Source organism: Orcinus orca, chromosome 12 (genome assembly GCF_937001465.1).
Source record: "Orcinus orca chromosome 12, mOrcOrc1.1, whole genome shotgun sequence".
Taxonomy (NCBI): domain Eukaryota; kingdom Metazoa; phylum Chordata; class Mammalia; order Artiodactyla; family Delphinidae; genus Orcinus; species Orcinus orca.
This window is the reverse complement of record NC_064570.1, coordinates 15,383,374-15,527,552: the sequence shown is the minus strand read 5'-3', so window position 1 is coordinate 15,527,552 and position 144,179 is coordinate 15,383,374. Positions and strand designations below refer to the sequence as shown.

Below are 144,179 nucleotides of genomic sequence, written 5' to 3'. Positions count from 1 at the left end.
TCTAGAGACTGTCATACAGAGTGAAGTAAGTCAGAAAGAGAAAAAGAAATATCGTATATTAAAGCATATATGTGGAACCTAGAAAAATGGTACAGGTGAACTGGTTTGCAGGGCAGAAATAGAGACACAGATGTAGAGAACAAACGTATGGACACCAAGGGGGGAAAGCAGCTGGGGGTGGGGGGGTGGGGATGGTGGTGGGATGAATTGGACGATTGGGAATGACATGTATACACTGATGTGTGTAAAATGGATGACTAATAAGAACCTGCTGTATAAGAAAATAAATAAAATTAAATTTAAAAAAAAGGGTTGAAAGTGGGCTTACCATGAGTCATTCTAATTTCAGGCAAGTGTACTTGAATGCTGTTTTGTCTGCAAGGTCTGTGGTTCGTGACTCATCAATTTGCCTCCACTGCTAAGTTTTGTTTTGTTCCTTGGGTACAGACTTTCTCCTAATTCTGGTCCATAGAAGCTAGAAATTCACACCCAGGACCCTAGGAACAGTAAGAGCAAGACGGAGTCTCCATCAGTCCTTCCCCCGACGGCTGGGAACCCAGATCTGCTGGCGTGTAAGCCCTGGGAGTGTGGGATGCTGTCAGGCCCCGTGCTCCGCCTTGCTCTTAATGCTCTCAGAAACTTCATTAGGTTCGGCTGTGCCTTCTCTCATTTTATAGATAAAGACATTGAGGAGTACAGAAGTTAAGTGTCTTATTCGTGTGTCCTTCAATCTGCAATGCCTCCCCCACTTCTGGCTAGTGAACTCCTGCCCCTCCCTTACCGCCCAGCTCTGTGTCACCTTCTCCAGGAGCCCTGCAGTTTGGGTACCCTCCTGGCGCTCCTGTCATGTGGCACATGTGGTTTTCTCTCTTTCCTCTCCAGTATTTGTGCCTCTGCCTCCTGAGATGGATTGAGAGACTAAGAGCTGTGCCTATGTGACGCGTGAAATTTGTGAATAAATGAGTGAATCAGTGCATGAATGAATAAATAATATTTTAAGATACTGAGTCCCCAGATGAGAAATTCATTCTGGCTTATGTGTCCCTGGAATTTCTTATCCAGTCTCCCTCTTCACAGCTATTAACAGCCTTGGCCCCGTCCCAGCTGGCAGGGGTTCAACAACTATCACCGAGACAATATTTAGAAACTTGTTTTGACCCTGCTGGCTTCAACCCAATCAACCCTTTTGAAGTTGTTGCTCAGCCTTGTAGCTCCATGATGGAGCAGGGTCTTGTGAAGAAACACACGGTTTGTGTAGGAACAGGCCAGTTTAAAGCAGCTCATCTGTTGGCAATTGTCTTTCCTTTTCCCATAATTAATTTCATACTAATTAACTCTCTGCGCTCTTTAGAGAGACAACGAATACTCTGCAGGTCGTGCTGGTCTCAGAGAAGATTTTGATGGCCCCCAAGAGCTCTCTCCTTGTGCAGGATAAAATAACTGTGACTGGAACGGGACCTCTTCTAGAAAGGCTGATAAACATCCTTACACACAGGACTTGGTTTGCAAGGTCTGTTAGGGCAGTAAAGTGACCCCTCACTGGCTGCAGTCAGGCCAGGGAGAGAAGAGCACAGCCTCTGAGACCTTACCTGTTAGCAGTGACCAGGAGGGAACATGCTGTGGAAGAGACTGGGACATGCTTTTTTTAATATATATATAAATTTATTTATTTTATTTATTGATTTTTGGCTGCATTGGGTCTCTGTTGCTGTGCGCAGGCTTTCTCTAGTTGCTGCGAGCAGGGGGCTACTCTTCGTTGGATTGCCCGGGATTCTCACTGCAGTGGCTTCTCTTGTTGCGGAGCAAGGGTTCTAGGTGCATGGGCTTCAGTAGTTGTGGCACACAGGCTCAGCAGTTGTGGCTCACAGGCTCTAGAGCACAGGTTCAGTAGTTGTGGTGCACACACGGGCTTAGCTGCTCCATGGCATGTGGGATCTTCCCGGACCAGGGCTCGAACCCGTGTCCCCTGCATTGGCAGGTGGATTCTTAACCACTGTGCCACCAGGGAAGCCCTAAAGCTAAGTTTTATAGTAGAGCTTCTCTGAAGATGATTTATAAAATTATTGTTCAATGAGTGATTTTTTTCATCTCTATATTGTCATTATCAGAAATAGGTCATTGTTGATCTTTAAAGTCTGGGTTTTGAAAAGATTTATATTGTTAAAAATTGTTTTTAAAAAGTCACTTGACTGGCAATGGATATTCAATAACAATTGTGATTTTTTTGTTTTCTTTGCATTTCCTTTCTGATATGCACCTGGCCAGTTATTTGATTTCCAGTAGAAAACTTAGGAGAGAATGTAAGCATGAACATGGCATCTTGGAATTAAGAAATATTGATGAGTATACAAATTATTATCTTTTTAAATTTAAAAGTTAGGACTTCTGAGAAAAAAGTGGTCTGGACTATCTTAAGAAGGGAAGAAATATTTTACCCCACTACAATGTGTGTTTAGGAATAACTATGCTGTTTCTCCAATTCAAATTTGAGCTGCCATTCATTTTTATTTTTATTTTTATATTTTTTTGGTGGTATGCGGGCCTCTCACTGCTGGGCCTCTCCCGTTGCGGAGCACAGGCTCCGGACGTGCAGGCCCAGCAGCCATGGCTCACGGGCCCAGCCGCTCTGCGGCATGTGGGATCCTCCCGGACTGGGGTACGAACCTGCGTCCCCTGCACTGGCAGGCAGACTCTCAACCACTGCGCCACCAGGGAAGCCCATGCCATTCATTTTTATCAAACTACTTTCCATCTTCAGAAAGAAACAAACCTTGACGCTGTGAGTTTTTAAAAAGTTTATTCTTGTGCCTTTTTTTTTTTTTTTTTACTGTGAACGTGTTTACATCACTCCAGGTTGGTGGGGAGGGGGGCACAAATTCACTCTTCTTACAGGATGACCCCTCTTTTCATGTGCGAATGGATGAGAATGTACACATGGTCATCTGGGATTAAGTGAAATTTCTCTTGTAATGTGTTAACTGCACTAACCATCTTCAGTGAGACCCTGTATGATATATCCAGAGCAAAAGGAAAAGAAATACCGAAAGGATACACTTTTATAGAGCTTATGTATCAGAACAAGCCATTGAAAGCTCCGTGGAGAGAGTGAATCTAGTTTAAGGAGGCAAGATTCTGCCCTGGCTCCACTGTTTGTAGGGAGGGCACATGGCCGGGGAAATCTATACAGGATCTGCCTTCGAACTGAGCCGAGAAGAGAGAGAGTGAGGTGGAAGCTTCAGTGCCTTTCTCCTTTCCATCCTTCCCTCCCACAACCATGTCTCTCATTCACAAAGCCAAACTCCTCTATGGGCAGCTCTTCTCATGGTCCCCAGTCGGTTCTTGTGTTGCAGGTTGGTCAGGAAACATTGTTTACTCCACTTCTTAGGTGAGGACACAGACGTGGAAAGGTGGAGTGGTGGGCCCAGGGACATATTTGTTAGTAAGGGACCTTGGATTTGAACCCAAATCACTTGATGTCCAATGAAATGCTCTCTCTGCATTCCTTGTTACTTCTGAAGCAGATTCTCAGACTACAACCTGCACTGATTTGCTGCCTTTCCATTATTAAACTTCCAGCAGAGTGTTAACATCTTTTGTGACCTGGTGGTTTAGAACCTTTCAGAGACTATGAAAATCTTACATTTTGTGGCCATAGGAAAGCACTCACTCTAGCAAAGAGCGGGTGAAGCATCACGATGTGTCAACCAGCTTATGCTTCTCAGAGGCGGGTCAGTGTCTGGGCTGTTTGCAGGACTCTGGTAGACTTAGTGAGCCTGAGTCATCAGCGGCGGTGGGGCCGGAAGGGGAGGGGAGAGAAGGGAGTTAAAGTTATGGGACGCAAACACCGTGCTCCCTTAAGCATCGTAGTGAGAAGAGTGGACCAATAAGGGCAGAGAGTCTCTCTTCCAGCTCCCTGGCTTGTGGCCTGAGCCTGCTGCCTGGATGCTTCCGCCCGGGATTCTGACTCGGATGGCATGGCCACACACAGGGAGAGTCGGGGATTACTCAACAGCAGCTGCATGGAGCAAGGCCCAGTGGGCCTCCTTAATGGCTTCCTAAGCAGAAGACTCCTGGCGTGATCCTGGCTGCGTCTTGTTTGGCCTGGTTCCTGCAGTTTGTAAGCCCGGATCTCCAGCCCTGCCCTCTCTCCTGAGAGACTTTCTTTCAACAGACTCTTTCTGCTAAAGATGGTTTCTGTTGTTTGCAATTGAAAACCCAACTGTTGCAGCCAATAAGAGGTAGAATCAGGATTAGAACTGGGTCTGTGAGATACCCATTATTTATTCTTCTATACCCAAAAAAGGGCTTGGAATCTGAGTGACTGCCAAATCTTGTCGTTTAAGCCTTCATGGGAAATAGGTTTAGAAGTAGAGCAGTGATCAACTAGATCAATAAGTGGTCACACACACACACATATTCACGCACACACGTATATATTCACACACATGTTTAAATTGATTGGCAAGTTTTCATGAAAAATTGCTGAAGCTTTACATTGCTGGCATTTCCAAAGGAGGGGAGCAGAGGTAACATCCACTGGGTGGTGGTGAGAGTAAGAGGTAATCGGTGGGCTACAAAAGTGATGTATTGGTTACGAACAGGTTTGGGAGTCAGACAGATTTGATTTCAGTCCTAGGTCTACTATTTAATATACCTTGTGTCCTTGGAAAAATTATTTATCTTCTTTGGACCTCAGTTTCCTTATCTGTAAAACAGGGATAATAATACTCATTTCACAGAGATCCAAAGCAGCCCAAATAAGGCACCTCACACAGTGCTTGACACATGGTGAGTGCTTAGTCGATGGGAGTTATTATTATTATTTTTGCGGTACACGGGCCTCTCACTGTTGTGGCCTCTCCCGTTGCGGAGCACAGGCTCCGGACGCGCAGGCTCAGCGGCCATGGCTCACGGGCCCAGCCGCTCCGTGGCATGTGGGATCTTCCCGGACCGGGGCACGAACCCGCGTCCCCTGCATCGGCAGGCGGACTCTCAACCACTGCGCCATGAGGGAAGCCCCCACACAGCTCTTTATAAAAGTTCTGTCTGAGCCTAAGATGTCATGTGGGGTGTCTGCTTTCAGGTTCATAATTGAACTGTTAGTCAACAGTTAACTTGACCTATTCATCTGATCTGCCATAATACGCAAGACAAATTCGGACTTAAAAGAGGCTGTTATAAACCAGGGACCCTCAGCATCTTAGGATAAACCATGATGAAATTCCCTTGGATTGGGTTAGCCATGTCATTCCTGGGCTCCTGGCATTCAGGGGCACGAAACGCTCAGGCAAGGCCCGCAGCTCTGAGCATCCCCCGAGCTCCTGATCCTGGGGATGTTCCTTGTCCTGGGGCTGCTGCTCACCTTGTGCAGTGGGAACCACAGGAAGGTTTTGAGTGACATCAGTCCAGAGCAACCCACTTCACCAGCAAAGTGATGATGGCAACCATATCCACTTAGAAAATAAGTCAATCAAATCATATTCATTAGTGAAGACCTAATAGTAATCCACATTGTATTCTCTTACAGGAGGTCACATGTATGAAAACATCTTTCTCCATCTGCTTCGCAAATAACATGTACGAAGGGAATGTTGAGTTCTCTTCTCCCTTTCTTAGAGAAACTCTTTTGGTGGCTTGTAACAAATTGTCATGTGAATTAGCTTATATAATTCTCACAATGATTTTAAGAGAGGTGTGTTGTTTTTAATCTCTGCTTTCCAGAGATGGAAATCTGGAATTTGGAAAGAATTCTTCCAGGATTGTGCTGTCTGGGAACAGTAAAGCAGGGGTTCAAACCCAAATCTTTTGCCATCAGCCTTATATTCATTCATTCCGCATTTGTGGACCATCTACCGTGTGCCTGGAGCGGTGCTGGGCACCGGGGATCCGTGTCTTGGCCATAGTCCTTGCCTGCAAGGAACTCATGCTGGTCAGGAAGCGTCTTTCCTTTTAGCTGTCCTGTCTGAGACCGCACCATTTTTTTTCTGGCTCTAATTAATGATCCATTCATATCCCAAGGCCAGAGGATGAATGGCTATATTCAGGTTTCCAGTTTATGGTAATTTTCTTTGGAAACCAACTAGTTTCGGGTCTCCATTTCAATCTGCCCACACACTTAACAGTTAAACTTTCAAAAATGATGTGGAATGTGGAAATATTTCTCACAAGGTCCCGAAGGGAGCCAGTGACACCCTAACTCTTTTCAGTCTGGGAAGTAGGGAGGAAGATGCCCCAAAGTCTACACATGGCCAACTGTTGTGTTGTTTTTTTGTTTGAGTTTGTTATATTATTTAAAAAAAAATTTTTTTTTACTGAAGTATAGTTGATCTACAATGTCCTGTTAGTCTCAGGTGTACAGCAAAGTGATTCAGTTTTATATATATATGTCTTGTAATAACCTATTATGGAAGAGAATCTGAAAAAAAAACACTGAATACAGTCCCTTGTGCTAAAGAGGAGGTCCCTGTTTCTTCCATCATATATACATAGCAGTGTGTATCTGTTAATTCCAAACTCCTAATTTATCCCTTCCTCACCCCTCTCCCCTTTAATAACCATAAGTTTGTTTTCTATGTTTGTGAGTCTCTTTCTGTTTTGTAAATAAGTTCATTTGTATCATTTTTGTTAAGATTGCACATATAAGTGATATATGGTATTTGTCTTTCTCTGACTTACTTCACTTAGTATGATAATTTCTAAGTCCATCTGTGTTGCTGCAAATGGCATTATTGCATTCTTTTTTATGGCTAAGTAATATTTCATTTTATATATAAAATAAAATTATATATATATATATATCATATCTGCTTTATCCATTCATCTGTCGATGAACATTTAGGTTGCTTCCATGTCTTGGCTATTGTAAAATAGCACTGCTACGAACATTGGGGTGCGTGTGTCTTTTCAAATTAGAATTTTCATCTTTTCCAGATATATGCCCAGGAGTAGGCTTGCTGGATCATATAGCAACTCTAGTTTTAGATTTTAAGGACCCTCCATACTGTTTACCATAGTGGCTGCACCAATTTACACTCTCACCAGCAGTGTAGGAAGGTTTCCTTCTCTTCACACCCTCTCCAGCATTTATTGTTTGTAGACTTTTTGATCATGGCCAGTCTGACTGGTGTGAGTTGGTACCTCACTGTAGTTTTGATTTACGTTTCTCTAATAATTAGTGATGTTGAACATTTTCATGTGCTTCTTGGCCACCTGTATGTCTTCTTTGGAGAAATGTCTATTTAGGTCTTCTGCCCATTTTTTGATTGGGTTTTTTTTTTTTTATATTGAACTGTATGAGCTATTTGTATATTTTGGAAATAATCCCTTGTCAGTCACATTGTTTGCAAATATTTTCTCCCATTCCATAGGTTGTCTTTTCATGTTGTTTATGGTTTCCTTTGCTGTGTAAAAGCTTTTAAGTTTAATTAGGTCCCATTTGTTTATTTTTGCTTTTATTTCCATTATTCTAGGAGACGGACCCAAAAATATATTGCTGTAATTTATGTCAAAGAGTATTGTGCCTATGTTTTCCTCTAGGAGTTTTATAGTATCTGGTCTCACATTTAGGTCTTTAATCCATTTTGAGTTTATTTTTCTATATAGTGTTAGAGAATGTTCTTATTTTTCTATTAAGACAGAGCTGGGTTTGGTGCTTACCCTGGAGAGAGAGACACCTACTTCATCAGAGGCTTGCTAGCATCTCAAAGGGGTAGGGCAAAGCTGGGTTGTTTATTGAGACTTTGAAGTCTAGTTTAATGCATGTCTTTCAATGCTGTGCTCCATTAGGACTGTGTTATTGTTTTAAAACTCGAGAATTAGTGCCTTGAGAGGAAAAGGCTTAGAAAGCCCTTGTAAGGTTTGGGGCTATTGTCTAGGCCTTCCTATGGCCACATGACAACACCACGAATCCTGAGAAGTCTATGGAATATATGGACTGAGACACCGGTGACCTGTACATGAGCGCACGTGGCCACTTCGATTTTTCTTAGTTCACTACCACTTCCCAGTTTAGTCCAGGGACAAATCCTTCTTTTCTCCCCCCCCTCCACAAGGCAGAACTTCCTGGGAGCATCATATATATGACACAGTAATAATCGTAACAGTCATACTAATCCCAGTAGTCCACATTGACTTGAGCATCACATACATGACAAAATCGTAATCATACCAATCACGGTAATAATAATAGCCAACATTTATTTACCCCTGACTATGTGCAGGCAGCTGTGCTAAGCACTTTATATGGACTCCTGTCACTAAGGCCCATAACAATGCTGTGAGCTGGGTACTGTTTTATTCTTGGATAATGAAACTTACCGAGGTTAACTCACTGGGATAAGGTGCACAGTAGAGTTGGAGCCAGAATTCAGGCCAAGGCTATTGGAGCCCAAAGCCTCCTTGCCCTTAGGTATTATGCTATTGAAGCTCTCTTTCTTTTTAAAATGTCTTGTTCCTATGACGAATTTTTCTAAAACAACGTCCAAATGTTTGCTTACAGGGGAGAAGACTGACTCTCACCATACAGAACCCCTCTCCTTTCAACCTGGCAGGAAGTATAGCCCTTAATCTACATTTCACGGGTGAGGTGAGCCTCCCATTCTCAGGGGTGGAGGCTGCCCCCCTTTTGTGCTGTTCTGCCTGGTTTCCTGGTTTCCCTGGAAGCCTTCCAGGTAAAGAACGGTTTCCCCAGTAACTGACAGCCCACCCACTGGCCCCTCTGCCAGAGTGAACTGATTGCTTTGTGACTCTTGGTTTCTTAAAGGTGTTTCTTTGGAATAGTCCCAACTGCTTTGACACATGTTCTGACAAATTAGTGGTTGAAGAGGACACTTCCTTGGGCTAGAAGGAATGAATATTCAAATAAATAAGAGAAAACCGTCAGCATAGACGGTGGCTGCTGTGGGGTGCGAGGACTTTAAGCAACTGGTTCCTTTGTTTCCCGGGCTTTGGAAAGATACAGCTAATTGTTCCTGACAGATGGAATTCTAGTAGTTTGAAAAGCTTCCTGGAGAAGGAGATTCCACTGTTCTCTGTAACTGATATGTAACAGTTGGGTAAATGTTTCTAATAGTGAATTGCATTTGCCCCACCTGGCAATCTGGAATTCATTTCTAATTATGTTTCCTCAGGTAGAAATGGACAAAGCCTTGCCCACTTGATGGAGGGGGGTTGCACCTGTGCTGCTTTATTGTCTTAGGAACACGGGCTGCAGTGGAGGAAAGGACTGGCTGGCTTTCATGGAAGGGTGAAGGGTGAAGGGCATAAGGCTTACTTCTCCCTCCACCCTTATGCTCAAGCTCAGAAGTGGAGCTTAAGTCCTAGAGATCAGGGACCACGACTGTACAACTTCCAGAATCTCTGTAAATGTGCTCTGTTTGTTTAGCTAGTGCCTGTTTTCCCATCTCAAGAACACTTTTAAAGAAAGGCTTCCTGGGCAGCAAAAAGAGGAGAAGGGAGGTAGCAGGGGGATAGCTGAATTGACTTAGGAAACTGGGGGAGAACAGCCCTGGGGCAGGGTGGGAGGGGCTGCTCTGTCAGGAGAGGATGCAGCCTGAGTCTTGGCCACCTCAACTGGCAAAGAGATTTAAGCGTGGGGAGCGATCTGGGGCCTCAGAAAGGATCGTGACATTGAGCAGTAGAAAGACCCCATTAGAGAAAATATTTGCAAACGAATCAACGGACAAGGGATTGTCCTCCAAAATGTATAAACAGCTCATGCAGCTCAATATTAAAAAAACAAACAACCCAATCCAAAAATGGGCAGAAGACCTAAATAGACATTTCTCCAAAGAAGACATACAGATGGCCAAGAAGCACATGAAAAGCTGACAACGACCTGCTGTATAAAAAAAATAAATTAAATTAAATTTAAAAAAAAAGACCCCATTAGAACTGATGTGGATCTTACCAGGGTCTTTAACACATTTGTAAACTATTAGTAAAGTTCATGGCATCCTGGCATAGCCCTGGTAAAATCACACCTCCTCCCGAGTGGTGGCTTTTTCATTCCTCGTATTTTTGTCTGTTCTAGTCAAAGGTTGTTATTTTATATGGAGGGAGCAAACTGCAGGAAGAAGAAACAGATCTCTTGGAACAAGTGGACTTTACAGGAGGAGTTTTGGGGACAGAAGCTTTCAATTTAGAAGGCAGGCAACAACAAATAAATAAGCAAAACAAACTAAGAAAGAAGGAAAAAGAAGTAGTAAAGAGAGAACACAGATACATTACTCCAATATCATGACTTATCACATGCAATGACTTTACAGTCTCCCATTTATTCAATAAATATTTATTAAATACTCTACGATGATGAGGAACCACAGCGTTTGCTCTGGATGAAACATACACAAACTAGACTTGGAGAACCCAGGGTCTGTTAGGGGAACTGAATTATGTAATATAGGTAGACGGTAATAAGTGAAAAATGGAAATCCAGAGCTGGGGTCATGGGGCTCAGAGAAGGTGAGAGCTAGCTCAGCAGCGACAGTACAGGAAAAGCCTGGGGAGAAGGAAGCCTGAGAGCTAGGACTTGAAGAATGGCAGACAGGATTTTGTCTTGGACCAGGGCACAGAATGAGGCAGTGCAGGGCTCAATAAGAGGAGAATGTGTGAGCTAAAGGAGGCCTGACGTGGACTGGGAGAAAATTGTGTTTGGAGGAAGTTCAGAGCCAAGACGTGGAGGTTCTTGAATTCCTTATGGTCAGTTGGGAGTCATTGGCAGCCCTGGGCTTGTCAGTAGATGGCTGGAAGAAGTGGTGGGCAGACCGTGGGTGATGATCTGGCCTAGGGTGGCTGCAAAGCCCCTCCTGCTTACGGAAAATGATGACATTGTCTGGAACCAGGCACCGTTAACCTGCTTTAGGCTGCAGTGGCTGCTGCTGTGGGAAAAGAACTACGAGTGAAGGCCTTCCCTGGTGGCGCAGTGGTTGAGAGTCCGCCTGCCGATGCAAGGGACGCGGGTTCGTACCCCGGTCCAGGAAGACCCCACATGCCGTGGAGCGGCTGGGCCCGTGAGCCATGGCCGCTGAGCCTGCGCGTCCGGAGCCTGTGCTCCGCAACGGGAGAGGCCACAACAGTGAGAGGTCCGCGTACCGCAAAAAAAAAAAAAAAAAAAAAAAAAAGAACGACGAGTGAGAAAGAAGTTATAATAGTCAAGGATGTTGCAAGGTAGTTCTGTGTGATGGTAAATGAAGAATTCTTCTGCTCCCATCAACAGTTTCTCAGTTGTGATTTACTCTGAATCCTGCTAGCCCCAGCTCATGCTTCACTCTCTTTTCCTTTGGAAGGGGAACACCCCCATTTGTGGGGAGCTTGCACATGAAGCTTAGGGAATTGCCTGGCAGCACGTACACTTTAAACATACACAAATAGTTCCTGATATTGGGATGGCAGCTTTGCCACCCCAGTCACCCTGACTTTCCACACTGAGGATGTCTAAAGAACTAAGTGAAGATTTTCAGTAAATATGTGGAAAAAATACAACCCCAGATCATCGTGATCAAATCATCCGAGTACTGAAGTGTTATTCCCTCCCACCTCCCGCCGACCTCACCCCCGCCATCCCCGGTGAGCCGGCCTGTAGCTACAATAAATTCTATCCAGCAGCTGAATATGTGTGTACCTTATGGCGGTTCAGCATGCTATCATCTTATACTCATTCTGAGGAGGGGTGGACAACACGTGTATTAGGACTGTGGTCAACCAGCCGGGGTCCCTGGCTGACGGCATCAGCTGAGCTCCCAGCGGGTAGCCAGCTCAAACTAGCCATGTGACAAGCCACAGCTTTACAAAGCATTGCTGATTCTTCATAGAAATTCCCAGACATTTGGTGGCATCTGGCCAGTATCTATGCATCATAGGGAAAAGATTCAGCTCATCATTTTTTGATAACACTACAGCTATTTACTTCTGACCTTTTATGAGCCTACCCCATGGAAAGGAGCCTCTCTCTCACTATTCCTTAATCTAATTTCCCTTTCCTTACCTGAAATTATCCTGTTTATTTGTTTTTGTTTTGTTTTGGTTTTTTTTGGTTGCATTAGGTCTTCGTTGCTGCATGCAGGCTTTCTCTAGTTGTGGCGAGCAGGGGCTACTCTTCGTTGCAGTGCACAGGCTTCTCATTGCGGTGGCTTCTCTTGTTGTGGAGCACGGGCTCTAGGTGTGTGGGCTTCAGTAGTTGCGGCACATGGGCTCAGTAGTTGTGGCTCGCGGGCTCTAGAGCACAGGCTCAGTAGTCATGGAACACGGGCTTAGTTGTGGCACACGGGCTTAGTTGCTCCGCTGCATGTGGAATCTTCCCGGACCAGGGCTTGAAACCATGTCCCCTGCATTGGCGGGCAGATTCTTAACTACTACACCACCGGGGAAGTCTCTGTTTATTTGTTTGCTTCTTGGTTATCTGTCTCTCCTCGTGAGAATCCACTGGTCCATCTGCTCCTGCTGTGTTAATACCTGGAACAGTGGGGAACCTACATTTTCCTTCCATTTGTTGGGTCAGGCCCTCTGCATGCCCCTCCTTGGGCCTGACCTCCAAGTGTGAACACTCTTCATCAGCCCCCTTGCCCGTCATCTTATGTTAAACATTAAATAATGTAGAAGTCAGAGGTAGGGCCTACTTAAATAGGTGCTTATTAAAATGTGTGTTCATAGGTAAAAGCACTTGCCTTTTCACTAACACCCTTTGACACTGATTTATAATTTAGTTACATAGAAGTCTCAGTCTTTAAAGAAGGATTAATTGACTTATGAATTGTGAATTCTGAAGTATGTTTCATCTTGTTTTCTAAATTTATGCTACTTCTTGGGGCTTTCCTGATGGTGCAGTGGTTAAGAATCTGTCTGCCAGTGCAGGGGACATAGGTTCGAGCCCTGGTCCGGGAAGATCCCACATGCTGTACAGCAACTAAGCCCGTGCGCCACAACTACTGAACCCACACTCTAGAGCTTGCGAGCCACGACTACTGAGCCCATGTGCTGTAACTACTGAAGCCTGTGTGCCTAGAGCCCGTGCTCTGCAACAAGAGAAGCCACCACAATGAGAAGCACGTGCACCGCAACGAAGAGTAGCCCCTGCTCGCCGCAACTAGAGAAAACCCGCGTGCAGCAACGAAGACCCGACGCAGCCAAAAATAAATAAAAAAATAAAGTAATTCATATTTTAAAAAATAAATAAATAAATAAATTTATGCTACTTCTCAATGACACAGGAAGGCAAGTAGACAAACACGTCCCTTTTTAGCCAAAGACCATCAGAAACTCATCTATAGTTGAGTGGCTTGCATTTTTTACTCATTGCAGTGGGGAAGGACGCACACCATGGAGAATCAAGGGCGTGTCATTAAGAGGGTATGAGAAAGGAATGACAGGGTTTGGGCTTGTGTTCAGCGCTATCAGGGAGAGTTTGAGGGAGTATAGTTTTTCATCACATTGGACACTGTCAGGAAATGGGGAAATTCTATGGTTGGGTATCTTAATAATTCTTATCTAGAAGGTAGAAAGAACAGAGGAGGCTAGAGCTGTGACTGGTAAAGAAACAGCCTCCACTCATTAGCCAGGACAGGGAGATGTTGGTCATTTTTGTCTAAGCAACGTGGTGGGTACACAGAAGTATCTGTCAAATGAAAGACTGTGATCTTTCTGTCACCAAGGGGTCCTGACATGTCTCCCCCTGCCCAGAAGTCCTCTCTGTGCATCCTCAGACAGGTCAGGGCCCAGCCCAGGGCTGGTTGGTGGTCAGTCCCCCTGTTTCTGGGTTCCTACCTTACCTGCTTCTTTCCCAGAGGACCAGTGGCTAGAGCCTCACAGGTGGGCCCCCAGAATATGTGATTACCTGGATCTCATTTCCAGAGACTTTGTGGCAGCTGCTGACTCTTAGTATGACCAGTGAGAGGAAAGAAGAAATTGACAGAGAAAGACAAATAAAGCTTAGATGATTATTGTGAACAAGACAAAGTGAAGGAAAAGGGGAGTCTATTTACTGGATCAGTGAATAGTGATTGGAACATTAGATGCACAAACTCCTGAAAATGACTGGAGATACCTTAACATTCTATAAAGTGGGTCATTAGGCAGTATGTATTGAATTGGTTTCCTGATAAATACATTCTGAAATCATGAGTGTTAGAATATAAAATTGAAAACAAACCATGTTGTTGACTCTGCTGGAAGGAATTTGACCTAGGTTATAAAAACTGTCAGAATGGACTGGTACTACATACTCCCCAAAGTATGTCATTTTCTTTGCTTTTCCTGCTTAGGTGAATATTTAAAATCAGGTTGATTGTTTTATTTCTTTACTTGCTCATTTCCTTTGTGTCTTAGCTTGGGTTCTGCAGAAAGAAGAGGCTGAATAAAAGTTTTATTTATGTATGAGGATCTTATTGGGGAGTGTGATCCCAGGGAAAGGAGGAAGGTTGTATTATTGAGTTGCTGGCAGCAGTGGTCATTGACTCCTTGATCATGTGGGACCACCTGAGGAGCCATATGAAATGCATCTCAGAACTGTCCATCAGGGGAAGAAAGGGGAAAGGACTGTCCATTAACTTCTGTTCCCTGTAGATCATAGGTTTGTCCTGTAAGTTGTTAACTCTCCCATCTTCCAGATTGGAGATGTGCAGGCACCATGGGTTCCTGAGGCATCCCACTCTGTAGTGTCAACAAAGAGGTTCTGGCTTGGGTGGTGAGAGCCTTGAGGTGTAGGTGAAACAAACTAAGCTGTCCCAGAGCTGGTGCCCCTGTGCAGGCTGAAATAAGAGATAAGTGAGGTGGAGGGGATCCAAAATGATAAATAAGAGATGATGAAGCAGTGACACCACACCCGGTTATTTTTGGGGTCAATAGAGTGATAGAGAATGAAAATATTTAGACATTGGCCTCAGCCTTGGTTTGGGATTTTTCCTAGCAGAGATCTTAGTAGAGGATGGTCTTCTCAATATAACTGTTCAAAGCTAGGAAAGAGAATGCAAAGTTTCAGTGGTATGAAGATTTAGCAGCAGGCCTCACTTTTGAATGCCATCCAGTAGTGCTTTGCAAGGCATGTATTCTCCCCAAGAGATCCTATCTATACTCTGGATATCTGTATGATTCCCAACTCTATATTTCCATCTCAGCCTCTCTTCTGAGATGAGGGTCCATTTATTTTATTCCCTTTAAAAATTCTTCCAATAAGAATTTCCAATATAACCTATCCAAGACAGAAATCAACACTGAAATCTTCCCCTCTTGCCTTCTCAGTCTTACAAATGTAACCCACAGGGTCAGAAAACTGGGCTGGAGTCACCTCTCATCTTCCCTTCCCTCCTCACGGTCCACCAGCTGTGAAATCCTGTCAACTCTACCTCCTTCTAATCTTCCAGTCTGTCCTCTCTTTCCTGTTCACTGGGGTGGCTTAGTTCAGGCCTTCATCTCCTCTTGCCTGGGTTGCAGCCACAAGAGACCTCTTAACTTGTTTCTCTGCCTCTGGTCTTCTCTTCTGCCAGTCCTCGGAGAAGACTTCACTGACTGCCCAGAGACTAGGGGATGACATGAGAAGTCAACGGTATGGTGATTCTCAACCTACAGAATAAAGAAGTTGTCCAGGTGGGACCTGAGGCTTTTCTATCAATTAACAAAATTGCTCTTCCCATTTTGGACTCCAAGTCCATCCGCAAGTGGCCCCTCTTCCCTGCCATCGTTTACCCACCTGTAATCTTCCGGGAGCTGGGCTCTTAGACGCTCAGTACTGTTCTTAACCTCCCACAAGCAAGTGTTTATGACATGCTGCAGCTGTGGCTGCATTTATGTATTCAGCGGTTGGAGGTCTGGGGGTGGCTTTGGACCTACAACACAGGATCTTCACACAAATACCACAGGAAGGTGCATGTCAAGAAGACAGTCACTTTCCAGCAGCGCCTTCCTGACTCATAACCCAGCCTTGGTTTCCTGTCTCACTTGCTGGTTAGGGAGAAAAAAAAGATGATTTTTGTCAGACTCCCTGGGAGAAGAGGGAAAATTTAATTGAGTGCCTATTGGAAAGCATTGTTTGAAAGTTTGAAAACTGCTGACCTAGAATAGCCCTGTACTTTATAACATATAAACTATCCCCTAATGTTGTAGTAATAAAGATTTCCCATGGGCCAACTGTGTTCAGTCTCGTGAGAGGCATTGTAACAGACTTAAAACATGTAAGATATATCCCTCTCAAAATGTAGGAGGCAACTTATATGCATGGACCATTAGTACAAGGTCAGAGAACCAAGTGCTGAATTGTATGGGACAGAGATGGAGGCTGTTAGAGAAGATTTTACAACATCCTGAAGAGTCAAGAATGGAAAAAAATCTATGACGGAACAACCTGGGCCTTATATTGTGTTTTAGAACTGCAGCGCACAACATATCCGGTGCATTTGTTTGGTTTTCATAAAATAGTATGGTGAGAACATATTTGCCTTGACTGGGGTTTCACTGAAAGTTTGTAAGGCACCTTTTCTTTTAATTCTAGTTACTGGTTATTTTTCTGTGATGATGAAACATGGGTACGAAGAGAGAAAAATTCAATCATCTGTTTTTTGCTTACTTTGTAGGATTGAATTTTAAACTGTTCTTTTGAATGTTGGCAGCATGTAGACTGAAACATGGCAAATGATAAGAGATTCTAATCATGGTTAATGAAAGCTGTAAGGAAATAATCATGGACGTGTTGCCTTCTGTCAGTGTTTACTGTATGACATGGAGATTAATTTTATTTTAATTAGGATCATCACCGTGGCCGCCATTTCTTTAATGAACGCCAGGTTAAATCTATTACTTACTTCACAGCTGTGAATGGGTTCCATTCTTTGTTAATACTTGCATATTCCAGAGGTCAGATTTTTTCTTTCTTTATGGAAGAGGAATTCTTCCTTTTGTTTCATGTTTAGGATATTTAACTTGTTGGTTCTGAACTGAACAGAAATAACAGTTACGATTGCTACTTCTCAAGCTGAATGGACTCATTTGACTCAGGGTAAAACTTTCCAACAACTAACAAAAGTAATTTATTCTTAAGACACACCTTAGATGATTCCTTCAGTTGGGACAAACTCAACACATCTGTTATGGGCTGAATTGTGTCCCCACGAATTCAAATGTTGAAGCCCTAATCCTCAGTAGTTCAAAATGTGATAATCTAGAGATAAACTTTAAAGAGGTGATTAAGTTAAAATGAGGCCATTAGGCTTAGCTTTTATCCAACCTGACTGGTGTCCTTGTAGGAAGAGGAAATTTGGGTACACAAAGAGGCACCAGGGATGGGCACAGAGGAAAGACCATGTGAGGACCAGTGAGAAGGCAGCCATCTGTAAGCCAAGGAGAAAGGCCTCAGGAAAAACCAAACCTACTGACACCTTGATCTTGGACTTCTACCCTCCATAACTGTGAGAAAATGAATCCCTATTGTGTAAGCCACCCAATCTTTGGTATGGCAGCCCTAGCAAACTCATACAAGCTAATGCAACACCCAAAGCCAAATTTATCATTTCCCTGTTCGAAGCCATTCATTCTGCAGCAGAGACATTTACTGCTCACTGAATATCCATGTCATTCCACCTGAAAGACCTGCCCACCCACAGTCAGGAGGGGCCGTTCACTAGCTCTGGTCTGTGGGCGTCTACAATCTTATCCCCTGTCCCAGTGACCAAGGAGGCTATTGTTCCAGATGCTGGGGTTTCCATCAGATCCCTGGGAGACTGAACGGAGCAAAACCTCCCCCCATCCAATGGAGGGTATGTCTCCTAGGTGAGAAATAATTCATTACTGTATTAAGCCTGGGATTTGGAGGGTTTAGTTTGTTTCTTCAGCTTAACTTTGTTTATCATGAGCAGTACCATCCCCAATCTCTTAGTTCACCTGGAAGTGTAAACTTAGCCACATATTTGCACTCATAATTTCATAGTTTCACATCTGACTGATTATTAGTCCTTTCCATTCTACCCTTGCAATATTCCACAGAACTGCCCCTCCTTTCCATTCACAGAGCTGCCATAGTTATCTCCCTAAACAAATGATAACAATGATGACAGTGATGATTATGATGATGATGGAGGAACACTGCTCCAGGCACTGTCCTGGTGCTTTACATACATGAAGTCCTTTATTCTCATAACCTATGAAGTAGGTACTATTATCATCCCCTTTTTCCAAGGAAGAAATTGAGATACAAGGAGTTTAAGTAACTTGTTCAAGTTCACACAGCTAGTAAGCATTGGCAGAGCTGGGATTTGAGATTATGGTTTCCATTATATGGTTTCCGTTGCTTTCAAGTAGTGTCATGGCATTAACAACCCTTCCAGTTCTAGTCCCAGCGTACCCTCTTCATCTCTTCTCCCATCAAGGACAACCCTCTACTCCTGACCACTTCCAACCTTTCACTCCAGTTACAGTCTAGATTTTTTCTGTTCTCTAAACAAATCCTGCATTTGCCAACCTCTGTTTCATTGCTCAAGCTCTTCTATCCGAATTGCTCTACTGTCCATTCTCTTTCCCCCTTGGTCCTGCCTATCAACATCTTGTGTATCCTGCAATGCCCCATTTGTTTGCCACCTCTTCTGGGGAGACTTCCTTAAGTCATCTTCATTCAGCACTCCCATAATCCCTTGCCTCTACTTCCCTGCAGGCACTCATGTTTCACTTATTTATGTGGGTCTATTTCTCTCTCTAACGTATAAGCTCCCTGAGCACTGGGACTGTGTTTTCTTCGTCTTTAGATCTCTTCTTCTGCAAGCAATGAGCACAGTACACACACACACACACACACACACACACACACACACACACACACAAAATTTTTGGGTTATAAAACTTTTAAAAAAATTAATTTATTTTATTTATTTATGTTTGGCTGTGTTGGGTCTTCATTGCTGCGTGTGGACTTTCTCTAGTTGTGGTGAGCGGGGGCTACTCTTCGTTGCGGTGTGTGGGCTTCTCATTGCGGTGGCTTCTCTTGATGCAGAGCATGGGCTCCAGGCACACGGGCTTCAGTAGTTGTGGCACGTGGGCTCAGTAGTTGTGGCTCGTGGGCTCTAGAGCACAGGCTCAGTAGCTGTGGCTCACAGGCTTAGTTACTCTGTGGCATGTAGGATCTTCTCAGACCAGGGCTCGAACCCGTGTCCCCTGCATTGGCAGGAGGATTCTTAACCACTGGGAAGCCCTGGGTTATAAATCTTGAATGCAATTAAGAGAAAGGAAAGTCTCCTTGAATGCTTTGCTACTTAACAAAAGATAATAATGTTACCCTTAGTCACTTTGTCCACCATGGCTTAGGATTCCCGATCACACTGTGTGGAAGTGACTTTGTTAACATCAAAACGTTTTGCTTCATCCTGTCCGTGCTCCTTTCTCTGAGTTCGATGCTGTCACTTCTCATCTGTGTCATGTTAGCAAATTGTCCCTTTGGTCTTTATATTAGAACTGAATTTCACTGGGCTTCAATTATTTCTTAGCTTTGATTTATTGATTAAGAGTGGTCTTTTATCCTGGTGGCACTTTTCAAGCATGTGGTAATATTCGTTCCAGTGAGCTGCAAGGAAAGAGAAGAATAGTACTCCTGCCGCTTCTCTTCCCCGCAGGTTTCACCTCTGAGCGTTTCATGAAGCCCTTAGTCCTCTTCTCTCAGGGGTGGGCAGAAAGTTGAAAGGAAAGTGGAGTTCAGTCACGTCTGCCACAAGTATTTCTGGTTCAAATGCAGGACAGATTGGGAATTTGAACACAATTGGATTTTCTGAGGATTTCAGTTCTCATTTTCCCCAAGAATGTATTTGTGTCTGTCATCTTCTTACATAGACGCATGAATTTTCCCTGGTATGGTGGCTATTCCCCAAGATGGCCTCCAGCGATCCTTACCTCCTGCTAGCCATGCTTTTGTCTTGTCCCCTCCCACACTAAATAGGGGAGCAATCCTATGTAAACAGTGGGCTACTGCAGAAGGGATGGGGTGTGTCTTCCAACACTAAATTATAAAAGGCACTGTGGCTTCCACCGTGAGGCTATGGAGAGGTCTGTGTGGCAGTGAATGGGGCCTCGTGCCAACAGCCGGTGCCAACGACAGCCGTGTGAGTGAATCATCTTGAAGGAGATGCTCTGTCCTCAGCCAAGCCTTGCAATGTCTGCAGCCCCAGCTTTAACCCATGAGGGACTGGAGCTGGGTCAGCCCAGCCGAGCTGCTCCCCAAGCCCTGACCTACAGAATCTGCGTGAGATGATAAAGGTTTATATTTGCTTTAAGCCGCCTAGCTTGGAGGTAATTGGTTGTGCGGCAATAAACAACATACATGGCACATGGAATTTCATTTTCCTGGTTCTCTGAGAGTCCACTATCTCATGTTTTCGGTTCTAATAATATTTTTGGCGATCTATAGAGTATGACTCTGCGGTTGAAGTGAAGGTCAATGGTATAAAGAAAACCCACCATGGTTTGGTCAAATGCTCAGCGTAGGGAGATTGCCTGTCTCCTGCTTCGGTTGCGCCTGGACCCCTGGATTGGCCCCGAGACATGCTCCCCTTACTTGTTTCACCCCCCAAGCTCCTCTGCTCCCCGCCTCTGTCCCCTTGACCCTTCTCACAGGTGCACTATCACTGCCATCAGGACTCAGAGGCATCCGTCGACACCCAGGGCAACCTGGACCTCCACGCTCCTTCCATCTGCCAGCATCCCCACTGCTCTGATGGGTATGCCGTGACTTTGAACTTTGTGAAATATTTTCTCCGTCAACCCCAGAAGGAGAGACGGCATGCTGAGACGAGGATGCAAGCGCGTAATCACAGAAGAGGCCAGATCTTCTTTTGGCAACTGGAAGAAAGAGCTGAAGGCGGTGAAGTCTGCATTTCACTGGGGGAGAGAACGTGAGACATTCAGTACTTCAACAGAACAAACCAGCCCCAGACACAGGTGACCCCTTTACCTTTATGAGCAAGTAAAACTGCCGAAGGTAACTTGCACAAGACGGAGCCTCAGCTACCCACATGACAGCGTACCTCTTTGCCAAAGACACCTGGAGACGGCCACAACTGGAGTCCAGTCATGGGCTTGAGAAAAGGTGGCCTTGCCCACTCCCGTCTGGTTCAGAAGGGGCCTCCGGCTGTCTGGGGCTATCTACACTGCCTGCCTGAGACACTGAACACTTCCCGCTCCTCCCCGTATTCCTCCCTCTACCCTCCTCCTTCTCTATCCTCTTCCACACGGGCACAATGATAAAGTCCATCTTTGCCGTTCTAAACAGTGCGTTTAAGGAACTTCATTATTTAATGGAGATTCTGCATTGCTTTACGGGCCAGGAGTATGGAAGACATTTGTAAAATTCTGTGAGGATGAATCCTCAAAACTGAAGCACATATATATTAAGTGTATACATGTTTCCTGTAAAATGTTTAAGAACACAAGTCATCTCTAACAAATATTTGCCGCGGAGCCATACAATTTAGAGAGAAGTGAAAGTTAAAATCTACATGGTTAATGTATTCAGTGTTCAAAACCATACCGGATAATTCAGGCAAGAAAATATACTTCATCTACTTTGATTACATCTGCAAGACACTGTAGCTGCAAATTTTCAATTGGCTCCATAGCTCACGGATAGATTTTTTGGAAAGATATTCTCAGAAATTCCTGCTTTAGGGACACACACAACACCTGCCACTGCCCACCTCAAATCACTTAGGGTTTTAATCTACTGACACTCATGCTCTGAACAGGTCAAACCTGGCTAAGTGCTCATGGACAGTGTGCTTGGTGGTCCGAGGCAATCCTGACAATTTAGCGGAGCCCCCGGGGCCTAAGGGACGACAGATGTTTCTGGTCCTTTCAGGCCTCTTTGGAAGCTCAGGCCTTTCCTGAGGATCACGGTCAACTCCGGGCCTGCCTACGAGGGCAGGGTCAGCTGTTTGCCCCTCCAGCTCCTGCCCTCTCGTGCCCCCTTGCCCAGGGCTGGCCCACTCAGACCGGCTCCAGGTAACACAGCACATTCTGGGATGCAGTAGTGTCCGATTGCCTTTTCCTAGTCACAATGTCAATCAGGTGCTTTACACGGTTCTCCCCCCACCCACCCATAGCCAACAAGAGCTGTTGAGTTATCGAAACTTCCCGGGAACGTGGAATTCATCAAACAGAAACCCACAAAGAGAAGTATGAGCAAATTCTACAAGTGTTTGCTCCCTTCGGGGCTGCCAGGGCAGGAAAGCACTTTGTGCTTCTTGCCCTCGGAGAGACGCTGGGGGCCGCCCAGCCAGCTGCCCCTAAATCACAATCGTGAGTCTCGTGTGGACATGTCCGGAAGGGAATGCTGTTCTCCAGGACAATCCATCAACCAGGGCAGAAGGCCATTATCGTGAGCAGTGCTTCGATGAGGCTGGGCACCAGCCTGGCCAGCTCTGCGGTGCTGGGTTTGTGTCGTGGTCTCCCTCCTACAGGCCTCTCTCCTCTGCCACATCCCCTCCAGCTTCCTCGTCCTCTCCTCTCATTGCCCCTGTTCCACTGGCCACACCCTTCTCACCACTGGCCCCCAACTACCAGGCCAGCTGGCTTCATCTCAGGCCAGCCTCCCCTGCCCTGTAAGACACCCCAGGCTTCACCTCCTCACCTTCTCCTCCAGGCTTGTAACCTGATAATGTCCTGCCCTCTCATGCCCCGGTCAGAGACCACGGCACCTTCCAAAGCCTTCTCTGCTTTTGAGGGAGCACACATACATCCTACAGTGCTCTGTGTGCACGAGTGTAACACTCACACCTCTGTAACGCAGTGGTGACTGTCCAGGCAGAAAGCGCAGCCTTAAGGAGGGGACATGGTCATGGGCAGGTGGCTTGCACAGTTTTCTTAAATTTTTATTTAGTTGTCAACATTTTAGAATTAGGAGAATTCACATTTAAAAAATTGTATTTCTAGATTCTTTTGAAAAATTGAAGGCGTGGCCATATGGGTCCTGAGTAGATCTTGGGGGACTGAAGAATGTACATGAGTTTAATATGCAAGCGGGGCTGCCGTACTCCCTTCCCAGGGCCCTGAGGGCTGCGGGTCGGGGAAGGTCTTGCTGGTGGGGACGAGGTCCTGGGTAATGAGTGCCTGGTGAGAATTTGCAGGAATTCAGAGTCAGGATTCTCTGCTCGGAACCTGTGTGTCTGGAATCAAAAGAAGGTAAGTGACAAACTTGCACCTGAATAAACATGGTTTCTCAATGATGCTGATGTCAACACTTCTAACCAACTCAGAGGCTGTATTCCTCAGGAAGATGCTCAGAGGTCAGGGAAAATCAGCTCTGGGGAGGCGGAGGGTGGGTATGGGTGGTGGGCTGGAGCTCAGGACTGGCCTCAGGGACTGTGACCCGTGCAGTCACGCAGGGCCCATGCTTGGAAGGGCTGCACGGTTGGTTTAATACTCTGCAGATGTTGTCTTGGAATTAATGGTAATATTTGAACCAGGGTCCCACAGTTTCACTTTCACTAAGCAATCTCCCCAAATTACATAGCCAGTCCCTGCAGAGCTTAACCGAAACAGGAACCCCACCTCACCAAGGGGAAATTTTTCAGATGAGATGTTTTAAAGAGACTTGAAATGTTGATGGATGCCCGTAGCTCTGGTGTTCTGAGCATAGAGTGATTTCGTGTAATACTGGGCTAATCAGTGAAAATAGAGAATCTAGTCAATAGATGATAGGGCTTCCCGGAGAACGTGGGAACAACTTAACACACTGTTAAATGAGCAGAAGACTACTGCTGTTTCAAGGAAGGTGAAGTTAACATCTTCTCTGCTTTAAGAAATTTTGCAGACTGTTGGATGGGTGGACCCAAGACAGCTAGGACCACATGTGGAGTAATGGTGGTGTGAAGCTGCAATGCCTCACAGCCTTCACGTGAAAGTAAATGCTTTGGAAACCTCCGGAGAGTAATCTACTTGGTGTCGTGGTACGAATGCGCGTTGGAAAAGAATTTCCAGACATAAGGCAGAATGTAAAGGAGACAGAATTTATTAGAGGGGAGGGTCACTGCCAGAACAGAGGGCCGACTTCCTACTAGTCTGGGAGAGTCGGGCCCAAACATGTGCTATTGATCAGTTTTTATAACCAGAAAACAAAGGAATGGTCCGAGGTGAAAATTTCGTTTACTGATTGGTTGAAGCATATATACCTTCCTCCTATAGGGTGGGAGTGGGACAGGGCAGACGCCTTTCCTTATTTGGGACAGGTCCCATTGCCCAGGAGGGCATCGCCCAGGTGGGCTCAGGAATTTCATAACCCTCGCAACTTGGTGGGGAGGGCAAGTAAGAGTCCGGTAGGGGGTGTAACGCTGACCGTTTTTCAGGCAGGGTTGTCCTTTGTCCTTGAAGCAGCACACTCGGGCTTGCTACTTTCCTTCCTACAAAGTGCACATAAAATCAGGGTACCGCAGCATTAACTCAACCCAACTATTTCAGAATTTAAACCTCCCGAATGGAATATTCTGCAAGTGTATTATATTAGAGTCTTTTGCTAAATATGCTAGTTCATACATGGTCCTTATAGCAATTAAAAAGTGAATTGAGGGAATTCCCTGGAGGTCCAGTGGTTGGGACTCTGTGCTTCCACAGCCCGGGTTTGATCCCTGGTTGGGGAACTAAGATCCTGCAAGCCATGTGGTGAGGCCAAAAAAAAAAAAAAGTGAATTGTTAAGTTGTTATGGGTCGAATTGTATCCTCTCCAAGGCATTTGTTGAAGTCCTAACCCCCAGTACCTCCGAATGTGATCTTATTTAGAAATAGGGTCATTTTGGATGTAATTAGTTAAGATGAGGTCACACTGGAGTTGCTGGACCCTTAATCTAATGTGACTGGTGTCCTTATAAGAAGAGGAGAGGACACAGACACACAGGTGAGGCAGCCGTGTGATAATGAGGAAGGCAGAGGTGAAGTGCTACAGCTGCTGGACGGTGAATGTCAAGGCTTGGCGGCTGTCCCAGCACTGGGGAGAGGCCCGGAACGCCGCTTCCCTGCAGATGGCCTGGGGCCTGTGGCTCTGTGGCTCTCGATTTTGGACTTCTCCTCTGGAACTGTGAGAGAATACATTTCTGTGTTTCAAGCCACCCAGTTTGTGGTAATTTTTTTACAGCAGCCCTAGGAAACTAACCTAGAATATATAGGTATTCTTCAATTATATATTTTTTCTTTTTGGGTAAATCTAGTTCTTCCTAGATATCTAGATTTAGAATTTTAAAAAAAGAGGCACTCCATGTTTTTTGATATCTGGATCTCATTTTTTTAAAAGGAATTTTGCCTTTTTAAAATTTATTTATGTCTGTGTTGGCTCTTCTTTTCTGTGCCAGGGCTTTCTCTAGTTGCGGCAAGCAGGGTCCACTCTTCATCACAGTGCGCGGGCCTCTCACTATCGTGGCCTCTATTGTTGCAGAGCACAGGCTCCAGACGCGTAGGCTCAGTAATTGTGGCTCACGGGCCTAGCTGCTCCGTGGCATGTGGGATCTTCCCAGACCGGGGCACGAACCCGTGTCCACTGCATTGGCAGGCAGACTCTCAACCACTGCGCCACCAGGGAAGCCCTGGATCTCATTTTAAGCTCCACAAATGTTGGCCTCACAAGTAAACTTCGGTATTTTTAGTGTGTATTGTACTGCTTAGTACTATAATACTAAGAGGTGATTCTAGTCTATGAGTATTACATTAAAATAAGTAGCTGTCATGAATGAGTGTGTAACTATTACAGTGAATCTGCAGGAATCCTCGAATGTAATCACAGGTAGCGGCGTTTTTGTCTCTCCTTGTCCTTAAGTTTCCCTGTGGGCCTGGTCCTGTCTCTGTTCAAGGTGAAAGAACTAGAAGCTTTTCTGTTTATCTGCAGTTTTTCTGGTCACTTTCAGTTAACCAGTCCCAACCTAGTAATTAATATGCTCAGGTTGGTATAATATAAAAGCTTGAACTTTCTCTAAAGCTTCCTTCCTTCCTGTTCATCCATCCAGGATTAATATGTGAGCACAGAATGAACTTCTGTAGTGGTGGAGCCGATACACATTTTGGGCCTTTGCCATAGCAGTGAGCTACTCTAATGAACACACTCTGCGTTACTGGTACAGAAGCAGGTGCACAAGCGGAGCGTGCAGCTCACAGGCCAGATGGAAATAAGTGCCACACAAAATCCATGCATGGTATTTATTTCCCAGGAAAGTGATGCACTGATTAAAGTTTTTCTGAATCGCTTCAAGATATCATTTAGTGCTAGTAAAGACAGGCTAACTAGCTACAGTCTGGGACGTGTCCTGGGGGTGGTCTAAGGAGCCTATAAATAAACATGATCCCTGTATCACCTTGGCCACATCAGGTAAATGGTCCTCACCAGCAAAACTCCCTCATTCCCATTCTAATTTCTCATGTGCACTCAGAAAATTTACTAAAGCCTCCAGGAGTTTGGCAAAAGGAAGTCATCAGTCTTGACCTTGCAGACGGAATCATCGCTGCTGTCCTCTTGCTCGTCTGTTGAAAATTTAATTTCAATTCTGGCTTTTCTAACCATGTCCAGGGGGAATTGTGACATCGGGAGAAAGAGCTATTTAAGCAAACAAATAGTTCAACTTTTAAAATAAGCTAAAGGAATTTATTTACAAACACTAGCGTTCCTCCTTCGGAAGACAAGCTAGAACTCTAGGTCCTACCCAATGAACACACCGTGATTCACACCTTGGTCATAGGGTGTTATATCTGAAAGGATTCTCTATACCTGCCTGACTCGGGGGGAGAGAGAGTTGAGTAAGCGAGAGCTTCCGGAGCCTGAACAGCGCTTTATGGAGGAGGCTGTGCAGTGTCTGAATCTCAGGTTTGGAAGAACGTGAGTGGGCCGTGACCCGGAAGAGCTTTCCCGGTAGCGGCTCAGTGGTGCTTCTTCGTCTCAGTGTGATGGCCAGATGTGGCACCCGCATGCAGTGGCTACTTCATAAACGTTTGCTGGAGGAATGACTCCTAATGAGAGGCTGCACTGTGTAGGGGGCTACACTGGCTGGCTCTGCCCCTTACTCGCTGTGTGACTTCGGCAAGTGACTTAGCCTCTCTGTTTCCATTGCCTCATCTGCCAAATGATGAGTCGTGAGGATTAAACAGTTAGTAGATGTAAAAGAAGTGATTGTGGTAGTAGCTGGCACATAGTAGGGTTATATAAGCGTTGCTGTTGCTATTACAGAAGAAGTATGAATATTCTCCTTGAACATTGACTTTCAGAATGTTGAAGTGGTTCTCAGCATTTCTCTCTTAATAAGCTCAGTAGAAGAGTATAGAAGCGTTACAGCGTATCAAGATGATGTTTTCATGTCCAAATAGCATTTGGTATGTAAATATCTTTATTTTTTTAAAAAAATGAACATATGTAGTCATGTACTTATTCATTCAACTTACTGTTTGCTAATCCCCTGCCAGGTACTGGGGAAGCCAAGCTAGCATGGTAAGCCAGATCATTCTTTGTTTTTCTTCTGAGATTTTATGATCTAAATCCTGTTGGTTAAAAACCACTTTTTCCCAGTCTCACAAAATTTCCGAAACTACTTTGACTTTATATCTTAGATATTTACACTTACATAAGCTGGTCCTGTCCTGTAGGACCCTTTTTCAGCATTCTTTGGCTTACTAACAAAGCTTCCATTAATGAAGAAATCAACTGACATTCAGTGTATTTGTATAAAAATGAATAATTCCATTTTTGAAAAAAGATCAGATTTATTTGAAACAGACATTTGAAAAAAGTTCTAAATGTGTTATTTTGTATTCATGTCCCTTTTTCCCCCCATGAAGTGAAAAACAGATAACGTTTCAACATGGTAGGAGAGTGGGGGATTGTGGGAGCTGATAACTAGAATGTGGGTGCCGAGGCTCTGAGCCCTGGGTGGTCCCTCCAGCGAGGCTGGCAGTAGGCTGACATGAGGTGTCACTCCCTCTTCTGGGTATGGACAACACTAGTGCCTGGTGGTGTTCTCCCTTGTACAGCCTGGACACCGCCTCACAGCCCAAATCCAAGAAGAGCACTAAGTGGCCCCCCAGAAGCAATATGAACTGCCATTTGAGATGAAACTTATTTTCACCCCGAGTCTGCAGGAGACTGTGGTTAGCAGCCAGGTACACACTTAAGGCACTGTGTTAGTACCTAGCATTGGGGTAACACAGTACTACAAACTGGGTGGCTTAAACAACAGAAATGTATTCTCTCCCAGCTCTGGAGGCTCCAAGTCCAACCATCAAGGTGTGGCAGGGCCATGCTCTCTCTGAAGGCTCTGGGTGAGGATGCTTCCTTGCCTCTTCTAGCTTCTGGTGGTTCCTGGCATTCCTTGGTTTTATAGGTGCAATCCTGAGATCTTTGCCTGTGTCCTCACATGACGTTCTCTGGCTCTCTTCACACTGTCTTCCTCTGTGTATGTCTGTGCCGCTGTGTCTCTTTTCCTCGTAGAAGGACACCAATCATGTTGGACTAGGGGCCCACACTACTTCAGTACGATTTCATCCATTACCTCTGCAATGATCTTATTTCCAAATTAAGTCACATTTGAGGTTTTAAGAAGGATGAGAATTTGGGGGGTGGGGACACTATTCAACCTAGTACAGGCTCTTTGCCTTCTGTCATTATCACACAGCCAGTTTATCCCCATCAGTAGTTGCTGCCTTGGTCCTGGAGGATAAGAAACTGGGCTGGCTGCGGGAGAGAGGAGTGGGACACGTGACAGAAGAAAGGCCGTGAGAGGCTCTGTCTGCCAGCAAAGGGTAGCGATGGCGGACAGGGCGCTTGGCATATGCACCTGGGGAAGTGGGGACCTGAAAACTAGGAAAAGGGACACATTTCCTCCACTCACAGCTTGCTTCACAGCTGGAACCGAACCACAACAGCATATCCCAGGATTAGCAACTGCAGACGGCCCAGCTAACCCCCCATGGGTGGGGTCCGGCTTGTTCCTTGCCCAGCCTGACTGATTTTACAGGACAAAATAGGGGATACAGCACAGTTGGTAAGTTAGATTCGACCCTGTTTCCCAGAAAGTCTCCACATTTCTTGGTTCACTAGAATCATGAATTTACTAGAAGTTTTATTTTCAGAAATGATGGCCGCCGTCACAATCACAGTACTGCAAATCTACGGTGACAGATTTGGAATTACCTTGAGGCTTATCTTCATTTATTATGCTCTGCAGCAGTTCTGGGCTTTTCTGTACAGAACCTCTTTCTAAGGGTTCAGACAGCCAAAGGGCATCTGTGGAATTTTTAATAATTTTCTCTTTCTGTGGGTTGGGCAGTGGGGACAGCGGAGGGTAATGCCACTTATTACTTATTCTATAGCTTATTGCCTTGCAGTCTGTACAAGGACATTAAGCACACTTACTGCTTGCACAGTTTTCTGGGCTGTAACATTTTGCTGTACCAGGACATACAATGTTATAATTTGGTCTGTTTTTCAAACATGATGTATGCAACACAGTGCAATAGATTTTTCTGTTATCTTAAATATGAAAGCTGGAAAGAAAGACCATTCTCTACTTTTTCAACATATTATGTTTCCTAGGATCAACATAATTCTCTACCTAGGGTTCTGGCAGACCATACTCCTTCAGTTTAAAATTTTTTTTCCAGTTAGGTAATTAGATTTCTTGGTGATATGATCCATTTACTTATTTATACAATTATACAACTATATCTGATCCTTTTATTATTCTATAATTGAGATGATTTTGTCTGTCCATAAAGATCCACTCTTTTTATATTTCAAAACACTTGCCAAGTTGCTTCACCGGTTTTGAATTGCACAGTTTTGAATTGCACAGTGAAATTCACACTGTGACTGAACAGCCATCTCTATAGAACGTGACATCTTTGGTTAAGCACTTATGGAGGATTGGTGATGATGATTCTGAGGTTTTTGTGAAGCAAAGCCAGAGAGAATAGTTAAGAGTGGGAAAGAATGGAGGAAGGCTGAGAACGGAAGGCAGTGTTTGGAGAGTCCCATTGTTATACTTAAGATTGTCCCCAAATGGTCCTGGGTGGTGGCCCTCCTCCCCAGCTGCACAGTGGATTCACCTGAGAACTTTTAGCACAATGTCCCAGGCTGACCCCCAGAGACTTTGACTTAATTGGTGTGGGGTGGACCAGAATCAGATTTGCATCCCACGTGGCAGGGAGCAGGGGAGACGCCGTGTAGAACTGCCAATTTCAGAATATCTCAGTTCTCAGAGTAGAGACGGGGAAAGGAAAAACTGCCTTCGTCATTTAAAAACAAAACTTGGCTACTCCAAATTTGGAACCGGACTAGAGATCTCTGTGTGGAGTGGGCTTATGGTCCTATGAGGCTTCCTGTCCCCTGAGGCTCTCTCACAATGACCTTGGGCTCCACCAAGCCAAGCTCCAATGGAAGAAAAAGGGATGCTGCATGTCTATAACTCCATGGCTCTGCCCTAAGCTCACAACCCTGCCGTAAAGATCCTTCACAGAATTGAGAGGAGGCTGGAACTTTCGGGTAGGATCTTACTAATGACCAGTGCAGCAGATAAAAAATAAGATCCTAGCTCCACTACCTACAAAACCTCAGGGTGGAGGGAGGGGTCACTTCAACTCTCACAGCTTGGTTTCTTTATCTTTCAAATGAGTGGAATCATCATCCTTGAAGGTAGGTTGTCTGCAGGGTTGGGGGCGGGAACTCGATGAGACAGCATTTATAATAAAGTGTCTGACACGTAATAGGTGTCAGTGATGGGGAGCTTCTGGTATTATAAGACCCAAACTATCGTAAACCTGCGTCATCTGCTCCAGATAAGACTTGCTCAGGACCTGCCAACCTGGTTGTGGGCCCACTTCCCTGTGGAGGACACCTACAGGCATAGTTAAGTTTAGACATCTCCACATGGTCTCATCACAAAGCCAGTGAAAAATCACTTCTCCCACCTTCCTCTGCAGCACCTAAGAAGTTCGCCTTCTTAGAAGGACCTTCTAGCTTTCCACTGGAAATTGACACTGGGAATGTCAGGCCCTTCATGGACACCCAGCCCCCTTTTCCCTGGGATGGAGCCCATTGTAACACAACACAACACAACACACAATACAACACAACACAACGCAGTGATCCCTACAGTCCTGAGAGACGTATAGGAACAGGGATATGGGTTTTTAAAGGAAGGATTCTCACGCCATCCTCCGCAGCACATGGTGGGCAGAGTGCAGAGGCCAGGCAGCCTCCTCAGAAGGTGAACATCTTTCTGGGTCACTAGGATCAACTCTATTTTTAACAAGATTTGCAGAGGAGGAAATTAAAACCAGCACCTCATTCTCTCAAGCTGGAGGGCAATGCCCCGTTATTATTGCTGTTATTACAGCTGTTAGAGTTGATAAGTTATTCATAATGACAACACAGGACCTTTAGCACAGAGTCTTTTGGAGGGCAGTCCCTGAGCGGGTGCCTGTTGGTGAACTGCTCTGTTTCTGGGCCGTGGCGAGACAAGTGCAGAATGTGAGAGTGGATGTTTAGAAAGCTTTAGAGACGTTTGACATCGTCATGGGACGAGTACAGACTGGTGTCAGAGGACAGGGTTTGGAGCAGTCTGAGTGCTGTCAGACTTGCTTTGTGAGTCGAAGGTGACACAGCTGCAGATTACTTGTGTCCTGCAGGACCACGCCTCGGTCCACGATGACCTGGTCCGTCACCACAGATGGCCTGGGGTGGTGGCCTTTAGAATCATTCCTACTTTTGCAGATGGGAAAACAACTGCTCAGCTGAAGGCAGAGTCAGGTAAGAGGAGAGTTGGAATCACAATTTGATCTCACACCTGATTCTTTAGCCGCTATCTCCTAACAGCCTCAAACCAACAAGGTGTTCAAAAGCTGAAACTAACTACTGGCGAAAAAAGGTGTGTGGGACCTTGGGAGAGCAGAGTGACAGTTATCTCCTTTGTTTACTATGGAAACTAAGTAAAAACCCAGGAGCTTCTCTGTAGAGGGGAGAAGCGTGATTTCCTTTGATTTAAAAGAACCACCACCTCCAGATTGAGCCTATACTGAGGAGAGATGAGAGAGATCTGTATTTCTGTGTATTTATATTGGAGAATCAAGAAAAAAACGGTGTACAGCCAGAAGTGGAGATTAGTTTTACTCACTCCCTATTTCAGGGCACCTACCATGTCGTAAGCACCGTTCTTGGTGCTGAGAATATAAACTCCATTAGCCACACCACGTCCACGTCTTCGGGAGTTTACAATCTAGTGGAAGGGACAGATGACTTAACAGACTCCTTCTGTCGACAATGAGACGCCTAGTGCTAGGATGGTTTTAGGAAGTGGAGAAATTGAACAATGGAGTCCCTGCCCTCATGAAATTTACATTCCGGTGGGAGAGTGAGTCTGTTAACAAATACATGTATGCTCTTCAAGTTGTCTTAAGAATGAGAAGAAGGAAGAAAGAGATCGAGGGGAGAGAGGGTGCAGAGAGAAGGCCTGCTGAGGAGGTGACACTGGAGCAGAGACTTGACCACAAAAAGGCTTGATGGGGGATGTGACAGATGGTGTTCAACGGGCAAACATGAGAGCAACATCTAGCTGAGACCAAGGAGATCTCGGAGAGTTTAGTCCAGGAGGTGAGACCCGGAGATGATCCCGGAGGGGTTGAGGGGTCAGCCTGGCACCATGGGGAGCTGGGAAGGGGGTTGTAGGCACAGGCAAAAGTAGCGGGAGGGTTCTGTGTTTGGGAACTCCACGTTCAGTGAGGTATTGGGCAGAGTGAGGTGTGTATGGGTGTTCAGGTGGGATGGGGAGTGTCTGAACAGATGCTGGAGCAGAAAGCAAGGGCCAGAGCAAGAAAAGCCTGTGTGCAATGCTAAGTTGTTTGGACTTCAGCCTGAAGGGAATGGGGAATAGGGAGGGAATTTTAAGCATAGGATATTGATCACATTTGCTTTCAGAAATCTCCCTGTGGGAGTAGTATAGAAAATGCATGGGAGGCAGGGCATGAAGACAAAGTAGGAGAGCATGGGAGAAGTCCACAGGACAGTGTGGGGACCTGAGGAGGAAGCAGGTTTGAGGTCCAGACAAACATGGGACCATTAGGGTTTGCTTATTAATTGGACACGGTGGATAAGAGACTGAGGTAGATGGTTCTCAAGTTTCTAGATTGAGCAGAGAAGTGAGTGAATGGTGCTAAACAGTCCTGGCAAAGGGAAGCTAGGAAGTGAAGCAGGTCCGGCCTGGGAAGATGGTGATTTCATTTTGAATTTGTTAATTTGAGGTGACTTCAAGGCATCCACGTGGAGGTGTCAACCTCCACGTGGATGCAGTGGGTATAGGTGTTTACCTAAGTAAGCAGTGGGTATAGGTGTTTACCTCCATTTATTGGAACTGGTCAATGGGAACGCTAACTGAATCGTGCTGGGTAATGATTGGAGCAGGTTCCCTACGGAGATATTTTCCCACTGTTCTCTTCACATCCCTGGACATAGGATGTGCCTATGGCAATAATTTCTCTGCGACACTGTTGGACCTATAGTGAGTTCTCTCTGCTATGTCTATGATCCCTTCACACAAAGCAGCAGGCACTATTCTAGGTGCTTTTCCCCTAGTAACTCATTTTCCCTCAGAACAACCTGTGAGACAAGTGCTACTGATCATTTTATAGATGGAGAAATGGAGGCACAGAGAGGTTAAGTAACTTGCCAAGGTCACACAGTGCCTAAGTGGCAGAGTCCTGATTCAATCCAGGCACTTGGGATCTGAGGCTTGTGCTGGTAACCATTGCCATATACTTGTCTTGAGGCTGGAGGCTCTACCATTCCCTGATGATCTTCGATCTTTACCATCCAGGCCCTCCACCATTTCCTGAGGGAGTGCGGAGGTCCAGCAAAGGCCCATCTTCATGTCCAGAATATTTTTCTCTAGTTCTTCTGTGGCATTGCCTGGAGGATCACACGTATGTTCTGTATCAGCCATTTGGGGTCAAAATTGTTGACCAGAACACTTAAGTTAAGAATGACAGAAAAAGAGTGCCAGGGGAATAAATAACCAGCCATGAAGAGTCCTGGCACTCGTAGGCATGGTTCTGGCCAATAGCAGCACTTTTCCAGTTCTGGGTTGCAACGCTTTAGTGGGTTTAGTAGATTGTGAACAGCATTGTTTAAAAATAATAAAACAGAACAGAATAGAATAGGACATGTCAGAGTGTATTGCATGTAATATGGGTAAGTTATGTGTGTGGATATCTATTTAGGTCATGCCAGAAATGTATTTCTTATTGTGGTTTGTAGTAAAAAAATCTTACTGTGCTGGCCATCCATGACCAGAACAATATTCACTGAACTGTTTTGCTTTCTAATGAATTGAGATGGGTGTATATTTGTGTACTTTAACTATAAACGTATTTGCATGCGTGGGCACTAAAGGTGATATACCTGTAGATCTGAAGCTCGGACCAGGAATCCGCTGGAGGTCATGATTTGAGGAGTCTGTGGCAGGTAGACGGTAGGTTGTCAAACTGGAATCTTCATCAGGAGACAAAGTCACCTGGAGTGAGCATGTGAATGAACAAAGAGGAGCTGACAGTAGAATCTTAAGGCAGAGATGTAGGAAAAGGAGTTCACTGGAATCACTGTGATGGAATACACAGAGGTGGGAGCAAAACCAGGAGGGTGTTGGCAAAAAGAGGTTCAAGATTGTCAGATGTGGCGGGAGGTCAAGGCAGATAAGAGCTGAAAAAGCACAGACCGAAGTGAGCAACATGGAGTTCGGGGGGAGACCTCGGTTGGCAGTGGTGGCAGCGGCACTGCAGAGGGCGGAGCGTGAGAGGGGAAGACAGAGACCTGGGGGAATGGACCACTCTTCCAGAACACTGGACGGTGAAAGGGGGAGGGCAGGAGGCCTTTGGCTGGACAGGGGATAACTGGCTCTTCTCGAAACAAATTTGACCTTAGTTTTACAGAAAGAGACAAACTATTCCACAGGCTAGGCTTACAAGAAGGCGCAGGGATACTTAATCTTTGTTAGAAGGGAAGAGCTGAAGCTATGGATTTTCCCCCCTGCTTTTCATCATCTCTGAACAGTCAGGTAAGAACTTCTGTTAATTGCCTAGACAAAATTTTAGAATCGTGACAGTGACTGTTATTGGCTCTGGTTGTATAGGCAAGTAGTGGCTAAGTTTATTTTGGAATTATGATTCCAAATTGTAGTACGTGATACAATCAAAGGTCCAGAATTAGGAAGGAAAAAAAAAGGGGTAGCGGCAGGGTGGGGAGAAGAGACAGTAGCCAGAGGAAAACTACACTGATATACTGTTAACAACATCGCTGCTCTCACTCCGTAAAGAGTAACGAAATAATGGACTGTACTCTGCAAAGTGAAAATACTGTGAGCAACTGATAGACTCCTCAGATGATGGAAGCTCATCTCTTGTGTTCTAGAAAACTCTCAGACCATTTAATTCACTAAAAACTATTCATTGTTTTTGATTAACTACCATTTAAAAAAACTTGTTTGCAGTAGAAATGAAGGGGTTTGCCCTGGACAAATTTACATTTTAATCTTAGAGATGAGAAATATCTTTGGTTTTGCTAAATTTAGGTATTCATCTGTGTAAACAGTTTCTGGCCCCAGAATAATTCCCCTGTTCCCAAATATTTTGTCTTCAGTATTTGAAATCTGCAAAAATGGTAATTCTATTCTCAGTCAAGATTTGAACACTGAGTTTTGATTATTCAAACACTGAGGTGTGTGTGTGTGTGTGTGTGTGTGTGTGTGTGTGTATTTGTGGCAAGAATGGGGCTGTGGAGTTCACTTCAAATGTAAATTATATCCTGGGTGGAGCTATTGGATTTATAGGAAGAGGAACTCTTGTTTACTTCAACTCATAATTCCAAGTCAAGGTGACTCATTTGGGCATCTGAAGGTCAGTGTACCCCTGGAAAGAGCCTGACTCTTCCCTGGCTATTTTTCTACAAGTTAGGATGCCTAAAACTCTAAATTTCTTCTTATATGTACTTAGTACTTGTCATTTTTGAAGTCATATAAGTGAAAGCTGAATTTTAAGCATAAAGGAAGAAGTCTTATGCAGTGAGAAAAAAACTGACACAAGAAATTCTCAGAAAGAACTTTGTGAATTTCTATAAATCCTTTGAAGTTATTATTGAATGACTGAATTCATTGTCCAAAGACTCAAAGTAAGGAGTTGGAATTTTCCACTCTTTGCCACACTCCTGGAAACCAGGCACAGTTTTCAAAATAATTGGTATGGCCAGTCCCCAACACCAGAATGAGGCCAAGATTTTATATAGTTTCTCCTTCATTAACTACAATTTTAGCTGTTTTTTGGTTTTGAATGAAATTCTCCTGGTTAGTCCTGGTTAAAGCAGGTGCTAGGTAACTTGGATAAGCGCTGGATGTCTAGAGGGGGTGATGTGGAGAACTGTCATCCGTCTCTAGGAGTGGGCTTCCCTGGTGGCACAGTGGTTAAGGATCCGCCTGCCAATGCAGGGGGACACGGGTTCGAGCCCTGGTCTGGGAAGATCCCACATGCCACGGAGCAACTAAGCCCATGCGCCACAACTACTGAGCCTAGAGCCCAGAGCCCAGAGCCCGTGCTCTGCAACAAGAGAGTCCACCGCAATGAGAAGCCTGCCCACCGCAACGAAGAGTAGCCCCTGCTCGCCACAACTAGAGAAAGTCCGTGCACAGCAGCGAAGACCCAATGCAGCCAAAAATAAGTAAATAAATAAATTTATTAAACAAAAAAAATCTCTAGGAGCCAAGCAGGGTAGTTTTGTCTCCCTTCTCCATGAAAGGTTGGGTGGGAAACCTACCACCTTAAGGACTGCTGGCCTCTTCCAGGGGGCAGGGATTTTTAGCCTTGACCCCCTCTAATTACAAGAAGAGTCCAAGACGCACACCAGCCACCTTATTTCACACAATCCCCACTAGATCTTTCCTTTCACTCTTCAAGGCCAGACCTGTCCCGATGATGCACATTAGGCATGGAACACTTGGGAAAATCCCTTCGCAGTCATGTTCTGGCTGGAAAACCCCAAGTGAAGGAATAAAGCGGACACAAATCTGGATAGAGCAGACCAGGGCACCAGCCAGAAGAGTCAGGACAAAGCTGCTGGCTACTTTTATTTTCAGTGTCTTTATAGCTGTGAGTCTAGGAGCCCACCCAGAATCCTCTCCATCATAGAAAGTGTTCAGAGGAAATTGACTTGATTCTTTATCTCTGAGAAACTTACTTGAGTAGCTGCCAGTAACCTGTACCAGGTTTTTAAAAAGTTCATAAAAGCTACTTACTTCTGTTTGAACATCTTTTGCGGTTTCTTCCAGTTGCCTGAACAGAAATGTATTGTTATGTACAACAGAAACATATTAGTGTCTCCCTATAATTTTACACACACACACATGCAGTTTTCTGTTTAGAACTTTCCTCCCCATCTCCTTGCCCTAAACCGCATAGTAAGCTCATTCATTTGTAACCCTTCTTGGCTGCCTGATGTTTTAAAAGTAGTCAGTCAGTGCTGTTACTTTGCTAGCTTCAAAGACGTTGTTTGGAAATGGTATTAAGAAAGCTGGCTATGCAGGGAATACAATACTAGAAATGTAAGACCAGTAACCAGCACTGACTCTTAGCGAAGTATTTGCTGTCAGGATATCCCCAGTCCCTTGCCCAAGAGACATCAAGCCTTCTGCCCTTTAGATACGAAGATATCTGAATGCACTGTCTTTGAGGTAACAAGACACTGTCTGGTCTGAAGAGAATTTCTCAGGCGCGGTGATTGCCTGATGGCACAAACATCGCCTCGTCCGTTTTTCTCACTCTCCGAGAGAGGAAGTGGCACGGATAGGAACGGGTGTTTGGAGCGGCGGGATGGGCCCGGGAGGGGAGGAGACACCGCCCCGCCCTCAGAGGAGGCGGCAGGGAGAGGGAAACCTCTGTGAGGACCCTGCGCCTCGGCCCCTTCCCGCGTCCCCTGCCCAGGCGGTCGCCAGCGCAGTCCCCGGCAGCGCCGGCCGAGGCGGCGGGAGAAGCGCAATCCCCGTGTCCGGCAGGGCAGCACACGGTCACCCGCGCAGAGGACCTGGCCCCAGACCCACGCCGGTCGCCCGTGCGTGTCTGCGCGCCCACACCCCCTTCGCCGCGCGCAACTCCCACGCCCCGGGCCCGCTGCCTGCCGGGCGCCGGATCCGCCTCCGGGGCTGGACCCAGAGGGTCCTCGGCTGAGTCCCTAGGGCTGCGGCCCCCGCCCTCCCTCCTCCCCGCCCTCCCCCGCCCGCGCTCCTCCCGGTCGCCGCGGCTCCTCCTCCAGAGCTCCCCGCGAGCCGGCGGCGGCGCGGAGCAGGTGCTGACGAAGCCCGCGCATGCCGCTGCCCGGCCCAAGGCGGTAGCGGCGCCGGGCGCTCCGCCCGCCCCCTCCTCCGGGCCTCACTCGGTCTCCGGCGCGCACGGGGACATGTCGGTGGCGACGGGCAGCAGTGAGGCGGCCGGTGGGGCCGCCGGCGGCGGCGGCGCGCGGGTTTTCTTCCAGAGCCCCCGGGGCGGCGCCGGCGGCAGCCCAGGCTCGAGCAGCGGTTCGGGCTCCTCCCGGGAGGACTCGGCGCCCGTGGCCACGGCGTCCGCTGCCGGGCACGTTCAGCAGCAGCAGCGGCGCCACCAGCAGGGAAAAGTGACAGTGAAATACGATCGCAAAGAGCTTCGGAAGCGGCTCGTGCTAGAGGAGTGGATCGTGGAGCAGCTGGGACAGCTTTACGGCTGCGAGGTACCTGGACGCGGGACCGGGAGGGTCGGGGGCCTCCCTGGCCCCGCTGCGCAAACACAGGAATTCTCCAGGGCTCTGGCTCCCTGGCGCGCACCGCCCTGGCTCCTGGGGACCCAGGGCTGGGAGCGAGGCGCGGCGTGTTCTCTCTCCAGAGTGCCCTCTGGTGCCGGGGCGCAGCGATGGGGAAGCCCCTCCTGGGTTCAGCTGCCGGGTGCCCGGAGAGCTGGGGGCCCCCTTGATGGCCGTGCCGAGGGCTGGGTCTTGCTCGGCGCGCTGCGTTTCTGCCAGCCCCGGGCTCCTCTCGGCTCCAGCTGCAGCTCCCCGAAGTGGGGCTCGGAGGGGATCACCCCGGCTGCGCGCAAACCCACGAGAACAGCGCTCACTGCTGGGACCCTGGCAGACCCGGTTTCTGTGGAGGGGGAGCAGGGAAAAGACTGAAAGCTGCTTAACGGAGAGGAGAGGGTCTGGGGATCTTAGAGACCACCTCGGTTTCTGAAATATACAACAAAATCATAAGCTGAAAGCTTTCCCTTTGCTAGCCAGCCCCGACGCACGTCTCCATAGTTCGGCCTTGCATTGCCAAAGCTGCACACGTTGGGCTTTGTTCAAGCAGCTTTCCTTCTTCCTGCCCAGTGTCAGTTACTCCCGTTGACGGGCGCAGAATGAGAGCCTTGGGCAACCTGGAAGGGTGCCTGGGTGGAAGGAAGGGAACCTGCGGGTGGTGTGCGGGATGCCCGGAATCGCCCAGCTCCCCCTCCGCCACGACATTTACTTCCCACAGTTCAGGGGCTAAGCTTATACGCAAATCTGACTGCCGCGTCAGGAGAAATAGTTGATGTAAGGAGAAATATTTAGAATAAGCTGTAACAAAAGTATGGCAGAAAAATGACCGAAGCCAAAATGATCGCCCATGAGAGTCTTTAATAACAGTATTTGTAAATGAAGTATTCTACTTCTCTTAAGGGAGTGGAGTTTGGAAAGGGTGGAAGAATGAAGAGGGTTAATAATTAAGGATATGGTTTCTAAGTTAAAGCTAGGTTTGTGTCTATAGGGCTGTTACCCTCTACAGCAAAAATGAAAGCCAGATGAACCCACTGGCTTTTCCTCTGGTTTAGATTTCACACATTTTATGGCCTATTGTGAATACATATTTTCCTTAACATTCTCATCGCGCAAGGAAACAGCATTCTCATTACAGACTCCTGATGAATGATTGTGATATAATGAAGCTTGACTATATGACTAATGGGCTTGTAAAAATATATTGTTTCTCCAGCCCAGCTCTTATAAAAAGCCATTTTAATTGCATAAATAAAACTGGCCAAAATAGGAAGTGTTTATGGGTTTTTTTTTAAATAGGAAGTTGGCAAAACTCTTTAAAGAAACAATATATTTGATTTAGATGGGATTACTGTGGGATGGATGGATGTGCTCAGTCTTGCCTCTGTAGAATCCAATTACTTTTCACTTATTTCATACTGGTCTTTATACTCCATTTTGGATTTGGAGAAGATTTGGGTTAGTAGAGAAACTGTTGTTGAAATTAACAATGATTTAGCAATGTTCTTTTTATGGGAGACTAAATAGATGTAGCTTGGGAAAGAGTTCCAGCCTCTCATCAGGTTGGCAAATCATATATTTTAAAGGTTCTTCTGAATAATTGGAAAAAAATGAAAGATTGAATACTCACTGTATTAAACATGTAGGTTAGGTACCTATTTTAAAGCGTAAATATGACCTTGAATCTTTTCCTTGTACTTCTCCCATTTCAGACCTAAACGTATAGCAAACAGCTAGAGAGTTGAGAGGTTTTGTGGTGAAATGACACAAGATGCTATAGGCTGCCCGCATGTCATTAAAATGGGGCAAATATTCCTCTTCAAGTTGTTCTGTCATTTTAGGTTGAAGAAATATAAGTCATTGAAAGGGCTGTTGGCAATTTGTAAATACTATATTGATGCTACACCTTCATTGAATAATAAAAAGCCCGTGGACTAATAAGTAGCCACGTAAGGGATTGTCTTCTGCCATCTATTTTTCCACTGTTAGGGCTCTATTTTTAGCTTCATTTCTCTGGTCTGGTAGCCTTTCCTTGCTGATAGCTTCAAGTATTTCAGCCTCTGGTTTGTGAATCGAGAAGGACCTACCTGGCTTGTAGCTCTGAATCTCATGAATATGAAGGTTAGGAAATGTCCTTTTTTACACTTAAAATTGTTAATGTCTCCAAATGTTTAGCCCGTGAAATTGACACAGAAAGCCAGCTTGCCAGACTTCGAACCAGCCAGAGGCCTGAGCTATCTGCCAGGTTGGGGGTCTTCCAGATGAAAGTGTATTTAATTTCAGAAAAACTTGCATCAGGCAGGTCAGCAGTTAGATGACTTGTCCTTTTCAGAATAGAAAATAGTGGTCTTTTAGAGTGGCATAAAGTATGATGTTTAAAATTAGAAAGGAGTGGGAGAGAAGAAATACACAGAATAACTTCCTGGCTATGGTTTTATCTAGAAGTTTTCAGTGGCCAATCGGTTTTATACAGAGAATAATAAAAAGACAGAATTTATGGAGTACTTATATTACACACTGCGTATTGTTCCAGGCACTAATTCAGTTAGTCATTACAACAACCCATATGAAGAGAGTGCTGTTATCATCTCTGTTTTACAGATGAGGAAACTGAGACACAGAGGGATTAAGAGGCTTTCCCAAGTTCACATAGCTGGTGAATGTCACTGGGTGAGGTGGGGTAAGAACCCAGCAGTGTGGCTCTGGTCCATGTTCTAAGCAGCGAGCCTGCTTATAACTCTGCAGGGTCCTGTGCAAGAGAACAGATGGGGGCCCTCATAGCATGTGTCAAAACGTTTCAAAGTTATGAATCAAGCTAATGAGCATTTATATATATTCTGTCATCCTACCTTGGCAAAGATATCTTCATAATGGCCTGGAAAGCTAGCCTGGAACTTGGAATTCTCAGATTCCCCACAGCTCATAGCTGGTTGGGAGAATCTTCCCCTGGGCCAGGACCTGCTTCCCTCGGTTCTTCACCTGTGATACCTTCAATGAGGTAAAGGACATCGTGTCCACTTGCATGTCCACTCTGTCCACACCCTTTGTCCCCCCTCTAACTGTGCCTCTGGCTCCAACCAGTGGCAAAGTCCCCCTTTGGGAGGCCAGACCTGGAAGGAGCCTGTTCATGCCCTGGAAGTGTCCTGGTATTTGATCAGGGAATTCTGGGGACAGAGTGTAGGCTAAAACCAGATGGAGGGATACCTGCTCTGGATGGGTAAGTCCACCTGGTCCCAGGAACTCTGCAGGAAGATGAGTGGGGCCCAGGGCTGTGGCCCTCCTACACAGTCTAAGGGTGGTATTGTTAAACACCACATCGTACATAAGTAGAAACTAACACAACATTGTAAAGCAACTATACACCAATAAAAAGTAATAACCCCCGCCCCCCACATCATACAGCCTTTTGGTTACATAAATAAATGTCTTTATAGATTCTAAAATGATTATTTACGTTTATAGTTATTTTCCATTTCATCTTCTTGTACAGTTAGTTGCATTTTCACCTAGGAATTTGCTTATAACAGAACTGCTAGGTTAAATCTACATCCACATGTAAGAATTTCTGTTTTAAGACATTTTCGTATCTCTTCCAAACCCTGATAGTTTTTAAGAGCATTTGATATCTGGCATAGTGTTTACTTTGACGAGTATTGCAAGAGGACTTAACTGGATAAGTCATGTCAATTTTTCCCATCTTGCCCAGCATCAAGATAACATCTGTACTTCCAGTTTTGCGGTTTGATTTGCTTTGGAAATAAGAGCCTGTTGTTAACCTCGGATTACTGAAACGCCCGCAGCAGCCTAGCCATGAACAGACTTGTACACTGAGAGTATCTCCTGGGTTATCCTGAATGTCCATTTAGGGGGGCTTTCCTTTTGCTGCAGCTGTCTACATTTTAAAAAGTGGTTTCTGGCACATTACACTTTTTCATCTTCCCTTACTCCCTACCATCCTCATTCTGTAAGTCAGTGGTTCTCAAATTTTTTTGATTGTGGCCCTAGAAAGAAACACTCTTGCTGCCTGATAGATACACTGACACATGGATGGATGAAAACAGAGATTCACGAAGCGCCACTTAATGTTACCATGTACGTGAAAGAAAAATTACAACGTTAATATAAAATATGACTTTATTAATGTTGAAATACAATATTCTGTTCTATTTAATTTACCACAATTGCTGGTTGTGACCCTCTAAATTGATTTCATAACACATTTTGGGGTTGTAACCTGCCATTAAAAAAATACTGCTCCTGAAGGGGAAAAGCTTAAACATATATAAGATAATTAGCTAAAATTTATTGAGTGCTTTCTGTGTATCAGGTGTGGTTCATGGAATCCTAGTAACAACCTCTGATATTCCCATTTCATGGATGTGGAAACTGAGGCACAGAGAAGTCAAGAAGTTGCCCCAGGCCCCTCAGCTGGGACACAGCAGAGCAGGGCTGTGTCCAGAAAGTCAGCTGTACCTTAATCACTGCTTCCTGAGGTGGGGCAGTGCCTGGCACCTTCTTGAACCCCTGTAGGTTTTCTACTCCCCTGATGCAGCGGTTGTAACTTCTGAGTTGACTGATGTTGCATGTTGGGGGACTCCAGTGTCCGTGGATTTGTTCTCGGATCAGGCCTCCTGTTTTTAGTTCAGGTCGTTGCTTTGTTCTAGATTCCTCCTCTGCAACACCAAATTAGCCTGCTTTGCTGCCTTGTTAGTCCCTCAGCTGGAAGGTAGAAAGTGCTGTCTAGAAGATGGTTTGTGGATTATGTGGTGAATCCCCATTTGTGTAGGTATTTGAGAATGAATAGACTTTTAAACCAAACTGCTTAAAAAAAAAAAACTCCATAAACTCAATCTGTAAAATATTAAGGAATAAATTAAACATGTTAAAAGTCCATGAATAAAAGAATTCTAAATTGCCAAAGGATGAAATGAAAACTGTACTTAACAGGTTTCCCTTTGGAACAATGGTTAGGGAAATTTGGTGTGGAGACAGTGATTAAAAGAGTAAATGTTTCCAAGCGAGGTGGACCTGAAAGGTACATTGGCCCCAGCATTTAGTAGTGCTTAGAGATCGGGCAATCTCCTTAACCTCTCTGAGCCCCACTTTCCCCCTGCGTTTAAGGGAATAGTCCTGGCCCCTTTGTGGTGGTGTTAGGAGGACCAAATGGGTCAGACGGTGGAGCTGGACCTTAGTCGGTGTTGTAGTTTGAATCATAACCAGCCACTAACTGTTGGTCGTTCTCTGTGATGTGGAGAGCAGGAGGGGGGAAGAAAAAAGAAGTATTCATACCTATTTGGTGGTAGAATTTGGAGACGGATGTGAGGTCAGAGGCGTTGGTGTATTTTTGAACTTGAACATGGGCAAATATTCGCTCTGTCATTCCCTTTTTTCCTAGAGCCTTCCTCATTCTGGAAGTTCCTGTGGATTTTCATATATGTGGAGAGAAGTTAGGCATCAACAATTTGAAGGCAGGATTGGTCTTAATTTTCTTTGTCTGTGTTCCTTGTAGGACACAGTTCTTCGGCCCTTAAGCATTTATTTGAGTGAATGAAAAAGGGTCAACCTTCCGAAAACCTTTTAAAAGTCATTGATCTTTTACTACCGGCTTATTTGGTGGTGCTCCTTTATCATACTCATGGCTACGGAAAAAAACTGATGCAGGGTTCGGTTACAATCATCTATATCAAGCTCTTGCATCATTACTGTTTTATTTCAGCATTTTTGGGTATACACCTACCTCCATTGACCTATTTGCTCAAAACAGGAATTTAAAGACAGTAGTCGCAGCTAATTGATTTTTAAGCTGAGACTGAGAGAATTCTTTTGAAAATTGAATCTTCCTCATGTCTCCTGTCCACTCTTTTCCTTTGCTTCTACTGTTCCCCTTGCCACACTAGCCTACCTGCCCTTCTCATCTCTGACACCTGTTTGTTTCCAGTATCTTCCGTTTTTCTCTCACCTTTGAAACAACCTGGCTTCATAGGGTAGCCTTGCTCAGCTCATAGTCTCCTCAAAGACATCATCTCTTTCTAGATGGAGGGAACAACTGAGTCTGTTTCATTTTCCATGTGGTGTGTGCACCATGTGCATAACTGCATTTTGTAGTTTACTCTCTTGTCTCCCATTTCCTGCACTTGTCTATTTCAAACCTTCACCTGTCTTTTAAAAAACCATTATTATTATTATTTTTTATTTTGTTTTTGGCTGTGTTGGGTCTTTGTTGCTGCACACGGGCTTTCTCTAGTTGCGGCGAGCAGGGGCTACTCTTCGTTGCGGTGTGTGGGCTTCTCATTGTGTTGGCTTCTCTTGTCGCGGAGCCCGAGCTCTAGGCACGTGGGCTTCAGTAGTTGTAGCTTGTGGGCTCAGTAGTTGTGGCTCTCGGGCTCTAGAGTGCAGGCTCAGTAGTTGTGGCACACAGGCTTAGTTGCTCCACAGCATGTGGGATCTTCCCAGACCAGGGCTTGAACCCGTGTCCCCTGCGTTGGCAGGTGGATTCTTAACCACTGCGCCACCAGGGAAGTCCCCACCTGTCTTTTCAAGGCATCCTTTCTGTTACCTGCCCTGCCCCGTGCAGCCTCCCGCTGCTCTAGCCAACCATCCACCCTCCCGGGCACTTCCTTCTCTTAATTACCTTCCTACCTGGGCTGCTTTTCAACCTCCTCCTTTCACCCCAGCACATACACAAGTTGCAGTGTTTCTTTCCCTTACCAACAACCTCCTACCACAAAAATGCTTCCCTTTCTCAATCCTGTACTCCCTCTGGTTGCTGCCCTATCTTCTCCTTCCCTTACTATTTTTCTAGATCTTTCTCCCCCCATGACACCCACTGTTTATCCACTGCAATCTGATGTTGGCTCCTCCCATGGCTTCCCTGAGGATCTTCTTGCTTTGCAGTCCAGTGGTTTGTTTGGGTCTTTTTTACTTGACCTTCTGAGGCATTAGGTGCCCTTCACCATTTCCTAGGGAAACCTTGGAGCAGTCCTCTCCTGGCTCTCATCCTAATCTCTAGCTACCCTTCCAGCCTCCTTTCCGGCTTTTCGTCCTCTGCCCGCCTCTTCAGTGCTGTCACACTGCCTCTGTCTCTGGGCCTCTGCTCTATTCTTTCTATTTTTTTCCCCACTCCTGCATCCTCTTTCTGGTTGATACGAATACTCCTGTGGCTTCAGTTGCTGGCCGTGTGCTGACAACTCTTCAATCTGTATATTTCACCCTGATCTGTTTTCTGAGTACCAGACATACTCAGATGTCCCGGTGGGAACCTCAACTGCAGCTGCTCTGAAACTGAGTTTCTCATTTTCCTCTGCAACCTGCCCCTCTTCCTCAGTTCCCTGGGTGAATGGTAGGCACGCTGTCCACAGGTGTCCCAGCCAAGAGTATACTGGCATCCTCCTCTGACCTCTCCCTGCGGGTCACATCCAGCAGTCAGGAGGTTTTGTGAACGCCTCCGTAGAGCTCTGGAATCTGATTCTTTGGCTTCTCACTGCCACCGCTTTAGTCCAGCACCATATAATTTCTCACCTGTATTATAGAAGAGACACTTTGGTCTCATGTCCCTCAAATTACTGCTCCTACTAGCACTGGTACTACTACCAGCCCTCTACTATTGCTGCTGTTATCGCTACTTCTGCTACTCGAGTAGCTCTCGGTCGAGGGCCAGGTGATTTATACATTTTATCTCCTCCAGTCGATCCTGACAGTAACTTTATGAGGTGGGTGGTATTATCTTAATTTCTTCTCGTTATAGAGGAAGAAACTGAGGTCAGAGAAGTGGTTCCTTGTGCTTGTCCAAGGTCACGCTGACTCCCAAAGTCACATAGCCTCGATGCTACCATGGCTTCCAGCAGCTGCATTTATTAAGTTCTTACTGCACAACCCGTCCTTCCTGAGCCCTCATTCATTCCCTACAGTAACTCTGCAAGGGAGGTAGAGAGACTGAGGTACAGAGAGCTTGAGTGACAGGTCAGGGGACACGTGATTCTCAAGTGGCAGAGGCTGGAGTGAAGCCCTGTCTTTGGTTCCTGGGCTGGGGTCTTCTCCTCTGGTCCTTCATCTCCAGCTCTCCCTCACCACGGGAGCTTCAGAGCCCCCTCCACACGGCCGGCTGGAGTGTTTCTAAAATCCTGACCGGATCTAGTCCCTCCCCACAGCCGTCAGGATATGGCCTGCGACAAGGCTCAGGGCTCCGCTGCTGCCCCCTCGCTGGTCTCATCTCCTTCCCCCACCCCACCCTTGCTTCTTCAGTTATCAACCGAGGTCCTAGTGCAGGTCAGGCAAGAACCCCTTCCCGTTTGTCTCCCTCTGCCAGAATCACCTCTCCCTCCTCCTCACCTGCCTACGTCTTACCTGCTCTCCTCCAGCAAACCTCTGTCACAGGTGTCGTCACCGGCTGATAGCCCTTTGCTGGCCTGTGCTCACCCCTGTCTCGGCACCTTTCTATAATTCTGTCTCCTGCAGCTTCTGAGGGCAAAATCTTGTGGTCCCTGCAGCCCTAGTGGCCTCTTGCATCCTGGCTGCACTCAGGGGTCCAGGACCTGGCTGTCAAGTGAGTGACGCAGAAACTGGTCCCCTCGACCAGACGGCAGCATCTTCTGGTGCCGTGCATTTCAGAAATACATACCCCAAGTTAAGGGCATTAATCTAATTTGGCTCTACCTGTATTAAAAATCTGTTCTTCATGGGACTTCCTTGGCGGTCCAGTGGTTAAGACCCCGAGCTTCCACTGCAGGGAGTGTGGGTTTGATCCCTGGTTGGGGAACTAAGATCCCACATGCTGCACGCAGTGCAGCCAAAAAAAAAAAAATCTGCTCTTCTATCGTTGACCTTAAGTTTCAGTTCTTTTTCATGCTTAGGAATTATATACATTTTTTTTTTTTTTTTTTTTTTGGTACATGGGCCTCTCACTGTTGTGGTCTCTCCCGCTGCGGAGCACAGGCTCCGGACGCACAGGCTCAGCGGCCATGGCTCCGCGGCATGTGGGATCCTCCCAGACCGGGGCACAAACCCATGTCCCCTGCATCGGCAGGCGGACTCTCAACCACTGCGCCACCAGGGAAGCCCCTACATGTGGTTTTTTTGAAACTGTGAGCTAAAAGGACATTATGATGGAATAAGGCACAGATGCCTGGGTGATGAAAGTCTTCAAAGGAAGTAATCACACGTTACTGCCATTGTTCTCTGTAATTTTAACTTTTCAGTATGTACAAGAATATTATTTTGTTTGTAATCGTTCATTTCTTTGGAAGTGGAGATGCCTGCTGTGCTGGGAAGGGGTGAGGGCTTTTCCATTAGAAGATAAGATTCAGAGCAACAGGCTCACACAAGTCTTGATAGAACAAGGAATGAAAGCCAGGATTCCTGCCTCTGCTTAAAAGTCCGGGCCAATAAATTCTCACCAGATTTTTCTTAGTCACCACTGGCATTTTGGAAATCTGTTCCACTGTGTAAAAGCTTAGAAAAAAGAAGAGACCAGAGTGTGAATTAGTCTGTAAAGCGTCACTTTATGGTTGAAGAAAAAGTGATCACAGAAGGGCTTTTCCTTTTTGAAAGAATCCTTAGGTCAAGCTGTGGAAAGACCTGTGGAGGGAAGGAATATTCATTCATTCCAACAGATATTTACATAGATGGGGAAAGAGGAGGAAGATGCCTTCATCCATTTAAACTGTATAAGAGAAAAAGAGAAAGTAAAGGAAACCTTCCTGTTGTAGGGGAAGAACGGAGGTGTCCATATGATTGGAAGCCCTTTGAGGGCGGCAACTATTTCCTGTTCATGGTTGTGTTAGTGTTTTCAATACACTTATTTACCACATAGTGGTTGTGTATTTCTTCCTTTACTCAAAGCCTGTTTTCGGGAAAGGTTATCTTAAATTCATTGACATTATAATGTAAATGACTAAAAACACTTTATCGTTCATGTTAATAGGAAGTAAGGTCTTAAGTAAGAGAAAGTCGTCACTTAATAGCTGAACTTCGGGAGTGAATACACAGGGCAGGCTGTATCATTTGTGGGCTGTGGGACCATGTTGGCATCTATGAGATCTATGAAACGTGTTCCCAATATGATGTGGTGGGAAGGGTCCTGGCCTCAGTTCTAGCAGGGCTGCCGCTTACCAGCCAGATGACCTTGGCAAGTCATTTTCACATAGGCTTTTGTTTTCAGGTTTTCTTTCCTCATCTGAAAAAAACAAAAAAGAGGGAAGTCTAGGGCTTTCAAGCTCTGATCTTTATAGAGATTCTATAATAAAGCTGACCGTGCATTGGAGAAAATGAGATTTATTAAAGAGACAGTGATATTTAAAGCAGTAATAGAGGGTCTTTTCTCTCAAGGCAAACCTGAGACAGACTAGTTCACCAAAGGATCATCCGATTTACATAGTCATTTCAGTAGCTAAAGTGAGTGTCTCCAACCTTCCCTTGCATGATGTCTTATGTGATGCCACTTGGATGGGAAGGATCCAGCTGAGAAGCCTTTTTAAAAAAAACCCTCTTTTCCCCTCCAGCACTTCCTCCCCACTGTTGATTTCCAAGTTAAATTTGAAATCTAACAGTGCAGATACTCAGAGCTACCCTATCTGCCTATTGTTTTTTTTTTTTTTTTTTTTTGCATTTAATTGGGTTAACCTTTAAGAAGAGCTGGCATACTTGACTTAAAGCTTTTAGGCATATAAGTTATAATATTGCCTGTTGGAGGCCTTTCCTGTTATTATTTGTCCATTATCTTGGCAGTGTATAATTAACTAATGGTGGTGTTTATTTTAACTTGAGGAAGATTTGTGTTGAGATATAAAACGATCATCTGAGAGAGCAAAGTGCAGCAGCTTTAGGAAATAAATTTTTAAAAAGGCAAAGAGTACAAATTAGCCTAAATAAGAGTCTGAATAAATCTGTACTAAACAAATTAATTTTCACTGGGGAATTTATTCCTGGAATGTCACTTTATAGTTAGTTTTAGAACATGGTGGGATAGAAAAAAGAAAGTAAGATTTTTCATAGGCAGTTCCGGTAGGAAGTGAAAAGCAGAATTGATTGATCTTTATGATATTTGTTTATTTTGTTTCATGATAGAATCCATAAAGCACCACCAGATAATCCCATTCATCCACACAAAAGCTCTGTGATGTAAGTAGTTATCCTATTTTTAAAATGTGAAAATTGAGACTCAGAGGGGCTTAGTAACATGCCCACGTTGAAATTGCCAGTAAGAAGAAAAGGAAGACTCAGAGTTGGAAACAGCTCTTGGAAACCACGAGCATCAGTTTCACCTTCACCCCCTGATCATTTCCATGTATTCTAGCATTTTTGACCGATACACTGGGCAAGCCTTTTCTGCTTAATTTATTTGACATATTTTCAAATATACTGCATCTTAGTTGAACAATTTACAGTATTCTGTTATTTTTTAGATGAACCATTTACAGGATTCAGTTGTTTCTTTAGAAAAATTCAAATCTATTAGTTCTCAAGTATACATCACAGTTGAGTGTGCTACTTATTTCTGATTGCCAGGTTTGCATAAGCAGTTAGTATTGGAGTCCTTATGTTCTCTATTTATCCACTTAGATGGAATTTTGAGGTAAAAAGTTGGAAACTCACTTTAAATAAGCCATTTTATCCTACATGTTTGAAAGTACAAAATATTACCTTTGACATGGCTGAAGTAAAGAAATAATGCTTCTTCTAAATAAAATGTGAAAAACCCTTAACATCCTTTGCTTCTCTGCCTAAGGATGTTTTTGTCCTGAGCTGCTATGGTCCACCATCTATTAATATCTTTTATGTTTTCTATGTCAGTAGTACAGCTGACAGAGCTCCTTCATTCGTTTCTGCAAATGTTAATGGAATCAAATCTGTTTCAAGCCAAGCAGGTAAGATGTTGAGTTTTCAGATTGGTAAAGATAGCTTTTCTGCTTAGTTCTTATGAGCTAATACTCCACATAACAATTCTAACTAGTCAACTGGTTTTTCTCCTGTTTGTGATGGGGTGTGGAAGCTCTCTAACAAGTCGGAAGAAAGTGAGTCATTGATTTGGTGCTAAAACATGATTATGCTTGCTATAATGAAAACACTCTACAAATATTATAACTAAAAAAAAATAACATGTACTATCTCTGGTAGACAAGGGCCTTTTGTTAAGCTAAAATATTCCATTTCATCATCAAACCCCAGATGGTTCAGTATTTAGTAAGCTTATGCCAGAAGCAGTTTATATGGATGGATGTTTAGATAGTGAAAGTGTGTGTGTGTGTGTGTGTGTGTGTGTGTGTGTGTGTGAGTGTGTATCTAGGTAAACAGACAGACCATCACCCAAACTAGCCTGAGTCTTTAAAAGCATTTGGTTGCCAGTCACGTCTCAAACTTCTGCAATATTCCCATGTTAAATTTCAGAGAGGGACAGTGAGCTGCATTTAATACGTGGAAGATCCTTGGGTTGAGTTAACTCATTATTCTGAAGAAGAAGAAAATGAGGAACGAGTTTATTTATCCTTGACACCTTACTGTAAATTGCCTTGCATAAAGCCATTTAAAACAATCAAGGAGGGCAAAGAATGAGATACAGAGAACATATAAAACAGTAAAGTGAAATCCAAATTCTCAAGCCAGTCGTTATGACTAAGAGGCTGACCCCCTCGGCTGCCTCCGCGGGTGCAAGGCCGACCTCTGAGCAGTCCTGAAGGGCGTGAGTGTGGACCTGGCCTTCCTCCCAAGGAATTCAGGCTATCTTTTCCATTTCACTAATCAAAACAAACTGAAGTTTTTAGAGACGGCTTCTTACTGGTGATAGGAAATAGGTTGTCTCATCTCAAGATCCCTACTGGTTGGGATCACGGTTCTTTTTCCATCCTTTATGCCGGGATGGGTAGGAGTGGGCGTGGTCTTCCAGAAGGAGGAGGCAGGCTCCCCCGACCCGCCTTTATTTGCAGACTGTGTGTGAGCCGTCATTCTTGGCTTCCTTTAATTTCCCCCTTTAAATAATAGAGCCCTCTCGGGGATGTTTTGAGGGTTAATAAGGTTAAAAAATCATCCCAGGAAAAGTCAAGGATACTTATGAAAGTACTACTAGCAACATCTGTGATCTTTTTTTCCATAGTTAATTCTGCCTTGTTAATACATATATTCAAATGAAAGGTACGTCCTTTGGTCAAAAAGAGAGAAGAGGCTTTTGGAGTTTTGTGGGTTTTTTTGCGGTACGTGGGCCTCTCACTGTTGTGGCCTCTCCCGTTGCGGAGCACAGGCTCCGGACGCGCAGGCTCAGCGGCCATGGCTCACGGGCCCAGCCGCTCCGCGGCATGTGGGATCTTCCCGGACCGGGGCACGAACCCGCGTCCCCTGCATCGGCAGGCGGACTCTCAACCACTGTGCCACCAGGGAAGCCCTGGAGTTTTTTTGTTTTGAATAATTTTTGGTGGAGTTTACACCTTGATTGAAAATTTTGGTCACACACCAGGTTTTGTGGATATAGAGTAATCTAGTCAGTGTCCCAATGAAAAGTCTTCTTGTTGGGTTGCTTCAAGAAAATTACCTTTTTAATTCAAGAGAATTATCACATTTGAGTTAAGTGATAATGGTTAACTTGCATTCTGGATACAAATCGTTTTCATAGGATGTCTTTGTGCTTAGAAAAAAGACTGCAAAGATATAATAAAAAGTGCTTTTTGGTATCATTATGGGTACTTTTAATTTTATTTATGCTTTGTACAATGAATGTGTATTCCTTTCATAAGAGAAATCTAAGTTATTTAGAAAAAGAGGTGGGGGTGGGTATCCTGCTCTGCTGTCATCGTAAGAAAAGGCTTCCTTTCTCTTCCATGATCAATCTCTCTCCTGTCACAGGGCTTGATAATGTTCAGAGCAACTTTTGGGGTGTTTTGCCTTCTCAGGCAGTTTTTTTTTTTTTTTTTTTTTTGGCGGTACGCGGGCCTCTCACTGTAGTGGCCTCTCCCGTTGCAGAGCACAGGCTCTGGACGTGCAGGCTCAGCGGCCATGGCTTACGGGCCCAGTCGCTCCGCGGCATGTGGGATCTTCCCGGACCGGGGCACGAACCTGCGTCCCCTGCATCGGCAGGCGGACTCCCAACCACTGCGCCACCAGGGAAGCCCAGTTTTTTTTTTTTAATTGCAAACAATTAAGGGGAAAATGAGGCAACAAGTGTGTTCGTATTAAATGCTTTTCATTTTCAGAATAACTAGTGATAAGGCTTTTGGAAAGTAGGGTGTCTATCTTTCTGGGCGGAAAGACCATCTGTGGAGAGGATGGTGCTACCAACCACAGGACAGAAGGAAGTTTAGAAGGAAGATGGGATCACCCTTTACCTTCTCTGAGGAGCCCATCCCCATCCTCCTACGCAAAAGGGGCTTTCTTCTTCATCTTCAGCCTTTCCTTCAAGAGTCATAGAGCTGTACACTTAAGATCTGTGCATTTAATGGTATGTAAATAATGCCTCAATCAAGTGCTAGACACACAGACACAAGACTCTCTCGCCGTTTCCTCCTCTCTTTGCCCAGGTCTAACAGGGAGCTTGTCTGTACCTTTTGCCTGCATTTTATCACCTTCTGCTCCCCGCAGCCCACTGCTATGTCGCTGTCTCTCCACCCAGAGGGCTTATGCCCTTCAGGTTGCTGAGACCCTCGCGTCCATCTCAGTTCTCGTCTTTTGTGTTTTTTTGTTTCTTTTTAAATAAATTTATTTATCTCAGACCATAGTTGGAATCCTGGGCATTTTCTCTCTTTTTTTTTTGAATGTTTGAATTTTATTTTATTTATTTTTTTATACACCAGGTTCTTTTTAGTTATCCATTTTATACATATTAGTGTATATATGTCAATCCCAGTCTCCCAATTCATCCCACCACCCCCCTCAGCAGTGTTTGCCCTGCTTTCTGAAGCCACTCTATCCATTATCCATCCATCAGCCATCTTGCCCTCCGTCCATCCTCCCATCAGCCATTGTGCCATCGTCTGTCCCTGTCTCCAATACCCATCCATCAGTCCTTGCAACCACTTTCTGTTGGGCCCACTTACTTTTCTTTTAACAAATAAACTTTATTTTTTTAGATGGCTTTAGATTTACAGAAAAACTACAAAGACTGTACTCCATGTACTCTGTGACCAGTTTTACCTATTTACCTTAAATTACTATGGTAAATTTGTTACAATTAATGAACCAATAGAGATACATGATTTTAACGAAAATCCACACTTTATTTAGCTTCCTTGGTTTTTATCCAGGGTCTTTTTTCTGTTCCAGGGTTCTGTCCAAGATACCACGTTACATTTAGTTGTCATGTCTCCTTAGACTCCTCTTGGCTATGACAGTTTTTTAGGCTCTCCTGTTTTTCATAACCTTGACAGTTGTGTGAAGTACTGTTAGGTATTTTGTAGAAATGCTCTGCAGATGGGTTTTGTCTGATGTTTTTCTCATAATTAAACTGGGATTATGGGTTTTTGGGAGGAAGGCCACAGAGGTGAAGGGCAGTTCTCATCACATCCTGTCAAGGGGCATCCTATCAACAGGACTTATCACTGTTGATGCTGGCCTTGACCACCTGGCTGGCGCTCCTTCACAGTAAAGTAACTCCCTCTCCCGCTTTCTATACTGTATTCTTTGGAAGGAAATCACTACGTGCAGTCCCTACCTAAGGAATGGGGAGTTATGCTCCAACTCCTTATATTTCTATATGATTTATATGGAATTCTTCTGCATGGGACATTTCTCTCCTCTCCCCCATTTGTTTATTTAGTCAATAATTTATTTAAATCAATATGGACTTGGGGATATTTATTATGTACTTTGGGTTAAAATTCAATGCTGCTGTATTTATTTGTTGCTCAAATTGTTTCAACTTTGGGAGCTATTTCAGGTGGCTCCTTTGTATGTTTGACGTACTCCCATCATTGTGTGTGTGTGTGTGTGTGTGTGTGTGTGTGTGTGTGTTTGATACTTTCTGGCACTACAAGGTGTTCCAGGTTCATCTTGTATATTTTTTGCACCAGGCATAGAATCAGCCGTTTCTCCAAGGAGATCGGGTTCCTTTTATTGGAGAATGGTATCAGAAACCAAGACATGGATGATAGGTGTGCTTGTTGCTACTGGGGTGTCATTGTTTCTAGGGCCTGTCATCTGTCAGAGTAAGGAAATATATGTGTGTATACTAACCTGTGTATATACATATATCTGTAAATATTTCTATACGTAGCCATCAGTATCTATATTAAGTGAAACATGAGTTCAAGATGATGTCTCCAGCTCGAATCCATTACCACGTGAATTATTCTAGCCTCTTTCTCTTGCCCATCTGTAAATTCTCACTCCATCAGCAAGAAACCTGAAGTTCCCACCACCTGCCATCCATTCACTTAATTGTTCGATTGTGGCATACAGGTACAGCAGCATCGGAGTTAACCCATACCCCTGTGGGAAACAACTTTATCAACTAGAGTGCTTACGCGCAATTCACTTGCATTTAGTCTTACAGACTCTATTCATTTTCTGTTACTTAGATCAGCACCTTTTCCCCATACCTCCTTCAGTGAGGTTGTTTCATACATTTGTAATATAGTCAGATTGTTTTATCACATTCTGCATTCCATTTTGGGATCCCCCAATCTCTTAAATGATTTTTTAAAAATTTGCGTACGTATTCTTTGTGCTGTAAAGTTCATGTGCCTTGACAAACACATGATGTCACGTATCCACCCTTACAGTATCATATAGAATAGTTTCATCACGCTAAAAAAAACCTCCTGTGCTTTACTCATCCAACCTTCCCTACTTCCCCCTGAGCCCCTGACAACCACTGATCTTTTTACCATTGCCGTAGTTTTGCCTTTTCTAGAATGTCATACAATTGGAACCATGTAATATGTAGCCTTTTTAGACTGTCTTCTTTCACTTAGCAACATGCGTTTAAGATTCATCTATGTCTTTTCATGACTTGACAGCCCATTTCTTTTTATAGCTGAATAATATTCCATTGTTTATTGGCAGGTACCACAATTTGTCCATTCAGCTATTGAAGGACATCTTGGTTGCTTCCAGTTTCGGGGCAATTATAAATAAACCTGGCATAAACATTTGCACACAGGCTCTTGTGTGGTTATAAATTTCAAATCATTTGGGTAAATATGCCAGATGTACTTTTAAGTGCTAGGGGTATGGTGCTAGGGAAACAGCAGCGAACCAGAGAGGCAGAGTCCCTGTGCTCTGAAAGCAAATACACATGAGTAAAACAAAATGGTTTCAGCTTGTGAGAAGTTTTGTGAAAGAAATAAAACAGACTAATGGAATAAAGTATGAATGCCTGTGCCTAGGTTGCTAGGACCAGGGACGACCTCTCTGAGGAAGTTTGTTTCATTTGAACCAGGACCTACATGGTGAGAAATGACACCAGCTGTGCAAAGATGGGAGAGGATGAGCTTTTTCCCAGTGGGCTCAGTTAATGCTGAGACCCCAAGGCAGGATGGACCTTGACATGGTCAAGGGACTAGGGACAGAAAAAAATGTGAGCTGAGATCATGAGTGAGAGTACTTTAAAAAAAACCTTTTTCCTGTAGTATGGCATACAGAGAACACAAATCCTAAATGTGTGGGTTGATGAATTGTCTAGAATTGAACCCACTGCGTAGCCACCATCCAGATCAAGAAAGGGAACATTGCTAGCACCACGGGAGTCCCTGCTGTGCCCTCTTTCCATCATTAGCATCACCCCACCCCCCACACCCCTGCCTGCAAGGTAATCTGGTTGCCTTTTAAAATAACTTTTATGTCTGTTTCTTCTGTTCAACATTGTGTGAGATACACCCAAGTCGTTGCATGCCATTGAGGTTTGTCCATTTTAGTTGCCATGTAGTGTTCCATGTATGAATACATCACAATTGTTTGTTAATCTGCTCTGCTTTCGATGGGCATTGGGGAGGTTTCCAGTTTGGGATTATTCTGAAGTGAGCCGCTGTGAACATTATTGCACGTGTCTTTTGGTGAACATATGTCTGCATTTTTGTTGGGTTGCCTACATAGTGGAGAAACTGCTGGCTTATAGGGTATACATATGTTCAGCTTTGCTAGATATTCCCAGACAATTCTCCAAAGTAACTATAGTGACTTACATTCCCACTACAGTATCTGAAAGTTCCAGTTGTTTCACATCTTTGCCAACACTTGGTATTTTCTCTTTCATTTTAACCATCTGTGAGGTATATATTGTTGTTGCATTGTGGTTTTAATTTGCATTTATCATGAAGTTCAGTCCTCTTTCATGTTTATTGGCCCGCTGGGTATCCTCTTTGTGAGGTGCCTGTTCAACTCTTTTGCCCATTAAAAAATAAAACCTTAGGTTGGGTTGCCTGTCTTACTGATTTTTGTATATCCTGGACGCTAATCTTTTATACATCCTAGATATCAGTCATTTGTCAGAAATATGTATTGTATGTATTTTCTCCCACTTTGTGAGTTGCCTTTTTTACTCTTTTAATGTTTAAGTGTTTTTAGATGAACAGAAGTTCTTAATGTTAATATTGTCCAGTTTACCAGTTTTTTTTCTTAATAGTTAGTGCCTTTTGCATCCTGTCTAAAAAATCTTTGTCTGCTCCAAGCTCATGAAGGTGTTCTCCAATCTTTTGGACCCTTCATTGTTTTACCTTTTATAATTAGATCTGTAATCTATTTGAAATTGATGTTTGTGTATGGTATACTGCAGGGATCAAGATTTCGTTTTTTTCCGTGGGGATATCCAGTTGACCCAGCACTATTCATTGAAAAGATCATCCTCTTCCCCACTGTGCAGTAGTCACAAAACAGAGGACCTTGTATGTATGGGTGTATTATAGCTTCTGTTGAGTGTGTTTTCATGCTGGATGGGACCTTCCCGTCACTCTCACTGTACTCCATCTCCAAGTCCTGGCACAATGGCCCATGCACTGTAAAGGGTCAGTAGGTATTAGCTAGTTGATGATCAGGTCTGAACTTGCCTTTTTGGCAAGAGTATGTAAAATCCCTAGGTTCAGGCTCAAAGAAAAGATACTCAGATTTCATTTTAGAGAAGACTTTGCTGACTACTTAACTATATTTCTTCAACAGGCCCAAATACGGTTTTGGAAAAGTCCTGCTGGCCACAGTCCTAGGGAAGGTCAGTTAACTTCAGACGAGTTGGTAGGGCCGCGTCTATTCAACCATCCAGTCAGCCACCCAATAAATAGCTGTTGAGGGCCTACTATGTGCCAGGTGTAAAGTAGAACTATGAAACAATGGGATTCTTTGCAGAGTTTCTGTTTTTCTTATTTATTTATTTATTTATTATATCCTTATTGGAGTTTAATTGCTTTACAATGTTGTGTTAGTTTCTGCTGTACAACAAAGGGATCAGCTATATGTATACATATATCCCCATATCCACTCCCTCTTGCGTCTCCCTCCCACCCTCCCTATCCCACCCCCCTAGGTGGTCACAAAGCACCGAGCTGTTCTCCCTGTGCTATGCGGCTGCTTCCCACTAGCTATCTATTTTACATTTGGTAGTGTATATATGTCTATGCTACTCTCTCACTTCATCCCAGCTTCCCCTTCCCCCTCCCCGTGTCCTCAAGTCCATTCTCTATGTCTGTATCTTTATTCCTGTCCTGCCACTAGGTTTATCAGTACCGTTTTTTTAGATTCCATATATATGCGTTAGCATACAGTATTTGTTTTTCTCTTTCTGACTTACTTCCAGAGTTTCTATTTTTGATTTTAGAACATTTGTTGTTTCTTTCTTTACAAGTTAAATGTTCAGTGTGAGGAGGGTAATTTTTAGAATTTTCTTCTGTTTCGGGGATAGCTTTGTTGTTCTATTATAGTTATTTTAAATTATTTTTGTGTGACAGTCTGGGTAAACAGGCAACAAGCCTAAGAATTAGAGCTTTTATGTTGCTATCAGAATATTTTAGAACAAACCCCTACAAAAGAAAAGAGATTAAACATTTTTAAAAATTTTTTTAAATTTTTATTTATTTAAATTTTTTTTTTTTTTTTGCGGTACGCGGGCCTCTCACTGTTGTGGCCTCTCCCGTTGCGGAGCACAGGCTCCGGACGCGCAGGCTCAGCGGCCATGGCTCACGGGCCCAGCCGCTCCGCGGCATGTGGGATCTTCCCGGACTGGGGCACGAACCCGTGTCCCCTGCATCGGCAGGCGGACTCTCAACCACTGCGCCACCAGGGAAGCCCCAAACATTTTTTTTAAAAGCACATTATTTCATCCAGTGAATATAGTGAGCAGTGAAATACCTTTTTTATTTTCAGAATTTAGTGCCAGCCCAAAGAACACATTCAGAGGAATAGAGACGTGCATTTTCAGGAGGTTGGCACTGTGCCTAGAAGAGTTGGTGCTGTTACCTCAGCTTGCACTGTAAGTGGGTCTCATGTTGGTGCCGCTCCTGCTACCTGTCCGTTGCGTGACCGGTCAGTTGATGGCTTCTCCGTGGCCGCCATCTTGCTCCGTGTTGCTAGGGCTCTATTCATGTCCCAGGGCCCCACTCCTTGCCTCTCTCCAGGGATGTGAATGAGGAGGTTTGGGTTGGGCAGATCCCCTAAGCTGGAGCCAGCCGCCAGCATTAGCTGCGGGAAACTGGGGTTGCCCCCGCCAGCACTTCCTTGCCCACTGTTGCCTGTTTCTGGTGGTTTCCGGCGCTCAGAGCCCTTTGTTCACACTGGGAGAGGCAGCCCTGGAGCTGGGCCATGGCCGGTTCTGCCCTCTGGCTCAGGAAAAGGACAGAGACTGGCAAGAGAACAGGGTTTCCTTCCTTCGACTATCACTTACATGCAGGACTTTGATTCACTTTCTTATTTAGTGAATGTTGGCCCTTTATTTTCTCTCTCTCTTTTTTAGTTTGTCTCAATTGAATGTTTTTATGTGCTGAGTTAAACCTCACCTATCCAGAGGCCACTCATTTGGACACAGAGAAGAACCTAAAAGAAAGCAGAATGGGAAACTTTGGGAGCTGAAGGAGCTGTCCCGGAGTGTCTGTTCTTTCTTTCTTGGAGAGGGCCTGAGGCTTTGGGGAGAGCTTGTTTCCTCCTACTTTAGCCGTGGTTCTAACAAGCTTGATTTCCCGTCTTCTTAGTTCATTCTGATTTAGAAGCAGCAAAGTAGGCTGCTAGATAGAAGTACGGGGAGAACATCTTCAAGACGGCTGACAGCCTGACGGTAGGGGGTTGACAGGGAATCTATAAAAAGCTCAGGAGATTGGAGCCATCTTCACAGAAGACAAAGAGCTCTACGCGTGTCAGTGGCCTGGAGGGTTGCAGTGCAGCGCAGTAGGACGTCTGACCTGAGTTATTAAGAGAATATTCAACTCTGTTGGTAACCTCTGCTTCAGAAGGCAGGCACATTTAGAGCAAATTTCAGAAAAAAAAATTGTAAATATTGGTTATCTGGAATAATTTGCTTACACATATAGAGCCATTATTTTCCTCAGAATACTGAATCGAGAAAACAATTCTTTCTCTCTCTGTCTTCCCATCTCTCCTCCTCCTCTCTCCCCTCTTCCTCTGCTCCCCCCTCTTGCTTTCTTCCTGCCCTTTCTCTCTCCCTTTCCCCTCCCCACTCTCCTCCCCTGTCTCCCTCCTCCCACCTCCCCATCTCCCCTTACTACTTTCTCTGCCCTTCCACTTTCTCTCCTCTCTCCCTATCACCTTCCCCTCCCCAACACAATACAGTTTCCCATTTCCATTGTCTTTGAAGGACACAGAGGTCCAGTGCGTTGATGGTAAATGTATAACAACCAGCTCTCAGAAGAAAACTCCCCTGATTTATAGCATTTGCCCATGTCCTCGGTGTAAACACTCCCTCCATGGTTGATTTCAGGCTACCATTGTGAAGTCACAAACTCAGAGCAGGGAATTCACCTCAAGAGCATAGATAATAGTGAAATTAATAAAATCATTAGAAAGTGATGAGTTTTGAATATTTACTAACTTTGTTTTATATATAATTAATTTACTTGTATGTCTATAAAATTTAATTTTTAATAATGATTGTTTACTAGCTGTCTTGTAAAATTCCTGAAAAGCTACCAGTTGTCTCTGGTGGGCTGGTATAAGCCAGCTCCAGCACCCCACTGCACATACCTAACTCCTTAGAGCTGAGGGATACTGTGTAACCTTATTTGACCATAACAAAAAACTAAACTCTGTGAAAGAATCCCAGAAGCTCAGATCTGTGAGACCCTAGAGATCATCTACTCCGCTGTCCCTGCCTGACACATTAATTCCATCTACAGTCGGGTAAAAGGATGTTCCAGGGCTTCTGCTGCTCAGATTTCTCATGTCCCTGTACAGAACCCGTAACTGACATACACATTTGAAAGTTAAGGGACTTTCTTCAGGCTCCAAACCAGGACAGGAGTTTAATCTCTTTCTCCTATTGCTCTCTAATTTCACTCTTATGGAAACAACCCGATTCCTGATTTCATAATTTAGCATAAGATATATTTTATTTGTAAGGATTAATTTAAAGACCACCAAACCAGGGCTTCCCTGGTGGCGCAGTGGTTGGGAGACCGCCTGCCGATGCGGGGGACGTGGGTTCGTCCCCGGTCCGGGGCGATCCCGCGTGCCGCGGAGCGGCTGGGCCCGTGGGCCGTGGCTGCCGGGCCTGCGCGTCCGGAGCCTGTGCTCCGCGACGGGAGGGTCCACAGCGGGGAGAGGCCCGCGTACCGCAAAAAAAAAAAAAAAAAAAAAAGACCACCAAACCATGTCATTAAGTAAAATCAATGAATGTTTATTAGCGTTTATTATGTGGTAGGTGTTCAGAATCTCTCTTGTATTTTACTGAAGAATTTACTGATTCATCACTCATGTTTTAAAGGATATTCATTATATAGGTTTTATTTAACCTATATATGTTCATTATATGATATATTCACGCACAGGTATATATATATGATACATATATTTTGTATACATATATATTCACTCTATGCTACTTTCAACATTCAGAACTGATGGTTCAAGTTGTATAGGTAGGAAATACTTGATTCTCCCAGGCCAGTGAGACTAGTCAACTTTCTAGAAGATCTCTCTAACCCTGGGGTGTTGGTGCTTTTGTGAGATGGTGAAGCTCTTTTGTGAAAGTGCGTTTCTGTGTGTGTTTGGCAATGCAGCAGACCACACATGGCCTTCTGTATGAGGCCGCGTGGAGTGGTGGAGAGCACAGTTGCAGAGCAAGGCTTGCTGCAGAGCAAGGCCGACCTGAGTTACTGAGAGCCGCTGCTAGGGGTATATTTTCCTTAAGAAGCCTCGGTTTATTATGGGCCTCCAAATAGAAGCTTCTTGGTCTGAAGATAAAGTTCTCTGGAAATGCTATCTGACACGGCTCCTGCTGGGCAAAATTGCTGTAACAGGAAGCAGCGTGCGTGTAGGGGGATGCTCTACGTAACTGGGCTGGGGAGGTAGCTTCCTGACAAGGACCGTGAACATGGTGACTGGAGAGTATAGTCCGGCCATCCCACGTCCCTGAGAGGCCAGATTTGTCCAGATCTGACTGAGGACCTTAAGTTCTTAAACACACCAGTCTCTCCACTCAGATTTAAGATGGCTCAGTATTCCCCTTCCCCAAACCCTCCTTCTCCCTCGTTTAGGATCCTATCCATCCTCTGAAGCGCAACTCAGATCTCATCTCCATGATGTTTTTCATTTTAGGCAGAAATCAATCAGCTTACCCAGCACTTCTTAGCACATTTATAAGTCAATTAAAAATAAATGTGATAGCATCGCTCAGCTGGCTCTTCCTATATGCTGCCTGTGGTTTCTTATGTGTATGTGTCTTATCTTCCTAATTCTTCTGTAAGCTCCTAGAGGGTAGGAACTTTGGTTTATAGTGTATTGTGTCCTCCGAAAAGTCCAGCAGATGTTCCCTGTTTAATGGATGTGGGCACGAGGTCACGCTCTCCCATGTCAGGCTTGCGTATCTCCTTGGTCTCCCAGCAACCGTATTGCTGTCTAAGTTCGTCAATCAACTCGTTACCTGAACTCCAAACCAGTACTTGCCGTGGCTTCCCTCTTTTTATTGATGATGTGATGACTCACCCAAAAAGACCTGGAGTTTTGTTTTTTTTTTTTTGAAATAATTTTGGATTTACAGAAGAATTGCAAAGATAGTATTCAGTTTTCCCATATTCCCATTCACCCAGCTTCCTCTAATGCCAACATCTTATCATCTGGTCCATGTACCAAAACTCAGAAATCAACATCAGTACAATACTGTTAGCTAAACTACAGTCTTTATTCAGATTTCCTTGTTGTTGTTGTTGTTTTCCCACTAATGTCCTTTTTCTCTTCCAGGACCTAATCTAGAATACCCCAGTGCATTTAGTGGCGTTTGTTCTTGACCCCTTCTCTCCTAGCCCAGCCATTCTTGGAGCCACCTGATCTGGCCCCTTACACCTGCCCGTCTTTCCCATTCCTGGGACAAGTGCCTGGATGCAGCTGCAGCTCCTTATCACTCACATGTGGACCCTGGCCCATTATTATCAGACTCCTGCCCCCAATTCTCCCACCTTCTTGTGAGATGCCCAGAGATGCCAAGTGAACCATCGTAAAATGACTCTTCCCAGGCGGCTCAGATCTCTCCCTGAGTGAAAGCTGGGCTCTCCGCAGCCTCCTTTCTCACCTTCCAGCTTCGTGTTGCACCACATTCCAGCTTTGACCTCGGCCTCTTCTGCAGAGAAGCAGCAGCCTCCCTAATACCACTTAATGTCTCACAATGCCTGACCTTGACTCCTACTGTGTGCCAGGAACTGTGCTAAGCTCCTGAGATGCTTTATCTTAGTCTTCAGGACAGTACCTATGAGGGGGACCGATTAGGAAACTGAGGCACAGAGAAGGTTAAGTAACTAACTGCCCACAGTCCCACAGCTAGTATGTGGTTGAGCAGGGGTTTGGACAGGGGCCGTCTGACTCAGGACCTTAAGTTCTTAAACACACCAGTCCATCGTCTCAAATTTAAGACGGGCCAACATTACCCTTCCTCAAACCCTCTCCCTCTCTCTCAGTTAGGCTCCTATCCATCCTCCAAAGCCCAACTCAGATTCCACCTCCACGATGTTTTTCACTTTAGGCTGAAATCAATCAGCTTACACAGCACTTCTTAGTATTTATAAATCAATTGAAAATAAATGCTAAGGCATCGTGCAGCTGGCACCTCCCATATGCTGCCTGTGGTGTGGTTTCTTATGTGTACGTGTTTTATTTTCTTAATTCATCTGTAAGCTCCTTGAGGGTCAGAACTTTGGTTTATAGTATATTGTGTCCTCCGGGAAGTCCAGCAGATGTTCCCTGTTTGATAAATGTGTTTTTATAAGTAAGTGTGATTTCCTGGGAAGTCATGTGATAATAAATAATGAAGAGTGTGTGTGTTTTGGTCTCATTCTACCTGAAGCATACTGTGAGTGGCCTGAATGTGGCTAATGGTGCTGTTATGGCTTCTAATCCCCGCTGAGCAAATAATAAAACCCGAACAACAGTTAGCCTTCCCCCTATTAACTCTTTATCCTCTTAACAGACCTGTGAGGCGGGTGCTGTCACCTCTTGTTTTGTTTCCTGTCTCAAGGCAATATCTTTTGTTTTAAACTGAACTTTCTCCTTGACTGCAAGTCTTAATGCCAAAGGGATGACAGAAGAGCAACATCCTGTTTCTGTCTGTGCTGACATTTAAAGTACCAACTAAGCTGAAGCTCAATAACTGTGAGGACTGCCTTAGTGCCTCTGAAGGAACAGTTCTCTGCTTCACGCTCTGCTTCTTTATATGGGTATTTCGGTGGGTTCGTGGGTTAGTGTGCTGGGAACCAGCAGAGCCTTTACGATCATCTTCAACTAGTCCACGTTCAGACAAATCCCTTTCAGGTCATAGAAGCGAGATTTTTCTTTCAAGCTGCTCTTTGGGGTGAGGCCCGTGTCAGGCAGGTCCCTGCCATCGCGCAGATGCATGTTTCAGCAGAGGGCTTGGAGGAGTGACTGAATCAGGAGAATCCTGTTCGCTGTTGGGGGGACCCTGTGGGTGAGGCGGTGGGTTTTATACTGACGGATGAGGCCCCTCAGGGAAGTGGGATGAAAGATCTGCAGGCACAGCTAGTTATTTAAGGCAGGTGCCCCCGGGCAAGTGACCTGGCCTTGCCCTGTGTGTTAGCTGGCCTGTCTCTCTACCTTCTGGTTTCCCGAGCTCATGACTCCATGTCCTGTTTGCTGTCTTCCTTTTACCAGAAATTCTAATATCCGTGTTCCCAGCCTGCAAACTGGGCCCTAGTTCCCGACAGGTGACTTGCTGAGTGGTTTTGTTGTAGATGCCCTGGGCCCTGTATTGTCCTCTGTACACAGTTAAGCCCAGTCTCAACAGGCAGCAGAGAGAATGCAGGCCTTTCCCCTGCACTGTGGGTTGGCCAAGAGGGAAGGGGCGTCTGCTTCAGGAGAAGCATCCCAACAGTTCCAGAGGAGCAAGGACACACCACTCTGTACCTGTCGCTTCTGTGAAGGGATCTGGGGAGAAGAGATGGAAAATGAAGTGACAGTTTGGGCCCAGGTGTGGGTCTCACTTAATGGGGCTTTCAGGCCAAGTCTATATTGGGAAGGGAACTATCTCGGCAGATAAGAAGTGAAAATCCTTGCCAATGTGACCGCGGACTGGACCCTGTCTGTTGACAATAAAGAAGGGAAACAGGGTCATGTGAGGTGTATCCGAGGGGCTGCGGAGATGCGGTGATTCCCTTCTCCTTTCCATTCTGCACGCCTGTCTTCCTCTCCCATGGACGGAGGCAGAGGACCGATGGGGGAGAGTTACTTTAATTGGGCCGGTTGGTCCTGCATCAGAACCCAGCGGCCAGGGCTGCTCAGAGATCCTCCCAGCGAGTAGACGGGACAGACCTCATCGCCAGGGCCCTGTCTCGGGCGAGGAAGATGGGCTTCTTTGCTGTCTGTGTCCTTCTTCTTTGCACTTAGCCCTGGCTGTGGAACAGACATTGTTCAGTTGCTTATTGGTTTAATGTTTTACCTCGATCATGAACATGCTTTCCGCACATGGCTGTGGGCTGTGACATCATTTCCCAGCGGGCTTCGTATGTGTGTCCTGGCACCCGGGGCCCTTCGCCACCACCCACAGTTCCCCTGAGGAGGCTTCCTAGTCCGTCTGCGTCCTGGGATCGGGGCTGGCACCATGCTGGAAAGGCGTGCGGTGGCCTGTCTCGGGCCCACCTGGGAGCAGTAGTGGGAGGTCTGGCGAAGGGTCTGGTCTGTCTGATAACCCAGCCCATGCGGGAGGCTGGAGGAAACCCCAAGTGTGGGCAGAGGAGCATGTTGGGGGCCACGAGGACGGTGGAAGTCCTATGGGGGCTGACAGAGAGGGAGGGGCAAGACCAGCTGGAGGGTCTCAGGAGACTCCGGGCTCTGATTGGAGGGGAAGGGGGTTACCGCAGGTGAAGATTTGTTGTTCTCCTTTTATGCCCGGCCAGCCCTTGAAGTTCAGTTCTTCATGTTAGTAAATTGATGATTGATATAGAGACCTGCTGGAAAAGTATCTCAACCCGAGAGATGACTGTGTGTGTGAGCAAGGCACAGTCATAGACACATTACCACACGGCTTGGTTTCCACTTTCCTTTTTTGGAATCAGAGTTACACCTGGCTTTCAAAATAGTCATGGTGCTACAAAATACGGTATCAGGAACACTGAAGAGGATCTCTATGCTGTTGGTTGTTGTGTTACTACGTCTGATCTGAGATGAAGAGCTGGCAGACTCTGACCTGGCGTGAGGAGATACGGAGGCATGTAGGCACGCTCCCTGAGATGGAGATTTTCAAATCTCACAGCTGACTCATTTCTTCATCCACAGAGAAGGAGGGAAGATGAGATCCGTGCTCCTCTTGGATGCCGCAGACACAGCAAGCTCTCCAGGGAAAGCCAGCCAGCTGTGCTTGTTAGCTTCCTAGACTCTCTGTCACTGGGAGTGCAGAAGTCCCTTTCAAAGCTCTGTTCTACTTCCTAAATTACCCTCCCAGCCCACTTCCTCCTGGGCGGCAGGGAGGCCTGTGGTGTCAGCTGTCCTGAGAGTGGATCCAGTGTGGGGAAGCCTGGGGAGGGGCACAGGGAGGGAAGAGACTTCCAGGCCCAGAGGCCTGCATCCTCAGTGAAGGGAACGGCCCCCCAGGGCCGAGGGTCCCAGTAAGTGTCCGGACTTGGGGGTCTGTCTTTTAAGGGGAAACTAATCCAGCAGATTTGCCCTTAATTAGAATCTGAATCCCCAAATACGCATCTCATGTTAAAACTCTATTGTTGGTTCATGAGCTATTAAAATAATGGCCATTATTCAGGATGATGTTATATATGTTCGATGAAACATCCTTTTGATTATTTTTTAATGTGGTTGTGATGAAACTGAAGGATAATAGCATGCAAAGAATGAGTGAGGAAGAAAGTTTGAGCACCAACTGTGCCACATAGTGACTGTGCAACCTTGGGGAAATTACTTAGCCTTTCTGTTCCTCGGTTTCCTCATCTGTAAAATTGGGGGTCACGAAAGGGATGTTGTGAGATTGAATTGAGGTGATCCAGGTGATAAAGCATTTAGCTCGGTGTCTGGTAGATACTAGGCTCTCGGTAAATGTTAGCTATTATAATGTTTGAGGCGGAATAGTGTAGACTGATACAAGGCTCCAGTTGTGTGACTGTGGGCAAGTAACTGAACCTCTTTCTCTGAGTCTCAGTTTCTTCATTCGTATAATGGGGAGATTAGTTCACCTATATGAAAAGGCTGTCACAAGAGCGACCGTGGTAGTGTTTGGGGAAAGTGCTTTCACAAAATATAAGTACTTTGGACCATACGTGGTAGTTTTTTAATTCTCCAGCATTGCATAAAGAACTCTACACATGGAGATAAATCTCGAGAGCTCCTCAGTTTGCCTTTGCTTGTTTTCTTTGATGTAAACATTGTCACAGCCATACAAGTGATGCTTTAAGCGTCTGTCTGGAGGACATCCCAGGGGTCACTTCAGTGGGAGTCACAGGAGAAGCCATTTGTGTGAGCTCCTTCAGCACATGTGATGTGGAGATCAGAGTGACACCAGGGTGATTTTGCAGAGATTTAGGACTGTCACCAAACAGTGTGATGGGGGAAGGGGTGGGTGAGTGTGAAAACTACAGGTTTGAACTTGAAGGAAGCCTGGGTGTGGTTTTTACTGCTGAATGCTAATCCTGAACCATATCATCAGGTTTCAGAGGGGCTCTTCTTGAAATAAGAAATGACTCAGTTGGAACTTCCCTGGTGGCGCAGTGGTTAAGAATCCGTCTGCCAATGCAGGGGACACAGGTTGAAGCCCTGGTCCGGGAAGATCCCACATGCCACAGAGCAGCTAAGCCCGTGTGCCACAACTACTGAGCCTGCGCTCTAGATCCTGCGAGCCACAGCTACTGAGCCCACGTGCCACAACTACTGAAGCCCACGTGCCTAGAGCCCACGCTCCGCAAGAGAAGCCACTGCAATGAGAAGCCCGCGCACAACGAAGAGTAGCCCCCGCTCGCCGCAACTAGAGAAAGCATGTGCATAGCAACCAAGACCCAACGCTGCCAAAAATTAATTAATTAATTAATTTTAAAAAAAAGAAATGACTTAATGCCAATCTGCATTGTCACTAGAAAAATTAATGTCCAGTTTTTATTGCAGTGCATCTGAAATAAGGACAGACAGTCAGAGTTTAGGTTTATTTGAGTGAGAGCAAGGTAGACAGACTATAGCTTCTCCCTTAGGAACTAATGGTCAGATTTAAATTTAGTAGTAAATGATATGTATCTTTTTTAAGGTGAAATCAACTAAGCCTGTCTTCAGAAGTGCAAGTTTTCTTCGCTCTGCTTCCTTGTCTATTTTTCTGCAAGGGGCTGACTGCTTCCGGTGAGGCTGGCAGTCGAGGAGATAGTCTTGATAAGGATTGCCCAGCCCGGTGGGGAATCACCTCCTCACCTGGAGTTATCATTTGAGGGCACTTTTCAGGGAGGGGAGGCACCGGTGGGCATTTTCCCTTCCTTTCTGCTTTATGATTCAGATTGTCCTTAGAGGAGAAATGTAAACAGTATGGTGGAACCTTTAAAAAATCTTGTCTTGAATATTTAACTGTTAGTTATTCATGTTCTTCTCTGTTATGCCAGCTCTTCACTTTTACTCCTTCCTGTTTCCCCAGGTGTCACACTTCTCAAATTTAAAAAAGGTCTCTTACACATAATGGTTTTCTTGCTTATACCTTAATTAGGGAAAATGTCACATAGGAGCCTAGACTTCTTGTTTCTAAACATAATAAGACGCTTTGTCCTTTGCCTTAATTGTAGCACACTGGAGAGAGAGGTTGCCCACAGTCTGTGTGAGCCATCTACCTGACAAACATGGCACACTTTGTGGGTATCTTTGTTAAGACTTTTCATTAATGTGATGATTGATTTATTTATTTGTTAAAATTTATTTATTTTTGGCTGCGTTGGGTCTTCGTTGCTGCGCGCGGGCTTTCTCTAGTTGCGGTGAGTGGGGGCTACTCTTCGTTGCGGTGCGCAGACTTCTCATCCCAGTGGCTTCTCTCGTTGCAGAGCACGGGCTCTAGGCGCGTGAGCTTCAGTAGTTGTGGCTCACGGGCTCTAGAGCACAGGCTCAGTAGTTGCGGCGCATGGGCTTAGTTGCTCCGCTGCATGTGGGATCTTCCCGGACCAGGGATCGAAACTGTGTCCCCCATTGGCAGGCAGATTCTTAACCACTGCGCCACCAGGGAAGTCCCAATGATTTATTTTTGATTTGGGTCTCTGACTGGTTTTCTTTTTCATTGCTCCTCTAACTTGAGACTTGAAATAAAACTACCTTGTGTGGTAAATGGTTTGTCTCTTTCTTCCTCTTCTTCCATAGCAGCTCCTGGATGAAGTGGGAAATTGGGTGCAGGGGTAGAATAAGAATCCGTTTTTTGGGGCTTCCCTGGTGGCGCAGTGGTTGAGAGTCCGCCTGCCGATGCAGGGGATGCGCGTTTGTGCTCCGGTCCGGGAAGATCCCACATGCCGCGGATCGGCTGGGCCCGTGAGCCATGGCTGCTGAGCCTGCGCGTCCGGAGCCTGTGCTCCTCAACGGGAGAGGCCACGACAGTGAGAGGCCCGTGTACTGCGAAAAAAAAAAAAAAAAAAGAATCCGTTTTTTGGAAATGCTGAACTTGATGTGGACTATACAGCTAACTAACTTGGATGTCAACAATATTAAAGAAAAATAGAACTTAATCTTGTCATTGGATTAAATTGAACCATTTTTATCAAATTGGTTAGGGTCAGTACCAGGAGCACTGTTAGTTTAGTATGGCCAAGGGCACATATTCAACATTCAGACCTGCTGGGTTTGAATCTGGCCTGGTCACTTCCAAGCTGTGTGCCTTGGGGCAAGTTACTTACTAGCCTCTGTTTGCTCAACTGTAAAATGAGGATAATAAAGGTGTATACCTACTTTATAGGGTCAGTGTGAGGATTAAATGAAATGGTACATGTAAGGTGCGCTGTACTGTCACCAAGGAAGCACGCTATAACTCTAGAAATTCATAAATCCCCAGTTAAAGTGCAAATATTCTGCTGGCTGTGGGTTGTCTTTTTCATAATTGCTGTGGTAACTTAGACTTTCCACATTTGAAAGGGAGTGATTTTTTAAGATGAATTATCTTGGACTATTAGCAAGCAACTCTAGCTAATGTTAATCATAAATTTCAATTGAGTTTTCTATAGTACAGTTAGCTACAGAATTATAAAAAGGAAAACAAGTTGGTGAAATGGGTTTATAAATTCAACTTTATCTCCACAGAATGGAAATAGAATGAAAAATAAAATGTATTTTGTCTTAGGACTTCAGGGAAGTTCAGCGTTCAGAAAAATCCTTCCCAATGTCATGGTACACGGAGAGTTATTACAAACCTATGGCGAAACATCTGAGTGTTGCTTTCTACCTTCCTAAACTGGGAAGTTTCTTGAGATGAGTGAGTAAAACAGAAAAGTTTCAGTGATTTATGTAAAATCTCACACGGATGCAAACATTAATAAGTCTTTATTTCAAACATCTGAGAAAAGCAGAGGAGACGTGCCATGGTGGAATGCTCTCCTTTTGACCGTTCACATATTTCTCAAGTTTTGAGTAGTCACTTTGGGTGTCAGGTCAGTGATTCATCTGGCTTTTGAAGAAGGATTGGTTGTCAAAACTTGATGAGCAACTAAATCGGGCAGGTTAAATATCATTTTCTTCCTTGTCATAGACGGACTCAGAAGTTAATGTCTGGGCTCTCCATTGACTAATCTGCAGGTGTAGTCATGCATCTGAGTATAGTAAGTGCTGCACCTGGTGAGCATGTATCCCAGGTAGCATGTGATGCTCTCACAGCAGGGGCTCAGCACTGGGCCTGTCACGTCTTTGAGCTGAGGTGGCACTTGTGTGGAGCACTGAGGGGCTGTCTTACTCACTGACACGTCCTCCTGTTAGCAGGCAAGCTGCCTTCTCTTTGATGAGCACATCCAGCCAGCTCCAGGTACATATGGATGCCTGTTTCTCTGTCCCCTTCCCCACTGCTCTCCCTTTATGGCCACGTGCAGTGATTCGCCATTGCTTGCAATTTGGGGGATATTGCTTTTTAGGCATGTTTAGAGCTTCTCTTTGCCGAAGATATAGATAAGTGACCCCTGGTTTGCCCAGGGGGTCCACACTCGCAGTTTGTCTGTTTTCTTCATTGGATAAAAGGCTCCTGGAGTTCAGCCACTGCATGGGCTCATTAACGATTGTATCCTTGAATGTACAGTAAATAGTACCTTGCATGTGGCAGGCGCCCCCAAAGATTTGTGAATGAGTCAGTGAATGAATGAATTTATGTCTTTGAGCAAACCAGAGCTGGCACACGTGGCCTGCCTGAGATACAATGAAGAGGTTTTGGTCTTGACTCATCCACCGGGGGAGGGAATGACTGATTCCCCCTTCTTGCCCTTGATTCCTGGCCGGGCAGCCAGGACCTTCTCTCTGCTAACCATACCATCTGTTGTTGGATCTTGGCTATCACATTCTGTTACAGATCTTTCCCCCTTTTAATTTCATATTATTATTAAGATAGCTAATTTCTAATGTCTGCATTCTCACATCCCTACCTCTCAGCTTAGCTGGGTTGCTTTGGGTGAGTTATTGAACTTCTTTCCTTATCACTTTCCTTATCCATGAAATGACAACCGTGGTTCTGCCCATCTGATGGGCTGGCTGCGAGGAGGAGAGGAGTTAATGGTGTGAAGTGTCAGTACTTAGAAAGTGCCTGGCAGTGGTCAGCTCTGATCACTAACAGTCACTCTCAGTGTCGTGTGCACATGCAGAGCTGTCTCCACTCAGGCCCTGGGCCATCTCTGCTTTACTCTTGCCCCTGCCAGCTACCTCACTGGTTTCCGAACTTTGTTCAACTTGCCCTGGGGACACCCCTCACAGCCACCAGAAAATTAACTGCAGTTTTCCAGTTACAGTCCACTGTATCCCTAGCACTTAGCCCAGGGTCTGCAAGTAATGCATATCAATAAGTAACTGTTGATTGGAGGATGCTGAGGTTCCCTGCCGAGGCCCCTGCCAGGTGTGAGGCTCAGGGCCCCACAGTCTGAAGGCCTCTACTACATAACAGATCTGCAGACTCCTAGTCTGTAATAGGAAACTAATGATGATTTTTTTTTTTTTTTTGTGGTACGCGGGCCTCTCACTGTGGTGGCCTCTCCCGTTGCGGAGAACAGGCTCCGGACGCGCAGGCTCAGCAGCCATGGCTCACGGGCCCAGCCGCTCTGTGGCATGTGGGATCCTCCCGGACTGGGGCACGAACCCACGTCCCCTGCATCGGCAGGCGGACTCTCGACCACTGCGCCACCGGAGAAGCCCTGATGATGATCTTTTATTACAACAATCAGTGACAAATCAGCTCAGCGTTGTCAGTCAAGATAGGTTAGGTTATGTTGCAATCAGGTGTGACCCCAAAATTTCAGTGGTCTGAAACAACAAAATCATCATTCTCACTCATGCCGTGTATCCAGTGTGGGTTGATGCGGGGGGTTGTGTTCCTCATCACCACTCAGGGGCCCAGGCCGACGGGGCTCCCTCTAGACACGTGTTTCCACGATTAGCAAAGCAGCAGATCAAGTGGCGTGTGAGACACCCATGGGCTCTTAAAGCTTCTACCAGGAAGGGCACACAGCACTTCCGCTCCCCGTTTATTGGCCAAAGCAAGTCACTTGCCACACCTAACTTCAGAGGGAGCAGCAAAGCACAGACCCGCCCTGTACCCGGACGGAGCCACCAGAATATTTGCAACCAGAGAGATTTTGCTGAAAAATGGAGTGTTACTGTCACTAAAGGGATTGTTTCCTGCCACGTCTCTGCCCTCATATTAAATCATTATTTTATTTAGTCAAGGAGACAAATTAATCCCAGGAAGCTTAGCAAATGGGGTTTTCCTTTTTGAGGGTCTTCCAAAGCTCCCCCGGAACAGTCTTCCCATCCACGTTGAAGGAAATAACCGCTGTCTGTCTGAAGACCACATGTCCTATGTAATCTAGAGCCGGGCCTCAAAGGGGAGTGTTTTACAAGAAAAGCCCCTCAGTTATTTTATCAGGCTGTTGCCAGGGGTTTATACAGCCTTGCATCCTGATGACTGGGTGGGCCTGTCATTGTATGGATAAGTTCCACATCCAGTAAGCATGCTTTGATAATCTCGTAAATAACCCTTTGGGGGGGTAACCTCCCTGTGCCCAGCACTGTGCTGGGAGCTGGGGTGCTATGGTCATGCGGTTAATAAACACAGCGATGGTGGCTTGAGAGAAGAAGCAAAGGGAAGTGTTGGGCTGAAGAATGAGGGAGGGTCAGGCAGGCTGGGCCTCTCGCAGGCGCTGACCAGGTGGTGGAGCTGTCAGCAGTCAGCTGGCCTGCAGTGGAAGGCGTGTGTGTGTGTGTGGGGGGGGGGGGCGCCCTGCAGGACAGGCTCACAGGCCTACATGGCTGCCTCAGGCACAAAATGAAGATGGTAGAGTCAGATCAGGAGACTCTTGTGGGCAAACTGAGGAGTCAGAATTTTGATTTTAGTCTGTCGCGGTGGAAGCAGGGGAGCAAGGTGTTCAGATTTGATTTTTTTTAAAGTTATTCTTGATTTAGTCATAATTTTTTGTTTCCCATGCTTTACTTCTTGGTATGATTTATACTTCCACGACTAATGACTCTCTGCAAAATTTCTGTCTTAAACCTAAAGCTATATTTTACGCTGAATAACCACATTTAAACTCATCTTTTCCAGTATTTTTCACTCACACAGAAAATTCAACAAAAAACAGAGGGAGAATATTATTCTCTCGCATAGATTCAGTCACTGTGGAGAGAGATCTGTTTATTATCAGGGTTTATTTCTCTTGTTAGGTGATAGCTACCATTTGTTGTTTTGTCAAAATTTAACATTGTATGTGTGTGCTTAAAGCATTAAGTGTTTCTAATTTCAACAGATTAATCTATATACTTCTGGCTTTGCTGGTTTTATGGTGAGATAATCTATTTACTTGAATCTTTCTTCTTTTGGTAAGAGCTTAATTAGATGGTCAGACAAATGTTTATCCAACACATTCTAAAACTATAAGTTTTGTTTCTCAATGTTTGAAGGCAGATCAGAATTTGGAGAAAACCCAGGTGGTTGCTGTGTGTAGACAGTGCCAAGTTCGAGAGAGAGTTAGGAGGCTGGAGGGGGCCTGTAGCCTGGACCAAGGGGGTGGGGCTGGGGGGAGGGGGTGGGTGCAGGTGCTCCTCGGAGGTGAGATTGACAGGACTTGCCAGTGGATGGGTTTCATGTCTAGCAGGAAGGCGACGGTGGTCATTTGCTCAGGGCAGCTGTCCTGCAAGGCAGGGGCACCAGGGTACTGAGAAGGGAGATCAAAGGATTGGTGGTGAACAGAACAAAGGGAGCTGCCTTTGTAGGAGGTATTTTCATTTCCCTTTGTTCACTCCCTAAATTCCCCCTCCTTTGAGTTGTGTTCTGTGGATCTGACTGAAATCAATCCTTGAGAGGCAGTGCGATCCCTCTCCCCCCAAAGTGCCAGATAAAGAGTGACACATTTAAAATGTTTGCGTCCACGTCTCATCCCTCACCCGCTGTGCTTCTTGACGTATTTCCTTCTGTTGACACAGTGCCAGCTCAGACGGAGGTCAGAATGCAGTAGAGCAGATTGCAGAGTTCTTTCATGACTTAATTGACATCCTCGTCCCATTTTTCATGGTCACTGTTATTGGATTTGAGGGAGACTCCGGACTCTTGATTTGATAAGGAAGACACCTGCGTGTCCCTGATTGAATTTGGCAGGTGTTCTGGTCGCCTTGTGGAGGACTGAGGAAATACCCAAGTCTCATCCTCAATATGTTATCAAGCCATCTTTTACCTTGGAGGGATTCTGGTAACGGCCAAGCTATTATAAGCATACCTCTGGGTAGAGTTTGAAAGCCGTAGACATCTTAACACCGACAGCTATGGTTTGGAATCTTAATCCTGGCTGGTTCTGTACTGAATCCAACCCCCTTCTTCCTAGTCTTCTGAATCGATGGAGTCACACAGATCTGTTCCGGGCTGTAACCTCCCACTGCCCCCAACACAGACCAGCTCCTGGAAGGTGAAGGTCAAGTAGGTCACTGCCCATCAAGGCCTTCCCGGCTCTTAGCCTGGCTTTGATTCTCCATCTCACTTGCAGGTTAAAGGAGGGAAAAGGTGTTTTTGGTCAGATCACCTGTGGGTCAAGCTGCCTGACGGAGGACAAATCATGGAACCTCTAGAAGTCTACATTTCCTCACTTGTTATACTAGTACCTACAATTAGGTTGAGTTGAGAAGTAATTAAACTCTTGATTGTAAAAGTTACAGGCACAATGCCTGGCACAGAGGTGTTGATAAATATTAGCTATTATTATTTTGAAAAACAGAGGACTGCCTTATTTACTTTTGCACTATTTGACCAGACCTACGCCTGTGCTTTGTGATAGTTTGTGTTTTACACAGATTTCTTAGAGAAAATAAACACGTAGGCTCTAAGTCACTGATTCCTAGCTGATTATGGTTCAGGACTTTGCCTTTTTATTACTAATCAGTGGATATAATAGTCTCTACTCTGGGGCTTTCCTGATTCTCAGAGGCTGTAGATCTGGTGGTTGCTAAGCGGTCTTCTGGACAGAGGCCAGTCGCCCTAAAAAGCTGCGTAATAAAATATTTTGAGCTCGGTAAACAAAGGCATCGCTCAGATATGATAAAGAATTTGAATCAAGACTAATCTTTTCTCTGGCCTGGGTCCACCGTTGACTTCCTCGGATTTATAGAAGCTCTCATTGGTGAGCACTTACCATAAGGCCGGCACAGTGTTAAGCAAAAGACGTGCTATTTAATCCTTGAAACAGCCCAGTGAGGTAGGCTGTCTTATTCTTCTTTCCATTTTTATGGACGAGGAAATGGAACTGCAGAGGGGTTAGGCTGCACAGCCTATAACTGGCAGGGCTGGGACCCAAACCCTGGTCTGCTCGGCTCTAGTGTCTATGTTCTGAAATACTGTTACGGCTTGAAGGTGCAGGTGATGTTGGGTTTGAGAATGTTCCTTCGGGAGCAAATATTGAATGGAGTGTCAACAGTGTGCAAGGTGATGTGAGAGGTCCACTAAAAAGGAACCTGCTTTACTTGTGTTCAACCCTGGGTTCTGCCCCAGCACTACACCAAGGCCATTCTTGTCAGGGAGCTGTCACGTCCACGGTGCTCAGTCCAGTGGCCCATCTCACTTGCAGGATCTGATGCAGCTGATTGGCCCCTCCTCCTTAAAACTTGTTCTTTTCTTTTACATCTGGCTTCCCAGGCACCACACTCTTCCCATTCCCTTTGCTGGTCCTCCCACATCTTTCTTTTTTTTTTTTCTCTTTAAACATCTTTATTGGAGTATAATTGCTTTACAGTGTTGTGTTAGTTTCTGCTTTATAGCAAAGTGAATCAGTTATATGCATATGTATATCCCCATATCCCCTCCCTCTTATGTCTCCCTCCCACCCTCCTTATCCCGCCCCTCTAGGTGGTCACAAAGCACCGAGCTTATCTCCCTGTGCTATGAGGCTGCTTCCCACTAGCTATCTAATTTACAGTTGGTAGAGTATATATGTCCATGCCACTCTCTCATTTCGTCCCAGCTTACCCTTCCCCCTCCCCATGTCCTCAAGTCCATTCTCTACGTCTGTGTCTTTATTCCTGTCTTGCCCCTAGGTTCATCAGAACCATTTTTTTCTTTAGATTCCATGTATATGTGTTAGCATACGGTATTTGTTTTTCTCTTTCTGACTTGCTTCACTCTGTATGACAAACTCTAGGTCCATCCACCTCACTACAAATAACTCAATTTCGTTTCTTTTTATGGCTGAGTAATATTCCATTGTATATATGTGCCACATCTTCTTTATCCATTCATCTGTCGATGGAAACTTAGGTTGCTTCCATGTCCTGGCTATTGTAAATAGTGCTGCAATGAACATTGTGGTACATGACTCTTTTTGAATTATCATTTTCTCAGGGTATATGCCCAGTAGTGGGATTGCTGGGTGATATGGTAGTTCTATTTTTAGTTTTTTTAAGGAACCTCCATACTGTTCTCCATACTGGATGTACCAATTTACATTCCCACCAGCAGTGCAAGAGGGTTCCCTTTTCTCTACACCCTCTCCAGCATTTATTGTTTGTAGATTTTTTGATGATGGCCATTCTGACCAGTGTGAGGTGATACCTCATTTAGTTTCGATTTGCATTTCTCTAATGATTAGTGATGTTGAGCATCTTTTCATGTGTCTGTTGGCAATCTGTATATCTTCTTTGGAGAAATGTCTATTTAGGTCTTCTGCCCATTTTTGGATTGGGTTGTTTGTTTTTTTGATATTGAGCTGCATGAGCTGCTTGAATATTTTGAAGATTAATCCTTTGTAAGTTGCTTCATTTGAAAATATTTTCTCCCACTCTGAGGGTTGTCTTTTCGTCTTTTTTATGGTGTCCTTTGCAAAAGCTTTTAAATTTCATTCGGTCCCATTTGTTTATTTTTGTTTTTATTTCCATTTCTCTAGGAGGTGGGTCAAAAAGGATCTTGCTGTGATTTATGTCATAGAGTGTTCTGCCTATATTTTCCTCTAAGAGTTTTATAGTGACTGGCCTTACATTTAGGTCTTTAATCTATTTTGAGTTTATTTTTGTGTATGGTGTTAGGAAGTGTTCTAATTTCATTCTTTTACATGTAGCTGTCCAATTTTCCCAGCACCACTTATTGAAGAGACTGTCTTTTCTTCATTGTATACTCTTGCCTCCTTTATCAAAGATAAGGTGATCATATGTGCATGGGTTTATCTCTGGGCTTTCTGTCCTGTTCCATTGATCTATCTTTCTGTTTTTGTGCCAGTACCGTACTGTCTTGATTACTGTAGCTTTGTAGTATAGTCTGAAGTCCAGGAGCCTGATTCCTTCAGCTCCGTTTTTCTTTCTCAAGACTGTTTTGGCTATTCAGGGTCTTTTGTGTTTCCATACAAATTGAGAAATTTTTTGTTCTAGTTTTGTGAAAAGTGCCATTGAGAGGTTGATAGGGATTGCACTGAATCTGTAGATTGCTTTGGGTAGTATAGTCATTTTCACAATGTTGATTCTTCCAATCCAAGAACATGGTATATCTCTCCATCTGTTTGTATCATCTTTAATTTCTTTCATCAGTGTCTTATAGTTTTCTGCATACAGGTCGTTTGTCTCCTTAGGTAGGTTTATTCTTAGGTATTTTATTCTTTTTGTTGCAGTGGTAAATGGGAGTGTTAATGGGAGTGTTAATTTCTCTTTCAGATGTTTCATCATTAGTGTATAGGAATGCAAGAGATTTCTGTGCATTAATTTTGTATCCTGCTACTTTACCAAATTCACTGATTAGCTCTAGTAGTTTTCTGGTAGCATCTTTAGGATTCTCTATGTATAGTATCATGTCATCTGCAAACAGTGACAGTTTTACTTCTTCTTTTCCAATTTGGATTCCTTTTATTTCTTTTTCTTCTCTGATTGCTGTGGCTAAAACTTCCAAAACTATGTTGACTAATAGTGGTGAGAGTGGGCACCTTGTCTTGTTCCTGATCTTACAGGAAATGGTTTCAGTTTTTCACCATTGAGAATGATGTTGGCTGTGGGTTTGTCATATATGGCCTTTATTATGTTGAGGTAGGTTCCCTTTATGCCTACTTTCTGGAGAGTTTTTATCATAAATGGGTGTTGAATTCTGTCAAAAGCTTTTTCTGCATCTGTTGAGATTATCATATGGTTTTTCTCCTTCAATTTGCTAATATGGTGTATCACATTGATTGATTTGCATATATTGAAGAATCCTTGCATTCCTGGGATAAACCCCACTTGATTATGGTGTATGATCCTTTTAATGTGCGGCTGGATTCTGTTTGCTAGTATTTTGTTGAGGATTTTTGCATCTATGCTCATCAGAGATATTGGCCTGTAGTTTTTGTGTGTGTGTGTGACATCTTTGTCTGGTTTTGGTATCAGGGTGATGGTGGCCTCATAGAATGAGTTTGGGAGTGTTCCTCCCTCTGCTATATTTTGGAAGAGTTTGAGAAGGATAGGTGTTAGCTCTTCCCTAAAGGTTTGATAGAATTTACCTGTGAAGGCATCTGGTCCTGGGCTTTTGTTTGTTGGAAGATTTTTAATCACAGTTTCAATTTCAGTGCTTGTGATTGGTGCATTTATATTTTCTGTTTCTTCCTGTTTCAGTCTTGGAAGGTTGTGCTTTTCTAAGAATTTGTCCATTTCTTCCAGGTTGTCCATTTTATTGGCATAGAGTTGCTTGTAGTAATCTCTCATGATCCTTTGTATTTCTGCAGTGTCAGTTGTTACTTCTCCTTTTTCATTTCTCATTCTGTTGATCTGAGTCTTCTCCCTCTTTTCCTTGATGAGTCTGGCTAATGGTTTATCAATTTTGTTTATCTTCTTAAAGAACCAGCTTTTCGTTTTATACATCTTTGCTATTGTTTCTTTCATTTCTTTGTCATTTATTTTTGATCTGATCTTTTATTTCTTTCCTTCTGCTAACTTTGGGTTTTTTCTGTTCTTCTTACTGTAATTGCTTTAGGTGTAAGGTTAGGTTGTTTGAGATTTTTCTTGTTCCTTGAGGTAGGATTGTATTGTTATAAACTTCCCTCTTAGAACTGCTTTTGCTGCGTCCCATAGGTTTTGTGTCATCATGTTTTCCTTGTCATTTATTTCTAGGTATTTTTTGATTTCCTCTTTGATTTCTTCAGTGATCTCTCGGTTATTTAGTAGCATATTGTTTAACCTCCATGTGTTTGTATTTTTTATAGTTTTTTTCCTGTAGTTGATATCTAGTCTCATTGTGTTGTGGTTGGAAAAGATACTTGATATGATTTCAATTTTCTTAAATTTACAAGGATTGATTTGTGATCCAAGATATGGCCTATCCTGGAGAGTGTTCCATGAGCAATTGAGAAGAAAGTGTATTCTCTTGTTTTTGGATGGAATGTCCTATAAATATCAATTAAATCCATCTTGCTTAAAGTGTCATTTAAAGCTTGTGTTTCCTTATTTATTTTCATGTTGGATGGTCTGTCCATTGGTGAAAGTGGGGTGTTAACGTCCCCTACTGTTATTGTGTTACTGTTGATTTCCCTTTTTATGACTGTTAGCATTTGCCTTATATATTGAGGTGCTCCTATGTTGGGTGCATTAATATTTACAATTGTTATTTCTTCTTCTTGGATTGATCCCTTGATCATTATGTAGTGTCCTTCTTTGTCTCTTGTAATAGTCTTTATTTTAAAGTCTATTTTGTCTGATATGAGAATTGGTACTCCAGCTTTCTTTTGATTTCCATTTGCATGGAATATCTTTTTCCATCCCCTCACTTTCAGTCTGTATGTGTCCCTAGGTCTGAAGTGGGTCTCTTGTAGACAGCATATGTATGGGTCTTGTTTTTGTATCCATTCAGCAAGTCTATGTCTTTTGGCTGGAGCATTTAATCCATTTACATTTAAGGTAATTATTGATATGTATGTTCCTGTTACCATTTTCTTAATTGTTTTGGGTTCGTTTTTGTAGGTCTTTTCCTTTTCTTGTGTTTCCTGCCTAGAGAAGTTCCTTTAGCATTTGTTGTAAAGCTGGTTTGGTGGTGCTGAGTTCCCTTAACTTTTGCTTATCTGTAAGGCTTTTAATTTCTCCGTGGAATCTGAATGAGATCCTTGCTGGGTAGAGTAATCTTTGTTGTAGGTTTTTCCCTGTCATCACTTTAAATATGTCCTGCCACTCCCTTCTGGCTTGCTGAGTTTCTGCTGAAAGATAAGCTGTTAACCTTATGGAGATTCCCTTGTATGTTATTTGTTGCTCTTCTCTTGCTGCTTTTAATATTTTTTCTTTGTTTTTAATTTTTGATAGTTTGATTAATATGTGTCTCAGCATGTTTCTCTTTGGGTTTATCCTGTATGGTACTCTCTGTGCTTCCTGGACTTGATTGACTATTTCCTTTCCTATGTTAGGGAAGTTTTCGACTATAATCTCTTCAAATATTTTCTCAGACCCTTTCTTTTTCTCTTCTTCTTCTGGGACCCCTATACTTCGAATGTTGGTGCGTTTAATGTTGTCCCAGAGGTATTCTGCTCCCTGGCAGTTATTTTCACCATTTTATCTTCCAGCTCATATATATGTTCTTCTGCCTCAGTTATTCTGTTATTGATTCCTTCTAGAGTATTTTTAATTTCAGTAATTGTGTTGTTCATCACTGTTTGTTTGCTGTTTAGTTCTTCTAGATCCTTGTTAAATGTTTCTTGTATTTTCTCCATTCTGTTTCTGAGATTTTGGATCATCTTTACTATCATTACTCTGAATTCTTTTCCAGGAGGTTGCCTATTTTGTCTTCATTTATTTGGTCCTGTAGGGTTTTACCTTGCTCCTTTGTCTGTAACAAATTTTTTTGTCGTTTCATTTTTTTTTGGATGGGTGGTGCTGTATTCCTGTCTTACTGGTTGTCTGGCCTGAGACGTCCAGCACTGGAGTTTGCAGACAGTTGGATAGGGCTGAGTCTTGGTGCTGAGATGAGGACCTCAAGGAGACCTCACTCTGATTGATATTCCCTGGGGTCTGAGGTTCTCTGTTAGTCCAGCAGTTTGGACTTGGAAGTTCCCACCACAGGAGCTCGGGCCCAGCCTCTGGCCTGGGAACCAAGATCCCACAAGATTCATGGTGCAGTTAAAAAAAAAAAAAAAAAAAAAAGGAAGAGAAAAAGGAGCAGTATAATACCAAAGAATAAAAAAAAAATAAAATTAGACAGATAAAAAATATATTAGGAAAAATAAAACTATATTTGAAACAACTGCAACAAGGTAAAATAAAACCACAACAGAAAAAAGAAAAAAAAAAGGGTGGGGGGAGGAAACAAGCCAAAAGGAGAGATCACTAACAAAGTAAAAAGAATAAAATAAAATTAGAAGAATAAAAGATTTATCAGGAAAAATAAAAATATAAAAGAATCAACAACAATGAATCAACAAGGTAAAACAGGACCCCAATCCAGAAGAGGAAAAAAGAAAAGAAAAAAAAAAGCCTTGGCCATGGGGGTGGAGTTTAGGCAGGGGCAGGGTTTAGGGTGGGGCGGGACCTAGGCGGGTGGGGAGGTGACGTTTGAATGTGGGGCGGAGCCTAGGTGGAGCGACGTTCAAGCATGGGGTGGGGCCTCTGCTTAGGACCTGCGCAGAAGGGAAGAGGCAGCACGTGGAAAGGAGGGCCTCCGGAGTGTGGAGTTCTGGAGCTTGGAGGCACGGCCCTGAGGAGGGTGTGTGGGTGTGGTTTAGGCCCAGCTCGGGGTCTCCGAGTGTAGAGGTGGGGCCCTGGCGGGAGGTGTAGGGGCGGGGCTTGGGCTGTGCGCAGCAGGAGGGAGGCTCGGAGGGCAGAGGATTAGGCCCGGAGCATAAGAGGCTTCCCGGTGCCTAAGTGGACAGGGAAAGCACTGGCCCCGTTCCCTTCGCGCCCCTCCCCCACCATCTCCCCGAGGGTCGACCCTGTCGCCGCTGGACCCCTAACTGGGGGTGGGTCCCACTGGGTGTAGGAACTCCTCCCCTCCCCCAGCCACCCCTCAGGGGTGCCGTACCCGAGGTCCAGCCTTTACTTTTGCTCGCCCTTCCCTCCCTCCTGCTCCCTCAGGACCCGCATGGCTGGAGGGGGCCTTGGTGGGCAGAGGATCAGGCCCGGGATGTCAGCAGGTTCCTGGGGGCCCAAGTGGGCAGGGGAAACCTGGCCACGCTCCCTTTTGATCCTCTGCCCTCCCAGTGGTACCCGTTTACCCCTTTGGGCGTGGGATCCTTTCTGGTCCCCCAGCCGCCCCACAGGGTGCCAGTCCCATCCCACTTCTCCTCCCCCTTCACTCCCCCCACGCCCCACATCCTACCCGGTCGCTGGGGGTTCCTCCCGTCCCCTTAGGTGTCTGTGGTCCCCCACCGGTGCCTGGTAGGTGCCCTAGTTGTGAGGAGATGCGAATTCCACGTCCGCCTAGTCCGCCATCTTGACTCCCTGCCTTGTTATTTTTGTTGTGAGGATTTCCACATCTGAAGAATCAGCAAATTCTCCCAGACTTTGTGGCCTGGTTTTCCTCAGGGAAGACCTTACAAACACCCTCCCGCATCTTTCTAACTTCTACACGTTAGAGGTCTCGAGGATTAGTCCTCAGACCTTTTCTCTTTTCTTTCGACATTCCATCTCTTGGGGGTTCTTATTTGGTTTCATAGCTTAAAATGTCATCTTTACACTTGTGAAATTTATGTCTCTAGCCTGGACCTGTCCATCAGACTTCATCCTTACATATCCAACAGCATCCTCTACATCTCCACTTAGATACCTAGAATGTGGCCGAGCCTCAGTACGTCCAGAACCAAGCTCTGACCTGTAGCTCCATCCCTCCCCCAACTGCTCTTCCAGCCCATCTTGCTCATCTCAGAAATGGCAGCCCCATCCTAATGGTTCCTCAAGTCAGAAACCTTGGAGCCGTCCTCTCCTTGCATCCTGTATTCCAGCGGTCAGCAGATCCCATTGGCTCTACCTTCAAAGTATAACCAGAGTCTGACCGCCTCTGCCGTGATCTGTATCACCTACTTCTCTTGCCTGGATTATTTTAGCTCTACCTGTTCTCCATTCTTCCTCCTTTGCCTCCTACCCCTTTATTCTCAACACAGGAGCTAGAGTGATCCTGTTACTGTAAGTCAAATCATGTGTATGTCTTTCCTCTGATCTACAGGGTCTGCATGATCTGACCCTCACCCCCACCCCGTTACCTCTCTGATCTTCCCCTTCTTTTCCCTTCACTCTTTTCCTGAACAAGCCATGTGTGTTTCCTCTCCAGGGCTTTGCAACTTGCTGTTCCTCTGCCTGGGACATTCTTCCCCTGGACGCCTGCATGTTTCACTCCCTCACCTCCTTCAGCGCTTTACTCACAGTGAACCTTCCACAGTCAACATTTTTGGTGTTGCAATACCTCAACCCCTCCTATATCCCTTTCTTGCTCTAATTTTCCTTATAGTACTTATCTCCACTTAACATTATTTTGCATACCTAAATAAGTCCCAGGAGGACAAGGATTTTGTCTATTTTGTTTCCTACTCTATTCCTAGTACCTAGAACAATGCCTTGCATATAGTAGGCACTCAATAAATATCTGAGGAATGAATTTATCTGCCAAATGTTTACTTATGGTCACTATGCACACAGAACGGTGCTTAGAATTGGGAGGGACACAAAAATAAATTAGACTGTATAATGCTCTCAGACTGTTCTCAATAGCATGACAGAAAAGACATGTGCATAACACCTATTTTTAGAATCATTATTTAAGTGCCATCCCGATATGAGGCTTTAAAAGAGAGAGATCTTACCCTGCCATCTGTTCTACAAGGAAGTGGCTTCAGGCACCAGTGGTCTTAAGCTGGGAGTGAGGTGTAGATGGGGATGGAAGAGCATTCCAGGTGTGGACGCCCATGTGTGTGGAGGCGGGAGCTTTCAGACTCGATGTGCAGAATGAGTCACTTGGTTTGCAGTTCCGTTTTGTCTGTTTCTAAGCTTCCCGTAGGAGATACGCCCTGGAATATTCTGAGTGCTCGGTTCCCTTTCTGCATGTCTCCTCTCTTAATCTCTTAACTGCAAAGTAAAAATCATTTGTGTAGGCTACCACTGGACAACAGGTAGGGGCCAGGCCTTGATTCATGGAGGGAAAAGCTTAGAGGTTATCAAGTCCTGTGTTTCCCAAGCTTACTGCTTATCAGAGTCATCAGTGGAGTTTTCTAAAGCCACTCCAGGCCTACTTCATCTGCATCTCCGGAGAAAGGGCCCAAGAATCAACATTGAAAAACAGAAGGAGACTATAGTCTGGAGGAGGGATGGCGCCCTCCATCAGCCTCTGCTGGTCATTCAGGTCTGGAATGGCCTTCCAGTGCAGCCCATTCTGGTTTTGAACAGCTGGGCTTGATAATAGCTCATTCCCCGTTTCCTTCAACTGTCGTTCCTATGATGTGGCTCCTGACACCACTGTCCTAAGCCTCCTTACCCTGCCTCTCATCCAGTTCTCTGGCAGACATTCATTGAATGCCTGATGTGGGCATGGTTTTCTTAGCTCTTTTTCCCCCAAATCCCTCTTCCATTTTGATTACCCTTCTCTTATCCCAAGAAATGGTTACTCAACGGGTCCATAACCCTTCTGAGGATTCGGACACAGCTTGAGCCAAGATTTATCTTTTTATTGCACAGCTCTGTTTGTTTTCTTTTTAAAGAATGTGTACAGAAGGATACAGTCAACAGGACTTCTAAGCGGTGTGTGTAACTTAGTGACGAGAACCAAATAATGTCCCACCATAATTTATGTGTCAATTACAAATCATTCTTTTTCCATTAATTAAAGGAAGACCTCTCCAATTGTCTACCAAGGAACAGTTTATTATCCTAGGATGGTTTTTTGAACGTTGTTTTGAAGTGATGAAAAAACTTCTCATTTAAAAGATTTTACTTTGTATAGAGTTACATCGGCCTCTCCTCATTCTGACATCACTAACCCTTTTACTTAGGAAGAAGCTGGCGACTCTTGCTTCATTTCACCTTTAGCACCAACAGTTTTGGCACTTGTTGACTTGATGAAATGCCTGCCTTGGCCGACTACAAAATGGAAAAGATGCTCTTATAATTTGTTCCATAATTTAAAACCCTGTTGCATTTATTTAAACTCCTAGGCAGTAGATGTTTTCTATTCTATAACATCTCAGTGAGTCAAGGGGAAATCCTCTTGTTTAAGTACTCATGCTTATTGAATTTAATTATTGATACTGAATTTAAAGGTGAGATCGAACCAGTTCATAAATACAACAATAGATCCAAGAGGGTCTCTGTCTGGGTTGAATCAATCAACAAAGGCAAGAATTATAAAAAGAATGTATGCCCACTTTCTCTTCGGACTATCTTTACTTACATACCTAGAGCAGTTACTATCTACAGCCTCTCTTAGATAACCTGCATGATGATCTTCTCTCCAATTCTGGGTCAATTTCAAGAGGAAATTAAGTACCCATGCGATTATATGGCTTCCTCATTCTTAACTTGAATAATCTAGAAAGTGTGTTTAATGGTAAAGCTTTAGGCCTAAGCATTTTATTTGGGAGAGGGTCTCATTTATTCACTCAATAAAAATTTCACTGTGCGGGTATGTGGGTTGGATACCATGGTATACATGAGGGTTACTAAAATAAACGAAGCACAGCCCCCACCCTCCTGGAGCTCCGAGTTTGCCGGCGGAGACAGCAGATATACATCTTGATGAGTTTTAATGTGCTAGTGACCGTGATGAGATTTAATGTGCCGGTGACTGCAGAGTGCGGGCGGCTGGAGACTCCAGGTGCTAACACAGTGTCCACTTGTGGGCAGTGGTTGCCCTGAATGGCTGGCACCCCGTCTACTGATGCTCACTGGATACTGAGGGGAGAAGGCCCGAGACCCTTTGGTCTGATCGCTGTCTGGGCAGAAGAACCTGTCTCAGTGAGGGAGAAACGGGGTTCTCCTGTCCTGTGTCATAGACTCTGAGGACTATAGTCCTAGTAGAGCCTCCCTTTCCAAGTAGGAATAACAACAGGGTTTTCAGAAGGGAATCATCACAATATACTGTCGTTATGCCTGCTGAGTACTAGCTGGGCTGCTTCAGGCAGCCTAGAGGCTGGCGAAGATTTATGGTCATGGGGGCAACTGGGCCATCATAAATCTTCAACCCTGCTTGCCTTTGTAACAGCGGAGTTAGCTTGTTGGTGCAAAGGCCCATCGGGACTCAGACTAAATCATTCAGGCAGTCGCTCACAAATAATTATGGAGTGCCCACTAGGTGTGAGGCCTTCGTCCCCCATTTATGTCAATATTTATTTTTTTATTTTATTTTTTTTTTGCGGTACGCGGGCCTCTCACTGTCGTGGCCTCTCCGGTTGCGGAGCACAGGCTCCGGACGCGCAGGCTCAGCGGCCATGGCTCACGGGCCCAGCCGCTCCGCGGCATGTGGGATCTTCCCAGACCAGGGCACGAACCCGCGTCCCCTGCATCGGCAGGCGGACTCTCACCCACTGTGCCACCAGGGAAGCCCTATGTCAATATTTAGCGGAGCAGGAGCAGGCATCGGATTCTTGAATCTAATTTCTGTTCTAAGGACTTTTTGAAAAAATTGGTAAGGTGGTTTTGAGTGTATCATCTTCAATCCAAATTGTTCTCTGCTCAGGACAAAATAAATAAAGCTTTGGGGAAAGATTAGACCATTCAGCACCTTTCTGGGAATAAAAACGTAGTAAATGCAAGAAATTTGCCCCCCTTGTTATTTGTCACCGTTTTTTCCCTTTGAAAAATAGATCTGTAGTTCAATCCATGCATTTGTTAAAATGAAAAAGTATAGCACCCCTTCTCCTGTTCCATCTGCCAGTGTTTGTGATCTCAGATGAGTGTCTGTTCCAGTAGCTAAAGTCACAGATGGAGGCGAGGTGACAACCCGCTGCCTCACTAGTTGAAGTTTACTTTGTGACAGAATCAGAATAACAGAATTGGAGTTTTGGGGATTACTGGAATTGTATGTGACTTGCCCAGGGTCTAAGTTACAAAGCTGTTGTCGTAAAGGGGAAGCTCTATCATAATCAGGGCTGACAGCATTTATGGAAGACAGATGAGAATTCCCAGGTTTCAGGAAGGCCTGGGCGTCCTCCCTCCCCTGCCCGCGGTGCCACATAAACCTAGTAACCTTCCAGTCACCACTGACTGAGCCTTGAACTTCTGCTGCTTGCCTCACCCCTTTAGTTCCCAGACACGTAGCCTGGGGGAACGATTCAAACTGTCCTAGAAGGACTGCCGAGGGGGTTACGGGGATTAGCAGCCGAACTTGCCTTCCTCCGGCCACGTACCAGTGGAGGATGGGGGAGTATTTCTGTGGGAGAGAGAAAGTCAGGAGAGGAGTCCAGGGTGAAACCTCAGCCCCGCCTGAGAATTTAAGCTGGACCCGCTGCAGGTTCAGTTCAGGTGAAGACTGCTTTCTATTCCCTGTCGTTTGTCTAGGAGGTTCCACTGTGGACCTCTTCTCACCAGCACCCGCTTCCAGAAGCTGCTCCAGCAGACCCGTGGCTCCGGAGGGCACTTGGCTTGCGTGTAAAAGGCACCACGTGTTTGAATTGAATTTGATGTTAACCCCGTCCCTGGGATCTGTGAAGTGAGGGAGAAGGGGGCCGGTGGCCCAAAAGTTAAAGAGCTGCTTGTAGGTTGGCAGATTGCTGAATTCCAGGCTGTTATGGGATGTCTGGTGGTAGGTATCACCTTCCAGTGTGGAAGCAATCTGCCTGTGACATCTGTCCCCTGACTGCCACGGTCGATGCGGTGGAGGCCCTGGGTTAGGCCCTGCTCTGGCTGCGCTGTTGTCAGATGACCTCCATCCCCCGCGGGAGGAGGGCAGCTCCTTGATGAGGGCTGGTGGATGGCTCAAGTCCCCCTGCCGCAGCTTCCTTTATCCTGGGCATTCTCCTATGTTTAAGACCTGCACAATTACAAAAGCTATGGAAGATGGCTTTTTGGGGACTCATTTCCAAAATAGAGGCCCCGGCAGGAGTTGGGAAACACTCAGGTGATCGCAGCAGTGCCATCTGTTTGCAGAGGGTCCTGAGCAGCAGCAGAGCAGCGGCGGCCTTGGGCCTGGAGAGAACCTCTGGGGCCCCTGATTTGGTCTGGACAGGGCGGCCGGCTCCCGCTCGCTTAGCTGAGCTTTGCTGCCACGGCCAAGCGGCAGCGTGCCTTTGGGTAGCAGCCACCTGCCTCCATCAGCATCCTCTGTGCACAGGTGTGGGTCTCCCATCTTGTTCGTGGTCTAGTCCTCAGCACCCAGCCCCTGGTAGGCAACCAGTGAAGAATGAAGGTTTTTAAAGGGCTGTGGAAATCAGCCACCACGGACAAGGAAAGGCTTTTCCTTTTTTTGTTGTCACTATCTTAGAAGACGCTCAGAACCTCCTGAAGCAGTGGTTCGCAAGCTGTAATTGGCCTCAGTTCTCCTGGGCTCCGGTTACCTGGGGGGCTTCTGAGTTCCTCCCTACACGTTAGGGTCCAGATGCCCCTGAGGGGGGTGTCCGGGAATCTGCACCTCCACGGGGGGCTTCAGGGGCAGGTATTCTATGCATCATGACTTGAGAAAGAGACCTTCAAGTTTCTAGCTGAGAAGTGCTCTGGAAAAATCTCTCCAAGTGGGGAATCAACAGTTGGAGAAGGGAGCTCTTGCCCTTTCCCCCTGCTTTCATCGTGCACCGGGGTTTCCCAACCTTTGATTTCTTTTGCCGTCCCACATTGAGTCTCCGAGGCACACTTTAAAATTCTCTTCAAGTACACTTTAAATCTTCAGTGGCATGGTTACAACCAGCTGACATTTTAAAAATTGAGTACTTTTGTAGGAGAACAATAATAAACAATTACTGGACATACATTTTAAAACCACGTAAGTTTCCAAATATCAGATCTTAAAGAAACTCGATTTTAGCCCCAGGAGACTTAGCGATACATCACAACCGCCCCTCCTGGTGTCAGGGTCCTAATTACTTGCTTCTACAGAACAGTTGAGGGTTTTTTTTTTCTCAGTAACCTTGAACCCTTCTCTACCCAAGTCTCCAGACTTGGGCTTATCCTTTGCACCCTAAGGAAGTCCATCCAGTTCCAGCTTCCAGCCTGGGGATCACTCCTTTCTCACTACTGACTGCAGGGTAGTGGGCACTGGCCCAGCCCCTGGCTCCCGCCCTGTGGACAAGTCCCCTCAGGGGCAGATGTAACAGACTCAGAGAACAGCAATGTCTAAATCAAAAAACCTCCATAGGATTTGTCACAGGTGAGGCCCAGGCCTCCAGCTGGCGGTTTAGCATGTTCTCTGGAAATGGTTAGTCATTCCCAGACTTGCCCTAAAACCCTGAGTCCATTTGCTTCTATCTCACAAAGGGTGTGGTCCGTGGAAATTTAGAGTTGCTTCCAGATTGCCGTGGGTGCCCCGGCTGCTTCTGATGTGCCGAGTGCCTGGAGGGCTCCCTGGCTGCTGGCCCCCCACCACTGACAAGGCTCTGCCATTCTCCCTCGCTGCTCCAAAAGTCACAGAAATCAAAGGGAGAGAGCTTTTCCCCCAACAGTGCCTCATCCTGAAAGATGTAGAGCACACGTGTTGGGTCAGGTTGTCCGGGTTTGAAACTAAACCTATCAGCCCCGTTAGTCAAGACCCTGACACACTCCATCTGTAAAATAGAGATGATAATAATACCCACATCTGGGAATTGTTCACTCTTTAACTCAAAAAATGATTATCAAGGGTTTACCGTGTGCCAGGCCCTGTGCAAGGCGCTGCTCTATGGACTTGGAGTTTAGGGAGGGAGACCAACAGATATAGATTTTATCTGTTGGTAAGTGCACAAAGGAGAGATGCATGATGTTAGGAACGCACTTTTCAGGGGTGGGGAGGGGGACCTCGTTACAAGGGAGACCAAGGAAGTAATTGCTGAGCTAATGAGTATTGCATATCACATATGCACGCAGCATGTGCAAAGGCCCTGTGGAGGCCTAAGTGGGGAGTGTGAGGAGGAATTAAATGAGGCTGGAGAGGAGGCCAGGGGCCCGGCATCCAGAGCCTGGTAGGCTGTGTTAAGAATTTGGCTTTTAAGAACGATGGGAAACCACTAAACGTTCTCAGCAGGGAAGTGACAGATTTGTGTTCTCAAAGTTGGAAGCTATTTGGAGGGGGAATGAGAGTGGATGTGTGGAGGCCATTAAGAGAGTCCTGGAATAATTTAGGCAAGAGATGATTTAGCTTAGACTTGGAAGGTGGTAAAAGTGCAGGTTCAGGAGACAGTTAAGCTGTGGAATTGATAGACTTGGTGATGATTTGATGGTGGGGACAGAGGGAGAGGAGGGGTCGGGGGCAAGGTATCCTTGAATAGTCACATTGCCTACACAGAGTAAGCCCTCATTAAATGTAAATTATTATGCTAATTATAAAGCAGCTCTCCCTTTGGTCTGCTGAGTTCTCATGGAAACTCTCGTTAAATGACTTTTAAGGCGGGACGAGAGGGCTGGCCTGTCTCCCTGAGGCTGGTGTTTGACCAATGGCAGTTGGGCCCATGTACCCTCTGACAGCGATGTGGCCCTTTCAGCATGAAGTTGAACCCTCCACTCAGGCCGAGCAGGCTCCTTTCAGTCTGCCCCAAGGGTCCTCATCCTACACCCTCATCCTGGTCCGTGGTGGAGCTAAGTGCCTGGATACACCTAAGTTGGCTGAATGTCATAGTTTGACTCACACTTGGGACCTTTTACACCTCCGTATACTGTAATAGGGATTCACATGGCCATTAACGGGAGGGTCAGCCTCTCACACTGCTGTGTGTTGTCACCACCAAACAGTAGTCTTTCTCTCTCTTTTTTAATCAGTAGGCTTTATTTTTAGAACAGCTTTACATTAACAGAAAAACTGAGCGGAAAGTGCAGAACTCCCATACACCTGTCACGGTCCCCGCCCCTCCCTCTGTTTCCCCTGTGATTAACAACTGGTATCTAGTCTGGTGTATTTGTTAAATTGATGAGCCAATATTGATACGTTATTATTCACTGAAGTCCATAGTTTACATTAGGGTTCACTCTGTGTGTCGTACATTCTGTGGGATTTGACAGTAATGACACGGATTCACCATGACAGTTTCATACAGAGTGATTTCACTGCTCTAAAAATGCCCCGTGCTCCACCCATTCAACCCTCCTTTCCTGTGAGCCTTTGACATCCACTGATCTTTTTACTGTCTCCATGGTTTTGCCTTTTCTAGAATGTCATACAGTATGACTTACATATACAGTCTGTAGTCCTTTCAGATGGGCTTCTTCACTTAGTGATATGCATGAAGGCTCCTCCACGTCTTCTCGTGATTTGATAGCTCCTTTCACCAAGTCTTTTGAATTCCATCTGCACCGTGGCTACCGGTCTGTACCTGGAAGTCTCCTTGTGGAAATCACAATTTCTTTTCGGTGCCTGCCGTATCTTCCAAGCGGCATTTCCACATCATCTTCTCAGTCTTGCGCTTCTCCGCACCTGTCAGTCCTGAAGACATTTGGCTGATTTAGGAGCCTTCCCAAGACAGGAGCTGGAAAATGACTGGATTCAGTGTTCCGTGTTCAGGAAATCACAGTGACTCCATATTCCCATCGGAATGATTCAGTGAAAGTTTTGGTAGCTGGGAGAACTGCATTCTCTAAGAATTGGGCTGTACCACACTTTGCGTTATTATTGCCTTTGTGACACCCTGGGGGTAAATTGAGGGTTTCCAGCCTAAAAAGTTTTGCTTGGTCCCTAAGCAGTTCTACTGCAAAGGTGAGTGTATACCATCTTTTATCAGAAGACGTTCCTGGCCAGATCACTGAATGGATGGGAAGCGGGTCATAGCCAAGTGTGACTTCTTGGAGACAGGCTGCACGGCCATTGCCTCTTGCTCTCCTTGGACGACATCAGCCCTGTCCTTTGGCACATTACTTTATTCTTCCCCAGTGTCCTCATTCATTGCCTGCAGTCCAGGACCAATTTGAGATCATTGCTGAGTTGCCTTGTTTGTATTATGTTTTGGAGCTGCCCGGTCCCTCCTGTCTTTTCATGGTGTCCTAATGTCTGTGTCCTCCACTCCCTCGGTACCCACTTGGGAGCTTACGTGAGGTGTTCCTCGTGATGCAGGTGCTGCCATGGAGATGAGAGGGTCAGAGGCCAGGCAGTGCTGTCAGTCAGCCCAGGGAGCATGAGGATGGTGGTTGAGCATCTGCTGTAGCCAGAGCCTTTAGGATGTCCTGTCCCCGCTGTCCTCAGGTATGCCGTGGCTAAGAAGGTTGTCCCTGTCATCCTTATGATATGCCTTAGCCATCCCTTATTTTCAAATACCTTGTTAGGGACAACCTCCCAGTTTTCTTGTCACTTTGGCATTGTTATAATGTTCATATGCAGAAATGCAGAACCAAGTGTTATCGTTTCCAGACGGCTCTGCATCTGGGGATTTTTGCTTACATTTTCTTTTTCTTTTCTCCTCTTAATCCTTATGTTTTTGTTTTTTGTTTTTTTGTCTTTTGTTTTGCCGTACGCGGGCCTCCCACTGCCGCGGCCTCCCCCGCTGCGGAGCACAGGCTCCAGACGCGCAGGCCCAGTGGCCATGGCTCACAGGCCCAGCCGCTCCATGGCATGTGGGATCCTCCCGGACCGGGGCACGAACCCGCGTCCCCCACATCGGCAGGCGGACCCCCAGCCACTGCGCCACCAGGGAAGCCCAGTCCTTATGTTTTTGAACAAGTGCTAGGTCTTTACTTACCATTTTCAGTCATCAGGAATGAAAGAGTTCTTGGAAGAGACATTTACATGGAACTTTGTTTATTTATTTTTAAAGAGGAATGAAGTGATCAAAAGTGCCCAGTCAACTGAGCACCTTCTGAGGTCATGTTACCATTTGCTACTTTGCACTACCTGGCCAGGCACCTTCAGGCCAGCTTCTTATCCAGCCCTGAGAATTACAGGTTTGGGAGGCAGGGTTAAGGAGGTGAGTTATCTTGCCCCTCGCACGCCAGTTGTAAGGGGGAGGGACAGAATTTAAACCTGGCCCTGTCTCTCTCCAAACTCCGCGCACTGGGCCCACCACTATGTGTCCCCTGCCAGAGGGGTGTCATATGTGCTGAGAAGCAGAGCCGCCTGAGGCGTGTTTGGGAACATGCAGGGTCTGGCCCAGATCTCCCTGGTGTCCTTTTATCACAGAAGGATGTGGCCTCATGAGCTCCTGGGACCAAGGATGGGACGTATCACCCTTTCTGCCCTGACTCTGAGTCCTTTTTAAAAACCTTGTTTGGAGAGTTATGATGATCTCTCCAGAGACAATCCTTTGTTCAAACGAATTGCTAAATGTTTTAGGAAGGGCAGAGATTTGGGGGTAGAGGAGGCCCCCACCCCGGCTGCCCTGTGGAAGGCGAGCGGCGTGCATGGAGGGTAGGGAAGGAAACCGGGGTGCAGCTTGGGGAGAGCCCCTCAGCGGGCTCCACGCTTTCCCAGGCAGCATCTAGGTCGTCTCCCCTAACATTCGGCCTGGGCACCCTCGCCAGGTGCCCTCCCTCACTGCCAACGGCTCACACCCACCGTCGCACCCACCGAGCTCAACAGGGGGCCTTGAGGTCAACTCCTCGCAAAACGCTCCGGCTCAGCCCCCCTTGTTAACCTGTGCAGGTACACATAGAGGAGTTTGCCCTTTGAGGTTTGGATTAGCGGTGACCCAAGTAAGAACAGAATACATTTTATGCAGTCGCCCTGGTCTAAGCCAGTGTCATCTCTTACCCAGTTATTTCTGCGGCCTTGTAAGTGGTCCTGCCTATGCCCTCAGCCCTTTCTTCACAAAGCAGCCAGGGCGAGCCTTTGTAAAAGGTAAATCAGAGGGGATATGGGGATATATGTATACGTATAGCTGATTCACTTCGTTATACAGCAGAAACTAACACACCATTGTAAAGCAATTATACTCCAATAAAAATGTTAAAAAGAAAAGAAAAGAAAAGAAAATCAGATCACGCCATGCCCTGCTCAAACCCCCAGAGGCTTCTGTCTCAGTCGGGGTCCAAGTCAGAGTCTTTACAGGGGCCCTACCCCAAGTCCACTGCAGTGACCCTGGAAACCTTGCTTCTCAGACTCACCTGGGCACCTGCTCTGTTCCCCTTCGGTGCTCTTCCCTCAGATTTCAGCACGGTCCTTCTTCAGGTCTATTCTTCAGATATTTCTCTCACTACTCTGACCACCCTATTAAAATTCCAGCCATCGTATTAGCCCCTGTCCTTCTCCTCTGCTGTTTTTTCTTGAAAATATTTATCACCATGTGCTACATCATATATTGTACTTAGGTGTTTATTGCCTGTCTTTCCCATCAGGGTTTTTTTTTCTTTTAATAAATTTATTTATTTTAGTTATTTATTTTTGGCTGCATTGGGTCTTTGTTGCTGTGCGCAGGCATTCTCTAATTGTGGTGAGCGGGGGCTACTCTTCGTTGCGGCGCGCGGGCTTCTCATTGCAGTGGCTTCTCTTGTTGCGGAGCACGGGCTCTAGCGTGCGGGCTTCAGTAGTTGTGGCATGTGGGCTCAGTAGTTGTGGCGCACAGGCTTAGTTGCTCCGCAGCATGTGGGATCTTCCCGGACCAGGGTTCGAACCTGTGTCCCCTGCATTGGCAGGCAGATTCTTAACCACTGCATCGCCAGGGAAGTCCCCCCCATCAGGGTTGAATCTCCGTGAGAGCAAGTATTTTTGTCACTTGCTCATTCTTTATCCCCGGCGTCTAGGAAGTTTCTGGAAGATAGCAGGTCCTCAGTAAATAGATGTCCCATGGATTTTCACGTGACCAGTAGTCTGGATCTTTATATCTCTGAGCTGGTATTTGTTTTATATTGTTGATTGTTAGGGTGACAGTCCTCAGCTGGGCTGCTGTGACACGAGGATGTGTCCCGAGTAATTGGTTCAATGATAATAGTGAAAGGACCAAATAAAAGTAGTGAACTATCAAAAAATTAAAACATATTCTGGGTGTTTGTAAAATAACGTCAGTGGTATCACAGTGTATTTTCTTAAGCAGGAGGAAAGGGGGGCGCTCGGGACAGGGCATGCCCTGTGGCTTTTCTGCTTTCTGCTGCAGCCGTCATTTGTATGCGCTGATGCCCCAGAAATGAACCTTAGCTGTGGGAAGTGTGGTATAAAGGGGCGTCCAGACCTGCTCTCCTGGGCAGCAAGGACAGCAGCCTCTCTGCATACTATTTAAACCATCCCTTCAGTTCATCATAGGATGAAGTTCAGTCAGGATATTTTAATCTTTTTAGAGGAGGACTTTGGGGGATTTTGCTGTTTGAGCAAGCTTCAGCCTTTGAAGGTTATTTAACTACTAAAACAAGCGTGTATTAGGGTCATGTTAGTAACGTGGGATGGTACCATTCGCCAGTGTTGAAGTTGGAATGACCTACAATTGTTTACCCCATTTTAGTTCCATTTAAGGCCTCTCCTGCCCCAGCCCCTCGAAGTGGCCCAGTAGATGTGTGCCCATCAGGCAGCGGGCCCCATGCCCGTATTAAAAATAGGCCCATCTCCTCTCCCTTCACGCAGCTTCCCAGCTCTTTAAGCCTCCCCCCCTCAGTCTTGATTTGTTTATGCCTCTGGCCTTCATGGTCCACAGCTACAGGTGACTTTCCTAGTTTATTTCTTTGTTTCACTGGAGCACTTCTTCCTGAAATGGGAGGTAAACATATAAGATATTAGACCTGGTGTCATAAAATGTCTATAGTTTTTCTCTAACTCCTAGTCGACAGTCTGGGGGGACGTAGGCGTCCAGGTTGGAAATCGTTTCCCTTCAGGATTTTGGAATGATTGTTCCCTTGGCTTCCAGCTCACAGCGTTGCTGTTGGGAATCTTGGTGACGTTGATTCTCTGTCCTTCTGTGTGTGACCTGCTTTCCTCCTGAAAGCTTCCCAGATCTCCGCTTCGTCCCCAATGTTCTGGTGTTCCACAGTGATGTGCATAGGGTAGGCTGCGCTCCTTTTTAAGTAGAAAAAATTTCTTGCAGATGCCAGGGCTGATTTAAAGGTTTAATACGATAATATTTCGATATGTACCACTTAAAACGAAAACTCTTTATGCTATGGTTCTTCCGATTACAAAATCAAAATTGCAAATTAAACACAAAGTAACCAGCCAACGGAACTCTAATGTCCAACGTGAATCACCTGGGACGGCTGATGTCATTCTTTCTGTGAGAGGAATTAGGTACAGTTGGGGGTAGCACAGAGTCCTTTGAGCGATGGCTTCGGGCTTCACTTAGTGTGAATAAGTACGTCAGTTATGCATTAAATCTACTCTTCCGGCGTTTTTCTCATTAGGTCATTAACCTGATTCTGCTTGATGATAAACACAGGGCTGATCTGACTATAGAATGGTCATCCAGACGATTCTTAGAATAAGTGTGCTTGCTTATGGAAATGTTTTTGGGTTGTCATTAAAATGAAAGCATGAAATGTAAATATTTTCACAGAGAAAATAGTAATACTCACATGGTCCCTGGGAGGCGGCGTGCCTCTGTTCTTCTTAGGTTTTTCCTACACCAGTTTCCCTGTAGACCTGTGGAGGGGAGCCCTGGGGAGTGTGGGCTGTCAGAATAGGCCAGTGCCCCCCGACCCCGACCCCTGCTGCCCACGTTTCTCCCTCACTGCCACGGTGTCCACCGCACTCTAATCTCACGGTCCTTCACGTCCATATCTTGGAACAGAGATGCAGAGAACTGGGAGCCGCTGTCACTTTCGGGGAGCCCTTAAGCTGTGTGTTGTGGAGCGTGGAAACCATCATCCGTTTTCAAGCTGTTTTAGCATTCCTGCCCCCTTCGCTGTTGTGGAGATCAGCGAGCATTTGTATTTTTTTAACAGCTGACGCCACACTTGACGGGGTTCGTGGTGTGAATTTTCTGGCGAGTTTTTTTTTCTGGAAGTGTGTGTGAGCGTGCATGTGTGTTTTCACCGCAGGCCGTCTGTTTCGGGAGCACAATACTTGTTGCATCCTGGTGCCTGAGCCCCGGGTGGTCGCAGGCCCGGCTGAGGTCCTGCCTGCGCGGGGCTGTGCCTCTGGCCCTCGGCGCTACCGTGTGTCCCTGTGCAGTGACAGCGCGGGGTCCCCCTTCTGCATAGGGTCGGTGGCTGCTGGAGGTGGCTTCCCTCTGAACTGCCTGTTGGTTTATGAGTGTCTTCGAGGTCCCAGGCATGCTCTCTGTCACTGCATGTTTCTTCAAAACCTCACGGGCTCAAAACCTGCACCTTCCTTCTACCTTTGCCTTCTCCCTCCTCCAACATCCAGTTCATCTCCAAATTCCACCCCTTTTCCCTTCCTGTTTAAAATCTTTCCATTCTTGCCACCGCTGGCATCCAGGCCCTGATACCTCCCACGGGATGGCCACGTCTCAGCAGCCTCCCCTGACCCCTCCTCGTTCCCGGGGCCCTGCTGCTGGGCCAGCTCTCCCAGCATTTCCCGCCCTTGCTCTGGAGCCCTCATTGGCTACAGTCTCTGCAGGCTGAGGAGAAACTGGCAGCATGAAGGCTGATGGATTTTGTTTGTCTTTCACAATATTTTAAAGAGTTGTAAACCAACTTAAAAAAAGAAAAGATATTTTAGCATTAAAAATCTGTATTTTCAGGTTTTCTGAAAAGTTGGAAAATCTGGCAGCATAGAGCACGTGTTCCTAAAAGGTTACAATAGTTGGAAATGGAGGGTTGTTTTGTTTTGCTCTTTGCTGCCTTTCCTTGGGGCATGCTTTCTCTTGTTTGCCGCACTCCTCACTACTCCTTATAGCCCCCCACCTGCCTCAGCTCTCATTCTGGCTTTCATAGTCATTAATATTCATAGCCCAGAGCTGTCTGAGCCCCAGGCCAAGGACCTTTCTACACCCTGTACTTAGAACAGCCCTTGTATTTTGCCTTCTGTGTATATCATTCTGCCTCTTTTGCGTGCCCTCTCTCCCCGTCTAAACCTATCCAAATCCTGCCGTTCCACAAGGCCAGCTTACATGCTCTCTCCTCTGTGAAAGCCTCCCCGCCTGCCCCAGGAGGAAGTTTTCCCCCTCCTTAATCATAAAGCACTTTGGGTTTGTCTCTGTCTTTTGGTGCCGTTGGATATCATTTGTTTCTATGCTTCGGCTGTGCCTCACAGTGTTGATACAGTGCTCGTGTATGGTGGATGCTCAACGACGTACAACCAGAGAGATGCACAGACAGGGTCAAGGGCCTCGTTCTGTGGGTATCAACAGGAAGGCGAATATAGGATGCTGTTAGCTGGTGACTTACCCCAGCCACTCCTAAGAGGTTGTTCCGTTTTTGTCACCAGAGCCCCGTTTGCAGATCTATTTTTAACGTGGGGAAATCCCCCAGAGTAGGCTGTGGGTGTAGTCACTCCCTGGTAAGCGATTTGATCTGTCACCAAAGTTATTCAGTGATACTGCTTTATACAGAAGATAGAGCTCAAGAGAACAATTGAATTTGGACTATTGCTACACTCATTAAAAATATTTAATACCAAATATACACAGGATTCTATGCTTGATACTAGATCGGTCTTTTCTGCCTACGTGTACCTCCATGGCCCCCATCTCTATGTCCTCAGCGGGGCTTTGGTTTCAGTATCGCCGACCTTCAGAACCCACCCTGCTCCACGCTCCTGGCTGAGCCTGACCTCCTCCTGGCCTCTGAGAGAAGCGGGTGGGGGTAATGAGAAGCTCATAGGTTGGGAGAAAATGCCGATGTCTAGTGATTTGTTGTAATTACTCAGCCAGTGAATACTTGTTTCGCATCGAGCCTAGCCCAGGGTTTCCCAGCCACATGCCCTTGGGGCCTGGTAGTGACCTTGCGATGCTAGCTGTTTTCTTTATTCCTGTCAAGCTCCTTTGAGAGGGGAGGAGGCTTTGCTTTGTCTGGGCCAGAGGGTGAGTGGACTCAAGGGCCGTCCCGTCCAGCGGTGTGAAAGGCCCCGTGTCTGCACTGTCTGGTGCAGCAGTCACTCGCCACGTGTGGCAACTGAGCCCTGAAATGTGGCTAAGGTGACTGAGGAACTGGATTCTTAACTGTAGTTCATCTTAGCGAATTTAAACTGAAATACAGCCCGGACCTCAAGGGTTGGGAAAAATGGGTCAGATGCGGTCAGCGCCTGCGGGAGAGCCCAGTGCAGTCGTGCTGAGAGGACACCTAATTGCAGATGCTGCTGCGTGGGTGCGACTCTACTATGCAAGTAAAAGCCTGTTTGACCAAACTTGGCCGGGCTTCAAAGCTGAACGGGTGTTTGCAGGGAAACCCGTGGCTGTGCTGTTCTGCTGGGGGCATTGTTCGCTTATTCTTTTATTTCCTTTCAGAATAGCAGACACAGAGCTCCCCTTAGCTGTGATTACTTGAACAGTTTCTACAACCTGCTTCCTCTGCTTGATTTCATTAAACCGTGACATAAATACATACTTGGTGCCCAAACCACGTATAAATGCTGAATCCAAATGACGGTTTTGGGGGAGGAGTGGGGGAACTTAGGGGGAGGCTGTATAGACTGTTACACAGATTGATACTTGTGGGTTTATCGCTTTTGCTTGGCTTTTCTTGAACAGAGTCAGCTGAAATCGGTTCTGGGTATTTTGACCTCACACGGTGGTTATTAAAGCCATGCCAAGCCGTAGACGTAGGTGAATTAATCTTGAGCCACATTTGCTGGAATACACACACAACGTGTGCCCGGCGCTGCTCCAGAGGCTGGATGGCTGTGGCTTCAGCCTTCTTTGGCCTGGGGAGGGTCCACGTGGTCCATGTGGGATTTATCCACACTGCAGCTTCCCAGCTGCAGTCTGTGTTCATGGGCTGCCAGTTGTTCTACAATCCAGTGAGTTTCTTTGCTGGTGTTTCAGTTCCCACTGGTCCTTTCACTGTGGAAAGTCTGGCAGACCCTTGAGAGCTGTACCACTATTGGTGGCTCCCCAAATGACTCCCCTCTCCCCCTGCAGTCTTACTTTCAGCCACAATTCCAAATATACACAAAATCGGAAGTCGGGCATAGGCCACACTGGGGCAAGAGAATGCTAGGGTGGAGGCGACGCAGTCGCCAGGGAGGCTGGTACCCATACAGGGAAGCACTGCGCAGCATCCTTCCTGAATGGAGTACAGCCTTGGGATCCTCCAGCATCCTCTCCTGTGATGGAGGCCACATCTGTACCCATCTCCCTGCTCTGCCCTGGAGGGGGCTTAAAAATGGCATCTCATTTGAAACAGCAGCTCTGTGCCGGTCTGAGAGACAGACTGGCTGGATGAAAGTGTGGGATGGATGGCTTCTAGTGAAGGAGGGGAAAGCCACAGCAGCTCAGCCGGATCTAAGCGGAGGGCAGTGATGCTGTGTCCATTGCCATACGTAGATTGAGTCTCAGGGCCTGGTACATACTGTCAAATATTCCCATAGGCAGATACACCTCCACCCCTGTACCGTTTTCCTGATATCCTCGGAAGCCAGGTGATTCTGTTTTAGTTTTACTCCTATCCCTACTCTCCAGTAAGAAGTGTTCTTTCCTAGTTCTAAGGTCATTTGAATTTTCTAAGGAGATATGCTTTTCTTTTCTTTTTTTTTTTTTTTTTGCGGTACGTGGGCCTCTCACTGTTGTGGCCTCTCCCGTTGCGGAGCACAGGCTCCGGACGCGCAGGCTCAGCGGCCATGGCTCACGGGCCCAGCCGCTCCGCGGCATGTGGGATCCTCCCGTACCGGGGCCCGAACCCGCGTCCCCTGCATCGGCAGGCGGACTCTCAACAGCTGCACCACCAGGGAAGCCCAGGAGATATGCTTTTCTTTTTCCCATTTTTTGTTAGTATTATTATTAAAACTTTTAAAAGAGATTTTAACCTTAATAAGGCTAAGATGTTAGACTTGCCCCTCTGCTTTGGGTTCAGTTTTCCTTCTGCTTTATCTGAGCTTTCCAGTATGGACTGCATATCTCACCGTAGTAAAGAAACAAGTCAGCACCTCTATTTACAAGGGTTTTAGGAACTCTGTGTCAGGAACTGGAGGCAGAGACCAATATATATATTTCTTATTATTATTCACAGTGGTGTATAATATTCCTCAGTTTTCTCAAAACACTTGGGTCGTCACTTTTGTGTTGGAGCAGGAAAGAGAATGGTTGAGCACTATTAGTAAATGCATTTTACTAGAAAGGACGTTCTCAGAAGGTCAGCCTTGCCCCTGAAGACCAGACAACACAGCTGGCACAGAGCGGCTAAGCCCAGGGGTCCGCACAGGTGTCCCCCACACAGGTTTCTCCATGGCTTCTGCAGACACTCCTCGGCCATCCCTGTGGCTGGGACGAGTTGGCCTGCAGGTGACTCCTCGTGGGAAGGGGAAATGCAAAATTACAGCCCTGTCCTAAATGCGATTTTCTCTCAACGTTCTCAGAGGTGTGGGGAAGATCAGGTAACAGACAGAATGCGAGGTAGCCAAGACCTACTGTGGGTTGGAGCTGCAGATTCCAAATCAGTGAGGTCTGTCACCGCATTGCAGCTGGACTTTCCTGCCCTCTGTTATGGACTGGATGTCTTTGGCTGCAGGAATATGAAACTTGACTCATAATAATGGGGCTTTACTAGAATGTCGGTGGGCTTCAGAAGTGGTTTGACTCGGTGACGTTATCCAGAACCCTCTTTCCATATTTCTCCCCACTCTGCCCACCGTGAGTCAGGCTCTCGCTTCGTGGTTGCATGATTGTTGCCGGCAGTTTCTAGGTTACAGGCTTCCTCAGCTGGCTCTCCAGCAGGGACGCTTCTATTGAAAGAGCTTCTGTTCCCAGAACCCCCATTAGTCTCGGTTGAGTCTGTAACTGGGATTGGGGTGATACTGACCCAAGAGCCCTGCCTCAGAAATGCGTGGCACACTCAGGTTTTCCCAGACCCAGAGCTAGGAAGGGAGATGCGGACCTCCCCTCTCCCCCCAAAAAAAGATCAGGGAAGGGTAGATGTTGGGCAGGAAACTGCAAGTCTCACTACTCTTCCTATAATCTGCCAATCCCCCATTACATACTCAGATGTGCAGTTTTTTTGCCAGAAAGTAGAAAATCGTCATTTTTGAAATAGCGTTACTTTCTACGCTTGTGACTCTTATGTCTCCTTTGCTCCCTACTCCTCCCTCGGTTCCTTTTCCCTCCTTCCCCTTCCCACCTCTTCTTCCTTTTTTCTACTGTTTCCACCTTTCTCTCTATCTCCTACTTCCCATTCCTTCTTCTTTTCCTCCCCCTCCTCCTAGTCTCTTCTTCCCCCCACCCCGTAATTGTCAACGCATCTATATAACTGAACTAAATAGGTTCGATACAATGTAGTATCTCACTAAATAGAATGCTTTCACATTTGCCCCCCAGGAAGAAGAAATGCCGGATGTGGAAATTGACATTGACGATCTTCTTGATGCAGACAGTGAAGAAGAGAGAGCTTTAAAATTACGAGTAAGCGGCACTCAAAATCTAGAACCTTTGATGGATGCTTGAATCCACTTGGGTCTCCTGAGCTGGCTTGCACTGATTCTGCCCCGGGGCGACACTCGGGCAATGGCCGCTTGCAGAGAGAAAGCAATGGGATGCTGAGTATTCACCCCCACAAACTGCATCTCTGGTGATAAGGCCGGTCTTGACTATAGTCAGTTCTTAAAGCACCTTACAGATATGAGTTTCTCCAGCCTTAACTTCTTGGGAGAAAGATGGTTCTTTCTTTCCAAGAAGGATGGTTCTTTCTTTCTTCTCTCCAAAGATCCATTTGCCAGAGAAGGAAGTGACGTCCCACAGTTATATGAGGAGAGGGGCTGAGCTAGAACTGGAGTATCTAAGCTCAGGCTTCTGGTCTTGCAGTTGTGGATTATATCATTCATGGAATTAATTTCTAGATAAGATTATTTACTGTATAATTCTGTTTAATAAAATAACCTTTCTTGGAGTATGCTCGCCTGATACAATGGATGTTGAGATGCCCCATGTCTCCTTTGTCCAGAGCAATAAATTATTTATTTCCCTTCCCCGAAGGAAGTCAAATCTATCATTTTTAAATCTGCATTTGGGAGTTTCTAAAGCCAATTAACCTTTGACCTGCCATTGTTCTTAATGTTCACTGATATCTACTGTTAATGGCTGTCAGTTATCACTGATGGCAAATGATCACTAAAGGCAAGTAAAGGGCACATATGAATGTGTTTAATGTGTTAACAATTGCTAGTGTCTCTTGAGTGGTGAACAGTCTCAGTTTAATGTTTATCTCTTGTTGGTAAATTTAGCTGGGAGAAGATAGCATCCTAGTTCTGAAAGTTACAATACAAAAAACACAAAAACAAAAAAACAGGCACCAGTTTTATAAAAAATGTAATGACATAAAATATTTTTCTTAAAAGAAAGAACTTGAAAGGGGCTTTGGCTGCCATCAGGTCACCCCCTTTGGTTCCCAGGGGAGGACAACCAAAGCCTGCTGAGGTGTGACAGGCTACTCTGTGGTTAAATCACAGCCAGGCTCTCACTCTCCACGTCCAGTGTGATTGTCACCATCTCTTACAGGCTGTCTCAACTTAAGTGTATCCAGTTCATTATTAACCACATTGGCAGCCAGAAGGATGGGTATGTGTGTGTGCTTCTGTGTGTGTGTGTGTGTGTGTGTGTGTGTGTGTATTCTGAAGAGTGCAAGGCATTCCTGCAAAGGAAGGGTACAACTTTTTGTATCTTCAGAGGACCAACAAATGCTGAAATAAAGTGTGGTTCTAAGTAGTCAATATGAAAAATTGATTTACCATGTTAAGAATAATACTATAAAGATGAAGTGATTTTTGACTTCACTTTTAAAATGATACTGAATTTTAAAATAAAACTTCTGTGTGTTTCCTTCTAGGAAGCTCTCGTAGACTGCTACAAACCAACAGAGGTAAACAAATTACTTTTCCTAAATGCCAAGTTTGAATTTGTTTTTATTAAATCGGGGTGATTATGTGTATACTAAGTAGCCATTATTATCCATAAGTGAAGGGCATGTGTTTATTTGTTTGTTTTTAATTAATTAAGTAATTAAGTAATTTTTGGCTGCGTTGGGTCTTCCTTGCTGCACGTGGGTTTTCTCCAGTTGCAGTGAGCGGGCGCTACTCTTGGTTGCGGTGTGCGGGCTTCTCATTGTTGTGGCTTCTCTTGTTGCAGAGCATGGGCTCTAGGCACGTGGGCTTCAGTAGTTGTGGCACACGGGCTCTAGAGCACAGGCTCAGTAGTTGTGGCGCACAGGCTTAGTTGCTCCGGGGGGGATGTGGGATCTTCCCAGACCAGGGATCGAACCGTGTCCCCTGCATTGGCAGGCGGATTCTTAACCACTGAGCCACCAGGGAAACCGTCACGGGTTTGAATAATACTAACTTGCTTATTTGTAAACCTCAGCACGTCTGGTTCTGGAAGACTTAAAACTAATGGAATTGGGTGTGTTGCCTGCTTTTATATAAAAGCCAAACTTCAGAGGAAATTGTGAGAGGGTTTGGAATCATTTCAGTAAAAGTTTTAGATTTATAACTGGAGAATACATTCTATTAGCGTATAGGTATGTATTTTTTTAAAGCTTAAAGCTGATTCTTTCATTCATAATTGAGCGATTGCCTTGATTGGAAGGATAAATTTTATGGTTTGTTTGGATATTTGTCAAGTGTGTAAGTATTAATGTAAAAAACAATAGATGTTAGTTTGATTAGAGCAAAGCATTTAATGTATACTCTAATGACCAAAAGCTTGAACAGTGTGCAAATTAAGAATTTGATCAGTTATGAATATATTGGTAAAAGAGGTACTTTCAGTTTGTTCCTGTGATAAATCAGAGAAATTAGAAGATCCATCAGATGTTTTGTAGTCTGTTTGCAATATCAAAGCAATGATGGTAGGACTTCTGTTTTTTTGAAGTGGTATAATTACAAAGTGAGAGGAAAGCATGCTTTTAAGAGTGTGTAACATTTAAATGAGTGTGGGGTTTTAGGGTAATTTGGTTTGAGGTCAGTTACTTATTTGAGCTTTATTCTTAACAATCTCCAGTTTTCCTTTATATTGATTACATTCTGTATTCATAGAGATTTTTTAATTTTAATTTTAGTTATTAAAAAATATATTTTTTAATCAATGTAATACATAGTCATAATTTTGAAAGCCGAAAATACTATTAGGCTTATGAAGAAAAAGTAGGAGTGTCTTTCCCACTCCTTAGTCCCCTTCCCTAGAGGTGTAGATTTTATATTTACATACTATATTTATATATTTTTATACAACAACACTTTTGGCTGTTTCTCTGCTATTTACTCTTTTATTCCTAAATATACATTTACTACTTATTTTTTCACTTCTTGACTTAAGAGGAAATATGATAGATCCCTCACACTCCACACAATTCATTTCCCTCCATCCCCTCAATAAAGTTACATAAGAGTATTAGTTTAAATCAGTAGTCAAGGTGCATAATATTATGATTTAAACAAATTTTTTCACTGCTAAGTCAAACAGTGAAGTATGACCACTGCTCCTTTCTTGTATAGTCATTTGTTTTTCCTGGAGTTGATAACTACCTTGTCATTTATTTTTGTCTAGTGCCTATTGATATTTTTTGTTAAACTCTCCAGAATCTTTGTCCAACTTGTAATTTTTTTTTTGTACGCTCCAACGTATAATTACTATTCCTCCATGCCAGGCTTTCTTCCTGGAGCCCCTATGCAACAATCTGGAGAAACTTCTCTGGGTTTCCTGAGTAGCTACTGTCCTGAAAGTTCTGTTCAGATGCTTTGTTTCTTAAATCCCAGTCTTCCTCATTTTAGTTGGAGTACATCATCCAGTAGCTTTTTGAGAAAGGATGCATAAAAGGTAAATTTTTCCATCCTTGCATATATGAAAATGTATCTTCATCAATAGGTTGGATGGTGTAGAATTCTAGAATAAAATTCATTTTTAAAAATCAGTTTTAAAGGCATTATTCTACTGTTGTATTACTTCTGTTGTTAAGACGTCTGATGCCTTTTCCATTCTCAGACCTTTGTAGGTGACCTATTCTTTTCCCTTCAGTTAACTTTTAGGATTATCTACATATTTTGAAATTTTACAGTGATACGCTCTAGTGTGTGTCCTTTTCTATTCATATGCTGGGTACTTTGTAAGCTCTTTTATTTATTTTTTAAATTAAATTTTATTGGAATATAGTTGCTTTACAATGTTGTGTTAATTTCTACAGCAAAATGAAACAGCAATACATATACAGCAAAATGTATAGCAAAATGAAACAGCAAAATGAAACAGCTATACATATACATATATCCCCTCTCTTTTGTACTTCCTTCCTGTTTAGGTCACCACAGTGCATTAAATAGAGTTCCCTGTGCAATACAGTATGTTCTCATTAGTTGTCTATTTTATACATAGTATCAATAGTGTATATGTGTCAATCTCAATTTCCCAATTCCTCCCACCCTTGTAAACTCTTTCAGTCTGAAGATTTATGCCTTTCAGTTCTTCAGAACTTGCCTTTTATCATTTATTACTTTTGCCCTCAGTATTCTATATTTTTGGCTCTCCTGTTATTTAGATGTTTCACCTTCTGGATGGGACCTCTAATTTCTTATCTTTTCCCTTCTGTTTTTCATCTCCTTGATCTTTTGTTCTACTTTCTGAAAGATTTCCCTGACTTTATCTTCTAGCCTTTTTACTGATATTTAAAAATTTCAGCTATCTTATTTTTAATATATAAGAACTCTTTTTTTAAATCACTGTCTACTATTTCATTTTAGTATTTCTTCTTATATTATGGCTGCACTCATTTCTTTTTTTTTTCCTTTGAGACTATCAGTCAAATGTTTTATTTTCTTTGTTTTTGTTTTCAAGATTATTCTGCCCTCTGCATTTTCTCAGAATCACCTTTTTTTCTGTCTGTTTTTGTCTGTCTTTAGTGATTCTGGGGCGTGTACCCATGTTTGAATGTTAGGACCCAGTACACTGATTGGAATCTGTGTGAGCACAGCGTGTCCATTGGTGGGTCTCACCAGGGAGTGACCAGGTTGCAAATCAGATTTTTTTCAGTGTGTGTGTGTATGGAGCAGGGGGATTCCTCATACTGTCACTATTTGGACGTCTTTTTTTCTGGAGTTTTTTTTTTTTTTTTTTTTTTGAGTTTGATCCTGTTAACTCCTATCTGAGGGTTGATCATCCGGTTTCAGCCTTTTTGGAAGCAAGGATGGGAAGGTGGCAGAAGACCTCACCATTGAATTCTTTGGGGACTAGAACTCCTTTATTTATAGTTAGTTGGGAAATTAAGGTAAGAGTTAAAACAATTAGGTATTAGGAGAGCAGTAGCAAATTGTTGTGAAGGGTTAGACAAGCTTAGTGGGATCGTAGTCAGGAAAAGTGACGGATTATGCTGATGAATTAACACGTGATGAGGGGGTGGGGGATTGCAGCTGAGAGTAGATCTGGACTGATGGGTATAGACGTGCCATTTACTCACTTTATCATTCCCTTTTTCTTCAGTTCTTCTGGGTGGAGAAGTTCATGTCTTGGTGTTTAGGTGAGAAAGGTTGGATATGCATGAGTCCCCCTCTCCCTCGAGGTTTTGCAGTGTCTAGGGAGAAAAATATTTACACTCATTCACAACAGTTAGATGAAATGCAAGGTCTTGTCCTCCTGGAACAAAAGCGTTCCTCATCCGGTCTCTGTAAGGAGGCTTATGAGATGAAAGGATATGGTATTTGAATGCTCTCAGAGTTCCAAAGGGAGAAAGAAGAAAAAAGCGCTGGAATTTACGAGTGAGCCTCTCGTGTTCCTTGTTTAGCTCATGGTTTCTAGGAATGGAAATGGTGTCAAATGCTGGGGAATTTCAGTCAAGGTCATTGATCTATTAAAGAATCATTTCAGAAAAGTTTAGGTAGTTTTGCCTTTGAGCTTACGTGCATAAGAAACAGATTTTACTGGCCCTGGGATTGTGATGATAAACATAATAGCTTGTGTTTCCCCAGAGCTCTAGAGTTCAGATTGCGGGAACAAGCATTATCTTATTTAATCCTCACAACCATCACTTGAAGTAGAGAACTTGCATACCTTGTCTAAGACCTCATGGCAGTGAGCAGAGAGGCCAGGACTCATCCCCGAGTTTCTGACACCTGATCTTGTGCTCTTTCTTTCTATCCTGCCAGTCTTCCTAAGCTGCTTGACTCGGCAAGACCTTTAGGACATTAAAGGACTTTGTCTTATCTCAGCTAAATGCCTAACAAATTAATGATGTTCTTTTTCAAGTTGTCTTCTCTGGAGGTGCTATTTTTTTGATCAAAAGAATTTTACATACAATTATTATTCCACTTTGAAGTTAGAAATGTAAGGAAGCCATCTTTGCGGAATCAGACACGTCTATTTATAGTCTCATTGCAGAGGCTGGGATGGGGAGTGACGGGTGGAAAGAAGGCTGGGCTTTGAGTCAAGAGTCTTACACCAGCACCGGCAGCAAACGCGTGTGACTTTAAGCAATTTTCTCAACCTTTCCGAGCCTCCATTTCCTCCTTTATAAAAATGGAGGTAATCATAACCACCTCCCTGGGTTTTAGTAAGGGCTGTTTGCAATGATAATTCTCTTAGCCATAACAACAACAACAATGATAATAACAGCTCAGTCATTACTGAGCACATGCCAGGCACTGATCTAATCACATGTATTAACTCATTTCACCTTCGCAACGGAGCTGTGAGGTTGGCACTATGATCGTCAGCTAGAGAATGTGAGACACAGAAGGCTGCATAATTTGCGTCAGGTGACATAGTAAATAAGTGGAGAAGTCAGGGTACATAGGAAAGCAAGTAACATGGAGCTTGACACGTGCTAGTTGAATCTGGTTCCATGTAAGGCTCGTGCTACTCCATTACATATTAAATACGCAAAATGCCCAAATTCACTGGTAATGATATTCAATTTGAAGAGCAGACTTTAAAGAAGCTGCTGATTTCACAGAAGTGATATTGTTTCGGCATGTCACTTTCTGTCACAGACTGTGGCTCCATGGTTTCATCCTGTGTGGGTCCCTGGCTAATAAGAAAGGGACCCCATGTTGATTCATATTCATGTGTCCCCATGTTGATTCATATTCCAAACTGTGGATCCTTGACATTTAAATCTTTCCTGACTTAGACCCTTTAGAAAACACAGCAGTATAATTGTGGTCACCACACTAACAGATTAGTGATTAACTAGTAAGAATGGTGTTTTAATTTTTTCCCCTTGAGCAAATGCCATTTCTGATGTAATTGGTATTAAAATAGAGCTGATTTAAAGGTAGAAGAAGGATGTTTCTAGAGAAAGCATGAAGAAAAGGAGTAATTTTGTTTTGGTTATTACTTGGATTTGAAGGATCCTAGTGGACATTGTAGAAATCAGGGAGAAGGATGTCGAGGCCAGCTAGCCAGGCTAGAGAGGAGCTTCTTTTCTTATTTCTCACTCTTACTTTGCATGGTTTCCAAATCTCAGGATCACGGAGGAGCGCTTCCATTGTACTGGGATGGTGGACAGAAAAATGCATGTAGTATGGGCTTGAGGGCATCTCTCTTACCATCTGTTAAGGGAGTTGCCAGTTCTATCTGTGGACTTCTAGAAGCCTCTTTTTATAGTTAAAGGGGGCTGTGCCATTGCTCTCTGATAAACATCGGAGTTTTCTTTCTGATTTATTTCCTTTCTGTTATATGGAGGTCGAGGTACTACCTATCATCTTAGCGATCAAAGCCTGTAAGTTGATATGCATCAGGGGTTCACTCAGGATGACTCAGTCTGTGAGTAGGTGGTGAAAGGCATCTTTGAATTCCAGTAGTCAGCTGGGTCATGGAAATGTCATGCCATGTGACGGTACAGAAGAAGGACGTCTAATTATTGTTTGCACATAGGAATTGACCAGAGCTTTCAAAAAGGCTGCCTGCTCTATTGTTCGTCCTGTGTTGGTGGTAGGAAGGCAGATTCTCCTTCTTTGCTTTGGTGTCACAGTCACTGCATCTTACTTTTCTGACAGGCTTTGGTGATGGCCATTGGCAACTCATACTACTCACGTCAGTCCTCTATCCATTTAACATCTTTTTTTTTTTCCCATTTAACACCTTAACCTGTCGTTTAAAATATTGTTCAGTTTATGTGTACATGGAAGTACTCCCAGCCCCTGATCACTGAGCCGACTGCAGCAGAGAGAAAATATAAACTGGGAGAGAGGCTGGGTGAGTGACTGGAGGAGGCATCGCTTGGCGTTTTGCTATGTTCTCTTTATTCATTTGCTCAACAAATGTTTATTGAAATCTGCGTGCCCGTAACTAATCTAGGGACTTAGGGTAGTGAATATGTGATTGTTAAAAAGAGTCTCTTAGAAGGACACAGCCAACTATGGTGAGAATTTCAATGCTCAAAGAATATTAAAATAGGAATAAAAGGACAGAAATGCCAGGGTGTCAGCTTATCGCATGATTCTCTAAGTTAGGAACCAGTTGCTTAATGGAGAGTGATTTTAGGGGATCTGTACTCTGCTAGGAAAAGCAGAAGAGGCAGGCTACATGCAGGGAAACCTACCCTTTGAAAGCTGTCACCTTCAGAACGATGTTTCTGGAAAGTGAGAATTGGGAAATTACAAAGAAAGACCCAAATCAATGAGAATGACATTCTAGTGGTTGGAGCCATTGGCGATGAGAGCCTAATTATGTCTTAGTATAATTAGACAGGTAAATAATAAAGAGTTGGGATTTATTAGCCAGAAACATGGGAAGCTTCACCTGTGGCCCAAAGGATTTTAGTCCCAGTATGTCAGTTGCTCACACACGTTCATTAGGCCTCCTCTGACCAGGGGAAAAGAGCCAGGATGTGCTGGAGCTGGCATTTGGACACATTTTGAATCGACATCCTGTGCTCTGTCTACTTCTCACTGCCTTTCTCTTAATTCTTACTAGGTGAGCACAAGCTCTACTTTGGAGTATTTATAAATCTGATTCTGATTGTCTTTATTGAGGAAAATCAACCCTGAAATATTAGGAAAGCTTGCCAAAGACATGTAATCATGGAGCAAAACTCTGCATTTATTTCCTGGTCTTATTCAGCACTCTGCAGTGTTAGGGAATGGTCCCCAAGACCATCCTCACTTCTGACACCAACTGCAAGTTCCAAGGTCCCCACACCATATTCATGTTTGACAATTTGCTAGAAGGACCCACAGAACTCACTTAAAGTTGTCATACTCACAGTTAAGTTTTATTACAGTGAAAGACTACAGGTTAAAATCAGCCAGGGGGAGAGATACGTGGGACAGAATCCAGGAAATGCAAATGCAGAGCCTCAGGCTGTTCTCGCCCAGTGGTGTCACGGACAGTGTTGATTCCCTCAGCTGTGATGTGTGTGTTATGTACAGAGTAGCCAATGAGGGAAGCTCACCTGAGCCTGGGAGTCCAGTGTTTTTATTGGGACCTGGACACGTAGACATGGTTGACTGTGCATGTAGCTAACCTCAGTCTCCAGACCCTGGGGATACAGAGCTGATACCACATGACCTGAAGTGTGTCGTCCCCCCACCCCCCGCCCCCAAAATCACACTGTTAGACTCTCTTGCATGGCCCAAGGTCCCCGGGTAAACAAAGGCACTTTTATCAGGGAGGCATTCCAAGGATTTAGAGCTTGCCACCTGGGATTCTAGGGCAAAGACCAGACCTCCTTTACGGCAAGGTTAAATTCTTTACTACACTCTTAGAAGCAGGATGACCATGAGGATAATGATAATGACGATGATAACAGTAATTGCAAGAAAACATTAGGAAAGAGGAAAGAGATGCCATTCTAGGAAGAGCCACATGCATCTTGCCTTTTGGGAGGCTTCCCCCCTCTGACCTCCCCCTGCAAGATATTAATGATTGTTATTTTATAAAAGACTTGGTGGAGGAGGTACAGGCTTTAAAGGGCAGTGGACCTTCAAATGGTTGGCATTTTCCAGTGATTGATTGTGATTTTATGGCCTTTTCTTTTTCCATTAAATTCAGAATGAATGATCATGTTTTAAAAGCTGATCAACCCTATATTAAAAACAGCTTTACATTCTTTTGTGTTTAGACTTAAATGGACAGAAGAAAAAAATATGAGTTAAAGACAATTTGACACATTACTTTTGGATTTCTATATCTTTAGCAAAGGGAGTCACAATCAAAGAAGCAAGTCTCAAACAGTTCAGAAATGGGTTTCTTTCATTTAGACAAGATTCATGTATTTGTAGTAAATAATATTGTTCTTCATTGATAATGGGACCCATGATGAAAGTAGTTTCTTTAGTGATTATAAAGTGGGAGATTATAATTTTGCTGAATTTACTCCATTGATAATTTACTGTGGTTGGATTACTTATGTGGACCTTACGTTGAGGGAATTGCAAGTGTACGGATTGTGAGAAACCCATTAGTAAGTGAAGGAAGAATTAAATGCCAGTAAGGTTGAATCTGGTGAGGGCAAATGAATGTTCTGCTGCATATAAACCAAGGTTAGAATTTGGGTACAAAATAAATTAATCTAAGAGCAGTGGTCTGAATCTCTAGAATAGATGAATGGGACTGCTCTCACCAGCAGAACAAATTAATCTTTAATAGTGGATAGTCAAGAAAATAAATAGAATAGTGTCAGTGGTTTTAAGTTGAAGGCGGGGAAACCAGGATGCTGTTAAGACCTTCAGGAATTCATGTTGGCAGAAGTCATTATAAGCACAGCAGGCACAAACCCTCACCCAAAGCAGATTCACAAACCTCTTTTCAGATAATGAGAAACAGGATCAGTTCTGTGTGCCCTGTCCGCAAACGAACCTCTCTGAAGGTAAACCCTCTCCCTTCCCCCCAAGAAAGCAGGGGAAGTGAAGTGTTTCAGTGATGAGTGATGATGGCATTTGTGGTACTGAATAATGCCAGTGGCTGTGGGGAGCAAATCCCAGCATCACACAGGGATGGGGTCGCCCCCGAAGCTGTGTTCCTCAGGGCTGATTCACTGCGTGCCCCTTTTGGCCTCCTGTGTGACCCCGATATCCAAGCCAATGAAAGCTTACAGTGTGATTTTTAAATGCTTAGCCAGTTCTTCGGGTGAGGACATTCTGCCATTTGGAACAGTTTTCAGGTGTTGCCATCACGTTTGAAAAGAGGTACGTACTACCTACCCTTCCATTGTTCTCACGTATCTAATCTTTGTTGGATCTAGAAGTTCTTCTCATAGAGCCTGGTGACTCTAGTTCACAATACTGTATTGTATGTGTGAAAGCTGGTAAGAGAGTAGATCTTACAAGTGTTCAGCGTAAGAAAAAAATTGTAAATCTTTGTGGTGATGGATGTTAACTAGACTTACCGTCATGGTTATTGCGCAGTATATACATGTGTTGAATCATTGCGTCGTACTCCTGAAACTAGTATAATGCTATATGTCAATTACATCTCAATTTAAAAAAAAAGAAATTCTTCTTTCTCCACCCGATCACTGCTTGCCTGATTCCCATGTCATCTGTTGAATGTCAGGCTTTTGGGAAGAAGCGTCAGGTAGCTATGTAGAACGTGCGCGAGGTGACTTGATTTGCCGTTGTTTGGCAGTGAGGCTCAGGACCTGGGGCAGATGGGCCCTGTGAACGTGCATTTTTAGGAAATGACTAGTGCATTGATTGGGGTGACAAAGAGGAGGCAGCACACGGGGAAGCCGCTGACCCCCATGATCCCAGGCTTCAGAACCCTCCCCTGCTGTTTCTCCTCACCCCGGTTGGTACTCCGTGGAAGGGGTGGGTGGTATTTTTCTGGCAAGTAGGTAGAGCATCCAGCGTTCTGCGGGGTGCCCTTGTTCGGAGCTCGCATGATCTACACGATCACTGTGGTGGGTGGCACCATTCACCGAGCTGCGGTTTTAAGCATTTCTTTGGAAAGTCCTTTTGTCAGGAAATACTTCCAATCAAAGGGCTACCGCATAATATCCATTTGTCTTGTTTATCTTTTCCAATGACTTGAAATGCTTGAAAGAACATGAGTGCAGTTGAATCATGCACAGAGCAGCGACTTGCAGTGATACCCTGGTTTCTCCTTTTCCCCCTTTCCGTTGGACCCACCTTCCTTAAAGCAGAGCAGTGTCATCACTGAGTGTCACGGATGAATCACTTCGCTTTGAGCGACTAGGGAAGGGTCCCAGACGCCTGCCTATGGTGTTAATTACAAAATGCGCATCCATCTGCCGCCTCTGGCGCAGACCCCAGCAGGCAGGAGGGGGTGGCAGCTGAAAGCCACGGGACCCAGGAGGGATCCGGGACAAGAGCTCATGGCCACCGCGAGGCCATGCCCTGTGCCAGCGCCACACGGCCAAAACTCCAGAGCGAGGAGGGACCTTGTGTTCTCATGATGCTGCCAGGTCCCTTCAGAAGTGTACTTTGGCTTCTTTCTCTCTTAGGAGTCTCTCTGTAAATCAGGTGGCTGCATGTCATATAAAGTCAGGTTTCCAGGGTCACTGGAAATGTTTCTTTTCTTTCTATTGCTTCTTTGATCGCTTCTGTACGTGTGTGCGCGCGCACATGCCTCCCTGACCCCTCCACCCCCAGCATCCTAGGCTCCGCTCTTCTCCAAGTGCTTCTCCTTTTCCCTAACTCTCCCAGGTGGCCTAATGTTCCAGGGCTGAAAGGAGACCCTCTAGAACCTTCCTCCATGGTAGCTGGAGCCAGTTGATACTTTGTACCATTCCACCCTCCCCCACTGATATACAAAGATTCTTGGGTTGCCTCTCTCTGCTACTTCACTTTAACGCCTCAGCCGTATGAATTAATTGCTTCATACACACATATCTTTACTTTGCAAACCTTTGCTGAACACCTCCTGTGTATTAAGCTCCACGCTAGGAAAACAAAGAGGAGTTGGATCCTTGCAACCAAGTAGGAGTGACAAGTGTGCACATGAATTATCTTGCATGCTTTTTAACTACATAAATGATACTTTGCAAGTTTTCTCAGCCTGCTTATTGTGCCCAACGTGAGATTTGTGAGATTTGTCCATGTTGATACAGGAAGCTCTAGTTTATTCATTTTTATTGCATTCCTGTGCAGTAACATTTTAAAAAGTGTGTCTAGTCATCTTTATTATAATTCATGAATACGTTAGAAACCGACATGGATCTCTTTAGTAAGACATCTAGGTTCTCATGGGCATCTGCTTTCCACTCGTTAGAAAATCCTCTGTTTATTTGAGAATGGTAAAAAAGGCCAATATCTTAGTGTCATCATGACAAGTCTTCACCTCATAGGAAACCTGAAAGGGTCACTGGGCCTCCCAGGTCCTGAGACTATACTATCTTAGCAGACCTGCCCACACTCAAGTGTCTTCTGGAATTCCTTATAAATTTCAGTGGCGAGGGCTTCTCTGGTGGTGCAGTGGTTGAGAGTCCGCCTGCCGATGCAGGGGACGCGGGTTCGTGCCCCGGTCCTGGAGGATCCCACATGCCGCGGAGCGGCTGGCCCCGTGAGCCATGGCCGCTGAGCCTGCGTGTCCGGAGCCTGTGCTCCGCAGCGGGAGAGGCCGCAACAGTGAGAGGCCCGCGTACCACAAAAAAAGGAAAAAAAAAATTTCAGTGGGCACCTGAGCAACAGAACATTCTATTACTCTGCTGGCTTTTAACGTGCAGTTCCAGGGTTAAATAATTGTGCCCAAACTTAACATTTTCAAACTGTCCAGGCTTATCTTCCAAAAATAGTGTATTACTCACTTTACCAACTCTCCTTGCGAAGTAAAGGACCCCAAAGCATTAAGTGTTAACTGCAAAGAAGTTAGGTGAGGCTTCTCTTCTCTCCCCAAATCAAGTTTTTTGGAATCCCAAGAGAATGCAAGTACTGCAAATGCAGGGCAATGGTCTTTCCTGAAAAAAGCAATAACATTCTTATGTATTAATATACTATAATACACTTATCCTCTCTTCTGCTGATACTCACTTAGGCTGTCTTTGTTCACAGACAACATGATTGTCTATGTAGAAAATCCAATAGTGTACAAAAAAGTTACTAGAACTAATATGTGAGTTCAGCAAGCTTGCAGGATACAAGATAAATATTTAAAAATCTATTGTATTTCTATATACTAGCAGCAAACAATGTAAAATTGAAATAAGTGCATACCAGTCACAGTAATGTAAATATGAAATATTGAATACTTAGGAATAAATCTGACAGGAGATGTGTAATATTTGTACACTGAAAACCACAAAATGTTGCTTAAACCAGACTTAGATGGGTGTAGAGATATACCATTTTCATGGGTGAGAAGATTCATTATTGTTAAGATGTCAGTTCTCTCCAAATTGATCTATAGATTTAATGCAGTCTCAGTGAGAACCCAGCAGGTTTTTATTGGTAGGCATTTACAAGCTAAATAACTCTAAAATTATTAAGGAAATTTAAAGGACCTAGAATAGTTTTGAAAAAGATTAATAACTTTGGCTGATTAACATTACCTGATTTTAGGACTTCTTATAAAAATCTATACTTATCAAGACGGTGGTATTGGTGTAAGGACAGACACATAAATAGATCAATGACCCAGCCATTCCACTCCTAGGTATTTACCCAAAATAAATGGAAGCATATTTCATACAAAGACTTGTACGTGATGTTTTAGCAACTTTATCTGTAATAGCCCCAAACTGGGAATAACTCAAATTTCCATCCACAGGTGAATGGGTAAACAAATTGTGATACTTCTCTAAAGTGGCATGCCACTTGGCAGTACAAAAGAAATGAACTGTTAATACATGCAACAGTATCACTGAACCTCAAAATAATTATGCTGAGCTAAAGAAGCCAGACTAAAAAGTATATAGTGTTACATTTCTGTTTATAGAAAACTCAGGAAAAATGCAAACTAATCTATAGTGACAGAAAACATCAGTGTTCTCCTGGGGTAGGAGGAATAGGGAGAGGAGGGAGGGATTACCAAGGGAAATGAAGAAACTGCTGGAGGTATTGGATGGGTCCATTACGTTCACTGTACAGATGGTATGCTCATAGTAATTTTATACTTTAAATATGTCTAATTTATGGCATAACAATTATATTTTAATAAAGCTGTTTACAGAAAAGTCCCTGGAATCCTTTTAGTGTTGAGAGCTTCTATCCCAACCATTCTACTGAAACTTGTCCTCCAGGACACAGTGGCCCCTTTCTTGCCTAATCCAATAGCTCTGTCTTTGACTGATTCAACCTCTCATCAGCAATTCCTCCTGTTGGCTTTAACTGCACACTTTCTTCACAATATTGTAAATCAACTATACTTCAATTTAAAAAATTTTTTAAACATTTTAAAAATAAACTAAAACAGTACACTTTCTTGAGTTCTCCCCTGTCTCATTGGTTCTTCTTTTTAAGGTGTCCTTTGCTGGCTGCAACTCTTTTGCCAGATCCCACTTGTTAGAGGGCCTCTGGCCTTGCTTGTGGCCTTTTCTTCCTCTCTATGTACACTTTCCTCCAAAGTTTTCTCAGCTGGTTTTGTGATTCCAAGTATTGTCATCTTGTGCTGTTCGATAGAATTTTCCGAGATGATGGAAAAATCCTATATCTGCATTGTCCAATGTGGTAGCCACTAGATGTATATGGTTATTGAGTATTTGAAATGTGGCTACTGTGACCAAGGAAGTGAATTTTAATTTTTATTTATTTTAATTAGTTTAAATTGAAATAGCCACCTGTGGTTAGGGGCTGCTGTATTGAATAGCCTGGGTCTAGATCATTGTGTTTACAAACTATAGGTGGTAACCATTAAGTGGTCTTGACCTGTAGTTTTTTTCAAAAGATGAAATAGAATAGAAAATATCTCACATGTAGTAAAAGTTACGTTTTTACAGAAAACTTTTGTTTCCTTCTTGCATCTCTGTGTACTAGGTTGCTATAACCATGGATAGATCACATAGAGATTTTTAGGGGTTTTTGTTTGTTTTTGTTTTTAGGTGAAAGCCACTGATCTAGATGCTGGTGATGCCCATATTTATGTCTTCAGCCATGAGCTGAGACCTGAAGTTACATTTATCTGACTTCTTGACACTTACCCTCAGGTACCTACTAGGCAACTCAAGTCTGTAAACTTGTTGTTTTCTTCCTCCAGTTACCTCCATCTCAGTAATCATCACCACCCTCTGCCAGTGTTCTGCTAAGGATCAGTGACCTTCATTTCCTTTGCTCCTGTGCCTGCTCCCTGCACCTACTCCCACTTTCAGTCCAGCAGCAAGGTCTAGGCTCTGCCTCTGAAATGGATCTCAGATCTACCCATTTATTTCCATTTTGGCTTCCATGGACTTACTCTAAGCCACTGGCATCCCTTGCCTGGACCATTGCAAGAGCTCCAAACTGATCTCTCTTTCACTCGTGTCTTCATAAAACTCATTCTCCACATAGCAGCCAAAGGGATCTTTTAAAACCCTAAACCAGACGATGTTGCTTCTCTGCTTAAAGCCTCCAGTGGTCTTCCATTACACCAAGGATACTCCCTCGTGGCCTTACTGTGGCCTACAAGGCCCTGGTGAGCTAGCCCTCGCACCTCCAGCATGGCGCCCGTCACGCTCACCTTGGCCTTTCTGCACGAGGAACACCCACTTCCTTGCTTGTTCCTCTGCAGTGACTCTGCACACGTGCCATGACCCAGACTCCAGATCTTCTTCAAGCTGGCTCTCTTTATTAATTCAAGTTGCAACTCAGAAGTCATTTCTTCAAAGGGGCAGTCCTTCTTTGACTAAAGTAGTGTCCCCAACCCAAGTCCCGGTGATCTGTTTTGGAAGTGAATGAGATATGTTGTTACTTATATAAAGTATTTTTGAGTAATATAAGCCAAGACCCATCAGTCAGTTTTTTTTTTTTTTTTTTTTTTGCGGTACACAGGCCGCTCACTGTTGTGGCCTCTCCCGTTGCGGAGCACAGGCTCCGGACGCGCAGGCTCAGCGGCCATGGCTCATGGGCCCAGCCGCTCCGCGGCATGTGGGATCTTCCCGGACCGGGGCACGAACCCGCGTCCCCTGCATCGGCAGGCGGACTCTCAACCACTGCGCCACCAGGGAAGCCCATTATTTTTGATTAGAGATCCTTGAATCTTCTTTGAGAATCATCTGTGATCAACAGAATCCTTCTGTGCAAGTGGTGTTATCAGGTTTCTCTCTGAAGAATCAATGTTGGTCTTGCTATTTTTTAACTTAGCTGAGCATCTCATTATGCAAATTTATTGAATGGTTTAAAATATGTACAATACAGTTATATTAAGTTATAGACATATAAATTGCATTATTATAAAACTTAAAATTAGTTTTTCATTAATGTCAATGTATCATAAATATAAGATGCATTATTTAAACTTTTTAATCACTGAGATTTATGTACAGCATAACCAATTTTTGGAGAAAATTTGAATTTGATTTAAATTACCAAATCGCTTTTCTCTTGAAGAAGAAAGGTCTGTAGTTTAGGGTACATTATTCCTTATGTGATTTTAGTCTTTATTTTTATAATGGTCTTTATGAAAAATATGTTATTAAAATAGTGCAGAAATATGACCAGAGTTAAGATAAATGATAAGGTTTGTGGTTTTGACCTTTGCTTCAAAAAAAAAAAAAAGAAGGGAAAGGAAAACTACACTCCAGTGCTGAAATTTTCACAGTCATTTGAGTAACAGATTGCAAAAACAATGAAATTAAAACTGTATGCTCAGTATCCTATGTATTGTTTAAACCACATGGTAAAGGGGGCAACAGGAAATGCATTTAACTTTACAAAATGAAAATTGAATATAAGTGGGGAAAATATAAGTGGGGAAATTTGACATTATTTCATCTTAGAAAGTTCTTAAATTAGATAAAAGTAGTGTTCAGAAAACTAAAATAGGGTGTCATTTTACCTCCCGTGTATTCCATTGTGTCCAAGTTCAGAAACAGTGGTGATTAAAATGTTTGTGTCCTTTGACCTACTACTGGATAGCTCTCCAAAGGGAATAATCCAAATTGCAGAGAGAGATTTATACACAAAGATGTTAACTGTGGCATTATTTATAATTTTGAAAAGCCAGGAACCAACCAAATATCCAGTGATGGAGGAATTGAGCCGACTGTAGAACATCCATATAATAAAGGACCGTATAACCATTAAAATTAATTTTTAAAAAGACTAATGTTGTGGGAAAAAGCCTTGACATAATGCTAAGTGAAAAAAAGATATATTTATACAGTATGATCTTAATTAGGTAAAAATAATTTCCATAGAAGAAAATACGTTAATAGTGGTTCATTCTGAAGAGTAATTGTTGCTGGTTTGTATTTTCTAGGTTTTCTAGAAAAAGCACATGTTATTTTTAGAATAGCAAAAAGATTATTAAAAAAAGAAATCGTGGTGGCTAATAAAATATTAACTATTTAAGCATATTGTGTTTTAGTGCTGGAGAGAAGCACAGGGATCATTTAGTCTAGGTTGCTATAACCATGGATAGACTAGGGGTCTATCCCTATGACTAGGGGTTGTAATTGGTAGGCGAGATTGTCTGAGAGCTGGTTTTCGGAGGCCGTGACGGAGAGAAAGCCTCCTTAGTGTTTTTGCTCTGGGATGCCCCTACTGTGCACAGTTCTGTCGTGCACTGGCTGTCCTTTGCTGATCAGAAAGTCTGACTGGCTGTCAGCTTTGCTTCAACAAATATAAGAAAGGAGGACAAAGTAATGTTATCTAATAAATGTGACATTTGGTAGGCAAAAACTTTAATACATGAGGCAACAATGAAAGATTGCTGAGGGTTTCAAGTGGGAAGCATTCCAGGTTGTCCTTTATTTAATCTTTGGGTTTTCATCCATGAATAGTCACGACATCATTTTAGTGGGTCTCCCCCAGCATTACCTTTTAAACAGGAACGATAGGGTGCATGGCATATAGTAAGTATTTATTCTTTAAATTCTTACTTCAGGTATGTTTTTGTACGTACGTACTGGGCTGTAAATGTAAACGTGTCTGTTTTTCTTTTCAAACTGTGATTTGTAGTCAAATAAAGTCAAGAGACTCTTACTGTGATCTAGACCAGTGGTTCTCAGGAATATTCTGAGACCAGAAGCATAGGTGTCACCTGGGAGCTAGTTAGAAATGCAAATTCTCAGGCCGCACCCCAGACCTAATGAGTCAGTAACTCTGGGAGTGGGCCCAGCACTCTTTGGTTTATATAATAAGGTCCACCCCCCCCCCCCAACCAGTGATTCTGATGTGCACTCAGATTTGAAGACCACTGGTCTAGTCTTGCTATTTCAGGTGTGGTCCAGAGACTAACCCTGGCAGCCAGTTGGAAATGCAAAAGCTTCAGCCGTAACCAGACCTACTCATTCAGAGTCCTCGTGCTCCCCAGGCGATTTGTATGCACGGATTAAAGATTTAGTAAAGGTTGGGAGGCATTGATCTAAGCCACAAAGGCCTCCAGGGGCCAAGTGGTTAACGTCAGTGAGTAAAGGCAGCTTGGTTTTCTCTCTAAAGAGTCCAACAGTGAGAAAGCAGGATGGTGTGAAGGTTAAGCATCTTCATTTGTTAAAAAATGTCCTATATTGTACCAGTTGAGTTAACACACCCAGCTAAGCTCATCAACTAAGGTTAACTGCAGTTGACATCAATGACTTCAAGCAGATTTTAAACCCAAATTTTAATAGCGTGACCCCCTCATAATAACTTCTCCTGATCTCTTAGGAATTTATCAAGGAGCTGCTCTCCCGGATAAGAGGCATGAGGAAACTGAGCCCCCCACAGAAGAAGACTGTATAATTCCGGACGAGGTGGAGCTCTCCTGGAGACCCAAGAAGGGATTTCGACTTCACGAAGACTTTTATTAAAGAATAGTTGTCCTTATGAGCAACTTTTTTGGGGGTAGGGAGGGGTGGTATCTATTCGACATTTATTCAGGAATGTTACTTTTTTTGTTGTTGTTTTTAAAGGTTTTGATGGTGTAATATTTTAATAGCAAAGACATCACCACTCTGGTTTCAGCCCACCAGGGATTGACAAACCAGGCAGACACGCAGGGCTGGGCTGGGCCAGGCATCTTCTTGGAGAAACCAGATGTTTAGGACCTACCTATACAGGGATGATGGTTTTCTTAGACTTTTTTCTGAAGTTGTACATTTGACTCAGAAGTTGAATTTCTCGTGCTTGTATATATCTTCAGGCAACTAAGTTAACATGTTGATGTGAGTTTTATTTCACATTGATGGAATACACTGGCGGTCGCCCTTTCATTGGAGGTCACGGCACGTACGTTGTCACGAGGCCACTAGGTATTCTTCACGTGAGCGCTGGAGACCTACAACATTCACTTTATGCATCAAAGTGAAAGCATTCAGTGTATCCGTTATTTTAATGAGCTACACTACAACCGTGTGGAGTTGGTCAAGGGCTTAATTTATGGACTTTGTATCATTTTGTTAATCGGATGCTTTGCCAGGTTATGTACTTATTGCCTCCTTTGTGGTATTATTCGAGTTTTCTGAACCCTTTCTTTGAATGTTTATTCAGATTTCTAGAGAAATGCCCACGCTACCTGAGTGGTGTTTTGCAGTGGAACGAGGAAGCGCCGTGTAGCGATTCATCCTCTGCTTTCAACCAAATACTAGGTATTATTCTCTCTCCATGAAAGCAGGTCGTAAGGAAGTGAGCAGATTAAGTTTCTTCCTCCTTAGAAGTAGTTCTGGTCACTTCGGTGCCCGGGCAGCATCAGACCAGGGTGGGGTGAGCTGAGTGATGAGCAGGTGTAAAAGAGAGAAAGCCTCACCTCCTCTCAAGAAGGTGGATACAGGAGCATTTGCTGGTTTGGAAGCATGGTGGAGATTTCATTTCTGGCTTCTCTCAGTGGCGTGTGGTGAGGACTCTGGCCCTAGTTGTGCACCCTGATCCCTTTGCTTGGAGCGGAGCCTGGGATGCCTACCCTGCCCCTCTCAGTTCTATACCAGATCCTTGGAGAAGGATCAAAATGCAGATGGCTGTGGGCGGGGTCAAAGATCAGAGGAGAAACTCTTGCTTTCCTCCAGGAGGTCCCCACTGCTTGGAGAAGGATCAAAATGCAGATGGATGTGGGCGGGGTCAAAGGTCAGAGGAGAAACTCTTGCTTTCCTCCAGGAGGTCCCCACTGCCTCCCCACAGAAACCCCCCATACTGTAAGGTGTCTCTAGGTGACCCTGTCAGAGGACAGGGGTCAGGCATTTTATATCAAGGGTGCTCTGAACATATTTTATTTTTTAAAAGAACTATGTTTGTGAATTTTATGTACACTGGCAAGCTTTTGAAAATGTATTTAATTTTGTAATGTTTACCAATGATTTATTTACAAGCTATTTACGCAAATAAATGAAGCTGCTTACAATTCTGCTTACGTGTTTGCCTTGGAAAAAACAACACTGACGTGATGATTTCACTTTGTCAGATGCTCTGCAGACAAGGGTCCCAAGCATTTATATCAGCTTTTCATTTTCAGGTCTTTGGTCATTTGATCCTAGACCTCACCTGAGGTGTCTCCAGATCAGGCAGTGAAAGCAAAGGGGCCGGGGCACATCCCCGGCTTGAGAAGGAAACAGAAGGTGACTCTGTGCCCTTGGCCCTGCCTGCCTTCTAGTCCAGCCCTGTCTCAGGCCATGCCCCTTGCATTTCACTAAAACTCCCTTTTGCCCATCTGGTGTAAATCCTCAAGATTTCAGATTACTCAGATATTCCAATTATTGTTAGAAACCCGTGCACCCTGTGAGTACAGAAAAATCAGAATTCGCAGGACTTCTGTTAGGCTTGACCAGCCCAAGTTACGGTCTTCAGAGGAAATAAGAATGAACTTGTCCTCCAGAGGCCTCTGATCCTACCACATCACGCATTGCCTGCCTTTCCTCCCTGCCCTTGCTCAGGGACTGGCATCCCCTGACTCCCCTGAGCGCTCAAGCCACAAGCTTGGGGTGTCTGGAAGGTTCTCTGTATTTTTTTCCTCCAAAGCTTTGCTAAAACTATTGCCTGGGTCTGGAACACACTCTCCACCAACAGGCTCTCTCTGGAGAGCTGGACTGGACCCCTCCTAAGTGTGTGCACAGCTTCGTGGCATGTCTCCACGGTATCACTACTGGCTATTCACCTGTTATCTCTTCTGTTCGACTCTAGGATCCTTGAGGTTAGAACTGGGTCTTATAAATTAAGCCCCTGGTGTTTGCCAATTGAATAAATATGATAAAAGATTCTTCAAGAAAACTCAACTGTTTCCTTCCCAGCTAGGAGAGTGATTCTTAGACCTGAGTGTACGTTTGAATCACCTGGGAAGCTTTAAAAACAGCTGATGCCTAGACCCCAGTCCTAACCAACTTAATGAGAATTTGTAGGAGCAGAGCTCAGGCATTTTTTAAGGTCCCCAGGTTGAGCGGCCCTGGGCCACTGGGTCATTCTTGTGTAGTCTGATGCACACATCTGATCACATGGCATCCTGCTTGTGCTGTCACGGCAGGTGGCAGCTGTGACGTGAGCACATTATCTATTTCTCCTTGTGTTTTCTACTGGAGGGGAATTAAAGCACAGGACTAGGAAAATGACTCCAAAGTATCCAACTTCTGGCCCAGTGATCGCTCGAACACTGGTGAATCTAAGTTTAAACTTTACGGAGTGGCGTCCATTTACAACAATCATAATAATAGTTCCCATTTCTTGATCATTGTGCTAAGTGCTTACCTGCCTTATCTCATTAAATCTCGACATTAATCTCATGAGGTGCGTTGCATTATCCTCACTTTACAGATTAGAAAATCAACTCAGAAAGGTTAAGCAGCTTACCTGAGGTCACACAGTTACAGAGCTGAGATTCAAACCCTTTGACCATTAGGCTTATCTGCCTCTTACAGGGGTTACTTTCAGTGCCATGCACAGGAGTGAAAGCTGGGAACTCCATCTACAGTGAGCCGGGCCCCTGAGCTGGCGGGGGCGCGTGGGGAGGCTCTGCGGTCAGAGGGGTCCTCGGCCACCTGCCGGTTCTCAGTCCTGAGAACGAAGGGCTCCCGAGCTGTAGGGCAGCCAGGCTCTGTACCGCGGCCCCTCTGTTTCTGGGCTCTTATGCCTTCTCCCCTAACAAAAAGCTCCTGGGCTTGGCCTTAGCCGCTTGGCATGGAGCGCCCTTTCATCAGTTTCCTGAGAGAACAAAATTAGGAGAAAGAGAAGCCCAGGGTAATGTGGTTTCCAATTCTTGCAACACACAGATATTTGATTTTCATTTACGACCTGGAGTCCCCACGAAGGACTGTGTGCTGCGCAGAATCAGTTTATCAACAGTAGGGGAGTACGTGGTTGTATCTGGCTCTTTCCAAGAAGACTAAATGGTTGGGAACATGAGCCCTGTTTGAGTCATGACTACCATTTCATGGAGGGGTACAGAGAAGGGGCCACAGCCAAGAGACAGCCAGCGAAGCACGAGGCCCACACCTGGAGATGCAGGTTGGGGAGCATCTGGGAGATGAGCTTGTCCCTTTCCACGGTCAGAGTGGGAGCTAGATGTTTGCCCTGTGGCTTAGTGCTGCTCTGGGCATTGCTCCACTCCCAGCCCACTGGGATTGAGCTTGTCGTTCTTTTCGCTGCCCCTCGGGTGTTGCTCGTTGAGACGCCCAGGCCCAGAGCCACCTGTTCGTGTGACTGCTGATCGACACTCCCCTGCTCCCACCTCATTTTTGCTTCTGAGTCAAAGGTGCTGGGGTTTCCCTCTGCTTCTTAGGGACCTTCCCTGAGTGTAGGCACTTTGTGGGAGCTTCCTCCCACCCCTGTCATCCCCCTCCTTTCACCCCTGCTTTGGGCACTAGCCTCAGGACCCTTTGATGGCTCAAATGGCTTAAGGTGGCTTGGCGGGGAAGTACTGTGGGTGGGGAGGACTCCTTGTCTGTGGTCTGTCCGAAAACACAGAAGAACTCAGTGTATTTGGTAATTGGAACTTTGGGAAAGCCAGTTTCAAACTGGACACAGACAGGGGGGACCGGTGATTTTCCACATTGCTCTTTTCTTCTTCCTTGAATTTATTTCAACCCAAAGGATCCTGGAGAGTTACTACTGGGAGCTAGTGCCATTCCCTTTGGGATTCGGGACGGAACTAGCTATGTGTTTGTGACTTGCCTGTGAAAATCAGGTGGCTTCTCACGGTCTTCTGTGAGTAAGAAAGAACAGTCCAGACTTCATGGAGTTCCCTTCCCCCCCGACTCAGACACAAGGGCTGGAAATGCTTCACTTCTTAAGGGTTCTGATGCCACTGTGGTGTTGCTTGCCTGGGGATGAATTGTTTGTGTAAGACTGGACTGTTCACCTCTCGGCTGTGTGGATGTTCCCACAACAGCACACCAGGCGGGCAACTTAGTAGAGTACTGATACGAGAACGACTGCAAATTAGGTCCTGGAAATCTGTTTTTCTGGTGCTTTTATTGGCTCCATTGAATAAATAAGGCCAGATTTATCTCTGCTACATATTACCTTTGGCGTTAGGCTCTTCAAGTAGGGTGTATTAAATGACCTTGCTGGTTGGGGTTCATCTTGTTTTGGTGGATTCTAGAGGTAGGAAGTCCTATCAAACATGGGGATTTAAAAAAGGGCACTTTTAATGTTAGTGCTGTTGACTTGCTCACATTTATACACACACACACACACACATATATAAATTCAGTGTTATCCTTGTAAGGAGACAGTTCTACACAGGTCTCTCATGTTTCTGCATGTTTGTGGGCAGACATTGCCTTAGTTATGGACAAATGTTTTCAATATGTTTGTATGTGCAGCAAACAGCCTTGGAGGATAGAGATTGTTTCTCCCTCTAAAGCAAAAAGCACATGAGCTTACTGCCCATTATAAAAGATGCAGGTTCCGGGGACTTCCTTGGTGGTCCAGTGGTTGAGACTCCACGCGTCCAATGCAGGGCGCGCGGGTTCGATCCCTGGTCGGGGAACTAAGGGAAGCCAGTGGGGCTGGTCCCGTCTCACTCACACACAGGCTCGTTCGGGAGGTGGGTTCCACGTCCCTGTCCTCTTCTGCTTTGTGTGGTGAGTTCCGCCCATAGGTTCTGAGGGTCACAAGCCTTTGGTGTAGATTTAGCTTCAACAGGCCACAGGTCTGCTTCAACGGCCAAAGCCCTTTGGCTAATCTGTGCACACCCGGGGCTGACAGAACACCTGGAGAAGTACCTTTCCTCCTCCTTCCTCTCCCGTCCCTTCTAGCATCTTGTTTAGGTCATCAAACAAGCAAACACGTGAAAGACAAGCATGTGAACACTGGTGTGCAATGCAGAGCAAGGAGTGGAAGAAAAGTCCACACTTTATCATCCTGTCCCTGGGAAAAAAAACCACGGGAAGAAAGGATAAGAATGATGCCCTGGACCTCAACAAACCACTTTTCTGTACATTCTTCTGTTGTTTCCTAGGTGTGCAAAGAAAGAAAGTTATTGTGTTATATTTGGGCCGGGAATTTAAATTCCATAAAATATTTTATAACTTCTAGGAGGAAGCTCTTTTTTTTTCCTGAGCTTTTAAATAAATTTATTTATTTATTTATTTTTGGCTGTGTTGGGTCTTTGTTTCTGTGTGAGGGCTTTCTCCAGTTGCGGAGAGCGGGGGCCATTCTTCATCGCCATGCGCAGGCCTCTTACTGTCGTGGCTTCTCTTGTTGCAGACCACAGGCTCCAGACGCGCAGGCTCAGAAGTTGTGGCTCATGGGCCTAGTTGCTCCGTGGCATGTGGGATCTTCCCAGACCAGGGCTCAAACCCGTGTCTCCTGCGTTAGCAGGTGGATTCTCAACCACTGCGCCACCAGGGAAGCCCAGGAGGAGGAAGCTCTTAATTGCTCTTTTTGCTCGTGTTTTATCATGAATCTCATTTAATCCAAGGTGCTGCTTCGTAATTTATGATCTTTATGTGGAGGAAACGTGGAAGATACTTCATAAAGCCACTCTACAAGCAGGCTGCACATTTAATGTTCGGAACAGAAATTGCCCTTACTTAAGCAGTCTCCCACCCTTCCACCTCCCTGATATCAAGAATGACTCATCCATGTATAGGATGAACCAGACAAAGCAATATTTCTAATGAGCTGCAGACCCTGAAGGCAGAAACCCTTTAAGCGTTGAAACTCCCACTTTATTGCCAACAACAGATATCAAACTGAATGTTAGTTCAGTGATGATCGTCTGGGGAAAAACGAGCAGAAATGAAGAGGTTTTAAACTGATAACCAATAATTAATCCAGTCAACTCCCTCAAATACTAACTTCATTACTAAGGGGGTCATTATTTTTCTGTTGTCAGAGTTTCAGTGAAAAGTCCTTGGGGGTTATTTATGAGTAATTGGGAAAGTAAATGTTGATGTCTGCCATGGATGTTTTATGACTAACTCTTCAGATCTTTATATGGGATTGGTTGAGTCTGGAAACTGCATTGGTTTTCCACCCAAAGCTTTGCAAGAGCTTTTATTTATTTATTTATTTTTTGTTTCTGTTTTTGTTTTATTGGAGTATAGCTGCTTTACACTGCTGTGTCATTTTATACTGTACAGCAAAGTGAATCAGTTATATGTATACATATATCCCCTGTTTTTTGGACTTCCTTCCCATTTAGGTCACCACAGAGCACTGCGTAGAGTTCCCTGTGCTATACAGTAGGTTCTCATGACGCGAGAGCTTTTCAATTACCTGTAGTTGTCAGGTGGGATTGTCTCCTCAGGAAAGTGGATGGAGCTTGCCCACCACGCTGTGCATTTCAGGTTTTTAACATAACGTTGCTGTTGGGCTTCCCTGGTGGCGCAGTGGTTGAGAGTCCGCCTGCCGAGACAGTGGACACGGGTTCGTGCCCCGGTCCGCGAAGATCCCACATGCCGCGGAGCAGCTAGGCCCGTGAGCCATGGCCGCTGAGCCTGCGCGTCCAGAGCCTGTGCTTTGCAACGGGAGAGGCCACAACAGTGAGAGGCCCGCGTACCGCAAAAAATAATAATAATAATGCTGCTGCCGCCTCTGGTCTCCCCCTTTCATTTGTTTTTTTGTTTTGTTTTTTTGCGGTACGCGGGCCTCTCAGTGTTGTGGCCTCTCCCGTTGCGGAGCACACACTCCGGACGCGCAGGCCCAGCAGCCACGGCTCACGGGCCCAGCCGCTCACGGGCCCAGCCGCTCCGCGGCACGCGGGATCCTCCCGGATCGGGGCACGAACCCGCGCCCCCTGCATCGGCAGGCGGACTCCCAACCACTGCGCCACCAGGGAAGCCCTCCCCCTTTAATTTTAAATGGTGGCCCTGAGGCCAAGCTATAGTGCCGCTAATTTTATTTGTTTTTTTTAATTGAAATATAGTTGATTTACGATTTTGTGTTAATTTCTGCTGTACAGCAAAGTGATTCCGTCATACATAGATATATATACACATTCTTTTTAAAATTCTTTTCCATTATGAGTTATCACATGATATTGAATATAGTTCCCTTAGTGCCACTTATTTCATAAGAAAGACTCCTGTAGGAAGCAAGCTTAGGTTATTATAAGGGGGTTAGCAGCACCGACTGGAAGAGTTTTCAGCAGCCAGAGGTGGGCCCCTGGGCCCCCGCCCTCCTCCGCATCACAGCCCTCCACCAGATTCATCAGAGACCCAACCATCAGACATTTGTTCTCCTTCAAGTTAACCAGCACATACTCTTGGTAGGGATCTTAAACTTTAATCATCTCTGCTTTTGTCAGATTCCTTATTGAGGGGGAGGGTCTGGGTGTGTGAGGGCTGTGTAGGGGCCATCACATCTTTTGGCTCCCATCTTGTGATGTAAGCCTCCCCAAACAAAGTAAGGGCATCTCTCATAATTAAAAATTTTTAAATAGCAAAACTAAATACGCATCGAGGCAGGCCCTCCCTTGGTGCTCGATGAAGCAGCCTGTGATTCTGGTACCTCGATCTGCATATTTCCTCCACAGAAAAGTTCATGCAATACAAACATCATAGAGAAAGGTCTAGCTCAGAACAATAGCCGAGGGGCCATGAGACTGAAGTTTGCAAGGGGGTGGTGGGGCAGGCGCGGCCTTCACTGTGATAAGGTCCACAGTGGGCCTCAAGTGGGCTCTAGGGGGTTGGCAGCGTGAAAAAAGCACTTGGGTCTGTCACAGCCCAGCCTGGGGTCTTTGGGCAACTGATTCTGTCTGGGCTTCTGTTTCCTCCTCTTAAAATTAAGAATATTTGCCTTAACTATCTTGTGGAGTAGAAAGGTGCAAATGAACAATAAATGTAAAAGGTCGGGCACAGCATAAACATCGACCAGAAGCAGGGGAATTCCCTGGTGGTCCGGTGGTTAGGGCTCCGCACTCTCACTGCTAAGGGCCCACATTCGATCCCTGGTCAGAGAACTAAGATCCTGCAAGCTGTGAGGCGCGGCCAAAAAAAACCAGACCATCGACCAGAAGCAAGTGAGTATGGTAAGTGTATTCATCAGATCGGAAGCTTGAGTAACTGCAAAGACATGGTGCCAATCAGTCAATCAACCAGTAGCATTGGGCTTGGAATCAGCCCCAGCTCTGCTGCTTACTACCTATGTGATTTCAGGTGCTGCCTTAAGTGTCTGCCCCTTGCTTTCTTTATCTGTAAAGTTGGAAAGCAACAGGATTAGAGTTTATATGTATGTTAGCATATATAAACATACAGCACCCTACTATTATATAACTAGAGAGATACTGCGTGTAGTTACTTAGAATACTTCTCTTGCTCATTTTCAGTTTTGAAAATGATGATCTCTATCCTTAAGGCCCTTGCTTTTTTTCCTCCCTCTTCCTTCTTGATCTGTTCCCATCATTGATCTGATTCTGCTCCACCACAGGTGTGAAACCAGGGGGAGTTCAGTGGAGTTGACAGCACACCTTAAGTCTTCAAGGCCACCATCAGACTCTCTAGAAGCAAGACTGGAGCATCTGCCTGTGAGGGACAAGTGTCTGTACCCCACAGTTCTCAAGCTCTCCAATTCCATAGTTAGAAGCTTGGAGGACCTGAAAGAACTTTTGATTTGATTTTGTTGTCTGTGTGTGACACTTTCTACTCCTTAGTATTGAAATGTGTTTGTATCATTTCTCCCTCTTGGGGTCATACTTGGCTGGGGGTGGAGGTGGCCACTGAGTAAGTACCCTAAATCCAGTAGCCATCCCCATGGGGGAAAATTATGGGTAGGACAATGGACGTCCATAGCTAAGTTTCAAAGAAGGAGAAATTCGTCTAACAAGGCACACATGTTTTTTTCCAGCATTTCTGGGGGCCGATGTTTTTTTAAATCAAGGACAAGGCTATGGAAAATCATCTTTAATTAAACCTGCAGTCATTCCCTCTAGGGCTTTGTACTGTGTTCACCTCTTAAATTATACACTCCAATTAGCAGAATCCTTTCTCCTAGCCCCGAGGTTTTATTTGCAGGTCGCACCATACTCTGGCAGCTCCAATCTGTTTCATTCTGTCTGGAAGCATCATCTGTACGATTTCTTCCCTGGCCGCCTTAGGCTGCATTCTTTTTCTCTCCCAGTGTGTCTTTGTTGTAAGCCCGGCTGAGACCACAGCCTGTTAAACCGCCACCCCCTGCCTATCCCTACCCCACTGACTTTCACTCCTGGCGCTTCCCCAAATCAGTCTCCACCTGTCCATGTATTTAATAAAGATGCTGACCAGCATTCTTTGCTGCTTTCAGAAAGAAGCTCACAGAAGTTATGTTCCCTACTTCAACCAGAAAAACCAAAGTGTAAAAGGAATTCCAGGGGAAGAAATGGAGGAGCCTCCTTAATCAAGCATCAGCCCAGCTGACATCACGCCCTAAAATGATTAGAAAAAGTCACTTGATATTTTAAATCTTCATCACTTGATATTTTAAATCTTCATCACTTGATAAATTAATCTAAAAAGGGAACAGAGACTGTGCATTTTCTTTCATGTGATCCACATGTTGACCCTAAAATACTTAAGCTTCTTGGAATATCTATTAAGAGCTGTAAATTACTGAGCAGTAATTTTAAAAAGAAATTATTACAACAAAATATTTCTAGTGTACAAAAAAATCTAAGGAACAATATCAAAATATCTATATCTGGGGAATCCCCTGGTGGTCCAGTGGTTAGGAATCCGCCTTCCAGTGCAGGGGACTCAGGTTCAATCCCTCGCTGGGAAACAAAGATCCCATATGCTTCGGGGCAACTAAGCCCTCACGCCGCAGCGAAGAGCCCGTGTGCTGTAACTAGGCCCTGAAGCAGACAAATAAATAAATTAAAAAAAAAAGAAATATATCTATCTAGATCCATGTAAATATCTATTCATCACCTATTTATCTACTAGTCATAAGCTTAAGAAGGGAAACAGATAAAACTGAAGTCCTTTTTATACGCCTCACTGACCCATCCCTCTCTCTCTGCAGCTGTAAATATGAACCTGAATTTGGTGTGTATCCTTGCCATGCATGTCTTCATATTTTCACTACTTATGTAGGATCCATAAACAGTACTACATTAAAAACTTCATGTAGGGCTTCCCTGGTGGCGCATTGGTTGAGAGTCCGCCTGCCGATGCAGGGGACACGGGTTCGTGCCCCGGTCCTGGAAGATCCCACATGCCGCAGAGCGGCTGGGCCCGTGAGCCATGGCCGCTGAGCCTGCGCATCTGGAGCCTGTGCTCTGCAACGGGAGAGGCCTCAGCGGTGAGAGGCCCGCGTACTGCAAAAAAAACAAAGCAAAACAAAAAAAACACAACTTCATGTAAATAGCATCGTATTCCATGTATCTGTCTGCAATCTGGTTTTTACATGTGAGAATTTCCTGTATGATAATTTGGCCACGTCACTTATTCTACAGGAGGTGTCCATTCTCTCCTGGATGGATGTTTAGGCCCCGACTTTTAGTGATTATGAACAATGCTGTGAGGCACTTGTCATTACAGGGGATCTATGCGTGTGACTGTCTTCACAGGTGAGTCTTAAAATGATCAGGCAAGTTTGGGAAACTCCAGAGCAAACTTTTCCTGTAAAGGGCCAGATCATAAAAATTTTCAGCCTTGTGGCCACAAAGCTTTTAACAGCCTCTGTCAATTCTCTCCCTACACCCCACCCTCCAACCCAACTTCTTCACAATCCTGTAAAAATATAAGAACCATTCTTAATTTGAGGGCTGTACACAGTACACTGGCAGATTTGGGCAACTAGCTAGTGCATGGTCCTGCTCTGAGTACCACCGGGATGAGGCTACCTGTGTCTCTAAGCCTATTAGATACTGTCAAATGCTCCTAAGATGATTTTGGAGAGTCACACAATCTGTCACCTCCCCTTTCTCCCTGATAGTCCATGACTCCCTCCCTCCCTCCCTTCCTCCCTTCTTTCCTTCCATCCAATATGCTGCTTGCATGTTTTATCATTTTTATGGGAACCTCTTGCTTGAACTCAGATTTTTTTTTTAATTTATTCATTTATTTATTTTTGGCTGAATGGGTCTTTGTTGCTGTGCGCGGACTTTCTCTAGTTGTGGCGAGCGGGGGCTACTCTTCGTTGTGGTGCGCGGGCCTCTCGTTACGGTGGCTTCTCTTGTTGCGGAGCACGGGCTCTAGGCGCGCAGGCTCAGTAGCTGTGGCACGCAGGCTTCAGTAGTTGTGGCTCGCGGGCTCTAGAGTGCAGGGTCAGTAGTTGTGGCGCACAGGCTGAGTTGCTCCACGGCACGTGGGATCTTACAGGACCAGGGCTTGAACTCGTGTCCTCTGCATTGACAGGCGATTCTTAACCACTGCGCCACCAGGGAAGTCCTGAACTCAAATGTTTATCAATTACCTTTGAGGAGCAGAGTGCCAGAGTCACTCTTCTCCATAAAATTCTTATAGAATGAGGCTTATCCCACTTCTGGAAACTGGTGTGTGGCCCGAGCAGGCAGTACAGCGTGGAAACGCTTCCTGCCTCTTGCTCCAGAACAGATGCTGCTTGGGGACACAGGGTGGGCCAGGCAGTGTTCACTGGACGCATAGCCATAAATACTTGGCATCCTTAATGATGCATACTAATGAGGGCTTTTAATTTTTATGATTATCTAGGGAAGAAAACATATGGGGAATGGCGGTAATCCTGGAAGACAAAGATAACATTAACACAGAACAGTCTTGAAAATACAAAAGAAAAATATGACCCGTCTTGAGGGCTGAGTGTGAAATCAATATTTGTGATGAAAAATGTATGGTAAGGAGCTTTGAGAAAATGGAGAAATTCCAGACCACAGGCTGCAGGGCTTCAAACAAGCTCACACCAGTCACACGACACGTTTTAAGTTCGGACTATGATATTAGAGGATTGGGTTGACTCTGTTGGATTTGAGAAGAAAGCATTTTGTTCTCAGAATTAATTGGTTGGCCGGGATAAAACCTGGAAGACCAGGGAAATGCTCAGTGGCCCTGTGGCCCTACAGGTGTGGTGTCGTTTGGCTTTTGGTGCCATTGGCTTAAAGAGGAGTAGAGAGAAGGGCTTGGTTGGAGGCTGCTCCTCAAACACCCGAGATGGTGACTGCTGAGCGCTCTGTAATGCAGGGGCGGAAGCACGCGGACTCACTAGGGGGCTCCTGGAGGAACTCAGCTAAACCAGCAGCCTGGCCTCCGTGCTGTGTAGACCGGGAGGTAACTGCAGGGCGTCCCAGTGACAGGGGTGCTGCTGGGTGGTTTGGTGGCTGACTTGTCCACACCCTTCTGCACATGGCACACTCACTGGGTTCCCTGGCACTCTGCGCCCCACATCGCACGCCCTTCCCACGTGCAACCTACAAGGAGGCACCCCTCCACGGGACACCGCTCCTAACCCAGCCAAAGGCTGTGCATCTCTGAAGGCCTATTTCTGGCCCACTGGTGGGTCTAGGGGTTCCCTCCCCACCTCTCAAATCACAGGGGGCTGCTCAGCTGGAGCTCAGGGACATCCTGACCCAAGATCCCAAGGCTTCGGCCAGTAGTTTCACTGCCCGGCGCGGAGCAGGCACTCTGCCTGCTGGTTTTCGTGGTCACGCTATTACAGTGTCCAAGCTCACTCTGCTCACCGCATGACCGGCCAGTAAATCGGGAGACGAGGTGCGGAGGCAAGGAATATGACTTTATTCGGAAAGCTGGACCGAGGAGATGGCAGACTGACGTCTCCAAAAAATCATCTCATCTGGGTTTGGATGCCAGTTTCTTTTATAGAACAGAGAGGGGGAGGAGGTGGGGAAGTAAAGTAAAAAGGCCACAAGTCTTGCAAATATCCCCCGGAACGGCCAGCCAGGGGGTGGGGATGTGTTAATTTCTTCTTTCTTGCGGCCATCCACAGGTGGACAGGGTCAGGATACTTCCCTGAACAAAGGCACTTTGGTTTAACATTCAGGCAGAGGGGCGGGGTTCCCCGAGGCAGGCCATTCTGTATAGACAGTATCCGTTTAGTGAACAAAAGAAACAGGTCCAACATGGAGTCAGGATTGGCTCTTCCCTGTTATAACGTGTCTCCTAAGGAGATTGCAGGGTTGATGGAAAATACCTTCTCTCCTCTGTCTCCATGCCAACAGAGCGCACACAGGTCCTGCCTGCCTGCCTCTGTCCTCCCCGGTGCCCCGCGGCATGTATTGATCACCTCCTGGCCCTGACTTGCCGTGACCTCCAGCTGGCTCGTCTTCATTCATTCCCTCTGACGCCGAGCACCGTCTTTTTATTGTCCCGCTTTGAGGCCAGTTGTGCAAAGTTGGAAAGGAAAAGAAATAGTCACCTATCACCTGTAAGAAATATGCCCTTGGAATTTAATAACTGATACTGGTGTGGCATTTTGTTTAAAAAGTATTTTCATCTGTATTATTTGATGCTCATCACATCAACTCTATGAAAGAGGTGAGGCAAATATTATTATTCAAAAAAATTTTATTGTCACTTTATAAATAAGGAATTGAAAGCTTGAAGAGAATTTCTGAAGGTAATTTTTATGTCTTCCAGAAACTTCTGAAGTTTCCAGAGCTGGTATGTGATGGATCTGGGACTCATACCCAAATCTTCAACTCTTAATCTTGAGATTTTTAAACAAAACTATTGTTCCCTCAGCGTTCGCCAGAGAAACAGAACCAATAGAATACACACATGCATATACACATATGCATATATCAATACAAACGTGTATGTGTATATGTGTGTATATAAAATTTATTTTTTTAATTGCAGAATTATGTATTATCAATATATTATTATTTATTAATATTATCATATTATTATTATCTTAAGGATTATTTTATGTGATTGTAGCAGCTGGCAAGTTTAAAACCTTTTGGGCAGACTGGCAGGCCAGAGCTCAGATGAGAGTTAATGCTTCAGTTTTGCGGCAGAATTTCTCTTCTCTGGGAAACTTCAGTTTTTGTTCCTAAAGTCTTGAACTGATTGAATGAGGCCCAGCCACACTATCGAGCTTAATCTCCTTATTTACTCTCAACTGCTTTGAGAAATTACTCACATCTACAAAATACCTTCTCAGCAACACCTAGATGACTATTTGATGAAATCACTGGGTACCACAGTCTAACCAAGTTAACACATAAAACTAACCATCACAACTATATCATAGAAATCCGCCTAGTATAAGTCTCAATTTTGTGGTAAGCAGAAATAAGAGTTAGCACAGAGGGATGAAAATGAGATTAAGGATTTATGCACTGGCCTATGTTCCGTGGACGCTGTGTCCCCTGAAGGCAGGGTCTGCGTCAAGTTCAGCTTTGCTTCCCCAGTGCCCAGAATGATGCCTGGTCATGAGAGGCCATCAGTGAATATGGGCTGAAGGGATATATGTGAGCCTTCCTTAATATCTCAGAGGCGCTGATCACGGAATTAATTTTATCTTATAAAATTGGTGGCTTCCAGGTCTTTCTAGCCATAAGAGATGTGCTCTGGTGCCTGACTGCCAAGGATCGAATCACAGCATTCCCATTTACTAGCTGTACCACCTTAGGCAAGTAACTAAACCTGTCTGGCCGTCTTCCTCATTTGAAAAATGGGGGTGATAATTGTATTTACTACGTAAGTTTGTTGTGCAAGTTAAATGAGTTAATATATGTGAAGGGCTCAACTCAGTGCCTGGCACATAGAAATAGCCAATAAATATTAGCTATTATTCCCATTATTATTTACACATCTATCCTAGACTCTTTTGCTTTGAGCCCCACATTCTTCACTTGTAGGAAGGCCAGAGTTCTACAAATTCTTCTTTCTCGAACATTTCGTAGATTCCTAGGTTACCACTGCTAATTGTGCACACTGGAAGCAGTATGCTATTTAATAATTTAAAAGATATTACCTTATGGGAGAGAGTCCCTCCAAATTAAAATAATCAAGGATAGCTTAGTGTATTAGTTTGCTAATATACTGCTAAGACGAAGTGCTACAAACTGCGTGGCTTAAACAGAAATTTATACTCTCATTGTTCATTAGGTCAGAACTTCAAGGTCAAGGTGTTGGCGGGGTTGGTTTCTTCTGAGGGCTGCAGGGAGAATCTGTTCCATGTCTCTTTCCTAGGTTCTTGTAGCTTAGCCTCAGGTGTTCCTTGGCTTGTAGAAGGCTGGCTTCTCCCTGTGTCTTTACATGGTCATTGTCTTCTTTCTATGTGTGTCTGTCCCTATGTCCAATTTTCCCCTTCTTGTAAGGACACCAGTTATACTGGGTTAGGGTCTGTCCTAATGACTTCATCTTAACTTGATCATCTGCGAAGACCCTATTTCCAAATAAGATCATATTCACAGGTACTGGGGTTAGGATTTCAATGTCTTTTGGAGGGGACACAAACCCATGACACCCAGCTTTCATACTGGGCCCAGTGAACTGTAAACAGCTTATGCTGTGGCCTCAGGCAGTGCCCTTTAGCTGATGAGTAAAAATACCCAATTCCAAACAGCTCTGTGGTATGTGCTGAGGAACCCCAGCCAGAGTGCTGTTGGGGGCCATTGTGCTGTTAACATTCACTGTTGTTATACTTTAGTATCTCACTATAAACAGTCATTTAGTTGGTGGTTGTAGTGCTGAAAGATGGGTTAGAATGATTTAGAAATAAAAAGCTATGGCGGGGGCTTCCCTGGGGGTGCAGTGGTAGTGAAGTAAGTCACAAAGAGAAAGACAAATACCACAGGATATGACTTATATGTGGAATCTAAAATATGACACAAATGAACCTGTCTATGAAACAGAAACAGACTCAGGGACATAGAGAACAGACTGGTGGTTGCCAAGGGGGAGGGGGAGGGGGAGGACTGGAGTGGGAAATTGGGGTTAGCACATGTAAGCTCTTATATATGGAATGGATAAACAACAAGGTCCTCCTAATAGCACAGAGGAATATATTCAGTATCCTATGATAAACCATAATGGAAAAGAATATTAAAAAAGAATGTATATATATGTATAACTGCATCACTTTGCTGCAGAGCAGAAGTTAACACAACATTGTAAATCAACTATACTTCAATTAAAAAAAAAAATACACAAAGGACTTGTTCCAAATCTCCCAGAAAGACAGGAGACCTCTTAATGATGGGGAAAGGTGAAATTGCACAATGTTGATTCATTCCCCTGGGTACCGTTTCTCCTTGAAGTGGAAATCAAATACCGGATAACCAGTTGTCCTGAGGCCTCCACCTTTTGAAGGTGATTGACCAAAAATCAATTGTCCAATTGAAGTCGGTCCTGCTGTTAACTGAAGGTCAAGCCTGGCAGCGCTGGTGACTAAAGACAACCGTTCATCAGCTGTTGGGAATAGTTCTCCGTACAGCTGCTCCAGGCGCTTACAGACTTTCACAAATATCCATACTATCATCACCTTCCTTCCCACAAGACCAGACACTTCCCCTCCCGCTGCACCTATCCAGGGGGATGCTAGCAGCCTTCTGTGAGAACAAGGCCCTGAGATGCTCGTGGGCACAGACACAACTGCTGGCGGGACAGGAAAGGGAGTCAGGTGGCGCCGTGCAGGTCTGTCATGGGCTGGAAGTTCAACAGAGGATGATAGTAAGAGTTGCTGTTTTCCGGAGACCTACCATGTGCCAGCTGGCACGCAGCCTATTCCATGTATTACTTCATTTAATCCTCTCAACATTCCTGTGAGGCTGGTAATACTATCCTGTTTTACAGATAAGAAGACTGAGGCTTGGGCTTCCCTGGTAGCACAGTGGTTAAGAATCCGCCTGCCAATGCAGGGGACATGGGATAGAGCCCTGGTCCGGGAAGATCCCACATGCTGCGGAGCAACTAAGCCCGTGCGCCACAACTACTGAGCCCATGTGCCACAACTACTGAGCCTGCATGCCTAAAGCCCGTGTTCCACAGCAAGAGAAGCCACCGCAATGAGAAGCCTGTGCACCACAAAGAAGAGTAGCCCCTGCTCGCCACAACTAGACAAAGCCCGCACACAGCAGCAAAGACCCAGTGCAGCCAAAAATTAATTAATTAATTAATTAATTTTAAAAAAGGAGGGCTTCCCTGGTGGCGCAGTGGTTGAGAGTCCGCCTGCCGATGCAGGGGACACGGGTTCGTGCCCCGGTCCGGGAAGATCCCACATGCCGCGGAGCGGCTGGGCCTGTGAGCCATGGCTGCTGAGCCTGCGCATCCGGAGCCTGTGCTCCGCAACGGGAGAGGCCACAACAGTGAGAGGCCCGCGTACCACAAAAAACAAAAAAAAAAAACAAAAGAAGACTGAGGCTCAGAGTGGTTAGAAACCTTGCCCAGGTATACAGCTAAAAGTAAGAGAGTCAGGAAGTTAGCCTAGTTCGTCTGACTTCAGAGCAAGGTCTTAACAGCATTTTAAAAACATCAAGGAGTTTATGGTCTAGAGGGAGAGACTGGCAAGCCCACAGGAATTATGATAAGGAGTGTGATGGGGGCTGTGGGAACAGAGAGAGGGACCCTGAATGGAGTCTTGGTGGGGATCATGGAAGCACTTCCAGAGTTGGGGGTCTGGCTGTGTGTCCCCATGGCGCCCTGTGATGGTTAATTTTATGTGTCAGGTTGGCTGGGCCACAGGAAAATTAGGTCAAACATTATCCTGGGTGTTTCTGTGAAGGTGTTTTGGATGCGATTCACGTTGAAAGGGTAGACCATCTAAAGCAGATTGCCCTCCCTGCTGTGGGTGAGCCGCAGCCAGTCAGCTGAAGGCCTGAAGGGAACAAAAAAGCTGCCCCTCCCCCAAATGAGGGCGAATTCCTCCTGCCTTGGTGCTGGGATGTCAGCTCTTTTTCTGCTTTTGGACTAGAATTGAAACTTTGTTTTTTCCTGCATCTTCAGCCTGCTGGCCTTTGGCCTGGAACTCCACCACTGGTTGTCCTAGTACTCAAGCTTTTGGACATGGACTGGAGCTAAACCATTGGCTCTCCCGGGTCTCAGCTTGACGACTTACCCGCAGGGCTTGAGACTTGCCCACCTTTGTGATCACACGAGCCAATTATTTATAATAAATTTCTATATCTCTGTCTACACACACACACACACACACAGTCTCTTGCCCACTAGCTCTGTTTCTCCAGAGAACCCTGAATACACACCCTGTTCTTATCCTGTCACACCATCTCCTCCCAGCATCTTATCACTGCCTGTTTACTTATGTCCCTTCACTGGGCTATGAACTCTGGGTGGCAGGGACCAGGTCTGTTGGTTCCTTGCTGTACCCTCAGTGCCAAGTACCATCACGTAGGGAAAGAACTAGCAGAATGCCTGTGGGCTGACTGACTGACAGGATGAATGAGGTGCTGGGACCCGAAGGAGGAGTGGGAATGAGCCGGGAGGGGGCGTCCTAGGTGGTGGGTTGGCGGCTGGAGAAGGATATCCCAGCAGCGGTAATGGCACGGCTCAAGCATCTGGCTGAGAACGGGCACCAGGAGTCTCGGAGGTCAGTGATTTCAGCAGGGCTGGAGGCTGCAGCGCGAGGCCAGGAGGGGTGAAGCCGGCAGCCATTCACAAGGGGCTTTGCACATGTGCTGAGCAGTTTGGACTTTATCGGCGCAAGCAGCCATTGAAGAGTTTGAGGATTCGGAATCGATCTTGCAGCGTGACCTTGGCCAAGGTGTTCACACCACCTGGGCCTGGGTTTTGCTGTTGTTTGTTTTGTTTGCTCCTTTTCATCGTTAGACGCATGAGGGAAATATCTGCCTCGAGAGGTTGTGAGGCCGCCGTGGCAGTGTCGGGGCTGTGTGAAGGGAGGCCTGCCGAGGGCTCGGACGGGGGCGGGGCCCAGCGTGCCTGTGCGGAGGGTTCCCACCTCACCCTTGGCCCATGGACGCAACTGCACCACATCCTTCCGCTCTGAGGGGGGACGGTCAGCGGCCTGTGATGAATGAGTGTCCAGGGGCGTCAGAGAGTTACCGCGCCTGCCCTGAGTGCCCCACACAAGGGGAGTAATTTCTCTCTTGGGAGCATCTAGATGAATAAATGGTGTCTAGGAGAGTCCCTGGGGAAGAATCAGCAGCATGAGCGGGAGGCTCTGTGTTCTAAGCGAGGGCCGTTGAGTTCCAAGTTTAAAAAAACCTTGGATCCATTTGAGGGCCAAGTCCCTCCATGTGACGCTTTTGTGTTTATCAATATGCTCAGAGAACATTCAGCGCAGCTGCCGACGAGCCTTTTCATTGGTCAAATGTACGACCCTATATGGGGACATGTGGAAGGTGACTAGATTAAATAAATATTGCAAAGCCTTCCAAACCCGGTTTGCTCCCAGGTAAACTCCTGTTATAGCACTGGCTGGTGGTAACTATTGTTTTGTTTAGCCAAATGTAATTATCAATAAGGTCTTGAAGGGAAAGGATATCAGAGTGATCCGTGGCACATAAGAGGTGCTCAATACAGATGAATGAATGCTTACACTCTCATCTGGAGATAAATATGTGGAAATAAATATTACAAAGGCTTCCAAATCCTAGTTTGTTCCCAGAAGTATTTTACTTTTCTGAGCTCAGTAGAGAAAGAGAGGCAGATCGGCTTTCCCAGCAGTGTGGTGGACAGGAAAGGATGGATAGGATTTTGTGTTTGGTACCGGGACGATGGAAATACAGTAAGTACTTAGGAAATGCCAGTGGTTTGCACCACCTCAGCTGATGGGGATTGTGAATGGCAGGCTGGGGTCATTATTAAGAACTTGGCCTCTATTGTCAGACTCATATGAGCATCAGGAGAATTCAACATGATTCATGTCATCTGAACAGGCACTCAGGAAGTCAAACAGGTGCCAGCTAGGATGGCGATGCTACTCAAGGAAGACAGAAAAGTATTGTCTAGCTCAAGGGCAAAGTATTTTTTCCCTTCCCTCTTTCATTTGCTTTCTTGTGTAATACCCTCCCTTTTCCCTGTCTTTCTTGTCCTCTCTTCACTCTTAAACTGAGTGTACCCCGCCCTCTGCTTCCTTGAATTCCTATTTGTGCTGATCTCACTTCCGGACAGCAAGGGTGAGGGCCATGTGGATAAACAGGTGACTCACACAGCGGAGGCTGTTCACATATCAAATGTATCTAGCGACTGCCACGTGCTTAGTGCCTAGTCCCTTGCTTATCCATAGCGGGATAAGCAGATGGGTGACCATCACAAACTATACAGACCCCACACGAGGAAGACTGAGCTCAAAGCAGTGAGCGTGGCCCCCAAGTGCTATAGGAATTCAGAGAAAGTAGAGATGAGTGAGGAGTTTTGATGGGCAAAGAGGAACACTCAAGGTACGAGGGTTAAAATGAGAAACGACGGTGAGGTGAGAGATCATGAGAAGACCAGCCTGGCTGGAGTGAAAGTGTTGAGCCTAGCACGCAGGCAGACAACCAGAAAAGGAAGCAGGCTTTTGGAGAAGCCTAAGAGCAGTTAATAGCAGTGTTACATTTAGGGGGCACGGAACCCCATTTTTGAAAGCTTACCTAACTCTTGGTCTCTGTCTTCTCTGCTCCTCCATAACTCTAGATCTCCTGTTATCCACTAACTGGTTGTATCATAACGTACCATTCGTAATTATTTTTGTTTATCCAAATGTAATTTTATCATCAATAAGGTCTTGAAGGGAAAGAATAGCAGAGTGATCGGTGGCACATAGGAGGTGCTCAATACAGGTGACTTAATGTCTATGCTCTCATCAGGTAGCACAGGGCCTGGCATATGGGACTTTCAGCACATCTTTGCTGAAAGTCAGGGTTCAGTTGCAGATAACAAAGTCCACTGTAGTTACTTTGCTTAGAAAATTGTTGGAAGGGCTAAAGGCGTGGGAATTTAGGCTGGGTCCCCAGGAATG

General features: G+C 45.1%; 1 protein-coding gene across 5 annotated transcripts; it reads left to right on the top strand.

Moving 5' to 3' along the window:
* The first annotated feature begins 37,869 nt into the window (after positions 1–37,869).
* On the top strand, positions 37,870–124,308 carry PPP1R14C (protein phosphatase 1 regulatory inhibitor subunit 14C). Of its 5 annotated transcripts, XR_007470429.1 has the most exons (6): positions 38,270–38,710; positions 103,306–103,389; positions 104,810–104,842; positions 118,901–119,005; positions 122,643–123,979; positions 124,068–124,308. XR_007470429.1 is itself a non-coding variant. In XM_033405030.2 (5 exons), the coding sequence occupies exons 1-4, from the start codon at positions 38,405–38,407 to the stop codon at positions 118,982–118,984; spliced, it is 507 nt and encodes a 168-aa protein (XP_033260921.1). In that variant the 5' UTR covers positions 38,270–38,404; the 3' UTR covers positions 118,985–119,005; positions 122,643–124,308. The 5 variants fall into 5 exon arrangements, 4 of the variants coding, with proteins under 4 accessions (XP_049551117.1, XP_033260921.1, XP_033260926.1 ...); XM_033405030.2 differs by having other exon boundaries at positions 122,643–124,308; XM_049695160.1 differs by lacking the exons at positions 118,901–119,005; positions 122,643–123,979; positions 124,068–124,308 and adding an exon at positions 111,075–111,182 and having other exon boundaries at positions 37,870–38,710.
* Positions 124,309–144,179: the final 19,871 nt, after the last annotated feature.

What these genes read in the sequence shown, in the direction of transcription:
- PPP1R14C (XM_049695160.1), top strand. Translation starts at nt 38,405, where the DNA reads ATGTCGGTGGCGACGGGCAGCAGTGAGGCGGCCGGTGGGGCCGCCGGC. An exon ending in GACAGCTTTACGGCTGCGAG is followed by an intron (nt 38,711 to 103,305) that starts GTACCTGGACGC and finishes TTTGCCCCCCAG; the next exon opens with GAAGAAGAAATGCCGGATGT. An exon ending in ACTGCTACAAACCAACAGAG is followed by an intron (nt 104,843 to 111,074) that starts GTAAACAAATTA and finishes AATATTGTTCAG; the next exon opens with TTTATGTGTACATGGAAGTA.